The following is a 144179-nucleotide window of genomic DNA, read 5'->3' as shown; positions in this document are numbered from 1 at the left end:
CACTTGTAAATGAATACAAAACTGGGAGGAAAAACACACACTCTCGAGAGGTCCTATTGAGTCATTTTTAAACTCGGAACAACCTAAAAGCCCTTTCAAATATGCTGCTAGCTTAAATAATAAAATAGCAGGGCTGTTGACATTGGGGATAGTGGAAAGTGAGCCATGATATAGGGCAGGAGACATCTCAAACTCATTCAAACACACAGATGTGTATATGAGCCATTTTAAACTCCGATCTGACAAATGAAGACAGGTCATTTTAAACAGAAGATTCAGACCCACGGTTCTGGATTTTAGGAGGACAATTGTACTTGATGAAGCTTTTTGAAAAGGAGAGGATTGTTTTCTTTTAAACAAGGGTGGGGTTAAGGGTTAGACAGCTCCAGAGGAGAGCTAACTACATGGGGGTTTGATTGGAAATTAAAGTCCGCGTGTAAACTTTTGGCCAGGTCAGAAATTGAAGCTAGATTAAAGGGAATTGTGTAATTGCTTCGGGGGGTTGCTACAAGAGGGAGGCGAAGTGGGGCAGGTTTGAAAGAGGCAGCAGGGACATGATGGGCCGGGTGGCCTCTTGCTGTACTTGGGGAGGTGGGAAATTCCCAGACTCGGTTACTGCTGTCTGTGTGTTGCAGGGATGGCATTAGCAGAGTCTGGAGCCCAGCTCTGTGTCTGTGTCTACCTCCACCCCCTGCTCTGTGTCTCGGTGTCTACCCCCACCCCCTGCTCTGTGTCTCGGTGTCTACCCTCACCCCCTGCTCTGTGTTTCGATGTCTACCCCCACCCCCTGCTCTGTGTCTGTGTTTACCCTCATCCCCTGCTCTGTGTCTCGGTGTCTACCCCCACTCCCTGCTCTGTGTCTCGGTGTCTACCCCCAACACCTGCTCTGTGTCTCGGTGTCTACCCCCACCCCCTGCTCTGTGTCTCGGTGTCTACCCCCACCCCCTGCTCTGTGTCTCGGTGTCTACCCCCACCCCCTGCTCTGTGTCTCGGTGTCTACCCCCACCCCCTGCTCTGTGTCTCGGTGTCTACCCCCACCCCCTGCTCTGTGTCTCGGTGTCTACCCCCACCCCCTGCTCTGTGTCTCGGTGTCTACCCCCACCCCCTGCTCTGTGTCTCGGTGTCTACCCCCACCCCCTGCTCTGTGTCTCGGTGTCTACCCCCAACACCTGCTCTGTGTCTCGGTGTCTACCCTCACCCCATGCTCTGTGTCTCGGTGTCTACCCCCACCCCCTGCTCTGTGTCTGTGTTTACCCCCACCCCCTGCTCTGTGTCTCGGTGTCTACCCTCACCCCCTGCTCTGTGTTTCGATGTCTACCCCCACCCCCTGCTCTGTGTCTGTGTTTACCCCCACCCCCTGCTCTGTGTCTCGGTGTCTACCCCCACCCCCTGCTCTGTGTCTCGGTGTCTACCCCCACCCCCTGCTCTGTGTCTGTGTCTACCCCCACCCCCTGCTCTGTGTCTGTGTTTACCCCCACCCCCTGCTCTGTGTCTCGGTGTCTACCCCCACCCCCTGCTCTGTGTCTCGGTGTCTACCCCCACCCCCTGCTCTGTGTCTGTGTTTACCCTCATCCCCTGCTCTGTGTCTTGGTGTCTACCCCCACCCCCTGCTCTGTGTCTCGGTGTCTACCCCCACCCCCTGCTCTGTGTCTCGGTGTCTACCCCCACCCCCTGCTCAGTGTCTGTGTCTACCCCCACCCCAGCTCTGTGTCTATCACTACCCCCACTCCAGCTCTGTGTCTATCTCTACCCCCAACCCAACTGTGTCCCTGTCTACCCCCACCCCAGCTCTGTGTCTATCTTTACCCCTACCCCAGCTCTGTCCATCTCTACCCCCACCCCAGCTCTGTGTCCCTCTCTACCTCCACCCCAGCTGTGTCCATCTTTACCCCTACCCCAGCTCTGTCTATCTCCAACCCCACCCCAGCTCTGTGTCCATCTCTACCCCCACCCCAGCTCTGTGTCTATCTCCAACCCCACCCCAGCTCTGTGTCTATCTCCAACCCCACCCCAGCTCTGTGTCTATCTCCAACCCCACCCAGCTCTGTGTCCCTCTCTACCCCCACCCCAGCTCAGTGTCCCTCTCTACCCTCACCGCAGCTCTGTGTCCCTCTCTACCCTCACCGCAGCTCTGTGTCCCTCTCTACCCCCACCCCAGCTCTGTGTCCATCTTTACCCCTACCCCAGCTCTGTCTATCTCCAACCCCACCCCAGCTCTGTGTCCATCTCTACCCCCACCCCAGCTCTGTGTCTATCTCCAACCCCACTCAGCTCTGTGTCTATCTCCAACCCCACCCCAGCTCTGTGTCTATCTCCAACCCCACCCAGCTCTGTGTCCCTCTCTACCCCCACCCCAGTGTCCCTCTCTACCCTCACCGCAGCTCTGTGTCCCTCTCTACCCTCACCCCAGCTCTGTGTCTATCTTTATCCCTACCCCAGCTCTGTCTATCTCCAACCCCACCCCAGCTGTGTCCATCTCTTCCCCCACCCCAGCTCTGTGTCCCTCTCTACCCCCACCCCAGCTCTGTGTCTATCTCCAACCCCACCCAGCTCTGTATCCCTCTCTACCCCCACCCCAGCTCAGTGTCCCTCTCTACCCCCACCCCAGTGTCCCTCTCTACCCCCACCCCAGCTCTGTGTCCCTCTCTACCCCCACCCCAGCTCTGTGTCCCTCTCTACCCCCACCCCAGCTGTGTGTCCCTCTCTACCCCCACTCCAGCTGTGTCTATCTCTACCCCCCACTCCAGCTCTGTGTCCCTCGCTACCCCCCACCCCAGCTGTGTCCCTCTCTACCCCCACCCCAGCTCTAAGGGTCTCTGTACCCCCACCCCAGCTCTGAGGGTCTCTGTACCCCCACCCCAGCTCTGAGGGTCACTGTATCCCCACCCCAGCTCTGAGGGTCTCTGTACCCCCACCCCAGCTCTGAGGGTCTCTGTACCCCCACCCCAGCTCTGAGGGTCTCTGTACCCCCACCCCTCTCTCACTCACCTTCATCCTCTTGATGTCCAGCTCGCAGCGCAGTTGCTGCACCATCTTCCTGGAGGCGCTCAGATTGGCGGCGACCGACATCACTGCCCGGAGCGGGGGGCTGGGGGTCCGGGAGCGGGGAGGGACCGGGGCGGGGGGCTGGGGGTCCGGGAGCGGGGAGGGACCGGGGCGGGGGGCTGGGGGTCCGGGAGCGGGGGAGTCCAGGAGCGGGGGGCTGGGGGAGTCCAGGAGCGGGGGGCTGGGGGGTTCGGGAGCGGGGGGGGGGGGGGGGGAGCTGGGATCCGGAGCAGGAGGCGGGCGGGACGCTGCTCTCTCTCTGGAGGAGCCGGGGGTCCGGAGCGGGGCTGGGGTGCCGGGTCTGAGGGTCCGGGAGGCGGGCGGGACGTTGCTCTCTCTCGGGCGGACTCCGGGCGTTTTCCGCTTTCGCTCCGCTCGCCTTTTCCTCCCTTTCGCAAACTTACCCCCGTGGCGCCCCCATCGGCCACACCGGGAACTGCAGCCCGAGCGACAGCCGCTGACCCCGCCCCAGTACACAAATTAAACCCACTGACCACCCAGAGAACACAAATTAAACCCACTGACCACCCAGAGAACACAAATTAAACCCACTGACCACCCAGAGAACACAAATTAAACCCACTGACCACCCAGAGAACACAAATTAAACCCACTGACCACCCAGAGAACACAAATTAAACCCACTGACCACCCAGAGAGAGAACACAAATTAAACCCATTGACCACCCAGAGAGAGAACACAAATTAAACCTACTGACCACTCAGAGAGAGAACACAAATTAAACCCACTGACCACTCAAAGAGAACACAAATTAAACCCACTGACCACTCAGAGAGAGAACACAAATTAAACCCACTGACCACCCAGAGAACACAAATTAAACCCACTGACCACCCAGAGAACACAAATTAAACCCACTGACCACCCAGAGAACACAAATTAAACCCACTGACCACCCAGAGAACACAAATTAAACCCACTGACCACCCAGAGAACACAAATTAAACCCACTGACCACCCAGAGAACACAAATTAAACCCACTGACCACCCAGAGAACACAAATTAAACCCACTGACCACCCAGAGAGAGAACACAAATTAAACCCACTGACCACCCAGAGAACACAAATTAAACCCACTGACCACTCAGAGAGAGAACACAAATTAAACCCACTGACCACCCAGAGAACACAAATTAAACCCACTGACCACCCAGAGAGAGGACACAAATTAAACCCACTGACCACTCAAAGAGAACACAAATTAAACCCACTGACCACTCAGAGAGAGAACACAAATTAAACCCACTGACCACTCAAAGAGAACACAAATTAAACCCACTGACCACTCAGAGAGAGAACACAAATTAAACCCACTGACCACCCAGAGAACACAAATTAAACCCACTGACCACCCAGAGAACACAAATTAAACCCACTGACCACCCAGAGAACACAAATTAAACCCACTGACCACCCAGAGAACACAAATTAAACCCACTGACCACCCAGAGGGAGAACACAAATTAAACCCACTGACCACCCAGAGAACACAAATTAAACCCACTGACCACCCAGAGAGAGGACACAAATTAAACCCACTGACCACTCAAAGAGAACACAAATTAAACCCACTGACCACTCAGAGAGAGAACACGAATTAAACCCACTGACCACTCAAAGAGAACACAAATTAAACCCACTGACCACTCAGAGAGAGAACACAAATTAAACCCACTGACCACCCAGAGAACACAAATTAAACCCACTGACCACCCAGAGAACACAAATTAAACCCACTGACCACCCAGAGAACACAAATTAAACCCACTGACCACCCAGAGAACACAAATTAAACCCACTGACCACCAAGAGAACACAAATTAAACCCACTGACCACCCAGAGAACACAAATTAAACCCACTGACCAACAAGAGAACACAAATTAAACCCACTGACCACCCAGAGAACACAAATTAAACCCACTGACCACCCAGAGAGAGAACACAAATTAAACCCACTGACCACCCAGAGAACACAAATTAAACCCACTGACCACCCAGAGAGAGGACACAAATTAAACCCACTGACCACTCAAAGAGAACACAAATTAAACCCACTGACCACTCAGAGAGAGAACACAAATTAAACCCACTGACCACTCAAAGAGAACACAAATTAAACCCACTGACCACTCAGAGAGAGAACACAAATTAAACCCACTGACCACCCAGAGAACACAAATTAAACCCACTGACCACCCAGAGAACACAAATTAAACCCACTGACCACCCAGAGAACACAAATTAAACCCACTGACCACCCAGAGAACACAAATTAAACCCACTGACCACCCAGAGAACACAAATTAAACCCACTGACCACCCAGAGAACACAAATTAAACCCACTGACCACCCAGAGAACACAAATTAAACCCACTGACCACCCAGAGAACACAAATTAAACCCACTGACCACCCAGAGAACACAAATTAAACCCACTGACCACCCAGAGAACACAAATTAAACCCACTGACCACCCAGAGAGAGAACACAAATTAAACCCACTGACCACCCAGAGAACACAAATTAAACCCACTGACCACCCAGAGAGAGAACACAAATTAAACCCACTGACCACCCAGAGAACACAAATTAAACCCACTGACCACCCAGAGAGAGGACACAAATTAAACCCACTGACCACTCAAAGAGAACACAAATTAAACCCACTGACCACTCAGAGAGAGAACACAAATTAAACCCACTGACCACTCAAAGAGAACACAAATTAAACCCACTGACCACTCAGAGAGAGAACACAAATTAAACCCACTGACCACCCAGAGAACACAAATTAAACCCACTGACCACCCAGAGAACACAAATTAAACCCACTGACCACCCAGAGAACACAAATTAAACCCACTGACCACCCAGAGAACACAAATTAAACCCACTGACCACCCAGAGAACACAAATTAAACCCACTGACCACCCAGAGAACACAAATTAAACCCACTGACCACCCATAGAACACAAATTAACCCCACTGACCACCCAGAGAACACAAATTAAACCCACTGACCACCCAGAGAGAGAACACAAATTAAACCCACTGACCACCCAGAGAACACAAATTAAACCCACTGACCACCCAGAGAGAGAACACAAATTAAACCCACTGACCACCCAGAGAACACAAATTAAACCCACTGACCACCCAGAGAGAGGACACAAATTAAACCCACTGACCACTCAAAGAGAACACAAATTAAACCCACTGACCACTCAGAGAGAGAACACAAATTAAACCCACTGACCACTCAAAGAGAACACAAATTAAACCCACTGACCACTCAGAGAGAGAACACAAATTAAACCCACTGACCACCCAGAGAACACAAATTAAACCCACTGACCACCCAGAGAACACAAATTAAACCCACTGACCACCCAGAGAACACAAATTAAACCCACTGACCACCCAGAGAACACAAATTAAACCCACTGACCACCAAGAGAACACAAATTAAACCCACTGACCACCCAGAGAACACAAATTAAACCCACTGACCACCCAGAGAACACAAATTAAACCCACTGACCACCCAGAGAACACAAATTAAACCCACTGACCACCCAGAGAACACAAATTAAACCCACTGACCACCCAGAGAACACAAATTAAACCCACTGACCACCCAGAGAACACAAATTAAATCCACTGACCACCCAGAGAACACAAATTAAACCCACTGACCACCCAGAGAACACAAATTAAACCCACTGACCACCCAGAGAACACAAATTAAACCCACTGACCACCCAGAGAACACAAATTAAACCCACAGACCACCCAGAGAGAGAACACAAATTAAACCCACTGACCACCCAGAGAACACAAATTAAACCCACTGACCACCCAGAGAACACAAATTAAACCCACTGACCACCCAGAGAACACAAATTAAACCCACTGACCACCCAGAGAACACAAATTAAGCCCACTGACCACCCAGAGAACACAAATTAAACCCACTGACCACCCAGAGAGAGAACACAAATTAAACCCACTGACCACCCAGAGAACACAAATTAAACCCACTGACCACCCAGAGAGAGAACACAAATTAAACCCACTGACCACCCAGAGAACACAAATTAAACCCACTGACCACCCAGAGAGAGGACACAAATTAAACCCACTGACCACTCAAAGAGAACACAAATTAAACCCACTGACCACTCAGAGAGAGAACACAAATTAAACCCACTGACCACTCAAAGAGAACACAAATTAAACCCACTGACCACTCAGAGAGAGAACACAAATTAAACCCACTGACCACCCAGAGAACACAAATTAAACCCACTGACCACCCAGAGAACACAAATTAAACCCACTGACCACCCAGAGAACACAAATTAAACCCACTGACCACCCAGAGAACACAAATTAAACCCACTGACCACCCAGAGAACACAAATTAAACCCACTGACCACCCAGAGAACACAAATTAAACCCACTGACCACCCAGAGAACACAAATTAAACCCACTGACCACCCAGAGAACACAAATTAAACCCACTGACCACCCAGAGAGAGAACACAAATTAAACCCACTGACCACCCAGAGAACACAAATTAAACCCACTGACCACCCAGAGGGAGAACACAAATTAAACCCACTGACCACTCAGAGAACAAACAAAGAAATGTACAGCACAGGAACCGGCCTTTCGGCCCTCCAAGCCCGTGCCGACCATGCTGCCCGACTAAACTACAATCTTCTACACTTCCTGGGTCCGTATCATAAGAACATAAGAACTAGGAGCAGGAGTAGGCCATCTGGCCCCTCGAGCCTGCTCCGCCATTCAATGAGATCATGGCTGATCTTTTGTGGACTCAGCTCCACTTTCCGGCCCGAACACCATAACCCTTAATCCCTTTATTCTTCAAAAAACTATCTATCTTTATCTTAAAAACATTTAATGAAGGAGCCTCTACTGCTTCACTGGGCAAGGAATTCCATAGATTCACAACCCTTTGGGTGAAGAAGTTCCTCCTAAACTCGGTCCTAAATCTACTTCCCCTTATTTTGAGGCTATGCCCCCTAGTTCTGCTTTCACCCGCCAGTGGAAACAACCTGCCCGCATCTATCCTATCTATTCCCTTCATAATCTTATATGTTTCTATAAGATCCCCCCTCATCCTTCTAAATTCCAACGAGTACAGTCCCAGTCTACTCAACCTCTCCTCGTAATCCAACCCCTTCAGCTCTGGGATTAACCTAGTGAGTCTCCTCTGCACACCCTCCAGTGCCAGTACGTCCTTTCTCAAGTAAGGAGACCAAAACTGAACACAATACTCCAGGTGTGGCCTCACTAACACCTTATACAATTGCAGCATAACCTCCCTAGTCTTAAACTCCATCCCTCTAGCAATGAAGGACAAAATTCCATTTGCCTTCTTAATCACCTGTTGCACCTGAAAACCAACTTTCTGCGACTCATGCACTAGCACACCCAGATCTCTCTGCACATCAGCATGTTTTAATTTTTTATCATTTAAATAATAATCCCTTTTGCCGTTATTCTTACCAAAATGGATAACCTCACATTTGTCAACATTGTATTCCATCTGCCAGACCCTAGCCCATTCACTTAGCCTGTCCAAATCCCTCTGCAGACTTCCAGTATCCTCTGCACTTTTTGCTTTACCACTTATCTTAGTGTCGTCTGCAAACTTGGACACATTGCCCTTGGTCCCCAACTCCAAATCATCTATGTAAATTGTGAACAGTTGTGGGCCCAACACTGATCCCTGAGGGACACCACTAGCTACTGATTGCCAACCAGTTCCCATCCTATTCATGTATTTGTCAAGATGCCCCTTAAATGTCACTATCGTCCCTGCTTCCACCACCTCCTCCGGTAGCGAGTTCCAGGAACCCACTACCCTCTGCGTAAAAAACTTGCCTCATACATCTCCAAACCTTGCTCCTCGCACCTTAAACCTATGCCCCCTAGTAATTGACCCCTCTACCCTGGAGAAAAGCCTCTGACTATCCATCTGTCTATGCCCCTCATAATTTTGTAGACCTCTATCAGGTCTCCCCTCAACCTCCGTCATTCCAGTGAGAACAAACCGAGTTTATTCAACCGCTCCTCATAGCTAATGCCCTCCATACCAGGCAACATTCTGGTAAATCTCTTCTGCACCCTCTCTAAAGCCTTCACATCCTTCTGGTAGTGTGGAGACCAGGGGAGTAATTCTCCGCAATCGGCACGATGTCCGCCGACCGGCGCCAAAAACGGCGCAAATCAGACCGGCATCGCGCCGCCCCAAAGGTGCGGAAGTCACTGCATCTTGAGCGGCCGAGCCCTAACCTTGAGGGGCTAGGCCTGCGCCGGACTGATTTCCGCCCCGCCAGCTGGCGCGGAAATGACATTGCCGGGCGGCGCATGTGCGGGAGAGTCAGCGGCCGCTCACGACATCCCCGTGCATGCGCAGTGCAGGGGGTATCTTCCGCCTCCGCCATGGTGGAGACCGTGGCGAAGGCGGAAGGAAAAGAGTGCCCCCAGGGCACAGGACCGCCCGCGGATCGGTGGGCCCCGATTGCGGGCCAGGCCACCGTGGGGGCACCCCCCCGGGGCCAGATCTGCCAGAGAATTCGCCAACCGGCGTGGGCGGGATTCACGCCAGCCCCCGGCGATTCTCTGACCCGGCTGGGGGGTCGGAGAATCTCGCCCCAGAAGTGAACACTATACGCCAAGTGTGGCCTAGCTAAGGTTCTATACAGCTGCAACATGACTTGCCAATTCTTATACTCAATGCCCCGGCCAATGAAGGCAAGCATGCCGTATGCCTTCTTGACTACCTTCTCCACCTGTGTTGTCCCTTTCAGTGACCTGTGGACCTGTACAACTAGATCTTTGACTTTCAATACTCTTGAGGGTTCTACCATTCACTGTATATTCCCTACCTGCATTAGACCTTCCAAAATGCATTACCTCACATTTGTCCGGATTAAACTCCATCTGCCATCTCTCCGCCCAAGTCTCCAAACGATCTGAATCCTGCTGTATCCTCTGCCAGTCCTCATCGCTATCCGCAATTCCACCAAACTTTGTGTCGTCTGCAAACTTACTATTCAGACCAGTTACATTTTCCAGCAGAGGGCAGTAACACAAATTAAACCCCCAGACCCCCCCCCCCCCCCCAAAGAGAGAACACAAATTAAACCCACTGACCACTCAGAGAACACAAATTAAACCCACAGACCACCCAGTGAACACAAATTAAACCCACTGACCACCCAGAGAACACAAATTAATCCCACTGACCACCCAGAGAGAGAACACAAATTAAACCCACTGACCCCCCCCCCCCTAGAGAGAGAACACAAATTAAACCCACTGACCACTCAGAGAACACAAATTAAACCCACAGACCACCCAGAGAACACAAATTAAACCCACTGACCACCCAGAGAACACAAATTAATCCCACTGACCACCCAGAGAGAGAACACAAATTAAACCCACTGACACCCCAGAGAGAGAACATATTACACCCACTGACCACTGAGAGAACACAAATTAAACCCACTGACCACTCAGGGAGAGAACTCAAATTAAACCCACTGGCTCCCCAGAGCGAGAACACAAATTAAACCCACTGACCACCCAGAGAACACAAATTAAACCCACTGACCACTTAGAGAACACAAATTAAACCCACCGACCCCCCCAGAAAGAGAACACCAATTAAACCCAATAACCACCCAGAGAACACAAATTAAACCCACTGACGACAAAGAGAACACAAATTAAACCCACTGACCTCTCAGAGAGAGAACACAAATTAAACCCACTGACCACCCATAGAGAAAACACAATTTAAACCCACTGCCACAGTGAGACAACACAAATTAAACTCACTGACCACCCAGAGAGAGAACACAAATTAAACCCACTGACCACAGAGAAAGAGAACGTAAATTAATCCCAGTGACCACTCAAGAGGGAGAACACAAATTAAACCCACTGACCATCTAGAGAACACAAATTAAACCCACTGATCACTCAGAGAGAACACAAATTAAATCCACTGACAATTCAGAGATCACAAATTAATCCCACTGACCACCCAGAGAGAGAACACAAATTAAACCCACTGACCACCCAGAGAGAGAACACAAATTAAACCCACTGACCACTCAGAGAACACAAATTAAACCCACAGACCACCCAGAGAACACAAATTAAACCCACTGACCACCCAGAGAACACAAATTAATCCCACTGACCACCCAGAGAGAGAACACAAATTAAACCCACTGACCCCCCAGAGAGAGAACATATTACACCCACTGACCACTGAGAGAACACAAATTAAACCCACTGACCACTCGGGGAGAGAACTCAAATTAAACCCACTGGCTCCCCAGAGCGAGAACACCAATTAAACCCACTGACCACCCAGAGAACACAAATTAAACCCACTGACCACTTAGAGAACACAAATTAAACCCACCGACCCCCCCAGAGAGAGAACACCAATTAAACCCAATAACCACCCAGAGAACAGAAATTATACCCACTGACGACAAAGAGAACACACATTAAACCCACTGACCTCTCAGAGAGAGAACACAAATTAAACCCACTGACCACCGATAGAGAGAACACAATTTAAACCCACTGCCACAGTGAGACAACACAAATTAATCACACTGACCACAGAGAAAGAGAACGTAAATTAATCCCACTGACCACTCAAGAGGGAGAACACAAATTAAACCCACTGACCATCTAGAGAACACAAATTAAACCCACTGATCACTCAGAGAGAACACAAATTAAACCCACTGACCACCCAAGAAACACAAAATAAACCCAGTGACCAGTCAGAGAGAACACAAATTAAACCCACTGACCACCCAGAGAGTGAACACAAATTAAACCCACTGACCACTCAGAGAACACAAATTAAACCCACAGACTCCCCAGAGAGAGAACACAAATTAAACCCACTGACCACCCAGAGAGAGAACACAAATTAAACCCACTGACCACCCAGAGAGAGAACACAAATTAAACCCACTGGCCACTCGGAGAGAGAACACAAATTGAACCCACTGACCACCCAGAGAACACAAATTAAACCCACAGACCACCCAGAGAACACAAATTAAACCCACTGACCCCCCAGAGAACACAAATTAAACCCACAGACCACCCAGAGAACACAAATTAAACCCACTGACCACCCAGAGAACACAAATTAAACCCACTGACCCCCCCAGAGAGAGAACACAAATTAAACATGCTGACCACCCAGAGAGGGAACAAGAATTAAACCCACTGACCACTCAGAAAACATAAATTAAACCCACTGGCCACTCGGAGAGAGAACACAAATTGAACCCACTGACCACTCAGAGAACACAAATTAAACCCACTGACCTCTTAGAAAGAGAAAAGACAAATTAAACGCACTGACTACAGAGAACGAGAACGTAAATTAATCCCACTGACCATTCTGAGACATCACAAATTAAACCCACTGACCACCCAGAGAACACAAACGATGCATCCTGTGTCTCCATCTCGGAGTCAGAGTCTGCTGCCTCCGTCATGTCAGCGTCTCTATCTCCATTCGGTTCTGTAACGACCTGCGCAGGTTTCGAGTGAGGCACCAGTGGAAGATTGTGAGGACTACCTTCCCTTGTCTCTGGTCTCTGCGGCTGTAGAAATGAGCTCCGGGGGCGGGGAATCCTTTGAGGGGATACTCTTCTAGACCGAACGTGGTCTACATGTTTGCGCTGGAAACGACCCTGGGCTGGCACCTGGTAAGATATAGGGCCCGTTTGATGAAAGATTACGCCAGGAACCCACTGGGAACCACCAGCAAAATTCCGAAAGAACACTGGGTCACCGGGCGCAAACTGCCGAATCGGTCGATGCCATTCTTGTGTGCGGCGTATGTTTGCGCCAATGTCCGGGAAAACCATACTAAGGCGGGTGCGAAGTCTCCGGCCCATTAGGAGTTCTGCGGGAGCTACCCCAGTCACCGCATGGGGGGTGGTCCTATACGTAAACAAAAAGCGAGCCAGTCTCGTGTCCATTGATCCGGAAGACTGCTTCTTTAGGCCTCTTTTGAATGTCTGCACTGCGCGCTCTGCCAACCCATTTGAAGCCGGGTGGTAAGGGACAGTGCGGATATGGCGTATGCCGTTCATCTTCGTGAACCTCGCAAACTCCTCACTCGTGAATGGAGTTCCGTTATCCGTGACCAGCACCTCGGGGAGGCCATGCGTACTAAACGACAAACGCATCTTTTCAATTGTTGCGCAGGACGTTGTCCCCTGCATCTTATGTACCTCTAGCCATTTGGGCGTCAATTAATAGAAGGAATATGGATCCTTAAAAAGTGCCTGCGAAATCTGCATGCATGCGTGCCCAAGGCCGCCCTGGCCATTCCCAGTGATGTAGGGGCGCGGCCGGCGGAAGCTTCTGATGCTCCTGGCAAATGGAGCAGTTTTGGGCCACCTTCTTAATGTCGGTGTCGAGGCCTGGCCACCAGACATAACTCCGGGCCAACATTTTCATTTTGGTCACGTCTGGGTGCCCATTGTGCAAGTCTGTTAGTATCAGCTCCTGGCCTTTTTCCGGGACAATCACACGCATCCCCCACAAGAGGATGCCGTCTTCCACGCTGAATTCTGACAGCTTGGAGGAAAATGCCCGCAACTCGCCTGGGAGCTGTCTATGTTGCCCACCATACAGGACTATGTGCCGAACTTTTGACAGGACTGGCTCCGTCTGGGTCCACTCACGGATCTGTGATGCCATGACAGGCAAGGTGTCCATAAAATTTAGGGTTGCAACCACCTCACCGGTCGTGGGGGTCGACATAGGGCCGGTCGATAAAGGCCGGTCGATAAAGGCAATCGGCTCAGTGCGTCGGCATTTGCTATCTGCGTACCTGGTTTGTTGTCCAGAGAATACTCGTATGCAGCGAGCAACAAAGCCCAGCGCTGGATCCGTGCGGAAGCAATGGGCGGTATTGGCTTATCCTCTCTAAAAAGTCCCAGCAGAGGCTTATGATCAGTCACGATAGTGAAATGGCAGCCGTACACATACTGGTGGAAGCGTTTCACCGCAAAAACCACTGCCAGGCCCTCCTTCTTGATCTGCGCGTACTTTTTCTCCGCTGCAGTCAATGTGCGGGAGGAGAAAGCTATCGGTCGCTCGGCCCCGTTCTCCATCGTGTGGGACCGGACGGCCCCAATACCATACGGAGATGCATCACATGTGACGAGCAAAGGCTTTCCAGGATCATAGTGGGTTAGTAACCCAGACGACGACAATTGTTGCTTTACCCGCCGGAAAGCGGTTTCTTGCGGCTGACCCCAAACCCAGGTGTGATTTTTCTTTAGCAGAAGGTGCAAAGGGGCCAGCGTAGCTGTCAGATTGGGGAGGAACTTCCCGTAATAGTTTACGAGACTGAGAAAAGAACGAAGATGCGAAGTGTTAGTCGGGGCGGGGGCCTGTTGAATCGCACGCACCTTCTCTGCGACGGGGTGCAAACCTTCGCGGTCCACCTGGTAACCTAGGTAGACTACTTCCTTTGCCTGAAATACACACTTTGTGCGACGTAAATGGACTCCAGCCTCCGAAAAGCGTCTAAGGACAGCCTCCAGATTTTCCAAATGTTCCTGCTCCGACGTCCCTGTAATCAAAACGTCATCTAAGTAGACCGCAACACGTGGTAAACCTCTCAAAAGGCCCTCAATAACACGTTGAAAAATTGCGCAGGCAGAGGATACTCCAAAGGGTAACCGTGTATATTCATACAGGCCCCGGTGTGCATTAATCGTTACATATGGTCGGGAGGCAGGGTCCAGCTCCAACTGCAGGTAGGCGTGACTCAGATCTAATTTTGTGAACGAGAGTCCACCTGCAAGCTTCGCGTAGAGATCCTCTATGCGAGGCATTGGATATCGGTTGAGTTCTGAAACCGTATTCACTGTAAGTTTATAGTCGCCACACAAGCGAACTGTGGCATCTTGCTTCATTACAGGTACAATTGATGCTGCCCAGTTAGCAAAACGGACGGGCCTGATAATACCCAAACTCTCCAAATGAGTGAGCTCCCCTTCTACCTTCTCGAGCAAGGCGTAAGGCACCGGGCGCGCCCGGAAATAGCGCAGCGTGGCTCCTGGTTCGACTTGGATTCGGGCTATGGCCCCTTTTATTTTCCCCAAACCAGGCTAGAATACATCTGGGTATCTTCCTTGCACCTCAGTCAACCCTTCAGAAACTGTTTGGAGGATGTGTTGCCACTGCAACTGCAAATAGCGCAACCAGTCCCGACCCAACAGGCTGGACCCATGGCCGCGCACCACGATAAGTGGGAAACGCCCCTCCTGGCGTCCATAAACAACAGGGGTCATTGTAGTTCCTCCAATGTCCAGTGGTTCCCCCGTGTAGGTGGCCAACCTGGCCTGTGAGTCGGTTAATGGAAGGGTCTGTATACCCTGCTTGATGCGGTCGAATGTCCTCTGGGCGATCACGGAGACCGCTGCGCCAGTGTCCAACTCCATCTCAAGAGGGTGGCCATTGACCCATACTGTCACCTTAATGGGGGCCACACAAGGAGCTGCCGCACAATGCAGCTGCAGGCAGTCGTCCTCCGTCTCCACGTCCTCAGGAGTAGTCGCCGCAGGTTCATCCACATGGAAGGTACGGCGCCTGCGCTGGTCCCAGTTACGGCCCCTGGGCTGGTCCCAGTTTCGGTCGGAACGACGGCGCCCCCAGGACCGCCGTCCGCGACGGGGTCGGCGCCTACAAGTCTGACACGGACATGGCTCCTCATCCATTGGTTCTGGAGAAGGCTCCCTTCGGGGAGGAATGTCCGACGGCCACTGGCGTCGATCCGGGCATTACCTCGCCCAAGGTACCGCAGGACTGCGGGGGGACGTTTTCGGACGGAAGGGGTTGAGCCCCAAGGCATGCACTTCCATTCCCTGTAGCTCCTGCACTCCTTGTTCTGCGCTCTCTCGGGACAATACTATTTGAATGGCCTGTTGAAAAGTCAATGTTGGCTCAGCTAACAACTTACTCTGGGTGGCCACATTGTTAATACCGCAAACCAAACGGTCGCGTAACATTTCTGACAAGGCCTCACCATAGTCACAGGACTCCGCAATCCTGCGTAGCCTGGATAGAAAATCGGCAAGGGATTCTCCAGGGGTCCTCTCTGCGGTATTAAACCGGTAACGCTGGACTATCGTGGACGGGGTTGGGTTAAAATGTTGCCCCACTATATTCACAAGTTCATCAAACGTTTTGGTGTCCGGCGCAGCTGGGTACGTAAGGCTCCTAATCACCCCAAACGTATGCGGGCCGCAGGCGGTGAGCAATATGACCACCTGGCGCTTGTTTTCGGTGATATTGTTTGCCCGGAAATAGTAATGCATCCGTTGTGTGTACTGGTTCCAGCTTCCCAGCGCAGAATCAAAAACATCCAAACGTCCGTACAGAGGCATGGTACAATAGAAAACACCTTCCAACCTGTATCCAACAAAAATCCAGGGAGGTGGCTTCAGCAGTGTAGACAGCTATTTACTTTAACCCTCGTCGCCAGTTTTGTGAGGGCCACGAAGAATCCAGCACGAGTTTTAAGGATACAAAGTAATAACATTTATTTACAATAACATATATATATATATAACAGCAGCAGCAACTTCCCTTCCTGCTGGTTCCTAAACTGGCCAGCTTTATTTATACTTGTAATTTACGAATGGTTTCTCCGCCCCCCTCACTGGGGAAGCTCATACTCCCACAGGATTGTGGGATTGTCATTAGTCCCCAGCCAATGGGAAGCAGGCAGGTTATAACACCAGCTCACGCCTGATCCCGTGTGACTTCACCTTTTGTAGCAGAGAGAAAACACGAATTAAACCCACTGACCACCCAGAGAGTGAACACAAATTGAACCCACAGACCACTCAGAGAGAGAACACAAATTAATCCCACTGACCACCCAGAGAGAGAACACAAATTGAACCCACAGACCACTCAGAGAGAGAACACAAATTAAACCCACTGACCACCCAGAGAGAGAACACAAATTAAACTCACTGACCACTCAGAGAGAGAACACAAATTAACCCACTGACACCCCCCAGAGAGAACACATATTATACCCACTGACCACTCGGAGAACACAAATTAAACCCACTGACCACTCAGAGAGAGAACACAAATTATATCCACTGACCACTCAGAGAACATAAATTAAACCCACTGACCACTCAGAGAGAGAACACAAATTATATCCACTGACCACTCAGAGAACATAAATTAAACCCACTGACCACTCAGAGAGAGAACCCAAATTAAACCACTGACCATTCAGAGAACACAAATTAAACTCACTGACCACCCAGAGAACACAAATTAAACCCACTGACCACCCAGAGAACACAAATTAAACCCACTGACCACCCAGAGGGAGAACACAAATTAAACCCATTGACCACCAGGGAACACAAATTCAATCCACTGACCACTCAGAGAGAATACAAATTAAACCCACTGACCACTCAGAGAGAACACAAATTAAACCGATTGACCACTCAGAGAGAACACAAATTAAACCTACTGACCACTCAGAACACAAATTCAACCCACTGACCACCTAGAGAGAGTACACAAATTAAACCCACTGACCACTCAAAGAGAACACAAATTCAACCCACTGACCACCCAGAGAGGGAACACAAATTAAACCCACTGACCACCCAGAGAACACAAATTCAACCCACTGACCACCCAGAGAACACAAATTAAACCCACTGACCACTCAGAGAGAGAACACGAATTAAACCCACTGACCACTCAGAGAGAACACAAATTAAACCCACTGACCACCCAGAGAACACCAATTACACCCACTGACCACCAAGAGAACACAAATTAAACCCACTGACCACTGAGAGAGAGAACACAAATTAAACCCACTGACCATTCAGATATCACAAACTGAATCCACTGACCACTCAGATCACAAATTGAACCCACTGACCAGTCAGAGCGAGAACACAAATTAAACCCACTGACCACTCAGAGATCACAAATTGAACCCACTGACCACTCAGAGAGAGAACACAAATTAAACCCACTGACCACTCAGAGATCACAAATTGAACCCACTGACCACTCAGATAGGGAACACAAATTAAACCATCTGACCACCCAGAGAGAAAACAAATTAAACGCACTGACCACTCAAAGAGAACACATATTAAACCCACTGACCACTGAGAGAGAACACAATTAGACCCACTGACCACTCAGAGAGAGAACACAAATTAAACCATCTGACCACTCAGAACACAAATTCAACCCACTGACCACCTAGAGACAGTACACAAATTAAACCCACTGACCACTCGAAGAGAACACAAATTCAACCCACTGACCACCCAGAGAGGGAACACAAATTAAACCCATTGACCACCAGGGAACACAAATTCAATCCACTGACCACTCAGAGAGAATACAAATTAAACCCACTGACCACTCAGAGAGAACACAAATTAAACCGATTGACCACTCAGAGAGAACACAAATTAAACCTACTGACCACTCAGAACACAAATTCAACCCACTGACCTCCTAGAGAGAGTACACAAATTAAACCCACTGACCACCCAGAGAACACAAATTCAACCCACTGACCACCCAGAGAACACAAATTAAACCCACTGACCACTCAGAGAGAGAACACAAATTAAACCCACTGACCACTCAGAGAGAACACAAATTAAACCCACTGACCACCCAGAGAACACCAATTACACCCACTGACCACCAAGAGAACACAAATTAAACCCACTGACCACTGAGAGAGAGAACACAAATTAAACCCACTGACCACTCAGATATCACAAACTGAATCCACTGACCACTCAGATCACAAATTGAACCCACTGACCAGTCAGAGCGAGAACACAAATTAAACCCACTGACCACTCAGAGATCACAAATTGAACCCACTGACCACTCAGAGAGAGAACACAAATTAAACCCACTGACCACTCAGAGATCCAAATTGAACCCACTGACCACTCAGATAGAGAACACAAATTAAACCATCTGACCACCCAGAGAGAAAACAAATTAAACGCACTGACCACTCAAAGAGAACACATATTAAACCCACTGACCACTGAGAGAGAACACAATTAGACCCACTGGCCACTCAGAGAGAGAACACAAATTAAACCATCTGACCACTCAGAACACAAATTCAACCCACTGACCACCTAGAGACAGTACACAAATTAAACCCACTGACCACTCGAAGAGAACACAAATTCAACCCACTGACCACCCAGAGAGGGAACACAAATTAAACCCACTGACCACCCAGAGAACACAGATTCAACCCACTGACCACCCAGAGAACACAAATTAAACCCACTGACCACTCAGAGAGAGAACACAAATTAAACCCACTGACCACTCAGAGAGAACACAAATTAAACCCACTGACCACCCAGAGAACACCAATTACACCCACTGACCACCAAGAGAACACAAATTAAACTCAGTGACCACTGAGAGAGAGAACACAAATTAAACCCACTGACCACTCAGAGATCACAAATTGAACCCACTGACCACTCAGAGAGAGAACACAAATTAAACCCACTGACCACCCAGAGAACACAAATTAAACCTACTGACCACCCAGAGAGAGAACACAATTTAAACCCATTGACCACTCAGGGAAAACAAATTAGACCCACTGACCAATCAGAGAACACAAATTAAACCCACTGACCTCTCAGAGAGAGAACACAAATTAAACCCACTGACCACTCAGAGAGTGAACACAATTTAAACCCACTGACCACTCAGAGAGAGAACACAAATTAAACCCACTGACCACCCAGAGAGAGAACACAAATTAAACCCACTGACCACTCAGAGAACACAAATTAAACCCACTGACTATTCTGAGAGAGAACACAAATTAAACCCACTGACCACCCATAGAGAGAACACAAATTAAACCCACTGACCACTCAGAGATCACAAATTGAACCCACTGACCTCTCAGAGAGAGAACACAAATTAAACCCACTGACCACCCAGAGAGAGAACACAATTTAAACCCACTGACCACTCAGAGAGAGAACACAAATTAAACCCACTGACCACCCAGAGAGAGAACACAAATTAAACACACTGACCTCTCAGAGAGAGAACATAAATTAAACCCACTGACCACTCAGAGAACACAAATTAAACCCACTGACCATTCTGAGAGAGAACACAAATTAAACCCACTGACCACCCATAGAGAGAACACAAATTAAACCCACTGACCACCCAGACAACACTCATTAAACCCACTGACCACCCAGAGAGAGAACACAAATTAAACCCACTGACCACTCAGAGATCACAAATTGAACCCACTGACCACTCAGTGAGAGAACACAAATTAAACCCACTGACCACTGTTATGGGTCAGTATTTAGAGAACCTCAAAGTGTATCATGGAGTTCACCTAACCCACAACTTTTACTAGATTGTGGTATGGGGAGCACATGACCCACTCTACAGGTGTGGTACAGCAGAAATGTGGAGCAGAAATGGAAAAGTATTTTTTAAAAGGAAAACAATGTTTATTCTATGAACTCAAATTAACCTTTTTAAAATATACAGTGAACATCTTAGCAACCATTAATTCAAATACAACCCCCAAAGAATGCAACACTAAGTAATCCTTTAAGCTTTCCTTTTAATCTCCATAAGACTTAAAACACCTTTTACCAGAAGCACATCAGGTTAAAGTCACTACTGTTATTAGTTTTAAATCACCAGGGTCGATTTACAGTCTTTAGATTACAGAGAGAGCTTCGTACACCTTCTGGCTGTGACTGCAGTTATCCAGCTCTGGAAACAAAACTAAAACACATCCTGCAGCAAACAGCCTAAAACGAAAGTAAAAAGCTGACAGACAGCCAAGCTGCACCCACTCTCTGACATCACTGCAGTAATAAACACCCATTTCCTCAAGGTACTCTCACTATAGATTCTTATATACACACCCATTTATAAACACCCATTTCGTAAAGGTACTCTCACATGACACCTCCCCACAAGAAAAAGAAATAAACCATCAACTTCAAGATGGTGTCATTTTTCACCTTGTCACTATCCTTTAAGAAATGCACACAGTAAATATAGTTTTTTGTTTAAAAAAAAACAACACACGCAAACAAGTACAATAATATAGTCCATTTTTGTTCTTCCTCCAACTGAAGTCCTTCCTGATTAACATTCTCTTTGAACAAGAAGGTCTCTGCACGATCCATCCATTTCTCTACGCCTTGGCATTTCTCTTTAAAGTCAGATACTTTAGTTCCTTCTGATCGCAGAGTCCCTTGTAATTCTCCAACACATGAGCATTGGTTATCACAGCTTTCAGGCAGTCAAATGCCTGTTGAAAGTCCGCTGCTCACTGAAATTTTCAACGTTTCTTCAGCAAGTCCTTCAGTGGAGCAACCACGCTACAAAACGTTTGCACAAATGTTCGATCAAATCCATTCATGCCAAGAACTCGCATTATTTCCCTTCGTCTCGAGGATATTGAAAACCCCTCAATAACTGTTGGTTTCACATCCCATGTGACCATTCAACCCTGTCCAATTGTATGGCCAAGAAAAGTGACTTGGGCCTTTCCAAATTCACTTATGGCTAGGTTTATCACCAAACCTGCCTCCTGAAATCGATCGAATAACTCCATCAGATGTTTTAAATGTTCTTTCCATGACTGACTGAAAATTACTGGATCGTCAATGTATACCGCACAATTGGGTAATCCTGAAACAACTTTGTTAGTTAACCGTTGAAACGTATCTGGGGCGTTTTTCATGCCAAATGGCATAACTTTAAATTGGTATATACCATCTGGAGTCACAAAAGCTGAAATCTCCTTCACCCTTTCGCATAAAGGTACCTGCCAGTAATCTTTAAGTAAATCCAGTTTAGAAATAAAAGCTGATTGTTCCACTTTCTCAATGCAATCCTCCAAACATGGGATAGGATAAGAGTCCGTTCTTGTAACTGCATTAACCTTTCTGTAGTCCACACACAACTGTTGGATACTGTCCGGTTTAGGTACCATCACTATGGGTGAGCTCCATTGACTGCAACCCACTTCAATAATGCCATTTTTGTGCATACTCTCAATCTCTTTGTTAACCTGTGCCAATTTTAAAGGGTTGAGTCTATATGGATGTTGTCTATATGGATGTTGTTTAATTGGAACAGCATTTCCCACATCTACATCATGTATAGCCATTTTAGTACTTCCAAATTTATCTCCACAAACTTGCCCATGTGATATCAATAACTCTTTCAGGTCAGTCCGTTTTTCCTCTGGAAGGTAACTCAACAATTTATCCCAATTTTTAAGAACATCCTCGTTTTCCAATTTAATTTGAGATATGTCAAATTCACAGTCATCTGGATTTGGTTTGTCACTTTGAGTTAGAATCATTAAAACCTCCTCCTTTTTCTCTCCTTCCCTTTCAAAGTACCTTTTAAGCATATTCACATGACACACTTGGTGAGTTTTCCTTCTATCTGTTGTTTTTGGCACATAATTCACCTCACTTAATTTCCTTTCAATCTGATACGGTCCACAAAACCTAGCTTTTAAAGGTTCACCTACCACTGGTAACAACACTAAAACTTTATCTCCACTGGCAAAACTACGAACTTTGTATTTCTTGTCCGCTACCCATTTCATCACATTTTGTGATACTTTTAAATATTATCTCGCAAATTCACCTGCTCTATTTAAGCGTTCCCTAAAATTTGACACGTAATCCAATAATGTAAGTTCTGATTTCTCACTCACCAATTTTTCCTTAATCAATTTAAGTGGTCCTCTTACCTCATTGAAGGAGGGGTTCAGTGATGATACCTTTTAAACACTAAATAGTTAGCATCCATTAGATTAATTTTGCATAAGTTACTTTATTAAGGATTGGGATGAATTATAGGAAGAGTGCCGAGTAATCATTATTAACCATTAAACATGTATTTTTAGGACATAGCAATAATAAGTAATCGATAGTGAAACAATCCAGTGTGCTGCTTCTGTTGTTCTGTTTCTCACAGACAAACAGCACAGGATGTTGCGATTGTACATAGCTGTCAGGTTGAGCATCCTGGCTCAATCATGGATTGCTTGCAATTCTATTGGTTGAAGTTTAAACATTGATTGCAATTCTGTTGGGTGAGTTTAAACATAGCAGCTTCGGGGATTGGATCACAGTCGACTGGGGCGGGCGATTGATTTTTGAATGTTGTATATGTGTTGAGTTCATGCCTTTGTTCTGTAGACGGGACCTTGGCATCTTTCCAGGTCTTATCTCTCATGTACATGAAATCAAGCTTGCAGGAATTAAACCGTCTTCAGATTGTTGATGTGTCTGCTGTTCTTTGCACTGAGCTGAGCCAGAGGAGAAAAGCCCATGTGGAATCCGACTCAATACACAGGCCTTGAAACCGCTCCAACATTATTTGACGCAGCGAGCAGGATCATCCCCAGGACTCTGACCAGAATGATATCCCTCCCCGGGTGAGTACATTTTGATTTACCACCCAGTAGATAGAGGTTGCGTATCACACAGTCGGACCCATAAGTTGTGCGATTCGAACAAGGGGTGCAAGTTGCGAGTAGGTAGCGGCAGACACGAGCAACACTGAGAACGCGCTAATATTGGGTGGACAGAGACGGACCTTTGGACCACGCCAAGAACAGTGCAGGATAATCCGCCACGGGTTTTAAAAAAAGAAGACTGGAAAGGGCAGGACCCCGTGACGATTCGATGGAGTCCGAAACAGGGAGCCCCCAGTGGGGACCTGATGGCTGTATGATACAAACCATTGTTACTGAGCAGAGGAAGTTGATCAAAAAGATGGTTGAAAAAGGATATGATTCAGGATCGCCCGAAGCTGAGCAAAAGGCCTGGTGGCTAGGGCAGACTAAAAATAAGGCAGAGATGGCAGCTGTCATTCTTGCTGCTCTGATGAGAAATCGCCTCAACACTGAGGCAGAGCAGAAACAAGCAGCCTCTATAAGAAAAGCGCAGGAGGAGGGACTTAACAAACCAAAGGGAAGGATGGTGGCTGAACCATTATATCCCTCCCTCCCCGAGGAGGAAGGAGAACAGGGGAAAATAGACGGGGTCAGTTTCACTGACGAAGCAGCCCAGTATAATGACTATCCACCCCCGTATAATTCAAAAATCCCTTCCCCTCCCATGGCACCAATTCGAACTACACTCGAAACCGCCGCGGGTGGGAGAGGGGCCATAACGGCCACTCAAGCAATGCCGCTGACTGCAGCGGAGATACAAATGTTCATAGAACATAGAACATTACAGCGCAGTACAGGCCCTTCGGCCCTCGATGTTGCGCCGACCTGTGAAACCACTCTAAAGCCCACCTGCACTATTCCCTTGTCGTTCATATGTCTATTTGTCATGGACAAACTTGGTCCATTGCGCCGAAACCACACTAATTCAGCCTTTTGGGAAACCACGGATGAATTAAGGGAAACCCACGATCTAACCCTGGGGTGAGCAAAGGGGAAATGACCTGGTTCGGCCTGGCAGATGTTACCCCGCCAATGTACAAAAGAGGGGCTGGATAACGGCTGCCGGCAGAACAGACCAGCAGAAATATGGGGCGCGATTTTCCGATATCGGCGCGATGTCCGCCGACCGGCGCCAAAAACGGCGCGAATCAGTCCGGCATCGCGCCACCCCAAAGGTGCGGAAGTCTCCGTATCTTGAGCGGCCGAGCCCTTACCTTGAGGGGCTAGGCCCGCGGCGGACTGATTTCCGCCCCGCCAGCTGGCGGGAAAGGCCTTTGGTGCCCCGCCAGCTGGCGCAAAACTGACTTTGCGCGGGAGCGTCAGCGGCCGCTCACGGCATCCCCGCGCATGCGCAGTGGAGTGGGGTCTCTTCCGCCTCCGCCATGGTGGAGACCATGGCGAAGGCGGAGGGAAAAGAGTTCCCCCACGGCACAGGCCCGCCCGCGGATCGGTGGGCCCCGATCATCCGTGGGGGCACTCCCCGGGGCCAGATCACCCTGCGCCCCCCCCCAGGACCCCGGAGCCCGCCCGCGCCGCCGTGTCCCGCCGTCCCAAAGGTGGTTCAATCCACGCCGGAGAATCCGGCAACCGGCGGGGGCGGGATTCACGCCAGCCCCCAGCGATTCTCCGACCCGGCGGGGGGTCAGAGAATCCCGCCCATGATAATTTTAAACGGGACCTGGGGCGGGCCTTAGGACACGATAGTGCTAACTGGACAAAGGTGACACTCATTAAACAAGGTCCCAAAGAAACAGCAGACGAATACAGGGAACGGAAGTTCCGAAGTTATGTAGATGAAGGGGAGTGTAGTCAACCCCCAGAATGTTGATGAGATATTTTTAAATATGTTAAAGGACGGGTTTTGAAATTTATAGAATTTACAGTGCAGAAGGAGGCCATTCAGCCCATCGAGTCTGCACCGGCTCTTTGAAAGAGCACCCGACCCAAGCCCACACCTCCACCCTATCCCCATAACCCAATAACCCCACCCAACACTAAGGGCAATTTTGGACACGAAGGGCAATTTAGCATGGCCAATCCACCTAACCTGCACATCTTTGGACTGTGGGAGGAAACCGGAGCACCCGGAGGAAACCCACGCAGACACGGGGAGGATGTGCAGACTCCGCACAGACAGTCACCCAAGCCGGGAATCGAACCTGGGACCCTGGAGCTGTGAAGCAATTGTGCCAACCACCATGCTACCGTGCTGCCCAGCCCTAACTAAAATAGTAGAAATGGGTCTCCCAGTAGGGAATAGATATCAGGAAATTATGAATTGGGCCATGAAAGCTGAGGCAAATTGCCAGAAAAACTCCAAATTAGCCGCAATTCAAACTGGGCAATTCTAACCCAAAGCAAAAGGGGAATGTTTCCTCTGTGGGAGGAAAGGACACTTTGCGAGGGAATGGCAGAATAGGGCCGCCGGGAGGGTAATTCGATGTACTAACTGTCAGAGGAATGGCCACGAGAAACGGGACTGCTGGGCGAAAGGGGAAGGAAAGGAAGGACAGGGACCCAAACAATCAAAGACTGGCACAGAGTTCCTCCCCAGCAGCCTCGTCTCAGCGCAGCCTCAGCCAGTGAAATGAAATATGAAAACCGCTTATTGTCACAAGTCGGCTTCAAATGAAGTTACTGTGAAAAGCCCCTGGTCGCCACATTCCGGCGCCTGTTCGAGGAGGCTGGTACGGGAATCGAACCGTGCTGCTGGCCTGCCTTGGTCTGCTTTCAAAGCCAGCAATTTAGCCCAGTGTGCTAAACCAGCCCCCCCGAATTGCAGAACTTGTTGGGACAAACATGACAATCAACAGGCCTGGGAACCCAGGGCAGGGACCCCCGGATGTATGTGGACGCGGTGTTGGGGGGGTCAGCATTGTACAATGCTGATTGACCCTGGGGCTGCCGTGTCCATTACAGATTTACCCTTGCCGACAACTAATCATAGTATGCAACTACAGGGAGTGACTGGAGGAACACGAACAGCAATTTGAAGTGAACTGACAGTTTTAGAAATAGGGGTGTGTGGTATTATCAGGTATTGCAGTACCCGAGAGGCTGAAGACCATTGGTTAAACCTAGGAGTTTACCATTGGCTGTTTTGTATGTAGCTTCGCCCTGGCAGGCGGGGTATAAGAACCGGTGCCGTCCCAGCAGCCCTCATTCTGTACCAAAGCTGCTGGGGAACAGTTCTAGTCTATTAAAGCCTTCAGTTATGTTACTACCTCGTTTTAATAGTAATTGATCGTGCATCAATTTAATAGACTACTACTTAAGCTGAAAGGATGGATCTCCGAATCAAGCCGGAGTGTCTGCAACTCAGCCCCCACGCAGAGAACTCGGCGGCGATCTTCAAGCACAGGCTGGCGTGCTTTAAAGGCTACCTCGAGACGGCCGGAGGCACAGCCTCGGGGGAGCAGAAACTGCATCTCCTGCACTCAAGGGTAAGCCCTGGGATCTACACCCTCATCGAGGAGGCGGAGGACTTTGATGCAGCGATCGAACTGTTAAAAGGACATTATATCCGTCCTGTAAATCAGGTCTACGCACGTCACCTGCTTGCAACAAGATGGCAAAGCCCCGGGGAATCGTTGGAGGAGTTCTACCGCACGCTACTGGTGCTGGGCAGAAACTGTGGCTGCCCGCAAGTTTCGGGGAGCGAGCACACGGAACTCCTAATCCGGGATGCCTTCGTAGCAGGTATGAGCTCCTCAGAGATCCACCAGCGGCTCTTAGATAAAGACACCCTGGGACTTAGAGAGGCACGGGCCCTGGCAGGGTCCATGCACATTGCCTCCAGAAACGCGCAATCCTATGTGCCTGACCGCGCAGCGGCCCCCTGGGCTACGTGGCACCCCGCAGCGGCAGCCCCACTGACCTTCCCCGTGTCCCCGCAAGCCTGCGCTGTAAGACAGCCCGCTAACTCCGTCGGGCCCCGCTGTTTCTTCTGCGGGCAGGCGAAGCACCCCCGCCAGCACTGCCCGGCCCGCACCTCCACCTGCAAAGGGTGCGGCAAGAAGGGCCATTTTGTGGGGGTCAGCCAGGCATGAGCGGTGGCCGCGGTCACCATCGGCGACTCCGGACCGCTGCAGCAATCTTCTCTTCAGGCCCCAGGCAGACAGCATTCACCACCACCCCCTTATCCTAGGGCCACGTGCGGCCCACGGACGTGGTCATCTTGTTCCTCGGACACCACGCTAGATGGATGGACGCCGCTATTTTGGCCATCCCCGCCCACCATGTGCGACCCATGGGAGATGCCATCTTGGATGGGGCCCCAGGACCCAGGATGGGGTCCTCCTTTATGAGCGACGAACTGCATCAATTCCTGCTCAACAGGGGCACCGCCTCAAGCAGGATGACCAGTTACAACCCCTGGAAAGTGGGCAGGTAGAGAGGGAGAACGGAACGGTCTGGAAGACCGTCCTACTGGCCCTACGGTCCAGGGCCCTCTCAGTCTCCCGCTGGCAAGAAGTCCTCCCGGAGGCCCTCCACCACATCCGGTCACTGCTCTGAACAACCACTAACCAGACACCTCACGAACGTCTTCTTGTTTTCCCCAGGAAGTCCTCCTCCGGGACCGCGCTCCCGACTTGGCGAGCAACACCCGGACCCATCCTGCTCCGAAAACACGTGCGGGCGCACAAGTCAAACCCGTTGGTCGAGAGGGTCCACCTGCTGCACGCTAACCCCCAGTTCGCCTACGTGGCATTCCCTGACGGCCGGCAACACACGGTCTCCCTATGGGACCTAGCGCCTGCCGGAAACCCACGCGCACCCGAACCACCCCCCCCCCCCCCCACCCCCGCCTCCCTCCACAGCACCTCACAGGAGGGTCAGTCCTCCCGCCGCCCCTGCCTAGGCCCTCCCACCCACCGATGCCCCCTCTCTTGTCAACCGTTTGCCCCACCAGCGCCGTCTCGGGGTGACGAAGCTGCCATGGAGGCCGAAGCCACGCTCCCGGAGTCGCAGACGCCCGGACCCCCACCGTAATCACCACCGAGGCTCAGATGATCCAGGAGGACGACCAGGTCACCCGACCGACTGATTGCTTCAGTATAACCGATCTGTAACTGTAAATAAACACTGAATGTATATATCTTCCACGATTGTAAATATTCTCTACAACTCTGTAAGGAGGTATCATGGTACCTCCATATCTGATCATACCATGTTAAATGCAATTGTAACCACTGGCCACCACCCCTGCTGGATTCTTTTTAACAGGGGGTGAATGTGGTATTATCAGGTATTGCAGTACCCGAGAGGCTGAAGACCATTGGTTAAACCTAGGAGTTTACCATTGGCTGTTTTGTATGTAGCTCCGCCCTGACAGGTGGGGTATAAGAACCGGTGCCGTCCCAGCAGCCCTCATTCTGTACCGAAGCTGCTGGGGAACAGTTCTAGTCTATTAAAGCCTTCAGTTATGTTACTACCTCGTTTTAATAGTAATTGATCGTGCATCAGGGGGTCAAGCAGAACAGGTTCAAATTTGGAAATGCTCGACTGGGGAAGGCAGCATTCTGGGGATAGATTTATTAGAACAGCTGGGGGCTGTAATTGACACAAAGGCAGGCTCCGTAACGTGGAGCAAACCCTACAGACAGGACCGGTGGGGACAACGGAAATGCTGTGCAACCTCCTGGGTAGCGACTATCCGGCCCAGTTGGGAGAAGGGAAAGGTCTGGGAAAACCTAGCCTCCCAATACCCCCAGGTCTGGGCCACACACAAGCAGGATTGCAGTTACCGTGCCGTCACCCCCGTAGCAATCCCTGGAGGAGTTCACCCTCCACACAAGCAGTATCCTGTTAAACCGGAAGGATTGGAAGCCAAAGGCATCATTGCTGCTCTGGAACAGCAACGGATTGGAACTAAAACCTCCTCCAGTACTAATTCACCTCTGTGGCCCGTTAAAAAAACGTACGGCAGCTATCGACTACACTGCCCTAAATAGACTTGCAACCAGGGAATACCAGATAGGAGCAAACTTGACGAGTATTCTTAATACTATCGGGCCGGAACACTTGATATTTACAGTTCTAGACATAGCTAATGGGTTTTGGTCAATCTCCGTGGCTGAGGAGCATCAGTACAAGTTTGCTTTTACAGTGGAGAACCAGCAGTACACCTAGACCCGCTTACTTACGCTATATTTCATAAGAATACGGCCCAGATTGGATTGGATTGGATTGGATTGGATTTGTTTATTGTCACGTGTACCGAGGTACAGTGAAAAGTATTTTTCTGCGAGCAGCTCAACAGATCATTAAGTACATGAGAAGAAAAGGGAATAAAAGAAAATACATAATAGGGCAACACAACATATACAACGTAACTACATAAGCACTGGCATCGGATGAAGCATACAGGGTGTAGTGTTAATGAGGTCAGTCCATAAGAGGGTCATTTAGGAGTCTGGTGACAGTGGGGAAGAAGCTGTTTTTGAGTCTGTTAGTGCGTGTTCGCAGACTTCTGTATCTCCTGCCCGATGGAAGAAGTTGGAAGAGTGAGTAAGCCGGGTGGGAGGGATCTTTGATTATGCTGCCCGCTTTCCCCAGGCAGCGGGAGGTGTAGATGGAGTCAATGGATGGGAGGCAGGTTTGTGTGGTGGACTGGGCGGTGTTCACGACTCTCTGAAGTTTCTTGCAGTCCTGGGCCGAGCAGTTGCCATACCAGGCTGTGATGCAGCCCGATTGGATGCTTTCTATGCTGCATCTGTAAAAGTTGGTAAGAGTCAATGTGGACATGCCGAATTTCCTTAGTTTCCTGAGGAAGTATAGGCGCTGTTGTGCTTTCTTGGTGGTAGCGTCGACGTGGGTGGACCAGGACAGATTTTTGGAGATGTGCACCCCTAGATAATCGAACCCCTGCATTGTTTTGGGACCACTATTTTACAAGATGTGGATGATATTTTATTCGCCTCAAACAGTTCAGCAGCACACTGCCTGGCCCTCCACCAGGTGGTGCAGGCAATTCAAGACGCTGGACTTAAACTAACTCCGAGCAAAGCACAGCTGGGACAGAGTCAGGTGACATATTTAGGACATATTATTGCTCAAGGGAAAAGACAAATCCCGGAAGACAGAAAGAAAGCCCTGCTGGGCATGCAGGGACCCCACACGGCGAAAGGGGTCAGACAAGTGCTGGGATTATTTAACGATTGCAGGAACTTTGTGGAGGGATACGCAGCCATTGCGAAACCCCTACAGGATTTAACCAAGGGAGGAGGGGCTAGCAAAGACAAGATCGATTGGGGGGAGGAGGAGACGCAGGCATTTTCCAATCTAAAACAAGCGATGGTGAAGATGCCCGCCCTGGGGTTGCCGGACCTCAGCAAGCCATTCCACATCTTCTGCCAGGAGGATAGTGGAATGCAGGCCGCTGTCATAGCCCAGAGGCATGGGGATAAATTAAGACCAGTCGGATATTACTCCGCCCAAATGGATGTGGCAGCCACAGGCATACACTGATGTGTGCAGGCCTTAGAACATAGAACATAGAACATTACAGCGCAGTACAGGCCCTTCGGCCCTCGATGTTGCACCGACCTGTGAAACCACTCTAAAGCCCATCTACACTATTCCCTTATCGTCCATATGTCTATCCAATGACCATTTGAATGCCCTTAGTGTTGGCGAGTCCACTACTGTTGCAGGCAGGGCATTCCACGCTCTTACTACTCTCTGAGTTAAGAACCTACCTCTGACATCTGTCCTATATCTATCTCCCCTCAATTTAAAGCTATGTCCCCTCGTGCTAGACACCACCATCCGAGGAAAAAGGCTCTCACTGTCCACCCTATCCAATCCTCTGATCATCTTGTATGCCTCAATTAAGTCACCTCTTAACCTTCTTCTCTCTAATGAAAGCAGCCTCAAGTCCATCAGCCTTTCCTCATAAGATCTTCCCTCCATACCAGGCCACATTCTGGTAAATCTCCTCTGCACCCTTTCCAATGCTTCCACATCCTTCCTATAATGCAGCGACCAGAATTGCACGCAATACTCCAAATGTGGCCGCACCAGAGTTTTGTGCAGCTGCAACATGACCTCAAGGCTCCGAAACTCAATCCCTCTACCAATAAAAGCTAACACACCGTACGCCTTCTTAACAACCCTCTCAACCTGGGTGGCAACTTTCAGGGATCTATGTACATGGACACTGAGATCTCTCTGCTCATCCACACTGCCAAGAATCTTACCATTAGCCCAGTACTTTGTCTTCCTGTTATTCCTTCCAAAAGGAATCACCTCACACTTTTCTACATTAAGCTCCATTTGCCGCCTCTCAGCCCAGCGCTGCAGCTTATCTATGTCCCTCTGTAACTTGTAACATCCGTCCGCACTGTCCACAACTCCACCGACTTCAGTGTCATCTGCAAATTTACTCACCCATCCTTCTACGCCCTCCTCCACGTCATTTATCAAAATGACAAGCAGCAGTGGCCCCAAAACAGATCCTTGTGGTACACCACTAGAAACTGGACTCCAGTCTGAACATTTCCCATCAACCACCACCCTTTGTCTTCTTCAAGCGAGCCAATTTCTGATCCAAACTGCTAAATCCCCCTGAATCCCATGCCTCCATATTTTCTGCAGTAGCCTACCATGGGGAACCTTATCAAACGCTTTACTGACGTCCATATACACCACATCAACTGCTTTACCCTCATCCACCTGTTTGGTCACCTTCTCAAAGAACTCAATAAGGTTTGTGAGGCACGACCTACCCTTCATAAAACCGTGTTGACTATCTCTAATCAAATTATTTCTTTCCAGATGATTATACATCCTATCTCTTATAAACCTTTCCAAGATTTTGCCCACAACATAAGTAAGGCTCACTGGTCTATAGTTACCGGGGTTGTCACTACTCCCCTTCTTGAACAAGCGGACAACATTTGCTATCCTCCAGTCTTCTGGCACTATTCCTGTAGACAAAGATGACTTAAAGATCAAAGCCAAAGGCTCAGCTATCTCCTCCCTAGCTTCCCAGAGAATCCTAGGATAAATCCCATCCGGCCCAGGGGACTTATCTATTTTCACACTTTCCAGAATTGCTAACACCTCCTCCTTATGAACCTCAAGCCCTTCTAGTCTAGTATCCTGAATCTCAGTATTCTCCTCAACAACATTGTCTTATTCCTGTGTGAATACTGACGAAAAATATTCATTTAGCACCTCTCCTATCTCCTCGGACTCCAAGCACAACTTTCCACTACTGTCCTTGACTGGCCCTACTCTTACCCTAGTCATTCTTTTATTCCTGACATATCTATCGAAAGCTTTAGGGTTATCCTTGATCCTACCTGCCAAAGACTTCTCATGTCCCCTCCTGGCTCTTCTTAGCTCTCTCTTTAGGTCCTCCCTAGCTAACTTGTAACTCTCGAGCGCCCTAACTGAACCTTCATGTCTCATCTTTACATAAGCCTCCTTCCTCTTGACAAGTGTTTCGACTGCTTTAGTAAACCACGGTTCCCTTGCTCAACCACTTCCTCCCTGCCTGACAGGTACATACTTATCAAGGACGCGTGGTAGCTGTTCCTTGAACAAGCTCCACATTTCCATTGTGACTATCCCCTGCAGTTTTCCTCTCCATCCGATGCATCCTAAGTCTTGCCTCATCGCATCATAATTGCCTTTCCTCCAGATATAACTCTTGCCCTGCGGTATATACCCATCCCTTTCCATCACTAAAGTAAACGTAATCGAATTGTGGTCACTATCACCAAAGTGCTCACCTACCTCCAAATCTAACACCTGTCCGGGTTCATTACCCAGTACCAAATCCAAAATGGCCTCGCCTCTCGTTGGCCTATCTACATGCTGTGTCAGGAAACCCTCCTGCACACATTGGACAAAAACGGACCCATCTAAAGTACTCGAACTATAGCGTTTCCAGTCAATATTTGGAAAGTTAAAGTCCCCCATAACAACTACCCTGTTGCTTTCGCTCCTATCCAGAATCATCTTTACAATCCTTTCCTCTACATCTCTGGAACTTTTCGGAGTCCTATAGAAAACCCTTAACAGGGTGACCTCTCCTTTCCTGTTTCTAACCTCAGCCCATACTACCTCAGTAGACGGGTCCTCATCAAACGTCCTTTCTGCCACCGTAATGCTGTCCTTGACTAACAATGCCACTCCTCCCCCTCTTTTACCACGTTCCCTGCGCTTACAGAAATAGCTAAACCCCGGCATCTGCAACAACCATTCCTGTCCCTGCTCTATCCATGTCTCCGAAATGGCTACAACATCGAAGTCTCAGGTACCAACCCATGCCGCAAGTTCACCCACCTTATTCCGGATGTTCCTGGCATTGAAGAAGACACACTTTAAACCACCTTCCTGCCTGCCGGTACACTCCTGCAACTTTGAAACCTTACTCCTGACCTCACTACTCTCAACCTCCTGTATACTGGAGCTACAATTCAGGTTCCCAAGCCCCTGCTGAACTAGTTTAAACCCTCCCGAAGAGCATGAGCAAATTTCCCCCCCCAGGATATTGGTACCCCTCTGGTCCAGGTGTAGACCATCTCGTTTGTAGAGGTCCCACCGACCCTTGGCGTGCGCTTCATGGGCAATAAATGTATCAGAACCCATCACCCTGATGGGCAAGAGAATCCTCCATAGTCCTCATACCATTGTTCAACTCCAACATGTGGAAATTTGTACAGATATGAGGGACAATCCCGCGATGGGATTAACGATACGAGGAACGGGGTATGAATGCATTGTGGAAGTAGAGGAGGACACGAGTGGAAGCGTGGCAGAAGAGCCATTGGGCGAGGGAGTGAGCAACAGTGTGGATGGAGTGTGGATGGAGTATGGAAGTGTATGGGAGGGGAGCCCTGTATGGCATGGGCTGTAGTGGATACTGAAGGTGCGTCGATTGCAGAGAACAGATCCCAGGGAACCACTCAGCACAGATAGCTGAACTAATAGCTTTAACAAGGGTCCTGGAATGGGGCAAGGGAAAGTGAATCAATGTGTACACGAACAGTAGGTACGCTTTCGGTGTAGTTCATGACTACATGACAGCTTGGAGCAGGCGAGGGTTTGTGACCTCCAGCGAAGGACACAGACGGCATGAGAATTTAATCAGGGACTTGATCCTGGCTGACCGACAGCCCTTAGAAGCAGCCGTGATTAAGGTCCAAGCCCATCGGAGAATTGAGAATTCTGCTCAGCAAGGTAACAGTTGGGCAGATCAGGCCGCGAAAGACCTATTAGAGCAGGAACTGGTGGATGCAGACTCCAGGAATAGCAGCCGTAAAGGCCGCAGGCAATGCTGATATTGATGTACGGCAGGTGCAAGAACGCGCACTAGTGGAGTGTTATGGGTCTGGGTTTAGAGAATCCCAACGTGTATCTCATGGAGTTCACCTGACCCACAACTTTTAATAGATTGTGGTATGGGGAGCACACGGCTCACTCTACAGGTGTGGGACAGCAGAAATGGACGAGTATTTTTAAAAACAAAACAATGTTTATTCTATGAACTCAAGTTAACCTTTTTAAAAGAGTGAATATCTTAGCAACCATTAATTCAAATACACCTCCCAAAGAATACAACACTAAGTAATGTGTATGCTGTTCTTTTAACATCCAAAAGACTTAACAAACCTCTAAACAGAAGCACATCAGGGTTTACATTCAATACCGAAACCTTTTACAATTCTGGGTTCACCAAATGATCCATAGATAGTCTTTGGATGGCAGACTTCAGATGCAGCTCACTGAAAAACACAGACTCACCCCAAGCTTTTTCTCAAACTGAAACTAAAAAGCAGACGTAGAGCTCAGCTCCACCCACACTCTGACATCACTCCAGTAACATGAGCAGCTCCATTTCTTAAAGGTACATTTCTTAAACACCCATTTCTTAAAGGTACTCTCACATGACAGGAGGAAAAGGAGGGTGGAGAAAGAACGGAGGACGGATAGGACATGATGGAATATGGAGGAGAGAGGGAAAGATAATAGCCCCTGAGGCCGTGCAACAGTCCCTATTGGACATATACCATGGACAAGTGCACACAGGGAGGGACAATATGATCAAACTATTAAAGGAATGTTGGTGGTGGAAGGGAATGGGAATGGGCAGGGATGTGACCAAATTCTGCCAGCGATGCAGACAGTGTGCCCTGGTGGAACCAGGCCGTCTCTGCAAGATAAAAATGTGAAGTCAGCCCCGGCCCAAGGGACCATGGGAAAATTTGCAATTGGGTTTTACTGGGCCTTTGCCTCGAGTACAGGGTAGAACATATTCTTTGGTGATTGTAGATCAATTCACCCGGTGGGTGGAAGCATTCCCGTGTAAGGACGCCACCGCTAGTACCGTGGCTTTGATATAGGCAAATGAAATAATACCAAGGTGGGGGGGTGCCCCTCCAACTGGATTCTGACTAAGGGGCCTGTTATAACCTGCCTACTTACCATTGGCTGGGGACTAATGACAATCCCACAATCCTGTGGGAGTATGAGCTTCCCCAATGAGGGGGGCGGAGAAACCATTAGTAAACTCCAAGTATAAATAAAGCTGGCCAGTTTGGAAACAGCAGGAAGGAGTGTGCAGCAAGGGACGTTGCTGCTACTGTTATACATATATGTTATTGTAAATAAATGTTATTACTTTGAATCCTTAAAACTCATGCTGGATTCTTCGTGGCCCTCACAAAACTGGCAATGAGGATTAAAGTGAATAGCTGTCTACACTGCTGAAGCCACCTCCCTGGATTTTTGTTGGATACAGGTTGGAAGTTGTTTTCTATTATACCATGCCTCTGTACGGACGTTTGGATGTTTTTGATGCTGCGCTGGAAAGCTGGAACCAGTACACACAACGGATGCGTTACTATTTCCGGGCAAACAATATCACCGAAAACGAGTGCCAGGTGGTCATATTGCGGCCCGCATACATTTGGGGTGATTAGGAGCCTTACGTACCCAGCTGCGCCGGACACCAAAACGTTTGATGAACTTGTGAATATAGTGGGGCAACATTTTAACCCAACCCCGTCCACGATAGTCTAGCGTTACTGGTTTAATACCACTGAGAGGACCCCTGGAGAATCCCTTGCCGATTTTCTATCCAGGCTACGCAGGATTGCGGAGTACTGTGATTATGGTGAGACCTTGTCAGAAATGTTATGCGACCGTTTGGTTTGCGGTATTAACAATGCGGCCACCCAGAGAAAGTTGTTAGCGGAGCCAACATTGACTTTTCAACAGGCCATTCAAATAGTATTGTCCCGCGAGAGCGCAGAACGAGGAGTGCAGGAGCTACAGGGAATGGAAGTGCATGCCTTGGGGCGCAACCCCTTCCGTCCGAAAACGCCCCTCCGCACTCCTGCGGTACCTTGGGCGAGGCAACGTCCGGACTGACGCCAGTGGCCGTCGGACATTCCTCCCCGAAGGGAGCATTCTCCAGAACCAATGGATGAGGAGCCATGTCCGTGTCAGACTTGTAGGCGCCGACCCCGTCGCGGACGGCGATCCCTGGGGCGCCAGAGGCGCCATCGTTCCGACTGAAACTGGGACCAGCCCAGGGGCCGTAACTGGGACCAGCCCAGGGGCCGTACCTTCCATGTGGATGAACCTGCGGCGACTACTCCTGAGGACGTGGAGACGGAGGACGAATGCCTGCAGCTGCATTGTGTGACAGCTCCCCGTGTAGCCCCCATTAAGGTGACAGTACGGGTCAATAGCCACCCGCTTGAGATGGAGTTGGACACTGGCGCAGCGGTCTCCGTGATCGCCCAGAGGACATTCGACCGCATCAAGCAGGGTATACAGAACCTTCCATTAACCGACTCACAGGCCAGGTTGGCCACCTACACGGGGGAACCACTGGACATTGGAGGAACTACAATAACCCCTGTTGTTTATGGATGCCAGGAGGGGCTTTTCCCACTTATCGTGATGCGCGGCCATGGGCCCAGCCTGTTGGGTCGGGACTGGTTGCGCCATTTGCGGTTGCAATGGCTGCACATCCTACAAACAGTTTCTGAAGGGTTGACTGAGGTGCTAGGACGATACCCAGATGTATTCCAGCCTGGTTTGGGGAAAATAAAAGGGGCCGTAGCCCGTATCCAAGTCGAACCAGGAGCCACGCCGCGCTATTTCCGGGCGCGCCTGGTGCCTTACGCTTTGATCGCGAAGGTAGAAGGGGAGCTCACTCGCTTGGAGAGTTTGGGTATTATCAGGCCCGTCCGTTTTGCTGACTGGGCAGCACCAATTGTACCTGTAATGAAGCCAGATGCCACAGTTCGCTTGTGTGGTGACTATAAACTTACAGTGAATATGGCTTCCCAACTCGACCGATATCCAATGCCTCGCATAGAGGATCTCTACGCGAAGCTTGCAGGTGGACTCTCGTTCACAAATTTAGATATGAGTCACGCCTACATGCAGTTGGAGCTGGACCCTGCCTCCCGACCATATGTAACGATTAATACACACCGGGGCCTGTATGAATATACACGGTTGCCCTTTGGAGTATCCTCTGCCTGCGCAATTTTTCAACGTGTTATGGAGGGCATTTTGAGAGGTTTACCACGTGTTGCTGCCTACTTAGATGACGTTTTGATTACAGGGACATCGGAGCAGGACCATTTGGAAAATCTGGAGGCTGTCCTTAGACGCTTTTCGGAGGCTGGAGTCCGTTTACATCGCACAAAGTGCGTATTTCAGGCAAAGGAAGTAGTCTACCTAGGTTATCGGGTGGACCGCGAATGTTTGCACCCCGTCACAGAGAAGGTGCATGCAATTCAACAGGCCCCCGCCCCGACTGACACTTCGCATCTTCGTTCTTTTCTCGGTCTCGTAAACTATTACGGGAAGTTCCTCCCCAATCTGGAAACTACGCTGGCCCCTTTGCACCTTCTGCTAAAGAAAAATCACACCTCGGTTTGGGGTCAGCCGCAGGAAACCGCTTTCCGGCTTTCCAGCTTTCCGGCGGGTAAAGCAACAATTGTCGTCGTCTGGGTTACTAACCCACTATGATCCTGGAAAGCCTTTGCTCGTCACATGTGATGCATCCCCGTATGGTATTGGGGCCGTCCGGTCCCACAAGATGGAGAACGGGGCCGAGCGACCGATAGCTTTCGCCTCCCGCACATTGACTGCAGCGGAGAAAAAGTATGCGCAGATCGAGAAGGAGGGCCTGGCAGTGGTTTTTGCGGTGAAACGCTTCGACCAGTACGTGTACGGCCGCCATTTCACTATCGTGACTGATCATAAGCCTATGCTGGGACTTTTCAGAGAGGATAAGCCAATACCGCCCATTGCTTCCGCACGGATCCAGCGCTGGGCTTTGTTGCTTGCTGCATACGAGTATTCTCTGGAGCACAAACCAGGTACGCAGATAGCAAATGCCGACGCACTGAGCCGATTGCTTTTATCAACCGGCCCCATGTCGACCCCCACGACCGGTGAGGTGGTTGCAACCCTAAATTTTATGGACACCTTGCCTGTCACGACATCACAGATCCGTGAGTGGACCCAGACGGAGCCAGTCCTGTCAAAGGTTCGGCACATAGTCCTGTATGGTGGGCAGCATAGACAGCTCCCAGGCGAGTTGCGGGCATTTTCCTCCAAGCTGTCAGAATTCAGCGTGGAAGACGGCATCCTCTTGTGGGGGACGCGTGTGATTGTCCCGGAAAAAGACCAGGAGCTGATATTAACAGACTTGCACAATGGGCATACAGGTGTGACCAAAATGAAAATGTTGGCCCGGAGTTATGACTGGTGGCCAGGCCTCGACACCGACATTGAGAAGGTGGCCCAAAACTGCTCCATTTGCCAGGAGCATCAGAAGCTTCCGCCGGCCGCGCACCTACATCACTGGGAATGGCCAGGGCGGCCTTGGGCACGCTTGCATGCAGATTTCGCCGGCCCTGTTCAAGGATCCATGTTCCTTCTATTAATTGACGCCCAGTCTAAATGGCTAGAGGTGCATAAGATGCAGGGGACAACGTCCTGCGCAACAATTGAGAAGATGCGTTTGTCGTTTTGTACGCATGGCCTCCCCGAGGTGCTGGTCACGGATAACGGCACTCCATTCACGAGTGAGGAGTTTGCGAGGTTCACGAAGATGAACGGCATACGCCATATCCGCACTGCCCCTTACCACCCGGCTTCAAATGGGTTGGCAGAGCGCGCAGTGCAGACATTCAAAAGAGGCCTAAAGAAGCAGTCTTCCGGATCAATGGACGCGAGACTGGCTCGCTTTTTGTTTACGTATAGGACCACCCCCCATGCGGTGACTGGGGTAGCTCCCGCAGAACTCCTAATGGGCCGGAGACTTCGCACCCGCCTTAGTATGGTTTTCCCTGACATTGGCGCAAAAGTACGCCACACACAAGAACGGCAGGGACAGCGATTTTCTCGGCATCGGTCGATTCGGCAGTTTGCGCCCGGTGACCCAGTGTTCGTTCAGAATTTTGCTGGTGGTGCCCAGTGGGTTCCTGGTGTAATCTTTCGCGAAACGGGCCCTATATCTTACCAGGTGAAAGCCCAAGGTCGTCTCCAGCGCAAACATGTAGACCACGTTCGGTCCAGAAGACCAACCCCTCAAAGGATTCCCCGCCCCCGGAGCTCATTGCTACAGCCGCAGAGACCAGAGACAAGGGAAGGTAGTCCTCCAAATCTTCCACTGGTGCCTCACTCGAAGCCTGCGCAGGTCGTTACGGGACCGAATGGAGATAGAGACGCTGACATGACGGAGGCAGCAGACTCTGACTCCGAGATGGAGACACAGGACGCATCAGAGGGGGAATCCTCGGGTCCACGGGCCGTGGATGTACAACCGTTGCGCCGTTCATCACGGAAGCGCCGGTCTCTGTCTCGTTACACGCCGCCTGGTCCAGCGCCGCGTGCAAATGGTGTCCGGCCTGCGGCAAAACGAGTCCGACGCCCTCCTTCGCCAGGGTCTTCGGTGGATTCCTTGGACTTTGGGGGGGGGAGGGATGTTATAACCTGCCTACTTACCATTGGCAGGGGACTAATGACAATCCCACAATCCTGTGGGAGTATGAGCTTTCCCAATGAGGGGGGCGGAGAAACCACTAGTAAACTCCTAGTATAAATAAAGCTGGCCAGTTTGGAAACAGCAGGAAGGAGTGTGCAGCAAGGGAAGTTGCTGCTGCTGTTATATATATTTATATATATATGTTATAGGAAATAAATGTTATTACTTTGTATCCTTAAAACTCGTGCTGGATTCTTCGTGGCCCTCACAAAAGGGCCCATTTCACGGGAAAAGTCATGAATTCCTTTTGAGTTAATGACAGGGAGAGCGATGCGCCTCACGGAGGAGGTGACAACTGGAGGAGCGGAACTTGAGATAAACAAAGGAACTGTACTCCAATGCTGCAAGGTCTGGTGAACCGCCTGCATGTCCTTAAAGGTCAGGTAATTGCACAGCAACAGCATAGAGATTGGACCAAACTGACTGGAAAGGATACGCCAAAACTAAAAACACCAGGGGATAGGGTCATGGTCAAACTCATGACAGGTTAAAAGGGACTTGGTGTTCGATGAGAGGGACCCGATGCAGTAATCATTGCTGGACACACATGTGCCCTAAACGACGAGAAACCCGGACACAGTTGAAACCATATCCTCATGAGTAGTCCCATAGTCACAGGATTGTGAGGTCAGCGGACCCAAGGAGCAGGGGGGGGGTGCGGGGGACCACCTCGCCAGGGACGTGGAAGGCGCTGGATAATGCGGATAGACGAACCAATAATCGCATGCATACCAATGTTACACGGGTGCGTCGGGCTGCTGTACATGTCATCAGAGATGCTAAGGGGAGGAGTAGTATAGGTTCTCATTATGATGGGACAAAGGACGTATGCACAAATGGGACTCTATGGGCGGGATTCTCCACTCCCGCGCTGGTTGGGAGAATCGCCTGGGTCGCCGAATTTTCCCGCGACGCCGGTCCCACGACCTCCCGTGATTCTCCCAAGCGGCGAGATCGGCCCCGTCGAGTTCCGTGCGGCGCAGGCCGGAGAATCGCCCTGGACACCCAAAATGGCGATTCTCCGGCACCCCTGCTATTCTCAGGCCCGGATGGGCCGAGCGGCCAGGCGAAAACGGCGGGTTCCCCCCGGCGCCGTCCACACCTGGTCGCTGCCGGCGGGAACAGCGTGGGAACGCTGGGGGGGGGGGGGGCGGCTTGCGGGGGGGGGGGGGGGGGTGTGGGGGGGGGGGAGGGGGGACCCCGCACGGGGAGGGGGGCCTCAAATTGGGTCTGGCCCGCGATCGGTGCCCACCGATCGTCGGGCCATCCTCTCTGAAGGAGGACCTCCTTTCTTCCGCAGCCCCGCAAGATCCGTCTGACATCTTCTTGCGGGGCGGACTCGGAGAGGACGGCAACCGCGCATGCGTGGGTGATGCCAGTTATGCGGCGCCGGCCGCGTCATGTATGCGGCGCCGCCTTTACGTGGCGACAAGGCCTGGCGCGTGTAAATGACGCGGCCCCGCTCCTAGCCCATTATCGGGCCCTGAATCGGTCAGGATAGGGGCCGTTTCACGCCGTCATGAATCTCGACGGCGTTCACGAAGGCGTGGGCACTTCGGCGCCGGAGTGGAGAATCCCGCCCCAGATGTTGCTGCGGGGCAGCTTATACCAATTGCTTGCAATTTCTGAAATACCTGGGCCCCATATCAGTTGGCAACCCAGGATCAAGGGAATTATAGGTGGTACGGAAATCTGGGATGCAGGACCTTTGCCTCCAGGCAAGATGACGCTTTTTTAGGCCAACCTACTGCAGCTGGCTGCACACCGAGTACCTGACTGGGTGAGCAATGATCAATTGATGGCTTGGGTCAAAACTGCACACCAGGCTCCTGAACACCTGAGGGAGTTGACATTGGCCAGTCGCGTTCCCTTTGCCAATGATAACCACACCCTCCTAGTGGGAATGATGTTGCATATTCCCAGGGCAGGGGAGAATAGTACTCCTGAACTTCTTCAGGTGAACAATTTGGGACACTATGGGGATGGTGTGTTAGTTAAACTGAAGGATGCCCCTGCACATGCAATCCAACGGGCAGGTGGGATATTTTCACTCGACCTCCGGATATGCAAAGTGGGTGGGGGAAATAACTGGTTGTGTCCAGAGAGAGCCGTTAGTGCGGAAGATTACTGTGGGTATACTACGTATGAGAACTGCACATTAGTGGTCGAATTAACCAATCAGACTGTGTTTAATCGCGCTCAATACTTGGACACCTATTACATTGTGACATCATACCACAATTATACCAAGCATGGCATTGTGTGTGAATTGCTTGGACATAATGTTGTTCTAACCAATTTATCCGAGTCTATTACCATTGGCCGACATGAACTGATTCCATACAGGGATAGAACATAGATCATAGAACATAGAAAATACAGCACAGAACAGGCCCTTCGGCCCACGATGTTGTGCCGAACCTTTGTCCTAGATTAATCATAGATTATCATTGAATTTACAGTACAGAAGGAGGCCATTCGGCCCATTGAGTCTGCACCGGCTCTTGGAAAGAGCACCCTACCCAAAGTCAACACCTCCACCCAACACTAAGGGCAATTTTGGACACTAAGGGCAATTTATCATGGCCAATCCACCTAACCTGCACATCTTTGGACTGTGGGAGGAAACCGGAGCACCCGGAGGAAACCCACGCAGACACAGGGAGGATGTGCAGACTCCGCACAGACAGCGACCCAAGCCAGAATCGAAACTGGGACCCTGGAGCTGTGAAGCAATTGTGCTATCCACAATGCTACCATGCTGCCCTTAAGAAACTATAAATCTACACTATATCATTTTACCGTAATCCATGTACCTATCCAATAGCTGCTTGAAGGTCCCTAATGTTTCCGACTCAACTACTTCCACAGGCAGTGCATTCCATGCCCCCACTACTCTCTGGGTAAAGAACCTACCTCTGACATCCCCCCTATATCTTCCACCATTCACCTTACATTTATGTCCCCTTGTAATGGTTTGTTCCACCCGGGGAAAAAGTCTCTGACTGTCTACTCTATCTATTCCCCTGATCATCTTATAAACCTCTATCAAGTCGCCCCTCATCCTTCTCCGTTCTAATGAGAAAAGGCCTAGCACCCTCAACCTTTCCTCGTAAGACCTACTCTCCATTCCAGGTAACATCCTGGTAAATCTTCTTTGCACCTTTTCCAAAGCTTCCACATCCTTCCTAAAATGAGGCGACCAGAACTGTACACAGTACTCCAAATGTGGCCTTACCAAAGTTTTGTACAGCTGCATCATCACCTCACGGCTATTAAATTCAATCCCTCTGTTAATGAACGCTCGCAACCATAGGCCTTCTTCACAGCTCTATCCATCGATGTGTCCATCGTGGAAGCAGATGAACTCGAGCGAACTGACGATGATCAACGGATTCACCGATACGTCCAGAAGGGACTTCCCGCACTCGCGGGCCGACTGGGAAGGACTTCAGAAGGAGGCGGCACATATTGACAACCTTTGGAGCACGGAGCGGGAGCTCATCCAGACTCACGCCGAGAAGGCGGCGGAACTGTTTCAATCACAGAACATTTTCTCTAAAATCTGGAATTGAGGACTGAATACCAATATCCATCCATGGATACGTATTATATCCCACGTTGTTGTACTTTTGCAGCTGTTTATATTGTTTGTATTTTTTATCATGCTCTGTTGATTCAGACGCCACATTAGGGAATGGCAGACAGACTGTCGCCCCCTAGTTAAAGAGGAACAGTTACGACTCTTGCCTGTTGTTCATTCCACACCAAGGCTACAACAAATTTTGTATGTCTCTTCAATGGCCTGTTCTTGGGCTAGCCAAGGGCCAAAAGGGGGGATTGAAGGAGGGGTTCAGTGATGATACCTTTTAACCACTAAATAGTTAGCATCGATTCGATTAATTTTGCATAAGTTACTTTATTAAGGATTGGGATGAATTATAGGAAGAGTACCGAGTAATCGTTATTAACCATTAAACATGTATTTTTAGGACACAGCAATAATAAGTAATCGATAGTGAAACAATCCAGTGTGCTGCTTCTGTTGTTCTGTTTCTCACAGACAAACAGCACAGGAAGTTGCGATTGTACATAGCTGTCAGGTTGAGCATCCTGGCATCAATCATGGATTGCTTGCAATTCTATTGGTTGAAGTTTAAACATTGCTTGCAATTCTATTGGGTGAGTTTAAACATATCAGCTTCAAGGATTGGATCACAGTCGACTGGGGCGGGCGATTGATTTTTGAATGTTGTATATGTGTTGAGTTCATACCTTTGTTCTGTAGACAGGACCTTGGCATCTTTCCAGGTCTTATCTCTCATGTACATGAAATCAAGCTTGTAGGAATTAAACCACCTTCAGATTGTTGATGTGTCTGCTGTTCTTTGTACTGAGTTGAGCCAGAGGAGAAAGGCCCATGTGGAATCCGACTCAATACACAGGCCTTGAAACCGCTCCAGCACGTGGTGCGCATGCGTGGGACCCCTGGAAAAGCATGCAAAATGGCCGCATTTGGGCGATGGCCTGACACTCTCAGCCTCGTGGAAGGCAAGTTGGTCCTGCCCTGCCGACTTAAGGCAGGAATAGCGACGTTTTGCCTGTTCATGGACTTTGCACGTCTTGATGGCTACTGGCAGGGTCATATTTTTATTTTTAGGAGCTGCTCCCGCAGGGTGTCGGAATGGACGGCAAACACGATCTGATCCCTGATGAGGGAGACAGCGGTGTCACCGTAGTTGCAGGATTGCGCTAGAATGCACAGATGAGTGAGAAAAGACTGGAAAGGCTCATCCTTACACTGAAGGCACTGCTGGAAGACATAACGCTCGAAGCTTTCGTTCGTTTCGGCTTCACAGTGACTGTCGAATTTGGCGAAGACGGTCTGGAACTTGGTCTTGTCCTCACCGTCAGCAAAAGTGAGCGAATTGAAGATTTGGATGGCCTGGTCCCCCGCAGTCGACAGTAGCAGTGCGGTTTTTCGGGCATCGGACGCACTTTTGAGGCCCGAGGCCTTAATGTATAGACCGAATTTCTGCTTGAAGACCCGCCAGTTGGCGCCAAGGTTTCCGGAGATCCGGAGCTGTGGAGGTGCCTGGAGCTTTTCCATGCTGCTTGAAGGCAGTTGCTGGTCGTCAGTGAATTTTCGAAGGTAAATTACTTGGAAGCAGTAGCCACTCCTGGTATCGTGTTGTGTTATTCGCCCTGGGGAAACATGGACTGCAACACGATGTAGATAAACGATAAAGCATACACCAAACGCATGCGTTGATTCAGTAAGATTTATTGAACTTCAGTAACGAAGCACATAGCTGCCTGTGTGTTGACTCTCTACTACTCTAAGTAAACTAACACTAACTATCTAGACCAGGCTAGCTCTGATCCACGTGTAGAAGGTGTTGAATAATTTGTACACCCTGACTGTCGCTACAGTTATCATCAGTGGAAAGAGGCAGAGTGCTGATGCCTCGTGTGTTTTATAGTTGGAAGGCCCCGCTGGTGGTCTGTCTGGTGATTGGCTGTGTTCTGTTCTGTATGTTGATTGGCTCAATTGGGAGTCTGTCACTGCCTGCTTTTACCTCACGATGTGCGTGGGTGCACATTATGACATACATCTCCTCTAAACCTTGCCCATCACACCTTAAACCTATGCCCCCTAGTAATTGACCTTTCTACCCTGGGAAAATGTCTCTGACTATCCACTCTGTCTATGCCCCTCATAATTTTGTAGACCTCTATCAGGTCCCCCCTCAGCCTCCTTCGTTCCAGTGTGAACAAACCAAGTTTATTCAACCTCTCCTCATAGCTAATGCCCTCCATACCAGGCAACATCCTGGTAAATCTCTTCTGCACCCCCTCTAATGCCTCCACATCCTTTTGGTAGTGTGGTGACCAGGATTGAACACTATACTCCAAGTGTGGCCTAACTAAGGTTCTAAACAGTTGCAACATGGCTTGCCAATTTCTATGATCAATGCCCCGGCCAATGAAGGCAAGCATGCCGTCTGCCTTCTTGACTACCTTCTCCACCTGTGTTGCCCCTTTCAGTGGCCTGTGGACCTGTACACCAAGGTCTCTCTGACTGTCAATGCTCTTGATGATTCTACCATTCACTGTATATTTCCTACCTGTATTACACCTTCCAAAATGCATTACCTCACATTTGTCCGGATTAAACTCCAACTGCCATCTCTCCGCCCAAGTCTCCAAACGATCTAAATCCTGCTATATCCTCTGACAGTCCTCATCGCTATCCGCAATTCCACCAACCTTTGTGTCGTCCGCAAACTTACTAATCAGACCAGTTACATTTATATACACTGCGAACAGCACAAGTCCCAGCACTGATCTCTGCGGAACACCACCAGTCACAGCCCTCCAATCAGAAAAGCATCCTTCCATTGCTACTCTCTATCTTCTATGACCTAGCCAGTTCTATATCCACCTTGCCAGCTCACCCCTGATCCCGTGTGACTTCACCTTTTGTACCAGTCTGCCATGAGGGAACTTGTCAAAGGCCTTACTGAAATCCATATAGACAACATCCATTGCCCTACCTGCATCAATCATCTGTGTAATAGGGCATCAAAAACAGGCCATTCTGCCCACTCAGTCTATGTTGGTGTTTATGGCCCAGTTGAGCTTCCTCTCATCCTTCCTCATCCAAATATGCCATCCTAACCCTCAATTTCCTTCTCCTGTTGCCTCACTTCCCCTTAAATGTCTTGACACTATTCACTTCAAATACTCCCTGTGTAGACAAGTTCCACATTCCTAATCTCTAAAGTGGTGCACGTGAATCTGGACCCGGGTCCCCGGGAGGCCATATTCGGGGTGTCGGACCAGCCGGGGTTGGAAACGGGCGCGGAGGCAGATGTTGTAGCCTTCGCCTCGTTGATCGCCTGAAGGCGGATCCTGCTGGGATGGGGATCAGCCTCTCCACCCTGTGCTTTGGCATGGCGGGGGGACCTGCTGGAATTCTTGACTCTTGAAAAGGTCAAATTTGAACTGAGGGGAAGGATGGAGGGGTTCTAAAATTCATGGGCGTTATTCATTGTGCACTTTCGAGAATTGGACCACAGCGAACATTAGGGAGGGGGCTGGGACGGTTGTGGGGGGAGAGGGACTTTCTGTGTTAATGGTGACTATGGGTGATTCCTGATTCCTTTTTGTCATTTGTTTGTGTTAACATGTGGGCTACTGTTCGGGGATTTGGTGGGAGGATGGAATCGTTGTTATTGATATGGGGATTGACATATTTGTTACTGATTATTGTTTATTGTTGGGTGTAAATTTGGGAGAAAATGTGTAAAAGGAGGAGAATAAAAAATATATATTTTTTTAAACTGCAAAACTCCAATCCAGCAGGCTCTCTGAATGGTGAGAGCCACTCTTCTCAATAAATGTTACACTCTGACTGGGCAGGACTTCAATCAAGCAGCCCTCTGAATGGTCAGAGTTACCTGTCAATCACACCAATGTTACACTGTAACTGGGCGAGACTCCCATCCGTAACTCACAAAGTGTCAGCTCTTGTCAGAACCCTGATGTATAAAGTTCCGAGTGAGATTCACCTCCAGGAGAGGGGGAGAGCCGGTGAGAGCGGGACCTGCCTTTCCTGACCCTGCTGTGGGAATAATCCCTGGGGATTTCCAGGTTTCTTAATACTTGGGAACCATGAGATCGGCAGGACGCCGCAGAACTCCGAGTGCTGGGGTGAGTCAGTGCATGGACAGTGTTGTGTCATCTTTCGAAATATGACAAGGGCAGGAAAGGGAAAAAGAAACCACTTTGGCAACATCTGTGGTGGCTTGTGGGGAATGCCCGCTGCTGCCGAGCACTTGGAGCAAAGGTTAGGACTTCAGGCAATTCTGAAATGTACACCAAGACCTTGAAAAGGGCGATGGAACTGTAAAAAAAAGTGAAGGCAACCCCTTCACAGAAGTGGTCGAGGGTGGGGATGATGTGGTTGGTGTAGGACTAAATAAATATGTTACATTTCCCAAATTGCAACAAGTGAGAAGATTTCAAAAGCTCTGTATTGGTTATGCCACAGGATACAGAACTTCCTTTCAAGCCTGTATCTTATCTTTGCTTCATTGCGCCAGTAGTGGGGCCAGTGCCTGTTTTATTTATGTGCCTGTTTTATATACAAACAAAACTCCCATTGTTCACCAGCATTTCATATGCAGCAGTTAATATTTTAGTTGCAGTGGTCCATTTTATATGGTGAGAAATCACGCTGCATTAAGTTTAAAAAAAAATTGCATTGGTATAGTGCCTTTTAGTTTCGCCATCACAGGAGACGTACAGCCAATGAAGCCCAGCAGCCAATCAGCAATCTCCCACAGACAGCAATGTTGTGCGATCCAGATCATCAGATTTTATGATGTTGACCGAGGGATCAGTCTTGGCCGACTTGGTCAAATTGAAATAGTGCCCTGAGATCTTTCATAGGATCCCTACAGTGCAGAAGTAGGCCGTTCGGCCCATCGAGTCGGCGCTGAACCTCTGAAAGAGCCACCCTACCTAGGCCCCACGCCCCCCCACCCTCTCCCCATAACCCAGTAACCCCAACTAACCCTTTGGACACTAAAGGGAAATTCAGCATGGCCAGTCTACCTAACCTGCACATCTTTTGATGCATCCATCCAAACAGATGGGGACCTCAGTTTAACATTTCATGTAAAAGACAGCATTTCTGACAATGCAGCACACCGACAGCACTGCATCTGACCATCAACCTTGATTTTTATGACTACGTCCTGGGGTAGGACCTGAACCCAGAACCTTATGATTTAGAGGCCAGAGTGCTACTGAGATTACAAGACAACCATTAATGCAGTATACGAGCCTGCTATCACCCCCTACATCTAACTAGATCAATGTATTTTGTCTTTATTTAGTTTCTCCTTATACTTTGCAGTTTTCCGCAACAACGTCCTGTTGTAGCGTGTTCCACATTCCTGCCATTTCTTAGGTAAAGATCTTTTTCTAAATTGCCCATTGGTGATTCTCTTACATTTATGACCTCTGGTTTCAAACTTGCTCACAAGTAGCAACTTCCCTATGACTGGGGTTTACCGGACCAGCCATGGAGGATGCAGCAAGCCTACCAAAAGTCCATTGATTGTCACGAGAACGGACAATCCTGGCAGTGGGCGATACAGGAAAATCCCACCCAATGTCTACCCTTTATCTTAAAGAGCCTTCTCTTCTCTAGAGAAACGAACAACAGCCTACTCAACCTCTACTGCTCAGCATATCCTTGCAGTTCTGGTATTATCCGTGCAAATTCGTTGACATCCTTTCCAGTGTCTGTATAACCTTTTGTTTAATAATATTGAGACCAGCCAGTGAACAGTGCTAACACAAGGGGAGTTTTATGATCCACATGAAAGGCAGACACGATGACTTTGCTTTCACCTGAAGAACAGGTCAGGCAGTGCAATGCTCCCTCGATACCGCAGTAAATATTTGGTGTGCCTGTTTAGACAAGTCCTAAAGTAAATGTTGAAACCAATGCCTTTGAACCCAGAGGCAAGGTTGCTACTGTGGTGATATGCATCACTGTAGGTACACAAAGGGTTAATGTAAATACACTGGGACTAAATAAACACTCGAGGGAGCACCAGAGATATCATGACACACAGACACTCAACGAATAGGTCAGTAAGATAGGACACGACCACTGGGCAGTGAAGACACACCCAGAGGTGACACCACCACAAGGGGGCTACCCATACAAAAGGACAGGACACACATGCTCTTTCTCTTTCCATAGGCGACACTCAGAGAGACAGGGGCAGATCAGGAAGCATCACACTCACCACATGGATTAGAGCAGACTGGTTAGTTAGATTGAGTTACTATAGATAGATTAACAGGAGAGTCGAACTGAAGTAGGAGAATTGTTAAATGTTCAATAAATGTGTTAAACCTATCTCCAAGTCTGAACCTTTGTTTGTCAGAGGGCACACCAAGGAAGCAGCTTATGTTACATGAAGAAGCATAACACAACATGGTACCAAGGCTGCTGCCAAGCTGGCAGTAGAACGAGGTAGTTACTGTCCCTCTAATAATAGAACTGAGAAGGATGATATACAAAGGTCAAGGAGGTCAGGAAACGTTTTCAGAGACATAATAGGGAAGTAGATCAGTTCCGAAATTGAAAGGTGTAAAGTGAAAGCTGCTCAAGTGTGTGGTGGATGGAGGTTCAATCAGGACTTTCTACAGGGAATTGGATTGTTATCTAAAAAGGAAGAGTGTGCAGGGTTCAAGCCACACGGCGGGGAGGGGGGGGGGGGGGGATGGTTGGCGGTGATGAGACTTGCTGCATTGATCATTGGAGAGCCGGCATAGATACAATGGGCTGAATGGCCTCCTTCGCTGTAACAGTTCTGTGAATCTGTAAAATGTGGACGAGAGGAAAATGGGAGAGACGATTACGAGGGACAAACTGCATTTTTTAGGAATATCCCAAAGTGCTACACAGCCAATGAGCTACATTTGGAGTGCAGTCACTGTTGGCGGAAGGTACTGTTGATGGTGCGGCACGGTGGCACAGTGGTTATCACCGCTGCCTCACAGCGCCAGGGACCCAGGTTCAATTCCAGCCTTGGCTGACTGTGTGGAGTTTGAACGTTCTTCCCGTGTCTCCGGGTACTCCAGTTTCCGCCCACAGTCCAAAGGTGTGGCCAGGCTATATTGTCCCTTAGTGTCCAGAGATGTTCAAGTGGGTGGAGTTACAGGAATAGGACTGGGGTGTGGGTCTGGGTGGGATGCTCTTTCAGAGGGTGGGGGCAGACCTTTTGGGCTGGATGGCACTGTAGGGATTTGATGATTCAATGATATGTCAGCGTTGGTCACAGAGAGAACTCCCTTTCCCTTCTTTGAATATTGCTACAAGGTAATTTATATCTCTGGTTGCCAGGTGGGCCTAGGCTTAATGTCTCACCCATAAAATGGCACCTGTAGCAATACAGGACTCTTACTCCTGCACTGAGGTGTCGGGGCCTGAACCCATTACCTTTTGTTTCAGAGATGAGAGTTCTGCCACTGACCAAATCATCCAAAGCTTTTAAGGAGTAAGATTTGAAGACAGCATTCAGATCAGGGCATTCGTAATTGCACAGGAAGAAAAATGAGATATTGCGCATGAGGCGTTTGTGATTAATTTTCTTAAAGCGATGTCGAGCGGTAAAACTGGAATATATATGTAATGCAAATTTATTTGTTATACTTGTACTTGGCTACATCTAACAAACTTAATAGTCAACAACAACTTATATTAATATAGTGCCTTTATGATTGTGCTTGCTGAAATTAAGCCTGCAGGTACAACAGGCAGTAAAGAAGGTCAATGATATGTTGGCCTTCATAGTGAGAGGATTTGAGTGTAGGAATAGGGATGTTTTATAACAATTATATAGGGCATTGGTGAGGCCACAGCTGGAGTATTGTGGGCAGTTTTGGTGTCCTTATCTGAGGAAGGATGTTCTTGCTGTGGGGGGAGTGCAGCGAAAGTTTACCAGGCTGATTCCTGGGATGGCAGGACTGTCGTATGAGGAGAGACTAAGTCGTTTAGGATTATAGTCATTGGAGTTTAGAAGAGTGAGAGGGGATCTCATGGGAACTTATAAAATTATAACAGGATTAAACAGGGTAGATTCAGAAAGAACATTCCTGATGGTGGAGGAGTCCAGAACAAGGGGTCATAGTTTGAGAATAAGGGGTAAACCTTTTAGGACTGAGGTGAGGAGAAGTTTCTTCCCTTTTATTGCCTCTGATCGATGTTTGTATATAAAAGGATGTGTGTGTTTTATTGCCTTTGGGGTGATTGTCCCAATATTAATAATCCCTGTAACCAGATTTCTTTTTGTCTGACTTTTTAAAAAAAAGGTTATTTATGATCACACATTTGCGCTGGATGTTTAAAAGATGGTGTCTTCTTCCCGCTACTCTCACACACAAGGATTAGACATACATGAAGATAAGAAAATACAATTATGATTCGTGATTGTATCAATCCTTGCAGCAGGCCTGCAAGTTTCTTAGATGAGTTGATGCTTTAGTTAAATGAACATCTTCCAAAGAAGAGGCTTATCAGCAAGATGTGAGAGGAGGCGGCGGCATTGTGGTATTGTCACTGGACTAATAATCCAGAGACCCAGAGTACTGCTCTGCAGTCCCAGGTTCAAATTCTGCCACTGCACATGGTGAAATTTGAATTCAATAAAAATCTGGAATTAAAAGTCCAGTGATGACCATGAAACCATTGCCGATTGTCATTAAAAACCCATCTGGTTCACTAATGTCCTTTAGGGAAGGAAATCTGCCGCCCTTACCCGGTCTGGCCTATATGTGACTCCAGATCCATAGCAATGTGGTTAACTTTTAACTGTTCCCTCAAGGGCAATTAGGGGTGGGCAATAAATGCTGGCACAGTCCCATGAACGAATTTTTAAAAATTATGAGAAAAAGGAATCCATTTTCAGCAAACCAGTTAAAATCTAAAGTGTTCACGTGCAAGTTAGATTTGAAAAAAACTATTGATCAATCAGTAAAACATATGAAAGAGAAAAACTTGCATTTATATAGCAGTTTCCACATCCTCAGGATAAACATATTAGGAGTAGGGTCCTGGAGCCCGCTACGCCATTCAATAAATTCCTGGCTGACCTGGACTGTAACATCAACCCCACATTCTTGCCCAACACCTGGTACCCTTTCATCCCCTGGTTAAACAAGAGTCTAATCAAAACTTATGAAAATAGTCACTGTTGCCAGTAAACCTAATAGGAAGGGAAACATTTTTTCATTGCCTGGCCGGGGAATTTCTGGCTGGGGAATCTAAAATGCAGGGGTGGGGTATGGTCTCAGGGCAAGGGGTCAATTATTTAGGACTGAGATGAGGAGCAATTTATTCACTCAAAGGGTTGCGAATCTTTGAAATTCTCTCCCTCCCTCAGAGGGTGCTCCATTGTCGAATATATTTAAGGCAGACAGATAATTGGTCACTTGGTGAATCAAGGTGTGTGGGGAGCGAGTGGGGATTGAATAGCAGGCGGAGCAGACTGGGAAAGGCATAAGGTCCACTCCCGATCCTATTTCTTACGCTTTTATTTATTTTTGGCGTGTGATGAAGATGGAAAGCTTAGTACCGTAAATAAGTCTTGCACACAACAAGATTTATTTATGATACTAAAAGTGTTAAGCTAGCAAGCAAGTAATTGAGTCAGTAACATATTGTTTGTTTGAAATGTCTGTCGCGACATTGTGCCTTTCCACAAAGCACAGGGCATAGGTTCGTGATGTTTTGTGGAGTTGTCTCGGCCAGCGGAGTAGATTGAATAAGGTAACCGATAACAACGCCTAGAATGTTGTGTGATTGTCAGCGAGTCTGGCCATTCAGTGTATCACCCACCGTTTGCTACTTTCGAGTTCCTGATCCTTCCACCTCTGTTGCTCTTCAATGGAAAATTACCCAGGAATTGCAACACCCTGGGAGACTGGAATTAGAAGTGGAGGCATTTAGAATTTGTCTCTTTGGGGAGAAGGTGAATGACAAAGCCATTTAACACATGACTTTTGGAACGTTATTTAAGGTAGCAGTCGCAGGAAATAAAAGATACCATACTGAAGAAGTTATTTATTTTATAAGTACTAAGGGCGGGTGGGGGGGGGGGGGGCTCAGTGGTTAGCACTGCTGCCTCACAACGCCAGGGACGCGGGTTTAATTCTGGCCTTGGGGTGACTGTGTGGAGTTTGTACGTTCTCCCCGTGTCTGCATGGGTTTCCTCCCACAGTCCAAAGATGTGAAGGTTGGGTGGAATGGCCACGCCCAATTAGCCCTTAGTGCCCAGGGATGTTCAGATTAGGTTACGCGGATGGGGCTGAGTGGGTGGGTGAGTGGACCTGGGTGGGGTGCTCATTCAGAGGGTCGGTGATTGATTGATTTATTGTCACATGTACCGAAGTACAGTGAAAAGTATTTTTCTGCGACCAAGGGAACGTTCACAGTAGACAAAAGAATAATCGACAGATAACATTGACAAATGGTAGATCGACAAATAGTGATTGGTTACAGTGCGGAACAAACAAAGCGAATACATGAGCAAACGTAGCTTAGGGCGTCATGAATATTGTTCTTACAGGGAACAGATCAGTCCGAGGGAGAGTCGTTGAGGAGTCTAGTAGCTGTGGGTTAGACACTGTTCCTATGTCTGGATGTGTGGGTCTTCAGACTTCTGTATCTTCTGCCTGATAGAAGGGTCTGGAATAGATGGGCTCCTTCTGCACTACAGGGAATCTTTGAACAGGTTACATATGACACATTAATCAGGATATTGCCTAGATTTCCTGCAGATTTCCTCACTCACCCCCTTTGTTCTACTATTGGTGACAGAGCCTTTTAGAAATACCTTCCAAAACCTTATTGCCTCGCTACATATTTCCTTTGTCTGTTGTGCCCATGGCCTCTTTGATGGCCCATATATCCTAGAAGAGGATATAGAATCATAGAATTTACAATGCAGAAGTAGGTCATTCGGCCCATTGAGTCTGCACCGGCTCTTGGAAAGAGCACCCTACCCAAGCCCACACCTCCACCCTATCCCCATAACCCAGTTACCCCACCCAACACTAAGGGCAATTTTGGACACTGAGGGCAATTTAGAATGGCCAATCCACCTAACCTGCACATCTTTGGACTGTGGGAGGAAACCGGAGCACCCGGAGGAAACCCACGCACACACGGGGAGAACGTGCAGACTCCGCACAGACAGTGACCCAAGCCGGGAATCGAACCTGGGATCCTGGAGTTGTGAAGCAATTGTGCTAACCACTATGCTACCATGCTGCCATTGTCCATATGATGTGGACAATGCCAACGACCGGAAACGCTGGCTGAAATTGTCCGGACGTTCCTGCCAGTGAGATATTCTGGTCCTGCAGGCAGGAAAACTCTGTTCCTTTCTCCACAGATCCTGCCAGGAAATCCCAGCATCTTCAATTCTTATTTCTGGTTTCCGGTATCTGCAGTATTTTGTTTTTGGATTACCTGGTCATTAATTTTGTTACTATAGTGGGATCTTCCTGTGTCCAAATTGGCCTTCTGCATTTTATTATGTACTACAGTAGCTCCATTGTATTGACTTCTGGATGCCCCTGAGAATTAGGGTTGAGGTGCAAATGTCCTGGGTGATGTAAAAGTTCCTATGAAAGCAAATCTTGGCCGGAAGACTCCGGCGGGATTATCCGGTCCCGCTGGCATCCCAGTCCGGCGGCATGGCGTGGCTTCAATGCGAATTCCGATGGACGCGGTGGGAGCAGAGAATCCCGCCGCCAGCGAACGGCGCGCCACCTCCCGCAGCCGAGCAGCTAGCGACTGGGAGGGCGGAGGGGCCCGCCCTCTTTTCGTCAAGTGAATCTGTCTCTTTCGAATGGCAGTCGATGACATTGTTTTCTTGTGATTTTTGCAGTGACTTGCTCCTTTTCTAATGCAAAAATGATTTTTTTGACGGAATCTGTGCAGACTGTGGCAGATTTGCGATTCTTCAAGTTTTTTTTATCGGAACACAAGACCTTTTGGGGATTTGACCCGCACGAATTTCCAGTGGTGCGGAGACAAGCTGCTCAAGGTCAAAACTGTAAATTAGGACTCCGTTGGCAGCAGTCCTTACTCTTGAGCCAGGAGTTTGTGTGTGCAGAGAGTCGAACATATAACCTAGACTGACATTCAATGCAGAGTGCAGGGGGCATGCGTTGTCTGAGCTGTCACCCTTCTTTTGGTTTCAATTTTTTACAAAGAATTTGCAACAAACAAAATCAGAAAGGTAGCAGAAGGTGTCATTGTAGAGCAGGCACAGCACAAAACAATAATCATTGCATAGTATGGAGCAAAAATGACTGAATGATTCAGGGACAGAATCCCCAACTTTCTCCTTCCATGGATAAGTGACACCTCTGCACCCAAAAGACCATACGACGTAGGAGCAGAATTAGTCCACTCGGCCCATCGAGTCTGCTCCGCCATTCAATCATGGCTGATATTTTTCTCATCCCCATTCTCCTGCCTTCTCCCCATAACCCCTGATCCCCTTATTGACCAAGAACCTATCTATCCCTGTCTTAAAGACACTCAGTGAATTGGCCTCCACAGCCTTCTGCGGCAAAGAGTTCCACAGATTCACCACCCTCTGGCTGAAGAAATTCCTCCTCATCTCTGTTTTAAAGGATCGTCCCTTTAGTCTGAGATTGTGTCCTCGGGTTCTAGTTTTTATGACAAGTGGAAACATCTTCTCCACGTCCACTCTATCCAGGCCTCGCAGTATCCTGTAAGTTTCAATAAGATCCCCTCGCATCCTTCTAAATTCCAACGAGTCCAGACCCAGAGTCCTCAAACGTTCCTCATACGACAAGCTCTTCATTCCAGGGATCATTCTTGTGAACCTCCTCTGGACCCTTTCCAAGGCCAGCACATCCTTCCTTAGATACGGGGCCCAAAACTGCTCACAATGCTCCAAATGGGGTCTGACCAGAGCCTTATATAGCCTCAGAAGAGCATCCCTGCTCTTGTATTTTAGCCCACTCGACATGAATGTTAACTTTGCATTTGCCTTCCTAACTGCCGACTGAACCTACACGTTAACCTTAAGAGAATCGTGAACAAGGACTCCCAAGTCCCTTTGTGCTTCTGGATATGGGGAGCATTGCTCCACCCATAGCTAAAAAACAAAATTTCAGAGTAAGGAAACGATAATCTGGGAATGCCAGTGCTAAGGGGAAATCGACTAACTTCGACAGCGCAGTTTAAACTCTTCTCCAGATCCAGACTGGACCAGGTGACTATCTGCGGTAAAGCACGTTATTGTATTATATGCATTGTACTGTATCGTACCTGCCTGGGCTTGTCCAGGCTGGCTCCGCCTGTGGCTCCTCCCCTCGGGCTTCTGTATAAAGGTGGCAAGTCTCCACCTCTGGACCAGTTCGGGACCAGAGGCAGGAGGCTTGCTGTTTAGTGTATTAAAGCCTCAGTTACGTTTATCACTCATCGTGTATTATTGATGGTGTATCAATTTAATACAATAAACGTCTAAAGATGAACTCTTCACTCAAGTTGAACTCCTCACTCAAGCCTGATCGCTTGCAACTAGACCCACAAGCAGCCGACGCTACAGAGACGTTTGAACACTGGCTAAGCTGCTTCGAAGCTTACCTCGCATCCTTCAACGAAGACTTCACAGAACTCCAGAAGAAGCAGGTCCTCCACGCACGGGTGAGCCCAAGAGTCTTTCACCTCATCAGGGACGCCCCCTGGTACGCGGAGGCAATAACGATGCTAAAAGGAAATCCATTAACCAGGTATATGCTAGGCACCTCCTCGCCACGAGACGTCAACGCCCTGGGGAATCACTTGCAGAATTCCTGCGTGCCTTGCGCATACTCTGCCGGAACTGTACTGCTGGGCGATATCGGCTACCCAGCACGCGGAGCTGCTGATCAGGGACGCCTCCGTCAGAGACGCTGATCAGGGACTATAAGCCCGTCGCTACCAGAAGCAGATGCTACAATGCCCAGGACAGGGCCTTCATCAGGTCGGAGGTCCAGCGACTCCTGCGAGGGGGGATCATTGAGGCTAGTAACAGCTCCTGGAGAGCCCAAGAGGTGGTCGTCAAGACTGGGGAGAAGCACCGGATGGTCATCGATTATAGCCAGACCATCAACTGGTACACGCAGGTTGATGCGTACCCCCTCCCCCACATATCTGACATGGCCAATCAGATTGTGCAGTCTTCTCTACAGTCGACTTGAAGTCCGCGTACCACCATCTCCCTATCCGCCCGGAGGACCGCCAGTACACTGCCTTCGAGGCAGACGGCCGCCTCTATCACTTCCTCAGGGTTCCCTTCAGCGTCACCAACGGGGTCTCGGTCTTCCAAAGAGAAATGGACTGAAAGGTTGACAAGTACGGGCTGCGGGCCCGTACTTAGACAGTGTCACCATCTGTGGCCATGACCAGCAGGACCATGACGAGAACCTCCGGCACTTCCTCCATACTGCGAAACTCCTGAACCTAACTTATAATAGAGAGAAATGCGTCTTTCGCACAACCCGCCTGGCCATCCTCGGCTACGCCGTGGAACACGGAGTCCGAGGGCCCGACCCCGACCGCATGCGCTCCCTCATGGAACTCCCCCTCCCCCACTGCCCCAAAGCCCTGAAGAGATGCCTGGGGTTCTTCTCTTACTATGCCCAGTGGGTCCCCAACTATGCGGACAAGGCCCGCCGACTGATCAAGTCCACCGCCTTTCCCCTGATGACTGAGGCCCGACTGGCGTTCAATCGCATCAAAGCAGACATCGCCAAAGTCGCGATGCACGCGGTGGATGAGTCCATCCCATTCCAAGTGGAGAGCGATGCGTCGGACTTTGCTGTGGCCGCTACCCTCAACCAGGCGGGCAGGCCCGTGGCTTTCTTCTCCCGTACCCTCCATGCCTCCGAAATTCGACACTCCTCCGTCGAAAAGGAAGCCCAACCCATAGTAGAAACTGTGAGACATTGGAGGCATTACCTGGCCGGCAGGTGATTCACTCTCCTCACTGACCCACGATCGGTTGCCTTCATGTTCAATAACACACAGCTTGGCAAGATTAAGAATGACAAGATCCTGAGGTGGAGGATCGAGCTCTCCACCTACAACTACGATAGCTTGTACCGACCTGGGAAGCTCACTGAGCCCCCAGATGCCCTATCCCGCGGTACGTGTGCCAGCGCACAGGTAGACCGACTCCGGGCCCTCCACAATGACCTCTGTCACCCGGGGGTCACCCGGTTCTCCCACTTCATCAAGGCTCGCAACCTGCCCTACTCCATCGAGGAGGTCAGGACCGTGACCAGGGACTGCCAGGTCTGCGCGGAGTGCAAGCACTTCTATCGGCCAGACAGAGCACATCTGGTAAAGGCCTCCCGCCCCTTTGAGCGCCTCAGCATCGACTTCAAAGGGCCCCTCCCCTCCACTGACCGTAACATGTACTTCCTCAACATCGTTGATGAGTACTCCAGATTCGCCTTCGCCATCCCGTGCCCTGACATGACCTCTGCCTCCGTCATCAAGGCCCTGCACAGTCTTTTCACCCTGTTCGGGTTCCCCACCTACATCCACAGTGATCGGGGTTTCTCCTTTATGAGCGACGAGTTGCGTCAGTTCCTGCTCAGCAAAGGCATCGCCTCCAGCAGGACGACCAGCTACAACCCCCGGAGAAACGGATAGGTGGAGAGGGAGAACGCGACGGTCTGGAAGGCCGTCCTTCTGGTCCTACAGTCGAAAAGTTTCCCAGTCTCCCGCTGGCAGGAATTCCTCCCCGATGTGCTTCATTCCATCCGGTCGCTCCTATGCATAGCTACTAATGAGACTCCTCATGAACGTACGTTTGCCTTCTCCAGGAAGTCCACCTCCGGGGTCTCGCTTCCGTCCTGGCTGACAGTCCCAGGGCATGTCCTTCTCCGGCAGCATGCGAGGAACCATTAAACTGACCCGCTCGTCGAGAAGGTCCAGCTACTCCATGCAAACCCCCAATATGCCTACATGGCACGCCAGGACGGGCGGCAGGTCACGGTCTCCCTTCGGGACTTGGCTCCTGCAGGCTCCCCGGAGACCATCACCACCACCCCCCACCCTACGCCATCTTCCCCCACCCCTGCCCACCGCCCTCGTGAACTGACACCCGCAGGCCCCCGGCGACAAACACCACCACCCCCGCCCGTACACCGCCCCCCCCCCCCCTTCACCGTCTCAACATCTGGGTGAAGAAGACGATGACATCAAGCTCCCGGACGCACGGGTCTCGATGCCGGCGCCCACACCACAGCCGGGACTGAGGCGGTCACGGAGGAAGGTCCAAGGCCCTCGACAGACTTGACCTTTAAGACCGCTTCACCCCCGCCGGACTTTTTTTTTAAACAGGGGGTGAATGTGGTAAACCACATGCATTGTACTGTATCGTACATGCCTGGGGTTGTCCAGGCTGGCTCCGCCTGTGGCTCCTCCCCTCGGGCTTCTGTATAAAAGTGGCAAGTCTCCGCCTCCGGACCCAGTTCAGGTCCAGAGGCAGGAGGCTTTCTGTTTCGTGTATTAAAGCCTCAGTTACGTTTATCACTCATTGTGTGTTATTGATGGTGTATCACCATCGCGGTGGCAAAATGGCAAAATCAAAGACAAAGAGAGGACTGGGAACAACAAACTCTGACACTCAGTAGAAGAAGTTAAAAAAGCGGCAAGAGCAAAGAATTCAAACTTCCACAATCCCCTCTCCCACCCCCCCGATCAAAGGACAAAACGAATCACCGGACCACCAACCCCAAGACCGGCCTCAATAGGACAACAGGATATTGCGGAGCCAGGAACCAAAAGGAATATACACTGATCCCAGTCAGAGGGAAGGGGGGGTGGAGCCACTCCAGGGACCGTCAGGGCGACCCTCAAACCCAGGACGCGCCAAAGTGGATCACATCACCCCCAGATCCCAGAGCGTCCTGATGATGACCCGCTAAATGACGAGATGCATGAGTGGGAAGGATCGCCGAATCACGGAACCTTTATAGGACAGAAGGAGGCCATGCACTTCATTAGCTCTTCAAATGATCAGTTCCCTTATTGCCATTACGCCGCCCCGCCCCCCCCCCCCCACCTCTCTCCGTAACCCTGCGCAGTCTTCCTTTTCAGATAACAGTCCGATTCCCACTTGAATGTTTCGATCTAACCTGCCACCCCCAAACCCTCAGGCAGAGCATTCCAGAGTCTAACCACTCGCGGCGTAAAGATGCCTCTGTTATCACTTTCGAAAGTTGTAGGACAGGAGGAGTTTGCAGAGAGAGGGAGGGGAAGGTTGTAGGGCTGGAGGAGTTTACAGAGAGAGGGAGGGGAAGGTTGTAGGGCTGTAGGAGTTTACAGAGATAGGGAGGGGAAGATTATAGGGCTGGAGGAGTTTACAGAGATAGGGAGGGGAAGATTGTAAGGCTGGAGGAGTTTACAGAGATAGGGAGGGAGAAGGGTGTAGGACTGGAGGAGTTTACAGAGATAGGGAGGGGAAGGGTGTAGGGCTGGAGGAGTTTACAGAGATAGGGAGGGGAAGGGTGTAGGGCTGGAGGAGTTTACAGAGATAGGGAGGGGAAGGGTGTAGGACTGGAGGGGTTTACAGAGATAGGGAGGGAGAAGGGTGTAGAACTGGAGGAGTTTACAGAGATAGGGAGGGGAAGGTTGTAGGGCTGGAGGGGTTTACAGAGATAGGGAGGGGAAGGGTGTAGGGCTGGAGGAGTTTACAGAGATAGGGAGGGGAAGATTATAGGGCTGGAGGAGTTTACAGAGATAGGGAGGGGAAGGTTGTAGGGCTGGAGGAGTTTACAGAGATAGGGAGGGGAAGGTTGTAGGGCTGGAGGAGTTTACAGAGATAGGGAGGGGAAGGTTGTAGGACTGGAGGGGTTTACAGAGATAGGGAGGGGAAAGTTGTAGGACTGGAGGAGTTTACAGAGAGAGGGAGGGGAAGGTTGGAGGGCTGGAGGAGTTTACAGGGACAGGGAGGGGAAGGTTGTAGGGCTGGAGGAGTTTACAGAGATAGGGAGGGGAAGGGTGTAGGGATGAAGGAGTTTACAGAGATAGGGAGGGGAAGGGTGTAGGGCTGGAGGGGTTTACAGAGATAGGGAGGGGAAGGGTGTAGGACTGGAGGGGTTTACAGAGATAGGGAGGGAGAAGGGTGTAGGACTGGAGGAGTTTACAGAGATAGGGAGGGGAAGGTTGTAGGGCTGGAGGAGTTTACAGGGATAGGGAAGGGAAGGTTGTAGGGCTGGAGGGGTTTACAGAGATAGGGAGGGGAAAGTTGTAGGACTGGAGGAGTTTACAGAGAGAGGGAGGGGAAGGTTGTAGGGCTGGAGGAGTTTACAGAGAGAGGGAGGGGAAGGTTGTAGGGCTGGAGGAGTTTACAGAGAGAGGGAGGGGAAGGGTGTAGGGCTGGAGGAGTTTACAGAGATAGGGAGGGAAAGGTTGTAGGGCTGGAGGAGTTTACAGAGATAGGGAGGGGAAGATTGTAGGGCTGGAGGAGTTTACAGAGATAGGGAGGGAGAAGGGTGTAGGACTGGAGGAGTTTACAGAGATAGGGAGGGGAAGGGTGTAGGGCTGGAGGAGTTTACAGAGATAGGGAGGGGAAGGGTGTAGGGCTGGAGGAGTTTACAGAGATAGGGAGGGGAAGGGTGTAGGACTGGAGGGGTTTACAGAGATAGGGAGGGGAAGGGTGTAGGGCTGGAGGGGTTTACAGAGACAGGGAGGGGAAGGGTGTAGGACTGGAGGGGTTTACAGAGACAGGGAGGGAGAGGGGTGTAGGACTGGAGGAGTTCACAGAGATAGGGAGGGGAAGGTTGTAGGGCTGGAGGAGTTTACAGGGATAGGGAAGGGAAGGTTGTAGGGCTGGAGGAGTTTACAGAGATAGGGAGGGGAAGGTTGTAGGGCTGGAGGGGTTTACAGAGATAGGGAGGGGAAGGTTGTAGGACTGGAGGAGTTTACAGAGAGAGGGAGGGGAAGGTTGGAGGGCTGGAGGAGTTTACAGGGAGAAGGGTGTCGGACTGGAGGAGTTTACAGAGAGAGGGAGGGGAAGGGTGTAGGGCTGGAGGAGTTTACAGAGATAGGGAGGGGAAGGTTGTAGGGCTGGAGGAGTTTACAGAGATAGTGAGGGGAAGATTGTAGGGCTGGAGGAGTTTACAGAGATAGGGAGGGAGAAGGGTGTAGGACTGGAGGAGTTTACAGAGATAGGGAGGGGAAGGGTGTAGGGCTGGAGGAGTTTACAGAGATAGGGAGGGGAAGGGTGTAGGGCTGGAGGAGTTTACAGAGATAGGGAGGGGAAGGGTGTAGGACTGGAGGGGTTTACAGAGATAGGGAGGGAGAAGGGTGTAGGACTGGAGGAGTTTACAGAGATAGGGAGGGGAAGGTTGTAGGGCTGGAGGAGTTTGCAGAGATAGGGAGGGGAAGGGTGTAGGGCTGGAGGAGTTTACAGAGATAGGGAGGGGAAGATTATAGGGCTGGAGGAGTTTACAGAGATAGGGAGGGGAAGGTTGTAGGGCCGGAGGAGTTTACAGAGAGAGGGAGGGGAAGGTTGGAGGGCTGGAGGAGTTTACAGGGAGAGGGAGGGAGAAGGGTGTCGGACTGGAGGAGTTTACAGAGAGAGGGAGGGGAAGGGTGTAGGGCTGGAGGAGTTTACAGAGATAGGGAGGGGAAGGTTGTAGGGCTGGAGGAGTTTACAGAGATAGGGAGGGGAAGATTGTAGGGCTGGAGGAGTTTACAGAGATAGGGAGGGAGAAGGGTGTAGGACTGGAGGAGTTTACAGAGATAGGGAGGGGAAGGGTGTAGGGCTGGAGGAGTTTACAGAGATAGGGAGGGGAAGGGTGTAGGGCTGGAGGAGTTTACAGAGATAGGGAGGGGAAGGGTGTAGGACTGGAGGGGTTTACAGAGATAGGGAGGGAGAAGGGTGTAGGACTGGAGGAGTTTACAGAGATAGGGAGGGGAAGGTTGTAGGGCTGGAGGAGTTTGCAGAGATAGGGAGGGGAAGGGTGTAGGGCTGGAGGAGTTTACAGAGATAGGGAGGGGAAGGTTGTAGGACTGGAGGAGTTTACAGAGATAGGGAGGGGAAGGTTGTCGGACTGGAGGGGTTTACAGAGATAGGGAGGGAGAAGGGTGTAGGACTGGAGGAGTTTACAGAGATAGGGAGGGGAAGGGTGTAGGGCTGGAGGAGTTTACAGAGATAGGGAGGGGAAGGGTGTAGGGCTGGAGGGGTTTACAGAGATAGGGAGGGGAAGGGTGTAGGACTGGAGGGGTTTACAGAGATAGGGAGGGAGAAGGGTGTAGGACTGGAGGAGTTTACAGGGATAGGGAGGGGAAGGTTGTAGGGCTGGAGGAGTTTACAGAGATAGGGAGGGGAAGGTTGTAGGGCTGGAGGGGTTTACGGAGATAGGGAGGGGAAGGTTGTAGGACTGGAGGAGTTTACAGAGAGAGGGAGGGGAAGGTTGGAGGGCTGGAGGAGTTTACAGGGATAGGGAGGGGAAGGTTGTAGGGCTGGAGGAGTTTACAGAGATAGGGAGGGGAAGGTTGTAGGGCTGGAGGGGTTTACGGAGATAGGGAGGGGAAGGTTGTAGGACTGGAGGAGTTTACAGAGAGAGGGAGGGGAAGGTTGGAGGGCTGGAGGAGTTTACAGGGAGAGGGAGGGAGAAGGGTGTCGGACTGGAGGAGTTTACAGAGAGAGGGACGGGAAGGGTGTAGGGCTGGAGGAGTTTACAGAGATAGGGAGGGGAAGGGTGTAGGGCTGGAGGGGTTTACAGAGAGAGGGAGGGGAAGGTTGTAGGGCTGGAGGGGTTTACAGAGAGAGGGAGGGGAAGGTTGTTGGGCTGGAGGGGTTTACAGAGATAGGGAGGGAGGAGGTTGTAGGGCTGGAGGGGTTTACAAAAATAGGGAGGGGAAGGTTGTAAGGCTGGAGGAGTTTACAGAGATAGGGAGGGGAAGGTTGGTGGGCTGGAGGAGTTTACAGAGATAGGGAGGGGAAGGGTGTAGGGCTGGAGGAGTTTACAGAGATAGGGAGGGGAAGGTTGTAGGGCTGGAGGAGTTTACAGAGATAGGGAGGGGAAGGTTGGCGGGCTGGAGGAGTTTACAGAGAGAGGGAGGGGAAGGTTGTAGGGCTGGTGGAGTTTACAGAGAGAGGGAGTGTGGTAGTCACCACTGTTGTATTATATTGTATATTTGGGTATTACGGTAAGGCCCCTGTACTACAGGTACTGGGGTAGATCCCTGCCTGCTGGTTCCGCCCAGGAGATGGAGTATAAATGTGTGTGCTCTCCGAACAGCAGCCATTTGGTAAGCTGCTATAGGAGGCCACGCATCTCAGTGTAATAAAGCCTCGATTACATTCTACTCTCGTCTCGTCGGAATTGATAGTGCATCAATTTATTACACAGAGATTTTTCAGAGATGGCCCTCCGCATCAAGCCGGATCGCCTGCAGCTGCATCCTCAAGCAGACAACGCCAACAAGGACTTCGCACATTGGCTAGCTTGCTTTGAAGCATGCGTCGGGTCTGCGCCAGACACAATCTCAGAAGCACAGAAGCTCCAGATTCTGTACACGCGGCTGAGCTCCAACGTATTTCCCCTCGTCCAGGACGCGCCGACCTACGCAGAGGCCATGGTGCTACTGAAGGAGAACTACGCTCATCAGACCAACAAGATCTACGCCAGACACCTCCTGTCCACGTGGCACCAACTTCCCGGTGAGTCTGTGGAATATTTCTTGCGTGCCCTGCTCGCCCTGGTGAGAGACTGTGATTGCCAGGCCGTTTCGGCCGCTGAACATTCGAGTCTGCTAATGAGAGACGCTCATTACGGACATGAGAGCCGTTACGGACATCGGGTCGGCCTACATCCGCCAGCGCCTCTTAGAAGGGGCCATGCTTGACCTCGCGGCGACCAAGAAACTAGCGCTCTCGCTCACGGTCGCCTCACGCAACGTACAGACTTATGCCCCCGACCGCACGGACCCCCTCCCCTGTGCATCATGGACCCCGCCAGCAGCCACCCCATCATGGACCCCATCAGCGACCGCCCTCAGCCAAACCCACGCCTGCACCGCGCGGCAACCAACCACCCCCGGGGGACCCAAGTGCTACTTCTGCGGACAGACAAAACACCCCCGGCAGCGCTGCCTGGTGCAGAGCTCTGCAAGGCCTGTGGCAAGAAGGGACATTTCGCTGCAGTGTGCCAGGGCCGCTCAATTGCCGCTATTGTCCCGGCAACCCCCACGTGCAGCCAGTGAGTGCCGTCATCTTCCTCTCCTCAGACCACGTGCGGCTCGTGGGCACCGCCATCTTACCTGCCTCAGGACCCCTACCTCATCGGGCAGCTCATCGCCTGCAACCGCCGCTGACCAGCCGCGTCTCACCTCGGTCACGATCGACCAGTCTCGACTGCACAACCTCGCGCCCGCTTCGACAAAGGTGAAGGTCGACGGGCACGAGATATCCTGCCTTCTGGACTCCGGGAGCTCTGAGAGCTTCATCCACCCCGATACAGTAAGGCGCTGCTCCCTCGCGGTACATCCCGCTAACCAGAGGATCTCCCTGGCCTCCGGATTCCACTCCGTGGCGATCCGGGGGTACTGCATCGCCACCCTCACCGTCCAGGGCGTAGAGTTCAGCGGCTTCCGGCTCTACGTCCTCCCCAACCTCTGCGCTGCCTTGCTACTCGGCCTGGACTTCCAGTGCAACCTCCAGAGCCTAACCCTGAAATTTGGCGGGCTCCTACCACCCCTTACTGTTTGGGGCCTCGCGGCACTTAAGGTCGCCACGCCTTCCCTGTTTGCAAACCTCACCCCGGATTGCAAACCCGTCGCCACCAGGAGCAGACGGCACAGCGCCCAGGACAGGAACTTCATCAGGTCTGAGGTCCAGCGGCTGCTGCGGGAAGGTATCATCGAGGCCAGCAACAGCCCCTGGAGAGCCCAAGTGGTAGTGGTGAAAACCGGGGAGGAAAACAGGATGGTCATTGACTACAATCAAACCATCAATCGGTAAACGCAGCTCGACGTGTACCCCCTCCCACGCATATCTGATATGGTCAATCAGATTGCACAGTACCGGGTCTTCTCGACAGTGGACCTGAAATCTGCCTACCACCAGCTCCCCATCCGCAAGGCGGACCGCCCATACACTGCGTTTGAAGCCGACGGCTGCCTTTACCACTTCCTTAGGGTTCCCTTCGGCGTCACCAACGGGGTCTTGGTCTTCCAAACGGAGATGGACCGAATCGTTGACCAGTACGGGCTGAGGGCCACTTTCCCTTACCTGGACAACATCACCATCTGCGGCCACGACCAGCAGGACAACGACGTTAACCTTTCCAAATTTCTCCACACCGCCACACTCCTCAACCTAACTTACAACACGAAGAAGTGTGTGTTCAGCACGAACCGATTAGCCATCCTCGGCTATGTGGTTCAGAACGGAGTTCTAGGACCCGACCCCGATCGCCAGCGCCCCCTCATGGAACTCCCCTTCCCCACTGCCCCAAGGCCCTCAAACGATGCCTGGGGTTCTTTTTGTATTACGCCCAGTGGGACCCAAACTATGCGGACAAAGCCCGCCCACTCATTCAATCCACTGCTTTCCCACTGACGGCCGAGGCTCACCAGGCCTTCAACCGTATCAAGGCCGACATCGCCAAGGCCGCGATGCACGCGGTCGACGAGACGCTCCCCTTCCAGGTCGAGAGCGATGCATCAGACGTCGCTCTGGCCGCCACCCTCAACCAGGCAGGCCCGTGGCATTCTTTTCCCGCACCCTCCATGCCTCCGAAATTCGGCAGTCCTCCGTCGAAAAGGAGGCCGAAGCGACCGTTGAAGCTGTGCGGCACTGGAGGCATTGCCTGGCCAGCAGGAGATTCACTCTCCTCACTGACCAACGGTCGGTTGCCTTCATGTTTAACAACACACAGCGAGGTAAGATCAAAAATGATAAAATCTTGCGGTGGAGGATCGCGCTCTCCACCTACAATTCCGAGATTTTGTATCGCCCCGGTAAGCTCACTGAGCCCCCCGATGCCCTGTCCCGAGGTACATGTGCTAGCACACAAGTGGACCGACTCCGGACCCTGCACGACGATTTCTGTCACCCGGGAGTAACCCGCTTTTACCACTTCATTAAGGCCCGCAATCTGCCCTACTCCATCGAGGAAGTCAGGGCAATCACCAGAGACTGCCAGGTCTGCGCGGAGTGTAAACCGCACTTCTACCGGCCAGACCGTGCGCGCCTGGTGAAGACCTCCCGCCCCTTTGACCGCCTCAGCTTGGACTTCAAAGGGCCCCTCCCTCCACCGACCGCAACACGTACTTTCTTAATGTGGTCGATGAATATTCCCGATTCCCCTTCGCCGTCCCATGCCCCGACATGACGTCTGCCACCGTCATCAAAGCCCTCAACACCATCTTCGCTCTGTTCGGTTTCCCCGCCTACGTCCACAGCGACCGGGGATCCTCATTTAAGAGCGAGGAGCTGCACCAGTACCTGCTCCACAGGGGCATTGCCTCGAGCAGGTCGACCAGCTACAACCCCAGGGGAAATGGGCAGGTGGAGCGGGAGAATGGGACGGTCTGGAGGGACGTCCAGCTGGCCCTACGGTCCAGAAATCTCCCGGCCTCCCGCTGGCAGGAGGTCCTCCCCGACGCACTTCACACCATTCGGTCGCTCCTATGCACTGCAACCAACAAAACCCCCCATGAACGTCTCTTTGCCGTCCCCAGGAAGTCCACCTCTGGGGTGTCGCTCCCAACATGGCTGGCAGCTCCAGGACCCATTCTCCTCCGCAAGCACGTGCAACTCCACAAGGTGGATCCATTGGTTGAGAGGGGACAGCTACTCCACGCAAACCCGCAGTACACCTATGTAGCGTACCCCGACGGCCGCCAAGACACAGTCTCCCTCAGGGACCTGGCACCAGCTGGGTCCCCACACCTCCCCCTTGCCCCGGCGCCACCCTCCCCTCCCCAGCGCACCCCACCGCAGCCCCCGCTCCAGGACAATCTGTCCTCCCCTTGCTCCCACCCGGGGATGAAGAGGATTTCGACACGCTCCCGGAGTCAGCGAAGACCAAGCTGACGCCTGGGTCGCCACCAGCACTGCGGCGCTCTCAATGACAGATCAAGGTGCCCGATCGTCTAAATTTGTAACCTTCTCTGTAATTTTAAAACCAATCTGTATGTATATAGTTTTCCACCACCCGTGCTGGACTCATTTTTAACAGGGGGTGAATGTGATAGTCACCACTGTTGTATTATATTGTATATATGGGTAATACGATAAGGCCCCTGTACTACAGGTACGGGGGTAGATCCCTGCTTGCTGGCCCCGCCCAGGAGGCGGAGTATAAATGTGTGTGCTCTCCGAACAGCAGCCGTACCACCCTCCCTGAACAGGCGCCGGAATGTGGCGACTAGGGGCTTTTCACAGTAACTTCATTTGAAGCCTACTTGTGACAGTAAGCGATTTTCATTTCATTTCACTTCGTAAGCTGCTGTAGGAGGCCACACATCTCTGTGTAATAAAGCCTCGATTACATACTACTCTCGTCTCGTAATTGATAGCGCATCAATGAGGGAGAAGTTTGTAGGGCTGGAGGAGTTTGCAGAGATAGGGAGGGCTAAGGCTGTGGGACTGGAGGGGTTTACAGAGATAGGGAGGGGAAGGTGTAGGACTGGAGCAGTTTACAGAGATAGGGAGGGGAAGGTTGTAGGACTGGAGCAGTGTCCAGAGATAGGGAGGGGTGGGGCAATGGAGCGTCGTGGAAAGAAGGACGATAATTTTTTGAATGGTATTAAGTCTTAACTGGGAGAAAATGTAGGTCAGTGAACACTAGGGTGGCAGCTGAATGGGACTTGGTCTGTGTTAGGAGATGGCAGCAGTGGGTTGGATGCCATCGCGTTTACAGAGGTTGGCAAATGGAAAACTGTCCAAGAAAACATTGGACAAATGACGTCTGGAGGTAACCGGGGTATGGACGAAGGTTTCAGCAACAAGTGGGGGGGGGGGGCTGGGTGGAAATGGAAACCCCTGAATGACATTGATCAAATTTTGAGGTTAATTCCCTTGATCTGTTTCTCTCTCTAGCTACCAGATCCATTCATTGAATCATCTTAAACATCTCAAATAGATCACCCCTTCTCTCCTCGGCATAATACAGCCCGGGTCTATGCAATATCGCTTATGGCTTGTTTTTTTTGGCAAGCGTGCAACACAAAATATATCACCGAGTTTAATTAAGAACATCATGATCAACATCTTTTTCCAGAGGAATGGTTTTGTATCGAAAACAAAGCAGTTAGAATGTACGGAATGTGTAAACAGATACAGTAGTTAAGCATGTGCCACTTCTGTTAGCTTTGATCTGAATTTATAACTGAATTGTTTGGGAAATGATTGCAAAGTTGCAGCTCTTGACGGCTGACCATATTTGCTTACTTTGTAAACGCGGACAACCCCTTTCAAAGTAATAAGAAACGCAATGTTTAACATCAGGTACGTACTTTTGTTTGTCAAACATTCTGGAAAAGTGTTTGAATATTTGACAGAACATATTGTAAATAGTAACTAAAAGATCTATGTAGCTCCATTTGTCTGGCCTCAGGTTGTTAATGGATGAATTAAACATGGCCTAGTATTTACTCAGTGATTTGGTAAATGTCCCAACGGGTCACACAACTCACAGCTCCTGTTCTTTTAAACATAGGCTGAACAAAATCCACAGGGGTGTTCTCACTAGGATTTTAATAGAATCCAATGTTGGTCTGGTGAAAATTTTCATCTTGTGCCCACTGCAACTGGGGAAAAATCAGCCAATTGAAAATTTTACCCACCCAAACATCGACTGTTGTTGGAGAGGATATTTTGTGCTGCATAATTTTTAGAATTGGTCATTTGCGATCGGTTTGGATCCTCAGAGAGAAACATCCATCCAATGGCCTTCCTTTTCACCGTTAAGGTTAGGGGAAAGAGGCGCAACCTTTAGCTTCTCGCCAGGCGAAACGGTAGCATAGTGGTTAGCACCGTTGCTTCACAGCTCCAGGATCCCAGGTTCAATTCCCGGCTTGGGTCACTGTCTGTGTGGAGTCTGCACGTTCTCCCCGTGTCTGCGTGGGTTTCCTCCGGGTGCTCCGGTTTCCTCCCCCAAGTCCCGAAAGACGTGCTGTTCAGTAGTTTGGACATTCTGAATTCTCCCTCTGCGTACCCGAACAGGTGCCGGAATGTGGCGGCTCGGAGGTTTTCACCGTAACTTCATTGCAGTGGTAATGTAAGCCTACTTGTGACAATAAAGATTATTATTATATCTTCAGTCCGTAAGCACGAGATGTTCTACTTTTATGAAATGGCTGTGGCGTGTTTCGCCAACATGGTGAGGTCAATTTTTAAAGTGATCAGGGTTAAATCAGAAGTGTAGTTTATTCACACATTCAAACCCGGGGAATGGTCACAACTTCATTCACGCACACAATAAGAAGATAGGACAGAGGGGCTTTTACAACTATGAATAACTTGAAAGAAAAAGCATCACACAGATGAGATCACTTCACATGGATGCCAGAGTCTAGAAGGTCAGAGTTGCAGTGAGGGATCTTTCACATAGGAGCTCCAGCTCAGGAGGGCAATCAGGGGTTTGCAGAATTCCTTTGAAGATGAAGGTTTGTCACAGAGACTTGGGCTGCTCAGCAGGCGATGGCAGGGTTATTCCATTGAAAACAGGCTTTGCGGACCTAGACCTGTGTGTTTAGCCTGGAAGCACATTAGCAACATTTAAGAGGCATCTGGGTGGGTACATGAATGGGGAGGAAATAGAGGGATACGGACCGAGTAACGGCAAAAGGTTTTTTTTTAGTTTGGGCATCATGATCGGCACAGGCTTGGAGGGCCAAAGGGCCTGTTCCTGTGTTCTTTGTAGGCTTGTAAAGCAGACCAAGGCCAGCAGCGCAGGTTCAATTCCCGTAGCAGCCGCCCCGAATTATCATCCTGGTTTTCAAACCCGTCCATGGCCTCGCCCCTCTTTATCTCTGCAATTGCCTCCGGCCTCACAGCTTTATGAGATCTCTGCGTTCTTCGGTTCTGGTCTCTTGAACATCGCAGATTACAATCGCTCCATCATTCGCGGCCTTGTGTTTAGTTGCCTGGGGCCCCAAGCTCTGGAATTCCCTCCCTAATCCTCTCTACCTCGCTTTCTTCCGATAAGACTTTCCTTTAAAACCTTCCTGTTCGACTAAACTGTTGGCCACCTGACGTGATAACTTATGGGCGGCACGGTGGCACAGTGGTTAGCACTGTTGCTTCACAGCTCCAGGGTTCCAGGTTCGATTCCCGGCTTGGGTCACTGTCTGTGCGGAGTCTGCACGTTCTCCCCGTGTCTGCGTGGGTTTCCTCCGGGTGCTCCGGTTTCCTCCCACCGTCCAAAGATGTGCGGGTTAGGTGGATTGGCCAAGCAAAATTGCCCCTTAGTGTCCAAAAGGGTTAGGAGGGGATACGGCGACAGAGTGGAGGTGTGGGCTCAAGTAGTTAAGTAGGGTGCAGACTCGATGGGCCGAATGGCCTCCTTCTGCACTGCATACTCTCTGCACTGTAGATTCTGCACTGTAGATTGATTCTATGATCTATGATCCTAATGTGGGCTGTTGTCATAGTTCGTTCTGTAATCAATTCTGTGAAGCACTTTGGGTGTTTCATTACTTTAAAGGTGCTGTATGCATATGCTTTGTTGATAGCTTTCCAATGTTGAAATTGCTGAAAACCGTTCTGTCAGTCTACCATTTCGTCCACAGAGAGAAAGAACATGTCCTTACACAGCACCTTTAACAGTCTCAATGTCACAAAGCGCTTTGAAACCGATCAAGATAATTGTTACAACTGTTACAACGTGGAAATGCTGTAGCCATTTTCACAAAGCGATCTCCCCCAAACATCAGCAAAGCAAATGACCATGCCATTTATTTCAAATGTTGGTTGAGGGATAAATATTGACCGGGACACTTGGAAAATTCCGCTGCTGTCTTGGAATAGCACCAGGGCGTCTTTTACCAAGAGCCAGACGAGGGCACACTTCATCCTCTCAAATGGTGCGCCGCCAATAATGCCGATCTCTCTTGGCCCTGTGCTGCAGGGCCGGCCGAACCTTGAAGCCACGCTGTTCAGGTTCAGGTGACGGTGCTCGACCGTTTAAGAGGTATTTATGACTCTGGCATTTTTAGCAACATGTTGGAATCAGTGTTCGCAATTTCAACTATTTTTCTTTGAAAGATTGGAAAACAGGGCTGTTAGGGAGGGAGTTCCAGGATTCCAGCGACAGTGAAGGAGCGGCGATCCATTCAGGGTGGTGAGTGGCTTGGGAGGTATCTCCCAGGTGGTGGTGTTTCCATGTATGTGCTGCTGCCCTTGTCCGTCTAGGTGGGTTTGGAAGGTGCTGTCAAAGAAGCCCTGGTGAGTTGCTGCAGTGCATCTTGTAGATGGTCCATGAGGTGCTATTTTGCGCCAGTGATGGAGGGAGTGAACGTTTAAGGTGGGGTGCCAATCAAGTGGGCTGATTTGTCATGGATGGTGTCAAGCTTCTTGAATTGGATCTGCATTCATGCAGGGAAACAGTGGGCGAGATTCTCCACTCCCGCGCCGGTTGGGAGAATCGCCTGGGCCGCCAAAATTTCCCGGGACGCCGGTCCGACGCCCTCCCGCGATTCTCCCAAGCGGCGGGAATGGCCCCGTCGGGTTCCGCGGGCTGCAGGCCGGAGAATCGCCGGAGACACCCAAAATGGCGATTCTCCGGCACCCCCGCTATTCTCAGGCCCGGATGGGCCGAGCGACCAGGCCAAAATGGCGGGTTCACCCCGGCGCCGTCCACACCTGGTCGCTGCCGTCGGGAACAGCGCGCGAACGCTGGGGGGGGGGGGGGGGGGGGCGGCCTGCGGGGGGGGCGAGGGTGCCCACCGATCGTCGGGCCGTCCTCTCTGAAGGAGGACCTCCTTCCTTCCGCGGCCCCGCAAGATCCGTCGCCATCGTCTTGCGGGGCGGACTTAGAGAGGACGGCAACCACGCATGCGTGGGTGATGCCAGTTATGCGGCGCCGGCCACGTCATCTATGCGGCGCCGCCTTTACGCGGGCGACGAGGCCTGGCGTGTGTAGATGACGCGGCCCCGATCCTAGCCCATTATCAGGGCCTCAATTGGTCGGGATCTGGGCCGTTTTGCGCCGTTGTGAACCTCGACGGCGTTCACGACGGCGCGGCCACTTGAGCGTGGGAGTGGAGAATCTCGCCCACTTTTGGGAAGCAAGTTTAAACTCTAGTTTATGCGCATCTTAAACAGCTTTTGCCTTTTTCTTAGACTTTAATAAAGTCTTTGAATGTAAAATCTAATTCCAAATCCAAATCTGTGTAACATGGTGAAAAATATCAGAGTAACAATGGACACAATCGAATGGCCTCGGTGACGCACCCGGGCCGTTAAATCTCTCATGGGATTTGCGACGCTTGGAACGCCTTACGAGATCTAACGCGATCTCGTGCGACGGTGCGATCTGGATCTCGCTGTCACTGGGCAGATCTAGATTAACATATTTATTAAGTGAGCATTCGGCTTATTTAAATATGTCGCCGCCTGATTCTCCCCAGGCCTGGGAACTAGCGCCTGTACCTGGGGGCCTCACCGTGCGCCGTTTAACACTGGCCCACACAAATATGCACCAGATGTAACAGCATCTGGGGGAGAGGGTTTACCAGGCCATTGGAGACCCCCAGGAGGTCGGGCTCTGGGTAGGGTGGTATCGTGGCATGCCACCCTACTGCCACCTGGGCACCTTGGCATTGCCAGGCTGGCAACTTGGCACTGCCACATGGGCACACTGGCAATGCCACCCTAGCACCCTGGCAGTGCCACCTCTGGCATGGCCAGCATGCTCAGTTGGCACTGCTAAGATGGTAGGGGCACTGACAGGATGCCAGTCAGGCAACATCAAAGTTGCCCAGGTGCCATGTTGCCCGTGCCAGGAATCGGGCCTGGGGTGAGGGTGGGGGCGGACTCAAAGTCTTCCTAAGAGGTAAGTTGGTGCAGTGCGGAAGAGGGTGTGGGGGTGTGGGGGGTGTGGGGAGGGGGTGGGGGGGAGTCCGGAGGCCTCGGTGTGGTGTCGAAGGGGTGGAGATTGGGGCCACATTTAAAAATGGCACCCCGATCTTTTCCTTCGTTGACGAGTTCATGAGGTGAGTGCGGCCTCAACGGGGCATTCTCAACCGAGGCCAGAAAAAAACAATTGTTTGATAGCTGGGCCATTCTCAGCGCTGTGGGCACCCAGAGAGACGCTGCTACATGGGCCCAAAAGGGGACTCTGTTTTTTGCGTGTTAAATCGCGCCCAATATCAATAACTATTTAAAAGTTACATGTCCAATTGTCGCGTTGTGCTGACTGAATTGATTAAATGAGTGTGATTATATCTTGTGCAAACATATGAATTAAGAGCAGGAGTCGCCCATTCGGCCCCTTGAGCCAGATCCACCATTCAGCAAGATCTTGGCTGATCTGATCGTGACAAAGAACAATACAGACGAGGAACAGGCCCTTCAGCCCTCCAAGCCTGTACTGGTCATGATTCCAACCTTGGCCAAAACCCTCTGCATTTCCCAGTGCCGTATCCTTCTATACTCATCCTATCCATATGTTTGTCGAGATGTCTTTTGAACGCCGTTAATGTATCTGCTTCCACAACCTCCCCTGGCAACGCGCTCCAGGCACCTACCACCCTCTGCAGAAAAAAAATGCTTTGCACATTTCCTCTAAACTTTGCCCCACAGACCTTAAACCTATGCCCCCTGGTGACTGACCCCTCCACCCTGGGAAAGAGTGCCTGCCCATCCACTCTATCCATGCCCCTCATAATCTTGTAGACCTCTATCAGGTCACTCCTCAACCTCCGTCATTCTAATGAAAACATTTCAAGTCTATTCAGTCTCTCTGCATAGCTAACACCCTCCAGACCAGGCAACATCTTGGTAAACCTCCTCTGCACCCTCTCCAAAGCCTCCACATCCTTCTGGTAGTGTGGCGACCAGAATTGTGCGCAATATTCCAAGTGCGGCCTTAACAAGGTTCTATACAACTGCAGCATGACTTGCCAATTTTTATACTCGATGCCCCATCCAATGAAAGCAAGCATTCCGTATGCTTTCTTGACTACCTTGTCCACTTGTGTTGCCGCTTTCAAAGATCTGTGGACCTGCACACCCAGATCTCTCTGACTTTCTATATTCCTGAGTTTTGCCATTTACGGTATATTTCCCCTCTATGTTAGACCTACCAAAATGCATTACCTCACATTTGTCTGGATTAAACTCCATTTGCCATTTCTCTGCCCAGGTCTCCAACCTATCTATGTCCTGCTGTATCCTCTGACAATCCTCAACACTCTCTGCCACTCCACCAACCTTAGTGTCATCCATGAACTTACTAATCAGACCAGCTACATTTTCCTCCAAATCGTTTAAGTATTCTACAAACAACAGAGGCCTCAGCACAGAACCCTGTGGAACACCACGAGTCACAACCTTCCATTCAGAAAAACACCCTTCTACTGCTACCCTCTGCCTTCTGTGACCGAGCCAGTTCTGTGACCTCAATGCCTCTTTCCTTCCACACCACCTCCCCCCCTGTACCCTTTAACTCCCGTGTTGGTCACAAACCTATCTATCCCTGCCTTAAAAATATTCGATGACTCTGCCTCTACTGCTCTCTGAGGAAGAGAGTCCTCATGACCCCTGTCTCCCTTGCTGACTATCAAATAAAGCAATTTAATTATTCAGCCACGGCCACATCCACCCAAATGTTTTCTTGGACTGTCTTTGAGAAGGTTGGATTGGTGGGTGTAGTAACACACGCAAAAGATGCACCATCAGGTTTAATTCAAGTGCACCGGGTTATAGCATCATCCGGAGCAGTCATTTTCAAACCCAGGGTCATTACCAATCTGTGGTTGTGGGCGAGTGTTGGGAGGGTTGGGGGGCCATGCGTCGTAGCGTTCCCGATCGAGGGAAGAAATACCCAACCGCAGGACTGGCTTTTAAAAATGTCGGCCGCGACCAGCTTTCAGAACGGCAGCTGTCCTGTGCACCATAGAATCTACAGTGCACAAAGGGGCCATTCGGCCCATCGAGTCTGCACCGGCCATTGGAGACAGCACCTTACTTAAGCCCACGCCTCCACCCTATCCCTGTAACCCAGAAACACCACCTAACCTTTTGGACATTAAGGGGCAATTTAGCATGTCCAATCCACCTACCTGCACATCTTTGGACTGTGGGAGGAAACCGGGGCACCCGGAGGAAACGCACGCAGACACGGGGAGAACGTGCAGACTCCGCACAGACAGTCACCCGAGGCCGGAATTGAGCTGTGAGGCAGAAGTGCTAACTACGGTGTCACCGTGTCACCCCCTCAGCAGTGCCCAGGCCTGGGGTCCGGCGGGGTAGAACACCTCCCCCTAACGTTTGCGTGCTGACCAAGGAGCAGGTTTTCTACAATCGCTGGAGTCTTCCTGCCTGGAGTGGCGAGAGAGAGCAGGTCACGTACACTGACATCACGTGTTGTGGGCGCGAGAGGGATTCCCCCATTTTGCCGCTGCCAACAGAGCTGGCGTGAGTGCCAGGGCCTCTGGTGAACAATCCATGAAGAAGGAGCCGAAAATAGGAACAGAGCAGCAGAAAGATGATTACTTGAGGTGCGGGTTACTAATTGTTCCACTGCGAATCAGGGTTCAAAGTTCCCGTGTGTTAGCTGAAGTCATTATCAGAGGTGTAATATTGATTAACAAAGCCAGTGAGATCATGAGGACCAAGAAGGCTCACCTGTCACATAAAGGTACGTGAAAAGGGTGGGCCACAAGGTTTGGGTGGCGTGGTTCGCGAGGGTCGGCCGTCGTGGGTTGCGAAGGATGGCCGGCTGGTAAAAATGGGTCCCGGGCCAAAATGGTTTGGAAAAGACTGGTCTAGCGACTATGTAAACTATGTAAATTAGTGTCGGGCCAGGGCTGCGCCCATGTGAACTGTCCACCATTACATCTAGACATGTTGCAGAACCTGTGCAACACTCATTGAGTCTTTAATTTTGGGATTTGCGTGGCTGATTAGACATCGGTGTCGTGTGATTGTGAGTATTTTGAAATTTTGTACACGTACACATTTGAAGAAAATGCTTCGGAAATTCAACTCGAGATTCTGTTGGAGAGGTTTGCACAGCAGTAAAGTCTTACAGCATGTTATTAATGTCAATACTTTTACCCCAGTCCATTAATAGCATTGTAGTTAAATAGACCTGCTGATCCAGCAGTGTAATCCAGCAGTGATTTAAAAACCATCATAGCTGTTTATTTTTGTAACTGTGATTGCCTTGTCCACCTCCACTATGTTCCTTTGTTATACCTGTTACTCAGGCTATTGATTGCGTTAAGATATAATTACATTGTTGGGCGTTTGTATTCACAGTTCTCACGTTATAAACTGTTTCAGGTCTTAGAGCTGCATGTCTTCTATGTCCCAGCTGACTTGTGGAACAGCAAATTAAATACGGTTTCTAACCATGCCATTAGCAAGTTCATCTCAGCTGGATTTGTCAGGTAAGACTTACCATTTTTCTCAATGTTTGTTCACAGTCTAACTCAGGCTTGTCCAACTTCTTCGGGTGGGGGCGGGGTCACTTTTCAATTTTCCTCACACTCGGGACAGACAAGCAAATTTCAGGAAGATCAGGGGCGGGATTCTCCGACCCCACGGCGGGTCGGAGAATCACGGGGGGGCGACGGGAATCCCGCCCCGGCGCTGGCTGCCGAATTCACCGGCGGTGGTTTTTTGGCGGGGGCAGGGTTCGCGCCGGTCGGGGGCCGTTGGCAGTGGCCCCCCCCCAGCGATTCTCCGATCTCCGATGGGCCGAGCGGCCACCCGTTTTCGGCCAATCTCACCGGCGTGAATTACACAAGATCTGTGCGGCCTGCGGAGTCCTCGGGGGGCGCGGGGGGATCCGGCCCTGGGGGGGGGTGAGGGGGGCCCCCCACGGTGGCCTGGCCCGTGATCGGGGCCCACCGATCTGCGGGCGGGCCTGTGCCGTGGGGGCACTCTTTCACTCCGCGCCGGCCTTTGTAAAGCTCCTCCATGGCCGGCGCGGAGAAGAAACCCCCTGCGCATGCGCAGGAAACATGGCAGCGGTTCTGGGAACCCCCTGCGCATACGCAGGAAACATGGCAGCGGTTCTGGGAACCCCCTGCGCATACGCAGGAAACATGGCAGCGGTTCTGGGAACCCCCTGCGCATACGCAGGAAACATGGCAGCGGTTCTGGGAACCCCCTGCGCATACGCAGGAAACATGGCAGCGGCTCTGGGAACCCCCTGCGCATACGCAGGAATCATGGCAGCGGTTCTGGGAACCCCCTGCGCATGCGCAGGAATCATGGCAGCGGTTCTGGGAACCCCCTGCGCATACGCAGGAAACATGGCAGCGGTTCTGGGAACCCCCTGCGCATGCGGCAACTCGCGCCGGTGGGTGGTGGCCCGACGCTGGAGTGGTTCACGCCACTATTTGGCGCCGGTACAGTCCGCCCCGCCGGATACCGGAGAATCCCGGCCAAGGTTTCGCACAACCTTAAACACGACCTTCAAAAGGAAACCTGGCGATGCCTGTTACTGTGTGGGTGTGAGTGTGTGAGGGTGTGAGGGTGAATGACGACCCTGAGACTGGGAGTGAGGCAGACACACCTCTCCCCTTTCTCTCACCCTCTCTCTCTCACATACACGCACACACATTACCCCTCTCTCTCTCACGCACATTCACCCCTCTCTCATAAACACACACATTCACCCCTCTCTCTCACACACACACACATTCTCCCCTCTCTCTCACACACACACACATTCTCCCCTCTCTCTCACATACACACACACACATTACCCCTCTCTCTCTCACACGCACATTCACCCCTCTCTCTCACACACACACATTCACCCCTCTCTCTCTCACACACACACACATTCACCCTTCTCTCGCTATCACACACACACATTCACCCCTCTCTCTCACACACACACATTACCCCTCTCTCTCACACGCACATTCACCCCTCTCTCATAAACACACACATTCACCCTCTCTCGCTATCACACACACACACACACATTCACCCCTCTCTCGCTATCACACACACACATTCACCCCTCTCTCTCACACACACACATTACCCCTCTCTCTCACACGCACATTCACCCCTCTCTCATAAACACACACATTCACCCTCTCTCGCTATCACACACACACACACATATTCACCCCTCTCTCTCCCTCTCACACACAGACATTCACCCCTGTAGCGCACAAAGACTCCGTGAGACGAATAGAGTGAAGTCGATGAGGCTTTATTAAGCGTGTCTGTTCCCCCGCAGCTCGATAGTAAACTGGCCTGCGGGGGAAGACTCCGGCTTCTTATACTCCGCCTTCAGGGCGGAGCTTGAGGTCAACTGCCAACCAGGACCCGGGATCTGTCAGCCAATGACATGAGGGCTTCCAGTCCCACATGACCCCCAATACATACTACCACATTCACCCCTTGTCAAAAATGAACCCGGCGGGGTGATGCTTCGTATGGTGGTAAGGGTTTACAGGGCTGGTCCTGGGAGGACAAAACATTCACATGGCAATACAGTATTGGACAATTTCGTCCTGTTGCAACTATTTACAGAGGGTATAGGAAGAAAAGCAAAATGTTCTTGTGAACAGTCCATATTTGTTTTACATCGACGCCACGAGTCGGTCGGGCGGTCTGGTCGTCCGTGTCGATCGCCTCGGCCCCGGTGGTGGTGGTGGTGCTTGTACCAGTGTTGTCGCCTCCAGGAGCCGTACGGTTTCAGCTCGGGCTTGATTCTTGGTTGGTGCTGAGGGGAGGGGAACCGATCCTCCTGGGAAGGGGGCGGTCGCGGGGTGCGGCGGTGGCAGGAAGTGGGGGGTTGGGTTGATGGTGTCGGGGGGGGTGTGCGTGTTGCTGGCGGGCGCCAGATCCCGCAGGGAGACTGTGTCCTGTCGGCCGTCGGGGTACTCCACGTAGGCGTACTGGGGGTTCGCGTGGAGGAGGTGAACCCTTTCGACCAACGGGTCCGCCTTATGTGCCCGCACATGCTTTCGGAGCAGGATGGGTCCTGGGGCCGCCAGCCAGGTCGGCAGCGACGTTCCAGAGGAGGACCTCCAAGGGAAGACAAGGAGACGCTCATGAGGCGTTTGATTAGTGCTCGTACATAATAACGACCGGATGGAATGGAGAGCGTCCGGGAGGACCTCCTGCCACCGTGAAACTGGGAGGTCCCTGGACCGTAGGGCCAGTAGGACGGCCTTCCAGACCGTGCCGTTCTCCCTTTCTACTTGCCCGTTCCCCCGGGGGTTGTAGCTGGTCGTCCTGCTTGAGGCTATGCCCTTGCTGAGCAGGAACTGGCGCAGCTCGTCACTCATGAAAGAGGACCCCCTGTCGCTGTGGACGTATGCGGGGTAACCGAACAGTGTGAAGATGCTGTTCAGGGCTTTAATGACTGTGGCCGCGGTCATGTCAGAACAGGGAATGGCAAAAGGGAAGCGGGAGTATTCGTCCACTACATTAAGAAAATATGCGTTGCGGTCGGTGGAGGGGAGGGGCCCTTTGAAATCGAGACTGAGGCGTTCAAAGGGGCGGGAAGCCTTAATCAGGTGCGCTCCATCTGGCCTGAAAAAATGCGGCTTGCATTCCGCGCAGATGTGGCAGTCCCTTGTGACTGTACGGACCTCCTCTAAAGAGTATGGGAGATTGCGGGACTTGATGAAGTGGTAAAACCGAGTGACCCCCGGGTGGCAGAGGTCCTCGTGGAGGGTTTGGAGGCAGTTAATTTGTGCGTTGGCACATGTGCCGCGGGATAGGGCATCGGACGGCTCGTTCAGCTTTCCGGGACGATACAAAATCTCATAGTTGAAGGTGGAGAGCTCGATCCTCCACCTTAAGATTTTGTCGTTTTTGATTTTGCCCCGGTGTGCACTATCGAACATGAAGGCTACCGACCGTTGGTCCGTGAGGAGAGTGAATCTCCTGCCGGCCAGGTAATGCCTCCAATGTCGCACAGCTTCCACTATGGCTTGGGCTTCCTTTTCCACTGATGAGTGGCGGATTTCTGAGGCGTGGAGGGTCCGGGAGAAAAAGGCCACGGGTCTGCCCGCTTGGTTAAGGGTGGCCGCTAGAGCTACGTCGGAGGCGTCGCTCTCGACCTGGAAGGGGAGGGACTCGTCGATGGCGCGCATTGTGGCCTTTGCGATGTCCGCTTTGATGCGGCTGAAGGCCTGGCAAGCCTCTGTCGACAGAGGGAAGGTCGTGGTCTGTATTAGGGGGCGGGCCTTGTCTGCGTACTGGGGGACCCACTGGGCGTAGTACGAAAAGAACCCCAAGCAGCGTTTCAGGGCTTTTGGGCAGTGCGGGAGGGGAAATTCCATGAGTGCGCGCATACGTTCGGGGTCGGGGCCTATTATCCCATTGCGCACTACGTAGCCCAGAATGGCTAGCCGGTCGGTGCTAAAAACGCACTTGTCCTCGTTGTACGTGAGGTTCAAGGCTTTGGCGGTCTGGAGGAATTTTTGGAGGTTGGCGTCGTGGTCCTGCTGATCGTGGCCGCAGATGGTTACATTGTCGAGATACCGGAACGTGGCCCGCAACCCATGTTGATCAACCATTCGGTCCATCTCCCGTTGGAAGACCGAGACCCCGTTTGTGACGCCAAAAGGGACCCGTAGGAAATGGTATAATCGCCCGTCTGCCTCGAAGGCTGTGTACTTGCGGTCACTTGGGCGGATGGGGAGCTGATGGTAGGCGGACTTGAGGTCCACGGTGGAGAAGACTTTATATTGGGCAATCCGATTGACCATGTCGGATATACGGGGGAGAGGGTACGCGTCTAGTTGTGTGTACCTGTTGATGGTCTGGCTATAGTCAATGACCATCCTTTGTTTCTCCCCTGTCTTCACTACTACCACCTGCGCTCTCCAGGGACTATTGCTGGCCTGGATTATGCCCTCCTTTAGTAGCCGCTGGACTTCGGACCGAATGAAGGTCCGGTCCTGGGCGCTGTACCGTCTGCTCCTAGTGGCGACGGGTTTGCAATCCGGGGTGAGGTTCGCAAACAAGGACGGGGGTTGCACCTTGAGGGTTGCGAGGCCACAGATAGTGAGTGGGGGTATGGGGCCGCCGAATTTGAATGTAAGGCTCTGTAGATTGCATTGGAAGTCTAATCCCAGCAAGGTGGGGGCACAGAGTTGGGGAAGGACGTTTAGTTTGTAGTTTTTGAACTCCCTCCCCTGCACCGTTAGGGTAACTATGCAGAATCCCTGGATCTGTACGGAGTGGGATCCTGCAGCTCGGCAAATCTTTTGTGCGCTGGGATAGGTGGTCAAGGAACAGCGTCTTCCGTGTCGGGGTGGATAAAGCTCTCCGTGCTCCCGGAGTCGACTAGGCATGGCGTCTCGTGGCCGTTAATTAGGACCGTTGTCGTCGTCGTCTGGAGTGTCCGGGGCCGAGCTTGATCGAGCGTGATCGAAGCGAGCCGTGGTTGTAGTAGTGGAGTGGGGTCTGTTGTTGCCGTCCAAGATGGCGTCGGGATGAACAAAATGGCCGCCCCCATACATCGCACGTGGCTGGGGTGTCACAAGATGGCGGCGGGGGTAGACAAAATGGCCGCCCCCATGCGTCGTACAGGTCTGGGGCGGTCCAAGATGGCGGCGCCCCTCCTCCCCTCGTGGTGGCCGGGACCCAAAATGGCGGCGTCTGCGGGTCGCACAACGGCGCCCCTCCTCCCCTCGTGGTGGCCGGGACCCAAAATGGCGGCGTCTGCGGGTCGCACATGGTGTGCTGGGGGGGGCTGGGGAGCGCTAGGACCGCGAGCGCTAGGACCGCGCGGAGCTCCCTCACCGGGGACAGCGATGGTCGGGGCCCAAGTCGGCGGCGCCGGTGGGTCAGGCGTGGGGCCGCGAGCGCTAGGACCGCGCGGAGCTTCCTCACCGGGGACAGCGGTGGTCGGGGCCCAAGTAGGTGGCGCCGGCGGGTCAGGCGTGGGGCGCGGGGTGGGGGTTAGGGTGGCGTTAGGGACACGGAAAACTCCCTCCTCTCCGTGGAGAGTGTTGGCCGGGACCCAAAGCGGTAGCGCCGGCGGCGGGTCATACATGGGCTGCGGGGAGGGGGGTTGGGGAGCGTAGGCGGCGTGCAGGGCTCCCAGTTCTCCCGGGACCGTGGTGGTCGGGACCCAGAGCGGCTGCGCCTGCGGGTCGTACATGGCGTGCTGGGGGGGTTGGGGCGCGTAAACTGCTTGCAGGGCTCCCTGTGCTCCCGGGACAGCGGCGACCTCGCGGGACCGGCACACAACCGCATAACAGCCCTTTTTCCCGCAGCTTTTGCAGATAGCTGCGCGGGCCGGGCAGCGCTGTCGGGGGTGTTTTGCCTGGCCGCAGAAATAACAGCGGGCGCCCCCGGTGCGACTCGGCGTTTGGACCGCGCAAGCCTGTGGGGTGTCCGGGGGGGGGGGTGGTAGGGGGTTTGCCGCGACAGGTACATACGGAGCCCAATGGGCTGCCGCACGGTCGGGGCCGTAGGCGCGGGTATTACGCGCGGCCACGTCTAGGGAGGCTGCTAGGGCCCGTGCCTCTGAGAGTCCTAGCGACTCTTTTTCTAGAAGTCTTTGGCGGATTTGGGAGGATTGCATACCTGCCACAAAAGCGTCGCGCATTAACATGTCCGTGTGTTCGTTTGCGTTCACCGACGGGCAGCTGCAGGCTCGTCCCAAAATCAGCTGCGCGGCGTAGAATTCGTCCATCGATTCTCCGGGACCTTGCCGTCTCGTCGCGAGCTGGTAGCGAGCGTAGATTTGGTTAACTGGGCGAACGTAGAGACTTTTCAGTGCTGCGAACGCCGCCTGGAAATCGTCCGAGTCTTCGATGAGGGAGAAAATCTCCGTGCTCACCCTCGAGTGCAGGACCTGCAGTTTTTGGTCTTCTGAGACTCGGCCGGTGGTCGTTCTGAGGTAGGCCTCGAAGCAAGTCTGCCAGTGCTTGAAGGCTGCTGCCGCGTTCACTGCGTGGGGGCTGATCCTCAGGCATTCCGGAATGATCCTGAGCTCCATAGTCCTTTTTAGGCACGCTTAATAAATTGTAGCGCACAAAGACTCCGTGAGACGAATAGAGTGAAGTCGATGAGGCTTTATTAAGCGTGTCTGTTCCCCCGCAGCTCGATAGTAAACTGGCCTGCGGGGGAAGACTCCGGCTTCTTATACTCCGCCTTCAGGGCGGAGCTTGAGGTCAACGGCCAACCAGGACCCGGGATCTGTCAGCCAATGACATTAGGGCTTCCAGTCCCACATGACCCCCAATACATACTACCACAACCCCTCTCTCATAAACACACACATTCACCCTCTCTCGCTATCACACACACACACATTCACCCCTCTCTCTCCCTCTCACACACACATTCACCTCTCTCTCTCTCTCACACACACACACATTCACAGCTCTCTCTCACACATACACGCACACACATTACCCCTCTCTCTCACACGCACATTCACCCCTCTCTCACACACACACACATTCACCTCTCTCTCTCACACATACACGCACACACATTACCCCTCTCTCTCACACGCACATTCACCCCTCTCTCATAAACACACACATTCACCCCTCTCTCTCTCTCTCACACACACACATTCACCCCTCTCTCTCTCACACACACACATTCACCCCTCTCTCTCTCTCTCTCACACACACACACATTCACCCCTCTCTCTCACACACACACATTAACCCCACTCTCTCTCACACACACACATTCACCCCTCTCTCTCTCTCTCTCTCACACACACACATTCACCTCTCTCTCTCACACATACACGCACACATATTACCCCTCTCTCTCACACGCACATTCACCCCTCTCTCATAAACACACACATTCATCCTCTCTCGCTATCACACACACACACATTCACCCCTCTCTCTCTCTCTCTCTCACACACACACACATTCACCCCTCTCTCTCACACACACACACATTCACCCCTCTCTCTCACACACACACACATTCACCCCTCTCTCTCACGCACACACACATTCACCACTCTCTCTCTCACACACACACACATTCACCCCTCTCTCTCTCTCTCTCACACACACACACATTCACCCCTCTCTCTCACACACACACACATTCACCCCTCTCTCTCTCTCACACATTCACCCCTCTCTCTCTCACACACACACACATTCACCTCTCTCTCTCACACATACACGCACACATATTACCCCTCTCTCTCACACGCACATTCACCCCTCTCTCATAAACACACACATTCATCCTCTCTCGCTATCACACACACACACATTCACCCCTCTCTCTCTCACACACACACACACATTCACCCCTCTCTCTCACACACACACACACATTCACCCCTCTCTCTCACACACACACATTCACCCCTCTCTCTCTCTCACGCACACACACATTCACCACTCTCTCTCTCACACACACACACATTCACCTCTCTCTCACACATACACGCATACACATTACCCCTCTCTCTCACACGCACATTCACCCCTCTCTCATAAACACACACATTCACCCTCTCTCGCTATCACACACACACATTCACCCCTCTCTCTCCCTCTCACACACACATTCACCCCTCTCTCACACGCACAGTCACCCCTCTCTCTCTCTCTCACACACACACACGCATTCACCCCTCTCTCTCATACGCACATTCACCCCTCTCTCTCTCACACACACAGGCACACACTCACACCACACACACACATTCATCCCTCTCACTCACACCACACACACACACATTCATACCTCTCACACACACGCACACACACACACACTCACACCGCACACACACTCACACCACACACACACTCACACCACACACACACATTCATCCTTCTCTCACACACACTTGTCCCTCAATCTCGCACGTGCTTTCACCCCCTGTAGGCACACACATTCACGCCTCTCTCCTCTATCAAACACACACGTTCATCCCTCTCTCATACACACACACACACGTTCATCCCTCTCTCATACACACACACATTCACTCGTCTCATATGTGCACACACACACTCGTCGCACGCACACACACGCTTGTCCACACACACACTTTCCCTTCTCTCTCATACAAACATTTACAATGAACATTATAAGACCTGTGTTTGGTGGGTGATAACAGTAAACATTCGGTCTGTCAAGTATCTGGATTGGATAGTTGCAGTAAAAATGTCAGTCATCCATATTGATTTGATTTGATTTGATTTATTGTCACATGTACCGAAGTACACTGAAAAGTATTTTTCTGCGGCCGAGGAACGTACACAGTACGTACATAGTAAACACAAGAATAATCAACAGGGAACATTGACAAATGGTACATTGACAAACAGTGATTGGTTACAGTGCGGAACAAGGGGCCAAACAAAGCAAATACGTGAGCAAGAGCAGCATAGGGCGTCGTGAATAGTGTTCTTACAGGGGACAGATCAGTCCGAGGGGGAGTCGTTGAGGAGTCTTGTAGCTGTGGGGAAGAAGTTGTTCCTATGTCTGGATGTGCGGGTCTTCAGACTTCTGTATCTTCTGCCTGATGGAAGGGTCTGGAAGAAGGCAATGCCTGGGTGGGAGGGGTCTCTGATAATGCTGTCTGCCTTCCTGAGGCAGCGGGAGGTGTTTCCAGAGTCAATGTGGGGGTGGCAAGTTTGTGTGATGCGTTCTGGGTTCTTGCGATCTTGGACCGAGCAGTTGCCATACCAGGCTGTGATGCAGCCGGATAGGATGCTCTCTATCGCCATCCGATTGGTGATAATGTTTGAGTTTTGCTGAAGCAAATGAGATCTTGCTGCAACAGACAATCTTAGTTGAAAATCCACCTACTGCTCCATTCAGGGACATTGTTGATGTGTAACCCACTTACCCACCATCACTCACTCACCCTGCCTCACACTCACACTCACACACTGGATGAGGGACGATGAGCATACCAGCATTGTGTCAAGGTGGCAGCTGTGAATAGTCCAGGCTTCACTTGCTGCAGGTGAAGCAAGTGATTGCTGTGAGTCTGAAATACAGTGTGGCAAATACAGGCTGTATCTGGGGAAACGAGATAGATTAATGCCTCTCGCATTCCAAACAGATTTGTCAACCCACTCTTTTAGATACATGCATAGATACATGCAAAGAAACAGACAATAGAAGCAGGGGGAGGCCATTCAGCCCTTCGAGCCTGCTCCACCATTCATTATGATCATGGCTGCACGGTAGCATTGTGGTTAGCACAATTGCTTCACAGCTCCAGGGTCCCAGGTTCGATTCCCGGCTTGGGTCACTGTCTGTGCAGAGTCTGCACATTCTTCCTGTGTGTGCGTGGGTTTCCTCCGGGTGCTCCGGTTTCCTCCCACAGTCCAAAGATGTGCAGGTTAGGTGGATTGGCCATGCTAAATTGCCCTTAGTGTCCAAAATTGCCCTTAGTGATGGATGGGGTTACTGGGTTATAGGGATAGGGTGGAGGTGTGGGCTTGGGTAGGGTGCTCTTTCCAAGAGCCGGTACAGACTCGATGGGTCAAATGACCTCCTTCTGCATTATAAATTCTATGATCATCAAGTTCAATCCCCTGATCCTGCCTTCCCCCCATATCCCTTGATCCTTTTAGCCCCAAGAGCTATATCGAGTTCCTTCTTGAAATTACACAGTTTGGGCCTCAACTACTGTGGCAGGGAATTCCACAGATTCAGACTACAGACGGGAGATAAATCACTTGGTTGCATGGTGTACCAAAAACAAACTCTCTCTAAATGTTGGAAAGACCAAGGAACTGATCATCGACTTCAGGAAGCGTAACACGGCACATATCCCAGTCAGCATCAATGGCTCTGAAGTGGAGATGGTCGATAGCTTTAAGTTCCTGGGGGTCACCATCACCAACAGTCTGTCCTGGTCCACTCACGTTGATGCAACAGTCAAGAAAGCTCAACATCATCTCGACTTCCTACGGAAGCTAAAGAAATTCGGCATATCTGCATCAGCTTTCCCAACGTCTATAGATGTGCCACAGAGAGCATCCTATCCGGCTGCATTGGTTTGGCAACTGCTCGGCCCAAGATCGCAAGAAACTGCAGAGTTTGGTGAACTCAGCCCAACGCATCACACAAGCTTGCCACCCCCACATTGATTCTGTCTACACCTCTCGCTGCCTCAGGAAGGCAGACAGCATTATCACAGACCCCTCCCACCCAGGCATCACCTTCCAGACCCTTCCATCATGCAGAAGGTGCAGAAGTCTGAAGACCCGCACATCCAGACATAGGAACAGCTCCTTCCCACAGCTACTAGACTCCTCAACGACTCCCCCTCGGACTGATCTGGTCCTATAAGAACACTATTCACAACGCCCTATGCTGCCCTCCAATCACTATTTGTCGATGTACCCTTTGTCAATGTACTTTGTCGATTCTTCTTTTGTCTACTGTGTACGTACTGTGTATGTTCCCTTGGCCGCAGAAAAATACTTTTCACTGTACTTCAATACATGTGACAATAAATATCAATCAATCAATCAAGGTTCACCACTCTCCGGGTAAAGAAATGTCTCCTCACCTCAGTCCTAAAAGGTTTATTCTCAAACTATGACCCCCTAGTTCTGGACTCTCTCACCATTGGGAACATTCTTTCTGAATCTACCCTGTCTAATTCTGTTAGAATTTATTCGGTTTCTATGAGATCCCCTCTCACTCGTCTAAACTCCAATGAATATAATCCTAACCGACTTAGTCTCTCCTCATATGACAGTCTCACCATCCCGGGAATCAGCCTGGTAAACCCTCGCTGCACTCCCTCCACAGCAAGAACATCCTTCCTCAGATAAGGACACCAAAACTACACACAATACTCCAGCTGTGGCCTCACCAATGCCCGATACAATTGCAGTAAAACATCCCTATTCCTATACTCCAATCCTCTCGTTATGAAGGCCAACACACCATTTGCCTTCTTTACTGCCTGCCGTACCTGCGCGCTTACTTTCAGCGACTGATGCACGAGGACACCAAGGGGACACTGAGTATCCACCTCTCTCAATTTACACCCATTCCTCCCACGGTGTTGATGCTGTTGTTTGTCTTGTCTGCTTATCAGGGTTGTGACCCTGCTATGCATGTGTGTAAAGCAGTGTGTGCTTAGTATAGAAGATTGTAGTTTAGTCGGGCAGCATGGTCGGCACGAGCTTGGAGGGCCGAAGGGCATGTTCCCGTGCTGTACTTTTCTTTGTTCTTTGTTCTTTTCTTTGTTCTAGTCATAGAGTCCGTACAGCATGGAACGAGGCCCCTCAGTCCATCACGTCTGCACCGGCCATCAAACAGCTAACTAATCTAATCCCATTTTCCAGTAGTCCGTAGCCTTGTGGGCTATGGAATTTCAAGATCTAAGTGCTTCTTACATGGTGTGTTTTGTAGACGGAGGCAAAGACTCCACGAGAGGCCTGGCTGACAGGGGACAATTCACTTTAGTCCGCGCTAGTCACAATAATCACTCCGCTCCACTCCACTCCTTCCCCAAACTGCTTCCAGATCGGGGTTTATACTCTGTGGGAGGAGCTAAGACCCCCATTTCGCTTTAATGGCTGAACACCTGTTTGGATGGCAGCAATCGTGTGAAGACTGACGATCGATGCTGCCGCTCGCGTTTCCAGTTCCATCTTGGTGGGGTGTCCGTTTAACAGCTGCAGCACCCAGATAGGGGTCGCTCTGGGGCCAGTCACACAGAGCAGCGGGAGGACTGGCTCCTCAGTGTCCACATCTTCCAGGAAATGTGTGCGTCCTCTTGGGAGAAATGGCGACTTGTCCGCTGCTGGGGATGTCGCCCTCAGGTGATTGTCTGGAGCCTCGTTCCTGGCCTTGGTTTCCCGCTCGGTACTGGCGTCTGTCATCCGGGAACGCTGAGTCGGGGGATTCTCCACGGCCGCTCCGGGGCGAGTCGAGGCGGCGGTTGCGGGACCTGTGGTGGCTTCCGACCTGGGAAGTCCACGTCACCTCACTCCTGGTCGCCGTCGGCCGGTGGTCATGGCGACGGCCAATGTTCAGGACCGCCAGGCGCTGCAGTTCCTGGAGCCCACGGTTGGCGCTTTCCCGGGCGAACGCCATGTCAACAGCCTTGTCAACAGTCAGGGGGGTTCTTCATTGACAGCTTCCGCTGCGTATCCCAATCCTGAAGTCTGCAAACAAAGCGGTCCTGCAGGGTTTCAGCCAGGGCAGCTCCGAACTTGCAGCGGGCAGCGAGTTCCCGTAAGCGTACCGTGGACTCTGCCAGCTTCAGCGATGCGGTATGGAACCGGTACCATCGGACCATAATCGGTGGCTGTGGATTTAGGTGATGGCCCACCTGGTCGATCAGCGTGGCAAATGTCAACCCATCCGGCCTGTCCGGATAAGTCAAGTTCCTGATTAGTGCATAAGTCGGTCCGCCAATGGCGATCAGCAAGGTGACGGTCTGTCGCTCGTCACTGGAGATGGCGTTCATGCAGAAAAAATGTTGAGTTCTTTCGATGTACTCGGCCCAATTGTCCGGCTTCAAAAGGCTCGGGTTTACCTGGGTGTGCCATGCCTGCCAGTCAGAGCGGACACCTGAGATGGTTGAAAAACGATCCGAGGTCGCAGCACTTGCCTCTTATGGCAGCTCCCCTTGATCCTCATCGCCAGTGTTGTAGACGGAGGCAAAGAATCCACGAGAGGCCAGGCTGACAGGGTGCAACTCACTTTAATCCGCATCAGTCACAATAATCACTCCTGTCCGCTCCCCGCTCACCACTCCCCCCTCCCTGCTCCCCGCTCTCCGCTCCCCGCTCTCCGCTCCCCGCTCCCTGCTCTCCGCTCCCCGCTCTCCGCTCTCCACTCCCTGCTCACCCCTCCCTGCTCCCTGCTCTCCGCTCCCCGGTCTCTGCACTCCACTCCCCGCTCCCCCCTCCCTGCTCCCCGCTCCCCGCTCTCCCCTCCCCGCTCCCCCCCTCCGCGCTCCCCCACTCCCTGCTCCCCGCTTCCCGCTCACCGCTCGCTGCTCCCCGCTCACCACTCCCCCCTCCCTGCTCCCCGCCCTCCGCTCCCCGCTCACCACTCCCTGCTCTCCACTCCCCGCTCCCCGCTCTCCGCTCCCCTCTCCCCGCTCTCCACTCCCCGCTCTCCGCTCCCCACTCTCCACTCCCCGCTCCCCGCTCCCCGCTCCCCACTCTCCACTCCCCGCTCTCCGCTCCCCGCTCACCACTCCCCCCTCCCTGCTCCCCGCTCTCCGCTCCCCGCTCTCCACTCCCCGCTCCCCCGCTCCGCTCCCCGCTCACCACTCCCCCCTCCCTGCTCCCCGCTCTCCGCTCCCCGCTCCCCGCTCCCCGCTCCCCGCTCCCCGCTCTCCGCTCCCCGCTCTCCACTCCCCGTTCACCCCTCCCTGCTCCCTGCTCTCCGCTCCCCGGTCTCTGCACTCCACTCCCCGCTCCCCCCTCCCTGCTTCCCGCTACCCGCTCTCCCCTCCCCGCTCCCCGCTCCCCCCTCCCTGCTCCCCGCTCACCGCTCGCTGCTCCCCACTCCCCGCTCACCACTCCCCCCTCCCTGCTCCCCGCCCTCCGCTCCCCGCTCACCACTCCCCGCTCACCACTCCCCGCTCTCCACTCCCCGCTCTCCACTCCCCGTTCCCCGTTCCCCGCTCTCCGCTCTCCACTCCCCGCTCTCCACTCCCCGCTCTCCGCTCCCCGCTCTCCGCTCCCCGCTCCCCGCTCTCCACGCCCCGCTCTCCACTCCCCGCTCCCCGTTGTCCGCTCCCCGCTCTCCGCTCCCCGCTCTCCGCTCTCCGCTCCCCGCTCACCACTCTCCGCTCCCGGCTCTCCGCTCCCCGCTCTCCGCTCTCCGCTCCCCGTTCCCCGCTCTCCGCTCCCGGCTCTCCACTCCCCGCTCTCCGCTCCCCGCTCTCCGCTCTCCGCTCCCCGCTCTCCGCTCCCCGCTCTCCACTCCCCGCTCCCCGCTCCCCGATCCCCGCTCCCCGCTCTCCACTCCCCGCTCCCCGCTCTCCACTCCCTGCTCCCCGCTCCCCGCTCTCCGCTCTCCGCTCCCCGCTCACCGCTCCGCGCTCTCCGCTCTTCACTCTCCGCTCCCCGCTCAACGCTCCCCGCTCTCCGCTCCCCGCTCACCGCTCACCGCTCACCGCTCTCCACTCCCCGCTCTCCACTCCCCGCTCTCCACTCCCCGCTCTCCACTCCCCGCTCTCCACTCCCCGCTCACCACTCCCCGCTCCCCACTGCCCGCTCTCCGCTCCCCGCTCTCCGCTCCCCGCTCTCCGCTCCCCACTCTCCACTCTCCACTCCCCGCTCTCCACTCCCCGCTCCCCGCTCCCCGCTCCCCGCTCCCCGCTCTCCGCTCTCCACTCCCCGCTCCCCGCTCTCCGCTCCCCACTCTCCACTCTCCACTCCCCGCTCTCCACTCCCCGCTCCCCGCTCCCCGCTCCCCGCTCTCCGCTCTCCACTCCCCGCTCATCGCTCTCCACTCCCCGCTCTCCACTCCCCGCTCTCCACTCCCCGCTCTCCGCTCTCCACTCCCCGCTCACCGCTCTCCACTCCCCGCTCTCCACTCCCCGCTCCCCGCTCCCCGCTCTCCGCTCTCCGCTCCCCACTCACCGCTCCCCGCTCTCCGCTCTCCACTCTCCGCTCACCGCTCCCCGCTCTCCGCTCCCCGCTCACCGCTCCCCGCTCACCGCTCTCCACTCCCCGCTCTCCACTCCCCGCTCTCCACTCCCCGCTCCCCGCTCTCCGCTCTCCACTTCCCGCTCTCCACTCCCCGCTCCCCGCTCACCGCTCCCCGCTCACCGCTCCCCGCTCACCGCTCTCCACTCCCCGCCCTCCACTCCCCGCTCTCCGCTCCCCGCTCACCGCTCCCCGCTCTCCACTCCCCGCTCCCCGCTCCCCGCTCCCCGCTCTCCGCTCTCCGCTCCCTGCTCATCGCTCCCCGCTCACCACTCCCCGCTCTCCGTTCCCCGCTCCCCGCTCTCTGCTCACCGCTCTCCACTCCCCGCTCTCCGATCCCCGCTCCCCGCTCACCACTCCCCGCTCTCCGTTCCCCGCTCCCCGCTCTCTGCTCACCGCTCTCCACTCCCCGCTCCCCGCTCTCCGCTCCCCGCTCACCACTCCCCGCTCACCACTCCCCGCTCTCTGTTCCCCACTCCCCGCTCTCCGCTCCCCGCTCTCCGCTCCCCGCTCTCCACTCTCCGCTCCCCGCTCACCGCTCTCCGCTCTCCGCTCTCCACTCCCCGCTCACCGCTCTCCACTCCCCGCTCTCCACTCCCCGCTCTCCACTCCCCGCTCTCCACTCCCCGCTCTCCACTCCCCGCTCTCCACTCCCCGCTCTCCACTCCCCGCTCTCCACTCCCCGCTCTCCGCTCTCCACTCCCCGCTCACCGCTCTCCACTCCCCGCTCTCCACTCCCCGCTCCCCGCTCACCGCTCCCTGCTCTCCGCTCTCCACTCTCCGCTCACCGCTCCCCGCTCTCCGCTCTCCGCTCCCCGCTCACCGCTCCCCGCTCACCGCTCTCCACTCCCCGCGCTCCACTCCCCGCTCTCCACTCCCCGCTCACCGCTCCCCGCTGTCTGCTCTCCACTTCCCGCTCTCCACTCCCCGCTCCCCGCTCACCGCTCCCCGCTCATCGCTCCCCGCTCACCGCTCTCCACTCCCCGCTCTCCACTCCCCGCTCTCCACTCCCCGCTCTCCGCTCCCCGCTCACCGCTCTCCACTCCCCGCTCTCCACTCCCCGCTCTCCACTCCCCGCTCACCGCTCTCCACTCCCCGCTCTCCACTCCCCGCTCTCCACTCCCCGCTCTCCGCTCCCCGCTCACCGCTCTCCACTCCCCGCTCCCCGCTCCCCGCTCTCCGCTCATCGCTCCCCGCTCACCACTCCCCGCTCTCCGTTCCCCGCTCCCCGCTCTCTGCTCACCGCTCTCCACTCCCCGCTCTCCGATCCCCGCTCTCCGCTCCCCGCTCACCACTCCCTGCTCTCCGTTCCCCGCTCCCCGCTCTCTGCTCACCGCTCTCCACTCCCCGCTCCCCGCTCTCCGCTCCCCGCTCACCACTCCCCGCTCACCACTCCCCGCTCTCTGTTCCCCACTCCCCGCTCTCCGCTCCCCGCTCTCCGCTCCCCGCTCTCCACTCTCCGCTCCCCGCTCCCCGCTCTCCGCTCCCCGCTCACCGCTCCCCGCTCACCGCTCTCCATTCCCCGCACTCCGCTCCCCGCTCTCCGCTCCCTGCTCATCGCTCCCCTCTCACCACTCCCCGCTCTCCGTTCCCCGCTCCCCGCTCTCTGCTCACCACTCTCCGCTCCCCGCTCCCCGCTCTCCGGTCTCCGCACTCCGCTCCCCGCTCTCCGCTCTTTGCTCTCCGCTCCCTGCTCATCGCTCACCACTCCCCGCTCTCCGCTCCCTGCTCTCCGCTCCCCGCTCCCTGCTCATCGCTCACCACTCCCCGCTCACCGTTCCCCGCTCTCCGCTCTCTCTCTGCTCTCTGCTCACCACTCTCCACTCTCCGCTCCCCGCTCCCCGCTCCCCTCTCCCCGCTCTCCGCTCCCCGGTCTCCGCACTCTGCTTCCCGCTCTCCGCTCCGCGCTCTCCACTCTCCGCTCCCCGCTCTCTCTCTGCTCTCTACTCTCTGCTCTCTGCTCACCACTCTCCACTCTCCACTCTCCGCTCCCCGCTCTCCGCTCTCCGCTCCCCGGTCTCCACACTCCGCTTCCTGCTCTCCGCTCCCCGCTCTCCACTCTCCACTCCCCGCTCTCGCTCTGCTCTCTACTCTCTGTTTTCTGCTCATCGCTCTCCGCACTCTGCTCCCTGCTCTCCGCTCTCTCTCTGCTCTCTGCTCTCCGCCCTCCACTCTCTCTCTGCTCCCCGCTCCCTGCTACCCGCTCTCTGCTCTCTCTCTGCTCTCTGCTCCCCACTCTCTGTCCCCCGGTCCCCGCTCTCTGCTCCCCGCTCTCCGTTCCCCGGTCTCCGCACTCCGCTTCCCGCTCTTCGCATCCCGCTCTCCACTCTCCGCTCCCTCTCTGCTCTCTACTCTCTGCTCTCTGCTCACCAGTCTCCACTCTCCGCTCCCCACTCCCCACTCTCTGCTCCCCGCTCTCCACTCTCCGCTCCCCGCTCTCTTTCTGCTCTCTACTCTCTATTTTCTGCTCATCACTCCCTGCTCTCCACACTCTGCTCTCCGCTCTCTCTCTGCTCTCTGCTCCCCGCTCTCCGCTCCCCGCTCTCCACTCTCTCTCCGCTCTCTGCTCTCTGCACCCCGCTCCACGCTACCCGCTCTCTGCTCCCCGCTCTCCGTTCCCCGCTCTTCGCTCTCTGCTCTCTCTCCGCTCTCTGTTCTCTGCTCCCCGCTCCATGCTACCTGCTCTCTCTCTGCTCTCTGCTCTCCGTTTCCCGTTCCCCGCTCTCCGCTCCCCGCTCTCTGCTCTCTGCTCCCCGCTCACATCCTCCACCTCCTGCCCATTACCTTAAATCTACGTCCCCAGGTTATTAACCTCTCCACTAAGGGGAAAAGTACCCTCCTCTCCACCCTGTCTATGCCCCTCATCATTTTGTACACCTCGATCATGTTCCCCCTCAGCCTAACCAGTCTCTCTTCACAGCTGAAACTCTCCAGCCCAGGCAACATCCTGGTGAATCACCTCTGCACGCTCTCCAGTGCAATCGCTTCCTTTCTCCAGACCAGAACTGCACGCAATACTCCAAATGCGGCCGCACCAGATTTGTACAGCTGCAGATGCACAGTCACCTTAATCACCTTATCTGCCCGTCGTGCTGTCTTCGGGGATCTGTGGACATGCACCGCAAGGTCTCTTTAATCCTCGGTACTTCAGAGGGTCCAACCATTCATTGTATATCCCCTTGCTTTGTTAGCCCTCCCGAAATGCATTGCCTCACAATGGTTACATTCCATTTGTCACTCTTCTGTCCATCTAACCAGCCCGTCTATATCGCCCTGTAATCAAAGGCTTTGCTTCTCACTATTTACCACACCACCAATTTTTCTGTCATTTGCAAACTTACTGATCATACTTCCTAGATTCACGTCCAGGTCGTTAACGTACACTACAAACAGCAAGGGACCCAGCACCAATCCCTGCGGAACACCACTGGACACAGCCTTCCAGTCACAAAAACAACTTCAACCATTACCCTCTGTCTCCTGCCACTAAGCCAGTTTTTGATCCAATTTGCTAAATTGTCCTGGATCCCATGGGCTCTTACCTTCTGCTTCCCATGTGGGACCTCGTCAAAAGCCCGTGTAGATTACATCAACCACACCCCCCCATCTACACACCTAGTCACCTCCTCAAAAAGTTCAATCAGGTTGGTAAGACGTGATTTCACTTTAACAAAGCCATGCTGGTTTAGCACACTGGGCTAAATCACTGGCTTTGAAAGCAGACCAAGGCAGGCCAGCAGCACGGTTCAATTCCCGTACTAGCCTCCCTGAACAGGGGCCGGAATGTGGCGACTAGGGGCTTTTCACAGTAACTTCATTTGAAGCCTACTTGTGACAATAAGTGGTTTTCATTTCACGCTGACTGTCCTTGATTCATCCTAGTCTCCCCAAGTGGAGATTAACTCTGTCCCTCGGAGATTTTTCCAATAGTTTCCCTACCACTGAAGTTAGACTCACTGGCCTGTAATTTCCTACCACGCTTCTTGAATAACGACACCACATCAGCTGTCCCCCAGTCCCCTGGCACCTCTCCTGTGGCCAGAGATGATTTGAAAATTATTGTCAGACCCTCTGTAATCTACTGCCATAAATCCCACAGCAGCCTGAGTGGGATACATCTCATCTGGGCCTGGGGGTTTAGCCATTGTTTAGCCCACCGTTAATACCTCCTCCTGCTCAGTGTTAATTTGTTCAAATACATCACAGTCTCCCTCCCTGACTAAATCCTGTAGCGGGGGCAGGGACGGGTGGTGTTTCCCCATGTGGAGGCCTCGGTATAATCAATTATATATCCGGGAGTTTTGCGCTGTCTCCCAGGGTGGGACCACCTTGGTTGCACGCGTCCCGCCGTCATATCCGGGTGCCATATTGAAAAGGCGCCTGACATCACTGACTCAGCATTGAAGAAGGATGGTTAATCTCCGGGAATACTCCGAGGCTGGAAGATGGATTTTCACAAAGTCACTGAAGCTGGAAGGTCCACTCGATCGATGCTCCCCACCACTCACTGCTGTGGAATTCCAGGGTCACTGGCGGCCTCCACTCCCAACTCCAAACGCAGCCCCAGGCCTTCTTCAGGTAAGTCCTGATTTTGTCACACCACGCTGGTCCAGACGTGTTCCGCACCCGTGTGTTTTTCCGTTGGTGTCGCTCAGAGTTACATGGGGGGGGTGGGGGGGGGGGCTACATTCCGGTTGGGCCTTCTGATGTGTAATGTACTCTACGATACACAGGCTGCAACTGGATGCAGCTTTGACCAAAAGATACTCCAGACCTTGAAGTTAGTTCAATCTGATTTATTGAACCAGCAGCACAGTTAGCACAGTTCTCTATGAGTTCGACTCTCTGCTAACCTAAGTGTGGTTACTCTGTCTGACTGAACCAGACTAGCTCATAGCCACGTGCTGGAGGTGTGATACTGTACATACACCCTGATTCACTCTGCAGATGTTCATCAGTGGAAAGAGGCGGAGTGTGAGTGCCTCGTGCCTTTTATAGTGAGATACCACCCCTGAGTGTCCTGCCTGCTCATTGGTCATGTCCCCCTGTCCCCCCCCCCCCCCCCCCCCCCCCCCCCCCCCGCCAGACCGCGGCCCGTATTCAGCAGCACTTAGTCCCAAAAATGAGCCTCTGCGGGATTCTCGCCGATATTGGTTCCCTCGCCGTCTGATCCACGCGGCACGCGCCTCAGCTGTTCACCGCTAACAGGGGGGGAGCTGCGTTTAAACACTCCCCCACCACTCACTCGCAGTCAACAGGCGAGGTTGGCAGGCTGACTCCTCGCTTTGGCAGTGCCGACCTCACAAGGCCTCTCGATGCGGTGGGGGAGAGGCGGGCCAGCCTGCTTCCCCCAGGTGGTCGGAGGACCAGCAGCAGAGTGAGCAACGCCGCCTGGGTGGCAGCGGCTGTCAGTGTGGGCAGCCTGACCAGGAGGACCACCCTCCAGTGTAAGGAGAAGACCCTCACCCCCCCCCCCCCCCCTCCTCCAATTGACTGGCTGACAACTCGCACCCTCCCCCACATTCAATCTTCAACCTTGTCCCTCAGATCACCCCCCCCCCCCCCCCCGGCATCCACCAGCACAACCCCTTCCTGTCGAGGTGCGATGCCCACACATGCCACCCGCTATCGAACCCTCCCTGACCCTTCAAGCGTGCGGCTCAAAATGCCCTCTCTTTATCTCGGGAGAAGATAGCCCAATTTAGGAGGGAGAGGGTGAAAACAGGATTGGGAGGGGGGGGGGGGGGGGAGGAGTCCCAGAGATAGGCGTCCTCACTCCGAGTGAGGACGGGTCCTGACAGTTACAAGGTTGCCCGAGGAGAGAGCAGTTCCAACAGTGAGGTCGGCCTGCGCCAGAGAGGCGATGATCCACTGCCCCTTCACCCAGAGATCTGTCTCAAGTGAGTTGTTCACGTCAGACAGAATGATCCTTCCCTCTCTGACTACATCGCCATCTGGTGGGGCCGTGCTATCCGGAGTCATTCCCCCTCCTGCCCCCGCCCCAAGAGAGCACCTCGGAGGAGAGCTCCGAGGATAACACTCGTGGTGCATCACAGCTCTCACCCACACCTTCCACCAGCGCTGTGGTGGAACATCACCTTGGTGACAATAGTGGACAGGTTTCTAGGGCACTGGTGAGGACCACACAGCTGCTGTTGCACCTCAGGGGGAGGCAAGAACATCCAAAAGAGACGGAAGTCGGAGGTGAGCTGGATCCCACTACACAGCTGACACAGATGTTGAGTTTCTGGACAAGATTATCCCTGAGCTGCTGCAGGTGATAGGCCGGAAGTGTGAGATTCCGGAGTGGGTATGAGCGACATTCCAGCAACTACAAGGCCAATTGGAAGACTCCCAAAGGCTTCAGGCACAGAAGATGTTGCCGACAATGGGTGGCACTGTGGCCAATATTGCTGGGGTGGCGACCGCAGTGGAAAACCTGGAACATTTTTTAATATAAATTGAGAGTGCCCAATTAATTTGTTCCAATTGAGGGTCAATTTAGCGCGGCCAATCCACCTACCCTGCACATCTTTGGGTTGTGGGGGTGAAACCCACGCAGACACGGGGAGAATGTGCAAACCCCACATGGACAGTAACCCAGAGCCGGGATCGAACCTGGGACCTCGGCGCCGTGAGGCAGCAGGGCTAACCACTGCGCCACCGTGCTGCCCTGCAAACCTGGAACATGACGTCCAGGCCTTGAGTGGTGGTGTTCGAGGCATGGTTCAGTCTGTGACGAGCATAGTTGAGGGCTTCAGTGCCATGTCCCAGTCACTGAAGGGCGTGTCCCAGATGCAGATGGACATGGCCGAGGCTCTGCGGATCATGGCCCGGTCACTGAGGAGCATCGCCGAGGGTGTCAACACCAGGGTGCGGACAATGGGGAACCTCGAGGACTGGCACAGCCAGATGGCTCAGATGCTTCTGGAGCTCACACCAGCTGCCCCTCCATCCCGCGGAGTCCCCCAGGATCCTGAGGGCCCCCTCAGAGAGGAGGGTGCGCTGGACCCCCACCAAGGGGGTCACCAAGGAGACGCTCTCTTCTGAATGCCCCCTTCCCAGCACCGGCACATATCAAGGACAGCTGGCAGAACAGGGTGGCGCGGTGATGCCGGAACGTCAGCCGGGACCCTCCCACTTGAGGTCCTCCAGACGACCCGCCAAGTGCATCAAAGGCCATGGGGCGCCGAAAGCAACAGGCTGCCTCCACCTCTGATGTGGGAGCAGAGTGTTCGTGGGGGGGGGGGGGGGGGGGGGAGGTGGTATGATGTGGGGGGAAGGGTTGAAAGGGAAAATGGCAGGGGGGGGGGGGACAGAATTGGGGTGGGGGTGTTGAGCGGACGGACACAGGCGCAAATCTCGAATTTGCCCTCTCCCGCTATTCACCCGGCACGCCCGGATCCGCACCGACCGCAAGGCGCTCGCCCAGCATCTCCCTTGTGGCTCGGTGTTAGATTTTGTTGACAGTGCTCCTGTGGATGCTGCATTACATTCAGGACCCTCTTCAAATAGAACGTTTCTTGAACATTTTATTTTCTGAGCATCAATGAGAATAATTGAGGGATATCTGGGGAGTCACAGCCTGTACGTTACCATGTTACATTTCACCCTGCAGGGTTTTGCCTGACCTGTGTCTGAAAGCAGTGAGGCAGCAGATTGGGGAGCTGATCGGAGCCCATCCTGAAGATGACAAATTTGTTTTCTTAAAATGTGTCGGAAGGAGTTTAGCTGTGGTGAGTCACTTGTTGCCATGACTACACAGTGGCAAAGCGGTAAGAACTAACTGTGATGCACGGGTGCTATAACGGGCGTGTTCCTGGACTGGTAATCCAGAAAAAGTGGGTGGCTTTCAAATCCAAACTCAGGTCAAAACAAGGGAAGTTGCCAATTAAAAGCTGGTGGTTTGTGAAAGTGCAGTCCGGGTCTCCCGGATTGTTTTAACAACCCCCAACTGGTCCTTTAGGGATGCAAACCCGCTGTCCTTACCCCTTCCGATCGCTGAGCGGGATTTCCCGGCTGCTCCCGTTCATACGGCCCCCAGCCCCTCAGCCCCATTCTGAACATGTTGGTGGAACTAGGGGCTTGGAAAGATTTTCAATTGAACCTCTGTAGCCGTTGGATACAGGAAGGCCCAGCAACAATGTCCCAGTGCCTGACAGTGGGATGGACAATAAATGACGGCCTTGCTGTTGCTGCCCACGCCCTGCCAATGCTCATCTTTATGAGTTTACGCACATGTCTATTGTCCAACGGAATGGGCTATTAACATCTTAAGGGGATGAGAAAAGCCTGCGTTTACAAAGCGTCTCAGCCCGTCACTCAGAAATGTCAAGACAGTGCGGTCACAGAGACAGTTGTTAATGAGCAGAGTTTGTAACCCCTTGGCTGCAATGTGGGTAGTTCCAATGCTTGCGCAGAACTCACTATGTTATTCTCTAAGTCTGAATAAAGATTGTAGACTTCCAGTTAACACAAATACTTTATTCAATGGGTTCATTCTGTTTCTGAGCTTAACTAGATGTAAAACAGTCAAGAGGTATGACCAGTGAAGCTGAGGTAAGCTGCCTGTGCTGAGCTGCCTCTGTCTGCTGCTGCTCACTAGCCCTGTGCTTCTGAAAGAGGCGGATCCTGCCTTGGGCTGGACCCTTTATACCCGTCTCTGATGCTGCCCTCTAGTGGTGCTGTGGCTGTTACATCTGTGCTGCAGTCCCTGGTGTATGTGCAGATGTATGTACAGATGTACAGATCACTGCACTCACTTCCTCCTATTGTCATCACTCCCTCAGTAAAGACCATTCAGTTGCTCCTGTTCCTCCCTGATGTCTAAGACAGTTCAATCCTTTATTTCCACCATCCCCCCATCCCACCAACCTCTTTTGTTCTTGAAGATTAACATTGAGTCCGTTAACACCACCTTTTCGAGCGACAATTTCCAGCTCACAACAGCACATTTTGTATTTTACCATAAAGAATCCCCTCAACTTAATTTTTGCCACCAGCATCATCCTTCATTCAGATGAAGCCTGTCCGACCCTGTGGTTCGCGCACGTGTTGATGCCCTGGCGTTCCGTCCAATGGTGATGCCCAAACCAATGCCGGTCGCCTCGATCTTTCTGGGATCTTGCTGTGCGAAATGACTGCCAGAATTGCCATCGTAGAATAACACATTGCAAAGTGAAAGAGCTTTGTGAGATTAAAATAACAAGTTGTAGCGCCGGAAATGTGTGGACGTTGAGGTTAGTCTGTCCTCTCTCTGTAGCTTAAAGCAATGCCGTTTTCATCCACATTAAAGGTATTGCTCAAAACAATAGGTTGAATATAACTGTAACTCCTAACGATTCCCAGACTTTAAGAAGTGAGTTGTCACATTGTGTGATTTTGTACAATCAATACTTTCTATCAGTTAAGAGTTGCAATGTGAACTCCAGGACGTGCTGGGGCATGTACCAGATTAGAAGGGTTTGTCCCTGGTGGTTTGCTAGGTGTCACTGTAAACTATAGTTACTTTTACAGTGTGTAAATTGGCCAAGTTGCTCCGTTGAGCCTCGCCTGCTTTGTGGGGCCAGAGTGTGAGTCACGCTGCTGACTAAGTGTTTGTTCTGTCACAGCAATCTGACAATTACTGAAGCTGTCATCTCAAAGAACAATACAGCAGAGGAGCAGGCCCTTCGGCCCTCAAGCCTGTCCTGTCATGATACCAACCGTCAGCACTTCCTTGTGCTGTATCCCGCTATACCCATCCTATCCATATGTTTGTCGAGATGCCTTTTGAACGCCGTTAATGTATCTGCTTCCACAACCTCCCCTGGCAACGCGTTCCAGGCACTCACCACCCTCTGTGTAAAAAACCTGCCTCGCACATCTCCTCTAAACTTTGCCCCACAGACCTTAAACCTATGCCCCCTGGTGACTGACCCCTCCACCCTGGGAAAGAGTGCCTGCCCATCTACTCTATCCATGCCCCTCATAATCTTGTAGGCCTCTATCAGGTCACCCCTCAACCTCCGTCGTTCTAATGAAAACAGTCCAAGTCTATTCAGCCTCTCCACATAGCTAACACCCTCCATACCAGGCAACATCCTGGTAAACCTCCTCTGCACCCTCTCCAAAGCCTCCGCATCCTTCTGGTAGTGTGGGACCAGAATTGTGCGCAATATTCCAAGTGCGGCCTTAACAAGGTTCTATATAACTGGAGCATGACTTGCCAGTTTTTATACTCGATGCCCCGTCCAATGAAGGCAAGCATTCCGTATGCTTTCTTGACTACCTTGTCCACTTGTGTTGCCATTTTCAAAGATCTGTGGACCTGCACGCCTCAATCTCTCCATTCAGATAAACATCCTTCTACTGCTACCCTTTGCTTTCTGTGACCGAGCCAGTTCTGTATCCATCTTACCACCTCATCTCTGATCAATGTGACTTCACCTTTTGTCCCAGTCTGCCATGAGGCACCTTGTCAAATGCTTTACTGAAGTCCATGTAACTAACATCCACCGCCCTCCCCTCATCAATCATCTTTGTCACCTCAAAAAACTCAATCAAGTTAGTGAGGCACAACCTCCCCTTCACAAAACCATGCTGCCTATCACTAATGAGTCCATTTATTTCCAAATGGGTATAAATCCTGTCCCTGAGAATTCTCTCCAATAATTAATCTACTACTGACGTGAGGCTCACCGGCCTAAAGTTTCCTGGATTATCCCTGCTACCTTTCTTAAACAGCAGTAACACATTAGCCATTCTCCAGTCCTCTGGGATCTCACCTGTAGCCAATGAGGATACAAAGATGTCAGTCAAGGCCCCAGAAATTTCCTCCCGTGCTTCCCTCAGTATTCTGGGGTAAATCCCATCCGGCCCAGGAGACTTATCTACCTTAATATCTTTTAAAAGATCCAATACCTCCTCCTTTTTGATGTTAACATGATCCAGACACACCCTACCTGCTTTGCGCAGGTCAAGGAGACACAGCCGGAATGAGACACATCCAGAGTGGGAATTGGAACGTGGTAATTTGGTGCAGTGAGGTAATTCGGTGCAGAGTGGGAGAAGGTGCTTTTCCCCTACTGTTTTGTTCTCTTTCTTCTGGCCTGTAACTGTTAATCTGCATCCTAGGAAGGTAAGTGATTTTTATTTTTATTACCTTTTCAAATTGTGTAGGGGGGAAAACTGAAGTGACACCACAGTAAAGCTGTGGCCTGATTGGCTGGTTGAGAATCTGCACTAAATTTAAAAATTAAACATTGTTAAACTAATTAAACATAATTAATTAATTACTTAATTATAATTTAGAGGGGTATCTAAGCCAGAGATCGGAGAGTACTGTATTTAGCTTTCTCATTTATAGTAGAAATCTAGTGCTAGGAAACATACAGTTAACAGTAACTTTTTTAATTTAAAAAATTGAATTGACGAATTAATTAACACAATGTTAATTAGAGGGGTGCAGTGCTCTGACTGTGAGATGTGGCAGGTCATGGAGGCTTCCAGCATCCCGGATAACTTCATCTGCAGAAAGTGCACCCAACTGGGACTCCTCACAGACCACATGGTTCGGTTGGAGCAGCAGTTGGATGCACTTAGGAGCATGCAGGTGGTGGAAAGCGTTATAGATAGCAGTTATATAAATGTGGTCACACCCAAGGTGCAGGCAGAGAAATGGGTGACCACCAGAAGGGGCAGGCAGTCAGTGCAGGAATCTCCTGCGGTTGTCCCCCTCTCGAACAGGTTTTCCCCCTTTGGATATTGTCGGGGGGGAATAGCCTATCAGGGGAAAACAGCAGCAGCCAGAGCAGTGGCACCACGGCTGGCTCTGATGTTCAGCAGGGAGGGTCAAAGTGAGGAAGAGCAATAGTCATAGGGAACTCTATAGTCAGGGGCACAGATAGGTGCTTCTGTGGACGTGAAAGAGACTCCAGGATGGTATGTTGCCTCCCTGGTGCCAGGGTCCAGGATGTCTCAAACGGGTAGCGGGCATCATGTAGGAGGAGGGAAAACAGGCAGAGGTTGTTGTACCTATTGGTACTAACATAGGAAGGTAGTGGCATGTGGTCCTGCAGCAGGAGTTCAGGGAGCTAGGCAGAAAGTTAAAAGACAGGACCTCGAGGGTTGTAATCTCGGGATTACCCCCTGTGCCACGTGCCAGTGAGGCTAGAAATAGGAAGATAGAGCAGCTAAGCACGTGGCTAAACAGCTGGTGTAGGAGGGAGGGTTTCCGTTATCTGGACCACTGGGAGCTCTTCCGGGGCAGGTGTGACCTGTATAAGAAGGACGGGTTGCATCTAAACTGGAGAGGCCTAAATATCCTGGCTGCGAGGTTTGCTAGTGTCACACGGGAGGGTTTAAACTAGTATGGCAGGGGGGTGGGCACGGGAGCAATAGGTCAGAAGGTGAGAGCATTGAGGGAGAACGAGGGAATAGGGACAGTGTGGCTCTGAGGCAGAGCAGACAGGGAGAAGTTGCTGAACACAGCGGGTCTGGTGGCCTGAAGTGCATATGTTTTAATGCAAGAAGTATTACGGGTAAGGCAGATGAACTTAGAGCTCGGATTAGTACTTGGAACGATGATGTTGTTGCCATTACAGAGACGTGGTTGAGGGAAGGACAGGATTGGCAGCTAAACGTTCCAGGATTTAGATGTTTCAGGCGGGATAGAGGGGGATGTAAAAGGGGTGGCGGAGTTGCGCTACTGGATAGGGAGAATATCACAGCTGCACTACGGGAGGACACCTCAGAGGGCAGCGAGGCTATATGGGTAGAGATCAGGAATAAGAAGGGTGCAGTCACAATGTTGGGGGTTTACTATAGCCTCCCAACAGCCAGCGGGAGATAGAGGAGCAGATAGGTAGACAGATTTTGGAAACAAGTAAAAACAACAGGGTTGTTATGATGGGAGACTTCAACTTCCCCAATATTGACTGGGACTCACTTAGTGCTTGGGGCTTGGATGGGGCAGAGTTTGTAAGGAGCATCCAGGAGGGCTTCTTAAAACAATATGTAGATAGTCCAACTAGGGAAAGGGCTGTACTGGACTTGGTATTGGGGAATGAGCCCGGCCAGGTGGCAGAAGTTTCAGTAGGGGAGCATTTCGGGAACAGTGAGCACAATTCAGTAAGTTTTAAAGTGCTGGTGGACAAGGATAAGAGTGGTCCTAGGATGAATGTGCTGAATTGGGGGAAGGCTAATTATAACAATATTAGGCGGGAACTGAAGAACATAGATTGGGGGCGGATGTTTGTGGGTAAATCAACATCTGACATGTGGGAGGCTTTGAAATGTCATTTGAAAGGAATTCAGGACCAGCATGTTCCTGTGCAGAAGAAGGATAAATACGGCAAATTTCGGGAACCTTGGATAACAAGAGATATTGTAGGCCTCGTCAAAAAGAAAAATGAGGCATTTGTCAGGACTAGAAGGCTGGGAGCAGATGAAGCCTGTGCGGACTATAAGGAAAGTAGGCAGGAACTTTCGCAAGGAGTCAGGAGGGCTAAAAGGGGTCACGAAAAGTCATTGGCAAATAGGGTCAAGGAAAATCCCAAGGCTTTTTACACGTACATAAAAAGCAAGAGGGTAGCCAGGGAAAGGGTTGGCCCACTGAAGGATAGGCAAGGGAATCTATGTGTGGAGCCAGAGGAAATGGGCGAGGTACTAAATGAATACTTTGCATCAGTATTCACCAAAGAGAAGAAATTGGTAGATGTTGAGTCTGGAGAAGGGTGTGTAGATAGCCTGGGTCACATTGAGATCCAAAAAAACGAGGTGTTGGGCGTCTTGAAAAATATTAAGGAAGATAAGTCCCCAGGGCCTGATGGGATCTACCCCAGAATACTGAAGGAGGCTAGCGAGGAAATTGCTGAGGCCTTGACAGAAATCTTTGGATCCTCACTGTCTTCAGGTGATGTCCCGGACTGGAGAATAGCCAATGTTGTTCCTTTGTTTAAGAAGGGTAGCAAGGATAATCCAGGGGAACTACAGGTCGGTGAGCCTTACGACGGTGGTAGGGAAATTACTGGAGAGAATTCTTCGAGACAGGATCTACTCCCATTTGGAAGCAAATGGACGTATTAGTGAGAGGCAGCATGGTTTTGTGAAGGGGAGGTCATGTCTCACTAAGTTGATAGAGTTTTTCGAGGAGGTCACAAAGATGATTGATGCAGGTAGGGCAGTGGATGTTGTCTATATGGACTTCAGTAAGGCCTTTGACAAGGTCCCTCATTGCAGACTGGTACAAAAGGTGAAGTCACATGGGATCAGGGGTGAGCTGGCAAGATGGATACAGAACTGGCTAGGTCATAGAAGGCAGAGAGTAGCACTGGAAGGGTGCTTTTCTGATTGGAGGGCTGTGACTAGTGGTGTTCCGCAGGGATCAGTGCTGGAACCTTTGCTGTTCGTAGTATATATAAATGATTTGGAGGAAAATGTAACTGATCTGATTAGTAAGTTTGCAGATGACACAAAGGTTGGTGGAATTGCGGATTGCAATGAGGACTGTCAGAGGATACAGCAGGATTTAGATTGTTTGGAGACTTGGGCGGAGAGATGGCAGATGGAGGTTAATCCGGACAAATGTGAGGTAATGCATTTTGCAAGGTCTAATGCAGGTAGGGAATATACAGTGAATGGTAGAACCCTCAAGAGTCAGAGAGATCTTGGTGTACAGGTCCACAGGTCACTGAAAGGGGCAACACAGGTGGAGAAGGTAGTCAAGAAGGCATACGGCATGTTTGCCTTCATTGGCCGGGGCATTGAGTACAAGAATTGGCAAGTCATGTTGCGGCTGTGTAGAACCTTAGTTGGCCACACTTGGAGTATAGTGTTCAATTCTGGTCACCACACTACCAGAAGGATGTGGAGGCTTTAGAGAGGGTGCAGAAGTGATTTACCAGGATGTTGCCTGATATGGAGGGCATTAGCTATGAGGAGCGGTTGAATAAACTCGGTTTGTTCTCACTGGAACGACGGAGGTTGAGGGGCAACCTGATAGAGGTCTACAGAATTATGAGGGCATAGACAGAGTGGATAGTCAGAGGCTTTTCCCCAGGGTAGAGGGGTCAATTACTAGGGGGCATAGGTTTAAGCTGCGAGGGGCAAGGTTTCGAGGAGATGTACGAGGCAAGTTTTTTACGCAGAGGGTAGTGGGTGTCTGGAACTCGCTACCGGAGGAGGTGGTGGAAGCAGGGACGATAGTGACATTTAAGGGGCATCTTGACAAATACATGAATGGGATGGGACTAGAGGGATACGGACCCAGGAAGTGTAGAAGATTTTAGTTTTGACGGGCAGCATGGTCGACACAGGCTTGGAGGGCCGAAGGGCCTGTTTCTGTGCTGTACTTTTCTTTGTTCTTTGTTCTACCCAAGAATCGTCTTCCACAAAGTCCTTCTCTTTAGTGAACACTGATGCAAAGTATTCATTTAGGACCTCACCCATTTCCTCTGGCTCAACACAGCGATTGCCCCCACTGTCCTTAAGTGGTCCAATCCTTTCCCTGGCCACCCTCTTGTTTTTTACATATGAATAAAAAGCTTTGGGATTCACCTTAATCCTACTTCCCAAAGACTTTTCATGACCCCTCCTCGTCCTTCTAATTTCCCGCTTAAGTACCTTCCTACTTTTTTATACTCCTCAAGGGTTTTGACTGTCCCCACCCCTTGTAGATCATCCAAAAGTCTCCTTTTTCTTTTTGGCGAGATTCACACTATCCCGCGTTATTCAAAGCTCTCTGAATTTCCCAAACTTATCCTTCGTTCTCTCAGGAACGTGACTTTCCTGAATCATAATCAACATCCCCACGTCTGATGGTGGAAAATCCTCCAGCAGCCGCACCCAATCCAAATTCTTCAATTCCTGTCTAATGTTATCGTAATTTGCCTTCCCCCCAGTTTAGCACCTTTTAACGCGAGGGTTACCCTCATCCCTGTCCAAAAGTACCCTAACACCTTCGGAATTGTGGTCACCAGTCCCAAGAGGGCAGCTCAGCCCCGCCTTCTCAAGGGGCAACTAGGGATGGGCAATTGTAGCGGGACCGGGAGCAGGAAGGTCAGAGTGAGAGTGAAGCGGAGAATTGAAACGACAGACCACAGGAAGTTCTGAGCTCAGTGCTCACGTGGACACATGTCACCTGGACCGCGTTTGGTCATCCCCAGTGTAGAGCGCCTCGTGTTGTGGGCAGCGAGCAGAGTATTTAGTCAGCTGCAAGTGCAAGTAAATAGTTGTTTCGCTGGCAAAGAGTGTTCAGTCAAATGGAGGAGGCCGATGCTGGGTGGGCAGTAGGGCTCCTGGTGAAGGAAGAAGCAGACGGCCCACAGGGTGCCCTGCTAGGGGCAGAGGGACTGAGCTTCCCTTGGGTAAAGGTGATGATTCCCACCGAGAAACTGGAAACTCTCAAAGCAGATTAATCTGATTCTCCTGGCTTACCTGACTCGTTTATAAAGGCTGCAAGTTTGAGGATCTGGCCCCTACCCATGTTCCATCAGGGTGAGGAACGTTCAGGGATTCGAGAAGTTTCAGATCCTGGTTTAACGTGGAGCTCTTTACAGCTGCGGTTCTCAGAGAAGCCACTGGATGGCAGCAACATTCCAGGTTTGATCATGGATGTTGCCAGCGCCAGTTTACTGTGTGGAAGGGACGCCCATTGAACCGTCACGTGGGCCTCGAGAGGACCACCTCCTCAACTCTCTGAGAACCCCTTTACTCAAGGGGGTTGGGCAATAAATGCTGGCCAGGCCAGTGATGCCCACACCTTGAATGAATAAAAAAAAACCTTTCTACTGTTACCTGTTTAGCTATCATTGCATGCTTAATGTATCTGTGATGGTGATACCCCCATTATTCTGAGGTGCACCAAATGAACGAGGAGTTTTATAAATTCTTTGATGGGGTGTGGTAATCCCTGGCTGGGTCAGCACAGCTTCCCCATCCTGAATTGAACTTGAACCGAGTGTCTAGCTGGGCCATTCCAGAGGGTATTTTAGGAGACAACCACATTGCTGTGGGTCTGGAGTCACATGTAGGCCAGACTGGGTAAGGACGGCAGATTTCCTTCAGCCACAGAAAACGATATTTTCATGGTCAGAGAAGCTTTGCGGGAGGTTTATAAATTGGATTTCAGCTGCTGGCTGTGGTGGTGAGATTTGAACCTGTGCCCCCCCGAGCATTAGACTGGGCCTCATGATGAGACCTCGCCAGTAACTGACGGTCATTGTTGCACCTCGAGTATTGTGGGAAAGGTGTGTTTGTTTCAAGGTTGGCTGATCTGCTGTAGTTATACATGTTTTGCAACACACAGTTGCCTCTGTCGGTTTAATAACTTTTACATTGATTGTCCTGGGCACCTTCTTAAGACCCTAAGACCTAGGAGCAGCACTAGGCCACTCGGCCCATCGAGTCTGCACCGCCAGTCAATCATGGGCTGATATGTTTCTTCCGCTGCTGTTGCCGCTGTGCTCATCACTCTTGGTGCCTGTGCCATGTGGAGTGAAATCATTGCGACCCGCGCTGTCTCATGCCCGAGAGGAGGCACTACGGCCGGGATTCTCCGACCCCGCGGCCAAGTTCTGATGCCGGAGTCAAAAGCGGCGCGAGCGACTCCGGCGCGAAAGGGCCTCCGGGCCCAGGCATTCGACCCTTCCTCGGGGGCTAGTACGGCGCCGGAGTGGCGTCCGCTGCTCCGGCGCTCGAAAGCCGGGTCCGCGCATGCGCGTGGGTTGCCGTCTCTGAGCCGGACCCCAGGCAATATGGCGGAGCCCTACAGGGGCCCGGTGCGGAGGAACATAGGCCCCCCACGGAATTAGCCCGCCCGCCGATCGGTAGGCCCCGATCACAGACCTGGCCACCGTGGAGGCCCCCCCCCCACCCCCTGGAGTCGGAACCCCCCACCCCGCCACTAGGACGGCCACCGCAGCCAGAACTCCGAGGTCCCGCCAGGTAGGACCGGAGAATCGGCGGCCCGGCGTCGGAGCGCCATGGCGCGATTCGCGTGCCGCCCCCCCCCCCCCCCGGTGATTCTCTGACCCGGCACAGAGGAAGATGGTTGTGGTGAGTGGAGGTCATTCATCTCAGTCCCAGGCCATCACTGCAGGAGTCCCTCAGGATTGTGTCCTAGGCCCAACCATCGTCAGCTGCTTCATCAGTGACCTTCCCTCCGTGGGCAGCACGCTAGCATAATGGTTAGCACTATGGCTTCACAGCGCCAGGGTCCCAGGTTCGATTCCCGGCTTGGGTCACCGTCTGTGCGGAGTCTGCGCGTTCTCCACCGTGTCTGCGTGGGTTTCCTCCGGGTGCTCCGGTTTCCTCCCACAAGCCCTGAAATACGGGCTTGTTAGGGTGAATTGGACATTCTGAATTCTCCCTCTGTGTACCCGAACAGGCGCCGGAATGTGGCGACGAGGGGATTTTCACAGTAACTTCATTGTAGTGCTAATGTAAGCCTACTTGTGACAATAATACAGATTATTATTATTGTGCATTTAATTTTTGTTCCTCATTCCGTCACGGGATGTGGATGTCGCTGGCAAAGATAGCATTCTTTTACCCATTTCTAATTACCCTTGATCTGTCATCACCACTACTACATCACCGTGTCCCCAATGATTTATTTTGCGGGTTCGGCTCTACCAGGCTTTCACTTGGGTAGGTGGATGGCGGGGGGGGGGGGGGGCAAGGCACATTTGCAATTTTTCTCTCACGCAGGAGGGCCAATGAGCAAATTTCAGAAAGAAATTCACATTGAACATGAATTTCAAAGTAAAGTTGGGTGTGAAGAAACCTTGCTGAGCAAAATGAAAGAATGCCAAAGCAATAAATTGATAATTTAAAAACACGAGTAATGAAATAAAGGTCGCCATGAGAGGGCGCGGAGGTCAGAATCTGTTTTGCGGGCTCACCCATGGGCTGATCAGCAGCGAACGCGGGAGAGGAACGGCCTGTGATTGCAGAAGCAGTTTCTTTCAGAATCTTAAACTCCACTGACTGGCTTTTTGGAAACTGCACCCCCCCCCCCCCCCCCACCCCGTGGAGCCACATGCGGCCCACTGGCCATGTGTTGGACAAGTCTGATCTGTCACGGGGCTTACCGCCCTGTCACCAAAACACCCTCGTGCTGCACTGGGGTTTGGAACCAACCAATATAAAGGGAGTTTTCATCATGGTATTGAGGCCTCCAACTCAACTGTGTCCCCTCTTTAACTTAGCGATCTTGCTTTGGATTTCATATTAAGGTGCAGGGTGGGTTTGGTTCAGGAATGCCCGTCGTAACATCGCTATACAGCAGAGAAAACAATGACTGCAGAGCTTAGTCTTAAATATTTCAGGCTCTAGAAGCTTCATTGGAAATAATTGAGACCTCTGAATTCATCTAACTCTGGCCGTCTGGGCATCCTTCCATTTTAATCACTCCGCTGGAGGCGGTTGTTCCAGCTGCAGTGGCCCTTAGCTCTGCAATATCCCCCGAAGCTCCCTTCCTGATGCTTAAACTCTCAGCCATACCGTTGCTATGCTTAGATTTGACAATTCCAATGCGCTCCTCATTCGATTCCCGCCTTGCGCCCTCTGTCAACTTAAACTAGCCCAAAGACTTGCTTCCCTTACCTCATACGCTCACATCTCCCTCGCACCGTAACCTCCTCCAACCCTCAGGTTGATCCTTGATTTCTTGAGATGTGCACACATTCATGCAAATGAAAGGAATGTGTTCATGCCTTGAACGCTTTTGAATTAACCGGGAGGTAGGGGAGCCTACAGTTCCCCGTTGATTTTCCAGGGTAACGCCTCAACCAATTCAGAGGTGACTTGCCAACCAATCAACGCCCGTTTCCCCTAGTTCCAGATTCCCCGACAAGAGGAAACATCCTCTCCACATCCACCCAGCCAATACCCCTCAGGATCTCATCAAGTGGCCTCTGACTCTTCTAAACTCCAGTAGATACAAACCTAATCTCTCCGACCTGAGAAGCCATCCTGGCCGTTCCTGGTCTTTTTTGTTCATGGGATGTCGCTGTCTGGAGCAACGTTTATTGCCCATCCCAAGGGCATTTAAGAGTCAATGTGAGCCTGCAGTTACATTTAGGCCGGGCCCAGATGAGGATGACAGATTTCCTTCCCTAGTGAACCAGATGGGGGTTTTCCCGACAATGGTTTCATGGTCATCGTTCGACTTTTAATTCCAGTTTTGCATTGAACTCAAATTTCACCATCTGCCCTGGTTGGATTTGAACCGGGATCCCAGAGCGTTACTCTGGATTACTAGTCCAGTGACAATACCACTATGCCACTGGCTCCCCTGTTCAGTAAGCCTTCTCTGAGCTGCTTCTAACGCATTTACATGTTTAGCGCCTCAATTGTACAATGAATTCTGGACCTTGTTTTCAGGTCAGGCCAAAGCAAGAATTGGAGATCAAAGTGAAATCATTTGCCCCTCCCTATGTAAGTAGATCTGTTGTCAGTTGTGGAATTATGATTTAACAATACCCTTTGTTTGAACATTTCTCTGGATCTAATTGGAACCCACTATCATTTCTTAGGCTCCCCAGCCTGAACTCTACCTGTTACCTGGAGCTCGCAGGAGACCTCCGCATCGTATGTTTACGCCCGAAGATCAACAAACCCCTCAGGAGGATTTTGGAACGTCCGCGTCACATCCAAGGCTAATAGGCAGAGACCTGGATGAGAATGAGCCTTCAGGAGAATTGAAATCTTCCGGTTCTTCTTACCAAGCACATGTTGCAAAGAGTCCTGACATACAGAACGGCTACATATCATGTGACCGGCCCCAGAATACAAGCCGCGAGGTGAACGCGAAGCCAGAGGATTGTAAATCGGATCATTTTCCACACCACCCCCACCGTACCAGGAGCCCAGACATCACCAACGCCTGCAGTCCTCTTCGCCCGAGGACGCCAAATCCAGGAGGAATCACTGACTCCAGGCAATTTGAAGCCAATGCTTTATCGCAGGAAGCCCGGAGGACAAGGAGTCCAGGTTTCAGCAATAGCTGGGAGCAGGAGACGCCCAGCAAATCCCTTCGGAACGCAAGGCAGTCCAATCAAAAAATATTCAGAAATCAAGAGCAAGAGCATCGAGTGTGTCAGAGGAAGAAAGGTTCTTGAATTGGAGATTAATAGAAATCTTAGTCCATTTGGCACATCACGCCTGAGACAGTGTTCCTTTTTGCAAATGAGTCTAAACACTCGATTTTGCTGTTTTAAATCTGTCATTTATTCAGTGGGTTTCTTTAAATATTTAGCTTTGAAAGAATATGGGAAAAACAGCAGAGAAATAAATACAAAGGTTCTATACGAATGCCCAGCATTGTGACAGGATAACACGTTAACTGAATGATTCAGCTTCTCTGGACACTTTTGGCAAATTTCAACAACACCTTATATTTCCAGCCTCATGGACTAATGCAGAAGGAGGCCATTCAGCCCATCGAGCCTGTGCCGACCCTCCGAAACAGCACCCCACCCCGCTCTATCCCCGTAACCCCACCTAAATCCCCGTAACCCCACCTTAACCTGCACATCTTTGCACTGCCCACCATCTACAAGGCGCAAGTCAGGAGTGTGATGGAAAACGGCTCCACTTGCCTGGATGAGCACTGACACTTCCTTATCAATCGACCACTTGGCACCAATAATGCTATTTTTACCATCTGAAATGCTTTTATCGTTCTGAACAGAGCGTTAGGTTCATAGTTAATCACCAGTAAATTCGGTGTTAATTTTCCAAGTCCAACACCCTGTCCATACATGCTAGTGCTGCCTAAATGAACGCATACCATCCTTTCCCAGGCACAAAAGTCTCCTCTACCAAACAAAACTAAACACTGTTCCTCATGGGAGTTCTCATTTACTGTTGCTATCTCGCAGATTATTGATTTCTCTGACTGTGGCCCTAAAATAAGACACAGATCCTCACAAGGGCAGGTCTGAGGCTCGGGATCCTGTGGCGAGCAACATGCCTCCTGACTCCCAAATCCCGTCCAGCATCTGGTCAGGAGTGTAATGGAATACTCTCCACTTACCTGGATGAGTGCGGCTCCAGCAACACTCAAGAAGCTCAACACCACCCAGGGCAAAGCAGCCCCGCTTCGTTGCTCCTCCTTCCACAAACATTCACTCCCTCCACCACCGAAACACAGTAGCTGCCGTGTGTACCATCTACAAGATGCACTGCAGTAACTCATCAAGGTTCAATAAGGGCAGCACGGTAGCACAAGTGGATAGCACTGTGGCTTCACAGCTCCAGGGTCCCAGGTTCGATTCCCCGCTGGGTCACTGTCTGTGCGGAGTCTGCACGTTCTCCCCGTGTCTGCGTAGGTTTCCTCCGGGTGCTCCGGTTTCCTCCCACAGTCCAAAGACGTGCAGGTTAGGCGGTTTGGCCGTGATAAATTGCCCTTAGTGACCAAAAGGTGTTAGGGGTGGTGTCGGTGCAGACGCGATGGGCCGAATGGTCTCCTTCTGCACTATATGTTCTATGGTCCTGCGGCAGCACCTTCCAAACCCACGACCACTACCATCTAGAAGGACAAGAACAGCAGATACCTGAGACCCCACCACCTGGAGGTTCCCCTCCGAGTCACTCACCGCCCTGACTTGGAAATATATTGGCCGTTCCTTCACTGTCGCTGGGCCAAATTCCTGGAATTTCCACTCTCTCAGCACTGTTGGTTTTCCCACACCTTAGGGACCGCAGCGTTCGAGAAGGCGGCTCACCACCACCTTCTGAAGGGCAATAAATGCTGGGCCTAACCAGCGAAGCCCACATCCCGTAAATGAATAAAAAAGTGTTGAGAATGGTGTTGAACATTGTGCGGTCATCAGCAAACATCCCCACTTCTGACCTTACAATGGAAGGAAAGTCATTGATGAAGCAGCTGAAGGTGCTCGGGACCTGGGACAGTCTGTATCACCCACCCTACTTCAGTTTCTTTCAGGGCCCCATTGGAGCTGAATTTGATCCCTGAGACTGCAGCAGCCTCTTAGTACTGAGAATAGGAAGATTGGTCAGATTAATGTGTGGCGAAAGGGATGGTGTAGGAGGGAGGGTTTGGAATGTTTATATCATTGGGACAGTTTCTGGGGAGGAGGGACCTGTACAAGCTGGACAGGTTGCTCCTGCACCGGAACGGGAATGGTCGGGCTGTTGGGAAGATTTTAGACCATAAGACATAGGAGCAGAATTAGGCCCATCGAATCTGCTCCGCCAGTCAATCATGGCTGATATTTTCTCATCCCCATTCTCCTGCCTTCTCCCCATAACCCCTGATCCCCTTATTAATCAAGAACCTACCTATTTCTGCCTTAAAGACACTCAGTGATTTGGCCTCCACAGCCTTCTGCGGCAAAGGGTTCCACAGATTCACCACCCTCTGGCTGAGGAAATTCCTCCTCATCTCTGTTTTAAAGGATCGTCCCTTAGTCTAAGATTGTGTCCTCTGGTTCTAGTTTTTCATGCAAGTGGAAACATCCTCTCCACGTCCACTCTATCCAGGCCTCGCAGTATCCTGTAAGTTTCAATAAGATCATCCCTCATTCTCCTGAACTCCAAAGAGTACAGACCCAGAGTCTTCAACCGCTCCTCATACGACAAGCTCTTCATTCCAGGGATCATCCTTGTGAACCTCCTCTGGACCCTTTCCAAGGCCAGCACATCCGTCCTTAGATACGAGGCCCAAAACTGCTCACAATATTCCAAATGGGATCTGACTAGAGCCTTATACAGCCTCAGAAGTACATCCCTGCTCTTGTATTCTAGCCCTCTCATCATGAATGCTAACATTGCATTTGCCTTCCTAACTGTCGACTGAACCTACACGTTAACCTTAACATTATTTGGCTGGGGGATGGAACACAGAGTAGATAAACAGTTGGGAGTGCGGTTCAATCAAATATAGAAGGAAAATTAGATCAGTCCTGCAGGCAGAGAGAACATGGGCTGGACAAGGCACATGGGAGGATCGTAAGGCTAAATTGCATCTATTTTAATGCAAGGAGCCTGCCTGAAAGGCAGATGAACTTAGAGGGTTGATCAGCACGTGGGAATGTTGCAATCACGGAGCCATGGTTGAAAGAAGGGCAGGATTGGCAACTCAAAATGGGGGTGGGGGGATGTAAGAGAGGTGGGGGGCGTTGCAGTATTGATAAAAGAGACCATTACTGCAGTAATGATGGATGATGTCTGAGAAGGCTCATAAAATAAGGCCATATTGGCGGAGCTTAGAAATAGAAAAGGGTGATCCCTTTGCAGGGATGATACTCGAAGCCTCCCAACAGTCAGAGGGAGATAGAGGAGCATATATGTAGGCAAATCACAGAGATGTGAGAGGAATAGGCTTATAGTAGTCATGGACTTCCAACTTCGCCAATGTTAACTGGAGTCACCCGAGTGTGAAAGGATTTGACGAGGTGGAATTTTTAAAGTGCATCTAGGAGAGCTTTTGTGCCAGTGGGGTGGGGTTTCATGAATAGGGTGGGGGATTGGGCCTAGGTATGGTGGTCGTTCGGAGGGTTGGTGCCGAATCGATGGGCCGAAAGGCCTTCTTCTGCACGGTAGGGATTCTATGAATGAATAATTCTGTAAGTTTCAAAGTCATTATGGAAAGGGATGAGGATAGTCCAGAAATCAAGCGTCTGAATTGGGGGAAGCCTGATTGCAATGTCGTTAGACAGGACCTGACCAATGTAGACTGGGGGCAGCTATTTGCAGGTAAATGTATCTTTGGAAAGTGGGAGTCGTTTAAAACTGCAACAGTGAATAGTCAGGGCCAACGTGTTCCTCCAAGAGTGAAGGGCAAGGGTGGCAAGTCCAGAGAACCCTGGCTGTCAAGGGACATCGAGGGTTTGATAAAGAAAAAAAATGGAGCATATGGTGAGTGTAGAGCACTGGGAGTATCGAGGGTGCTGAAAAATTAGGAGGGCAAAGAGGGGCCACAAATATCATGGGCCAGCAAGATTAAGGAAAACCCCAAGACATTTTATAAGTATATTAAGAGCAAGAGGATGACCAGGGAAAAAGTGGGGCCACATTAGAGACCAAAGGGGCCACCCCTTAAGTCAGAGGATGTGGGTGAGGTCTTAAATTCATGTTTTTCATCTGTACTCACCAAGGAGAAAGAAATGAAATGAAAATCACTTATTGTCACAAGTAGGCTTCAAATGAAGTTACTGTGAAAAGCCCCTAGTTGCCACATTCCGGCGCCTGTTCGGGGAGGCTGGTATGGGAATTGAACCCACGCTGCTGGCCTGCCTTGGTCTGCTTTCAAAGCCAGCGATTTAGCCCTGTGTTAAACCAGCCCCTATTTTCTGGAGATTGCAGTTGGGACGATGAAGTTCTAGTGCACGCTAAGATTAATAAGGATGAAGTATTCGTTGATTTAATGGGCAAAAAGGTGGATAAGTCCCCAGGGCCTGATGAGATGGGATACATGGCAAGTTGGCAAATTGGATCCAAAATTGGCTTGTTAATCGGAGGCAAAGTGTGATGGTGGAGAGTTGCTATTGTGATTGGAAGCCTGCGACCAGCAGTGTACCACAGGGATCGGTGCTAGGACCCTCGCTGTTTGTGATCTACATTAACGACTTGGATGTGAATGTAGATGGTGTAATTAGTTTGCAGATGACACTTAAACTGGTGATGTTGATAGTGAGGAGGATAGTCTGATATTGATCAGCTGGTAAATTGGGCAGAGCAATGGCAGGTGGAATTTAATCCTCTAAGTGTGGGGTGATGCATTTTGGGAGGTTTAATAAGGGTAGGATAGACACAATGAACGGTAGGTGCTTAGGGAGTGCTGAGGAACTAAGGGACCTTGGTGCACAAGTCCATGGATCTCTGAAGGTGGCAGCACAGGTAGATAGGCTGGTGAAGGAGGCAAACGGAATGCTTGCCTTCATTAGCCAGGGCTAGATAGGAGCATGGAGGTCTTGGTACAACTTTTTCAAACATTGGTTAGGCCACAGCTGGAATATTGGGAGCAGTTCTGGTCGCCACACCATCGGAAGGACGTGATTGCACTGGAGAGGGAGCAGAGGAGATTCACCAGGATGTTGCCTGGGATGGAAAGTTTCATGCGAAATTGTTCTTTAGTGTCCAAAGATGTGCAGGTTAGGGGGATTGGCCATGTGAAAATTGCTCTTTAGTGTCCAAAGATGTGCAGGTTAGATGGGGTTGTGGGGATAGAGCGGGGTAGTGGGCCTAGTTAGGTTCACTTTCAGAGGGTCGATGCGGACTTGATGGACCAAATGACCTCCTTCTGCACTCTAGGGATTCATAGTAGGCTGTGGACCAAGTGCAGGTAAACGAGATTAGTCTAGATTGGCATTTGATAGCTGCCATAGACATGGAGGGCCGAAGGGCCTGTGCTGTATACCTAACTCGATGACTCCACTGCAGTGAATCGTGAGTGAATCATGGATCAAGTGCTGAGGAGCTAGGATTGGCCCTGAGACCAATCCAACCAATTGCAACCAACCCAACTCATTCGTACCAACAATTTGAGAAAGCGTAGCTAAGGAAATGCATACATACACTTACCTAATTCTGTTGCTATAAGTGAACATTCTTTTGCAGAAACTGTTGCCATAGGAGTTGCGCAGATGGACATTACTTCAGTTTCAAAGGAAAGCAGAATTCTGAGCAATAGTACAAGGGATTCAGGGATACCAGAATCACTGGACGAGAGAGATTTGGAATATTATGAAAACCAGAAAAAGAAGAGGTGAGAATGTCTGACTGGAAACTCACCATTGATTAATTTCCCTTTGCCACTGATCAATTTCTGTCTGTCCTTCATTGATTTGTTTCCATAATTGTTTCAATGCTCCTAGTTCAAAACTGTGTTAATGATTCAAGAACTGTTCCAATTCTGCTTTGCAGTCAGCAAGTAAATCAGGCTCCAGAGTCTACCAATGCCGGACAAGGAACAAATCAGGTATTCATTGTGCTTCCAGTAATAAAAGCAAAATACTGCAGATGCTGAAAATCTGAAATAAAATCAGAAGGTGCGAGAAAAACTCAACAGGTCTGGCAGCATCTGTGGAGAGCGAAACAAAATTAACGTTTCGAGTCTGTATGACTCTTCTATAGACTCTTCTGATTGTTTCAGTCCCTCTTAATTTTATAGAATGAGACGTCTTGTTGCACCAGGTTAAAATCCATTAGGTTTGTTTGGAATCACTAGCTTTCGGAGTGACTCACCTGCTGAAGGAGCTGCGCTCCAAAAGCTTTTTTAAGAATTAAAAAAAATGAATCCCGCACTCACCATGTTTAATTTTCATCTGTTTCCTTTTGCTTTAGACGCAGAACGATGGATATTCACCTGTTACGAATCAGTATTCCCTTCCTCCCCCACCACCTCTACTAACTTTCAGTCTAAAGTCCCAGCTCGAATCAGTTCCAACAGACAGTAAGTAGCTAGTGTGACTTCAAATTTACATTTCTGGCTAGACCGAGGGAAATAAATCAAGGCACCCGGAGCCACTGTGGGAAAATGACATTGGGGGAGAGCTCAGCCATGATCAGGCTGCTTGGCAGAACAGGTGTGAGGGGCTGAATGGCCTCCTCCTGCTCCTGAGAGGAAATGAGACCCAAGTGGGAAATTGGAACAGCGGGGAGAAGCAATACCCCCCCCCCCCGTCTCAGGGAATTAGTGGTGAAAATCCGAGAGCCGGTTGGGAATGTGCATCCGGATTCTTTCCCACTCCTCCCTCTCCCACATTGGTGAGCCCAGTCTCCAATCAGCTTTCTTGTTGATGAGATGGGGGAAGGGTGGAGGAAGAGATAAAGCTGAAATAAACATCGTCCAGAGGTGGTTTTGCATGGGCAGCGTGGTGGAGACCCTCCGTTACAACTGCTTAATGTACACAACTGCTTAACGTACACGTTGGGTAAAGAAGGGGGCTTCAGCAAGCAGGTAGGCAGGCTCCTGTGGAGAAAATAAAGTCATTGCCCTTGAACTGAGAGCCTTACAGGTCAAGAGCGGAAAATCTCATGAGGCCCAAACTGCGTTTTACGTCGGCGGGGAGTGCCCCATGATTGTCCTCCCCCCCTTCCTCCATCAGGGAATCCTGACATTCAGTGTCAGGAACAGCATAATAACCAATTTAAATTGCAACATCAGGCCCCTCCCTCACCATCCATTCCAGAATCCATTCATGTTGGCGTAAAGTCACGCCAGCATGAATTCTGATTGGCCTCCCACTGCGTGCACCTGGTGGGCGGGCTCTCAGAGCAGCTCAGGTGAGTGCATCGCTCAGGATGAAGCGGGTGGTGCCAGGCAGCGCCCCCTGGCATTGGCCAGACACCGTCCCCTGGCACTCTTGTGCTGGGTGGTAACTGACGCCCCGATATTTAAAAAAGTGATTTGCTGCCGGGGCGGGTGATGTCGTGGGACCCACCCCTTCACGTTTTCTGCACTATGTTCCTGACAGCACTGCAGGGAAGGTCTCCCTTGGTGCCAGGGGCTTCAACGCTACCCGCCTGCTGCCACACTGTGCTGAAATAAGGTAACATTCCACATGTAGGCCAGACCAGGTAAGGATGGCTGATTTCCTTCCCTCAGGGCCGTTCGTGAACAAGATGGGTTTTGAAATGATAATCAATGGTAGTTGCCGTGGCCAACATTACTGGGACAAGCTTTATATTCCAGATTTATGGATGGAATTGAGATATCACCAGTTGCCGTAGTGAGGTTTGACCCCACGTCCTAAGAGCATTAGCCTGGGCCTCTGGTTTAGCACTGTTGCTTCACAGCTCCAGGGACTCAGGTTCAATCCCGGCCTCTGGTGACTGTCTGTGTGGACTTTGCACTTTCTCCCCGTGTCTGCGTGGGTTTCCTCCGGGTGCTCCGGTTTCCTCCCACAGTCCAAAGACGTACAGGTTAAGTGGATTGGCCATGCTAAATTGCCCCTTTGGGGTTACGGGGATAGGGCGGGGGAGTGGGCTTACGTAGAGTCCTCTTTCAGAGGATTGGTGCAGACTTGATGGGCTGAATTCCTCCTCCTGCACTGTAGGGATTCTACGATTCTCTGATCATTAGTCTAATGGCATTACCTCTGCGCGGAACGATCTCGCCACAAGTTTAAGGGACACAGTGAGAAGGCAAACGGATGCGTTAATCTTCCACAAAATGACTAACCTGTTGGACTATTTGGACTCTTCCCATTTGGGGAGGCTCCTAGGTTCAAATCTACCGCCAGGCCCGGCTGCACTCTGCGATGTACCTTGAAGCATTTCTACGAGTGAAGGCTCGATATAGATCCAAGTGTTTTCCATTTTCTTACTTTCAAAGGGTGTAACGATATTCTGAGCGTCACGTTGCATGTTCTATTTGCAGAGGAGCAGCTCATTGCAGAAATAAATGTGACAAAACAAGAGAGAAAATGCCTTGAAAAGACCAGGGAAGAACTCGTGAGGAAAGCAAAAGGATTGTTATCGCAGAACCGGTTAAAGCGAAACCAAGGTGAGGTGCTGTTAATCAAACGCGTGTGGCTATAGAAGGAAATAAAGATGAATTTACTAACTCTCCAAACAGCTTACACAACACCCCTGCTCTTTTTGGGAGGTGACCTGGAATTTTGATATTGATGCGACCATCAATTCACTCAAAGACACGCGGCGAAGTAAACCGTGGTTTTAATCAGCTTAGAACTGTGCCTGCCTGCGACCGGTACAACACTGAAGGCGGCCCCGCAGGTCAGCTGCTCTTATACTTCCTCTAAAGGGGTGGAGCCATGGGGGGAGCTCGTACATGCCCCAACATATCCCCTGTGGGTGAAGCCACACAATGGCCCGTAGGTGGAGCCCACAGGGTTAATAACACAACATAATACAGTGCACGGATGAATTATCAGTAATTATACATTCACCACAAATATTTACCTGAGTGGGCAGAGGGAGGGTCCACAGTTTAACTTTCGATCTGAAAGGCAGAACCTCCGACAGTGCAGCACTCCCGCAACACTCCGCTAGAGCGTCAGTCCAGATTCAGCGCTCGATTATCTGCCCAGGCACTTTGCTTTCAGAGAGTGAGGGTGCTAAGGAGCAAACCACTTTGGGTGCGAGGGGAAGCGATAGTCTTCTTTCTCTTTCACAGCAATGAGATGCTTAATTCACCAATAGTGTCCTTACTGTCCTGTGGAATGATGAGATTCTTTCCGGTTCTCCTGCCACTGAACAACGTGTGAGTCAAACTATCCGTTGTGAGGAGGATCTATCCTCTTCGACGAGGCAGAAATTTTGGTGGTTGGAGGTTGCATATAACGACTCTCCCTTTGACGAACCAATCGCCACTTAAAACACTCAGTATGACATCGTGTAGGGGTGGCATAGTGACGGTAATCCAGAGGTCCAGGCATAGTGGCTAGCACTGCTGTCTCACCGAGCCAGGTTCAATTCCAGCTTCGGGTCACTGCCTGTGCGGAGTCTGCACGTTCTCCCCGTGTGTGCGTGGGTTTCCTCCGGGTGCTCCGGTTTCCTCCCACAGTCCAAAGATGTGCAGGTTGGGTGGATTGCTCCTTAGTGTCCAAAGTTGTGCAGATTAGATGGGGTTAGGGGGATAGGTCAGGGGAGTGCGCCTCTGTCGGGTGCTCTTTCGGAGGGTCGGTGCAGACCTGATGGGCCAAATGGCCTCCTTCAGCACTGTAGGAAGTCTATTGGATTCTATTGAATGCCCTGGAGACATGTGCCAGAAATATTTGAACATGCTACTTGCTATGTACAGATGGCCCGGAGTCAAAAGGTTGTGGGTTGAGCTTGAGAGAAGAGGATCTGGCAGGGTCAATGATTTCAGCCGTTCAGACACAATATCCAGTCTGTCGAAATTGATTTTGCTGCAACTTTGCCGGAATGCTTGTGGCTCTGGCTTCAAGATGCACACGGGCATTTGTTCACCAGTCCTGCCATTGAATCTGGAGCATGAGGCGGTGTCATCGAATGGCCAGCGTTCGAAGGCAGGACGAAGAAAACGGTTCACAGACACTCTGAATCTCGCCTTGAGACAATGCAACAGTGATATGAATATGTGGGAGGAGCTTGCTGCCAATCATTCAGAATGATGACAGCTTGTCCATCCAGCTACGTCACACTTTGATTGACAGTGTCCTAATGATGAGGCAGGACATTGACTGAGAAGGAAAGGGAGGGAAGGAAATGCTGCATTCTGGATCCCACTATCTGGTGGGATGTCATCCTCCACGTTCCCAAAGATTTTTGTTAACATTCTTTCATGGGTTTCGGGCTTCGCTGGCTAGGCCGGCATTTATTGTCCATCCCAAATTGCCCCTTGAGAAGTTGGTGGCGAGCTGCCTTTTTGTACCGCTGGAAGCCAGGTGGTGTAGGTACACCCACAGTGCTGTTAGGGAGGGGGTTCCAGGACTTTGGCCCAGTGACAGTGAAGGAGCAGCGACATTTTTCCAAGTCAGGACCTGTGGATCCAGATCGGTCTGCAGGTTCACATGAAGACCCATGACAGAAACTCGGTGCCCCGACTGAGCAGATGCCATTCTTGATTCGAGGGAAGGCCACTGGTGAAAGGTTCAAATCCCACTGCAAACAATTGAGTATAAAATCTCGGGAAAAACCCCCCCAACTATTATCCATCGATCAAATCACAAACACAAATCACCTGGCCATCAGCGCATTTCTGTTTTTTCAAGTATTCTGTGTGCAAATTGGCTACTGAGGTTTCTAATTACGACGGCAACAAGCATTTTGAACTGACTCCATTGGCTGCCTTTTGTCCTTTCTGTATTATCCTTCTGTCCGACAGTTCGTGACAAGTGGAAAAAGAAATACTTTGAATCGAAGAAGGTGACCATTCCATTGGAAGAAACATCTAGCAAGTTACGTCAAGAGCTGGAGACATATTATCTGAAACTGCTACATCAGCTCGAGGCACGGGACACAAGGAAACAGGACCAAAAATCGGCGAGTAATTCAAAAGTAAATGCTGTTCAATCAATTTTCGATCAATTTATTCTATCAGTGCTGGGACTCGACTTTTTACGATTTATACAAATAAAACATAGAACATTACAGCGCAGTACAGGCCCTTCGGCCCTCGATGTTGCGCCAACCTGGCGAAACCAATCTAAAGCCCATCTACACTATTCCATTGTCATCCATATGTCTATCCAATGACCATTTAAATGCCCTTAGTGTTGGCGAGTCCACTACTGTTGCAGGCAGGGCATTCCACACCCTTACTACTCTCTGAGTAAAGAACCTACCTCTGACATCTGTCCAATATCTATCTCCCCTCAAATTAAAACTATGTCCCCTCGTGCTAGACATCACCATCCGAGGAAAAAGGCTCTCACTGTCCACCCTATCCAATCCTCTGATCATCTTGTATGCCTCAATTAAGTCACCTCTTAACCTTCTTCTCTCTAATGAAAACAGCCTCAAGTCCCTCAGCCTTTCCTCATAAGATCTCCCTTCCATACCAGCCAACATTCTGGTAAATCTCCTCTGCACCCTTTCCAATGCTTCCACATCCTTCCTATAATGCGGCGACCAGAACTGCACGCAATACTCCAAATGTGGCCGCACCAGAGTTTTGTACAGCTGCAACATGACCTCATGGCTCCGAAACTCAATCCCCCTGCCAATAAAAGCTAACACACCGTACGCCTTCTTAACAACCCTCTCAACGTGGGTGGCAACTTTCAGGGATCTATGTACATGGACACCGAGATCTCTCTGCTCATCCACACAACCAAGAATCTTACCATTAGCCCAGTACTCTGTATTCCTGTTACTCCTTCCAAAATGAATCACCTCACGCTTTTCTGCATTAAACCCCATTTGCCACCTCTCAGCCCAGCGCTGCAGCTTATCTATGTCCCTCTGTAACTTGTAACATCCTTCCGCACTGTCCACAACTCCACCGACTTTAGTGTCATCCGCAAATTTACTCACCCATCCTTCTACGCCCTCCTCCAGGTCATTTATAAAACTGACTTGTGATGAATGGCATGGTTGTTAAGTTTGCTGATGACACTACGATGGGTAGGATCGTAAGATGTGAAGAGGACACAACGGGATACAGATAGATCAAGAGGGTGGGCAAAGACCTGGCAAACAGAGTACAAAGTGGGAAATTGTCCAATCTGCCGGGAAAGATTTAAAAGAAAGAAAGCATATTATCCAAATTCAGCGAATTTGCAGAACTCTGAGATGCAGAGGGCGATGGTTGTCCTCGTGCATGCATTGCAAAGGTATGCAGGTACTACAAGTAATTAGGAAAGCAAATAGAATGTTATAATTTATTGTGAGGGGAATTGATTAAAAACGTTGGGAGGCTATGATTCAGTTATGCAGGGTATTGGTGAGACCAGGGGCACGATCTAACTGAACTCAACAGAGTTGAGCGTGGTTAGCCGGGTGAGGTGATCATTTGGGGTTTGGGGTTAGTCAGGGGATGGAATTGAGTGGTCAAGGGTGTGTGGAGGTCCAGTATGAACATACGAAAATATGAACTAGGAGCCGAAGTAGGCCATTCAGCCCTTCGGGTCTGCTCCGCCATTTAATAACATCGTAGTTAATCCATTTGTAGTTTGAGTTCTACATTCCCATCCACCGAACAAGAATCTATCTACCTCCGCCTTAGAAATATCCATTGTCCCGCCCTCACGACCTCCTGAGGCAGAGTTCCAATTCACACAACCCTCTGAGAAAATAAAATTCTCCTCATTTCTGTCCTTTCACAGTAACGTTGTTGCAGTGTTAATGTAAGCCTACTCGTGACGAGGATTATTATTATTATTGTTATTAAAAAGGGCAACTTCTAATTATAAAACAGTGCCCTCTTGTTCTGGACTCACTCACATCCTTTTCACGTCCACCTTGTCCATGCCGCTCAGGATCTTATGTTCTTCAATCAAGGAATCTGGAGCACGGTAGCACAAGTGGATAGCACTGTGGCTGCACAGCGCCAGGGTCCCAGGTTCGATTCCCCGCTTGGGTCACTGTCTGTGCGGAGTCTGCACGTTCTCCCCCTGTCTGCGTGGGTTTCCTCCGGGTGCTCCGGTTTCTTCCCACAGTCCAAAAACGTGCAGGTTAGGTGGATTGGCCATGCTAAATTGCCCTCAGTGGCCAAAAAGATTAGGAGGGGTTGTTGGGTTACGGGGATAGGGTGGAAGTGAGGGCTTAAGTGGGTCGGTGCAGACTCGATGGGCCGAATGGCCTCCTTCTGCACTGTATGTTCTATGTTCTAAATCTCCTCTAAACTGCCTTCAACGCATTTCCTTAATTAGATGACCAAATCTGCACACAGTATTCGAGTTGTGGATTCACCAATGCCCTGTTCAACCGAAGCATAGCATTCCATTAACCTTCTTAATTATTGAGGATAAAAGTAAATTATTGTGGAATCTGAAACAGAAACAAAAAATACTGGACAATCTCAGCAGGTCCGACAGCAGCTGTGGAGATGACGAATGTGATATAAAATATTTGTTTAGAGATATTAGTTACTGTAATGTAGAGATAGGCCAGTCTCATTCTGGTGAGTTCACAGACAAAGGATTTCAGAACGCATGGCAAAGCAAGGGGGAGGAGTGTCAAGCAAAGGAGGAGAAAAGGATGCTGGGTAATAGGGGGCCAGAGGAAGGGATTGGAAATGAGCCAATTAGGATGTATGGCCAGGTCAGGAGGGGTATAGGATGACCTATGTTAATCGTGTATGTGAAACTTGATGCCATTTGAATGTATCAGTAGAGACTTCTTTGTCCTACAGACTCACTCGATTCCGGAGGTACAGAAGGCAGGATGTGTTTTGTACCGCTGTGAACTGAGTCAGACTTGCAAGTCAAATAAAATAACTAATGCTATACCTGCAAATCCATCTCGACTTTTATTGAGGCCAGACTGACGGGTAAAGAAATTTATGGTTTGTCAGAGAGAGAAGAGTCATCCGGACCTGCTGAGATTGTCCAGTATTTCCTGTTCTGGTTTTGATTGATTGATTGATTGATTGATTTATTGTCACATGTACCGAAGTACAGTGAAAAGCAGTTTTCTGCAGCCGAGGGAGCGTACACAGTACGTACAGAGTAGACAAAAGAATAATCGACAAAGTACATTGACAAATAGTGATTGGTTACACTGAGGAACAAGGGACCAAACAAAGCAAATACATCAGCAAGAGCAGCATAAGGCATCGTGAATAGTGTTCTTACAGGGAACAGATCAGTCCGAGGGGGAGTCATTGAGGAGTCTTGTAGCTGTGGGGAAGAAGCTGTTTCTATGTCTGGATGTGCGGATCTTCAAACTTCTGTATCTTCTGCCTGATGGAAGGATCTGGAAGAGGTCAATTCCTGGGTGGGAGGGGTCTCGACAAGGCTGTCAGCCTTCCTGAGGCAGTGGGAGGTGTATACAGAATCAATGTGGGGGTAGCGAGCTTTTGTGATGCTTTGGGCTGAGTTCACCACACGCTGCAATTTCTTGCATTCTTGGGCCGAGCAGTTACCATACCAGGCTGTGATGCAGCCGGATAGGATGCTCTCTATGGCACATCTGTAGAAGTTTGTGAGAGTCGATGCAGATATGCCGAGTTTCTTTAGCTTCCTTAGAAAGTAGAGACGTGTTGGGCTTTCTTGATTTGCATCAACGTGAGTGGACCAGGACAGACTGTTGGTGAAGGTGACCCCCAGGAACTTAAAGCTATCGACCATCTCCACTTCTACGTTCAGGTACTACGCTCCCTGAAGTCGATGATTAGTTCCTTGGTTTTATCGACATTTAGAGAGAGGTTGTTTTCGGTACACCATGCAACCAAGTGATCTGTCTCCCTTCTGTAGTCTGATTCGTCGTTGTTTGAGATACGACCCACCACAATCGTATCATCCGCAAACTTATAGATCAAATTGGAGTTTAATCTTGCCACACAGTCGTGTTTGTATAGGGAGTACAGTAGAGGACTGAGCACACATCCTTGTGGGGCCCCGGTGTTGAGGACTATTGTGGAGGAGGTGCTGTTGCCTATCCTGACAGATTGCGGTCTGTTGGTGAGGAAGTCGAGGATCCAGCTGCACAGGGAGGGGTCAAATCCAAGATTGCAGAGTTTGGTTATTAATTACTTGTTGTATGTGCAGACCATGTTTTTTTGTCTCATGCAGTAGAGCACCCAGATCCCTCTGCACCTCAGAATTCTGCAGTCGTTCTTCATTTCAGTAATACTCTGCTTTTTTATTCTTCCTACCAAAGTGAACAGCGTCACTTTTTCCCACATCTACTTCATCTGCCAAATCCTTCCCCACTCATTCAACCTATCCATATCCTTTTTGCAATCTCCTTGTGTGCCCTTCACAACATGCTCTCTTACCTATTTTTGTGTCTTGGGGGAGAGATTGGGGAGGTGGGTTTTGTAGTCGCCCCGGAGTTGCATAGGGTTTTAATCTGCCCGACATTTCCTGGGCATCACCTCAGATAAGCACATCAGAACTGTCTGAAGTCTCTAACTCCAACTGAGAGTCAAAGACCTTCAAGGAGGTTTCTGGGGAACATGGGATTTGCTCCATTGGAAGTTCAAACTTCCTGGGAAATTCCCATGGGGATCAACACGACAGGTATCCACTGTATATGACGTGCATCTCCAGTTGTACCGAAGGCTCTGGGCCAACTTTATCTGTGAAGCTCTTGGGAATGGTGGGGGAAGTGTGAAGGGCATCCGTACAAATTTAAACAGTAATGATGTTCTCTTCCAGAATGAGTTTATTATTCAGATTACAACACTCAAGCATGAAATTGATCAGCTGTACAGAAGTGTGGAAAACGCCAAAATGAAACTAATTACTGAGATAAAGGTACAGTAATCCCGTGACGTACATAAATGCCATGGAACTAACACATAAAACTAGCACCGAGTTATTTTCACGAAACCGTGACAGAGTTGGAACTACATCAATACGTTCTTGGGAAGGTTTGGTACATATTAAACCATAGAATTGTTACAGTACAAAAAGAGATCATTCAGCCCACCTTGTCTGCGTTAACCACAAAAGAGACAAGCCACTCATTTTAACCCAATTTTGCAGCACCTGGTCGGTAGCCGATATGTTTACATATCTACAGCTATCTCAACCTGTCAAACAATTAACGTAAATCTGTGTGTTCTGGGCCAGGGTTTAGAGAACCCCAAAGTGTATCATGGAGTTCACCTGACCCACAACTTTTAATAGATTGTGGTATGGGGAGCACACGGCCCACTCTACAGGTGTGGTACAGCAGAAATGGAAAAGTAATTTTTAAAGCAAAACAATGTTTATTCTATGAACTCAAGTTAACCTTTTTGAAACATACAGTGAACATCGTACCAACCATCAATTCAAATACAACCCCCAAAGAATACAACACTAAGTAATCCTCAATAACTTCCCAAATAACATCCAGAAGACAGAAGAAACACCTTTCAACAGAAGCACATCAGCTTAAAGTCACTACTGAAAACATAATTCTGAATGCACCAAATGATCAAGAGATAGTCTTTTGATGGCAGAGAGATCAACAGTACACCTGCTCTGTCTGGCTTCAGCTCCAGCACTGAAAACGAAACCAAAAACACACCCTGCAGCAAAAAGCCTAAAACGAAAGTAAAAAGCTGACAGACAGCCCAGCTCCACCCCCTCTCTGATATCACTGCAGTAATAAATACCCATTTCTTAAAGGTACTCTACAGATATTTATGTACACACCCATTTCTAAACACCCATTTCTTAAGGTACTGTCACATGACAAGTGCATAATTCGATCTATTGAATCAACAAGTCAAACTTGTAATTTCCACGGACGTTAAATTCGAACCATAAAAGGCCATTTAACCCATTGTTCATATGCTGGCCATTTCAGAGAGCTATTCGATTAGCCCCATTCTGCTGCCCATTCCCCAGAGTCCTTTAAACACCAATCCAATTTTCTTTTGAAATAGTATTTTATAGTTTCTCTTCCATGTTTTGCAATGATAGAAAATGAATAATAACCTTTGTCTTTCTGTACTTTTGCCACTGTAATGTTTCCAATTATCCCGAACCAAATCCCTACAATTGTTAGGATGCCAGACACCAGCCTGCCCGCCCGCCTGCGATGCTCTGGCTCCGATGGGCCGAGTTCCTGATGGTGTGGGCCACTTGTGGTCTCAGCGGCGGGGAACCTGGCGTGCCGGCTGCGGACAGTGTCCAGCGCTGCCACACTCACCCAAGGTCCGTGCCGCTGGCCGGGGGGGGGGGGGCATCTGCTAGAGTTGGAGGGAGTGGTGTGGAGTGGCCAGGGGGTGGGCTGTGGGGTTGGGCTGGGCTGGTACGCGGTCCAGCACGGCCAGCGCCATGTTTTCCGGCGTGACTGGTGCGGGTGTCGGTGTGCGCGGTTTCCGCTTGTCAGCCCTGTGCATGTGCGGCTGGGACCTGGCGATTATCCGTTCGTTCCCCGCGCGATCCGCCGGTGTTCCAGGCAGCACCGGTGCTAACTGGAATCGGTGAGGGTTAGCACCGATCTTCTCGCTGTGAAACACCATGGGTCTTCCGCTGGCATTGGCACTGAGCCACGGAAACGCAGAATCCAGACCATGGTATATTAAAATAAACTTTATTACTAACGTAGTGTTACCAACTTTAATATCATAAGGACAATAGCTTATAATTACTAGTTAAACAATGCTTAACAATACAATAAAGCAATTGCTCTTCATTTCCACTCAAACAAAACCCATCTCAGGTCAAAATCCACTTGTAAATATAGTTAGCAGACCCAAGAACGCCTGCACGTTTTGCAATGCTGACGTACCTCTTTCAGCATTTTCTGTAGCCTGAGAAATGTCCAATGCTCCAGTCAAGTTTATTTCTGTCTCTGCTAGTAATCTTTTTTGTATGTTGAGGTTATTCACGCCACAAACTAATCTATCTCTCAACATATCATTGGGTGTTGATCCAAATTCACATTGCTCAGCCAACTGCCTTAACTGTGCCATGAATGCTGAGTTTGTCTCCCCTGGGTTTCCTATTGTCGAATTAAATTTGTATCCCTGCATAATCACTGCTCGGTTTTGGGATGCAGCGCTTCTTGGCTAACGCTATGAGCTGCTTTTGTACCGGGGGCCTCTAGAGTTGCCGAACCTCGAATGAGATCGTATGTCTGAGCCCTGCAGGCTGTTAGAAGGATGATTTGCTGTTGCAGCAATGGTTTTTAAAAGGTGTTCGATGCGAGGACGTCTCCCCTGCTTTGTGGCAGATGATAGAAAGGGCTTTGATTTACCTTGTCGCCAGATGTAATAGCTGTGAAGGAAAGACAAGCAACTCGACAGATAAACGAGCAAGGGATTTACTGGGTGCAAACAGCTATATACAGCACAGAGATGAGAATGCTTCTGAACTCCAGAACTCCCGGTCTCTAACTGTCAGTTCCCACTGTCAAACAGTCGCCTCTCCGCGATTGGTCCGATGGGTTATGTGACCCATGATAACTCCCCCCACAAATGAGACACGTCACCACAGTTACCAACTCTACACATATACCAGCTGGTGAGGATTGGAACTGTTACTACGGAATAGAATCTTTAAGAGGAAGCTATTCACATGGACATTTATTGACATGATCATTATAAAAACAATGTATTGAACGAGTTGATTGGGTATTTTACGTATGAGGCTATGGGAAAAACATTCTGGTTTCTGTTCAATGTTTGGCTGAATAAGATAATTAAAGTTGCCATTCAGTTAAGTAGATCTTTGAAAAATATTATAATAACCTCTATTGTCTTTCCAGCTGAGAAAACAGACATCGACAGAACTCCGAGTGCTCCGCGCTGAGCTGGCTCAGAAGAAGACCCAATCGTCCCTGAATCGCCTGCATGGTGGTTCTGTACCTCACAGTTTGAATGCTTCAACATCTTAGTCAATAGCGGATTATCCAGGCCTTGATCTTCACGCTGCCTGTGTGGGATCTTGCTACAAACAGCTTTCACGTTTGCTGATGTTTCAGAGCGAACACATTTCAAAAAGCACCTCACTGCCTACGAAGCATTTTGGGACATCTCATTGACATTGTCTGGGCAGTGAGGGTTGTGGAAGATTGTGGTCAATCCTAAAGGACAGAATATCTTCCTTTTCAATCCTTTCCAAACATCTGCGAGCTGAGCAGGTCTTGCGGCTCAGTGTGGGGCGTCCCATGTCTCTGGCCGGGGGGGAACTGGGTTGAAGCCTCGCTCGAAGGCCGGAATTTTCCAGCCGTTCTCACCGATCGGATTTCTGGTCTTGCTGACGGTTAAAAGAACGGGAAGTCCCGTTGACAGCGGTGGGATCAGAAGGTCCCACCTCTGCCCACTGGTGTGCCACCTCCGTTGCCGTGATACACACTCAAAGGCTTGTGGGCTACCGAAGGAGTCTTCATGACAGAGTTGAAACAGGTTGATAAATTAGCCAGCTATTCCCAAAAGTGGTAAACATAGAAACATGGAAGATAGGAACAGGAGGAGGCCATTCGGCCCCTCGAGCCTGCTCTGCCATTCATTATGATTATGGCTGTTCCCGCCTTCCCCCCATATCCTTTGATCCATTGAGCCCCAAGAGCTATATCTAACTCCTTGCAATCATACAATGTTTTGGCTTCAACTGCTTCCTGTGGTAACGAATTCCACAGGCTCACCACTCCCTGGGTGAAAAGATTTCTCCCCATCTCAATCCTAAAGGCTTGTCCCGTATCCTGGTTCTGAACACCCCCACCATCAGGACCACCCTCCCTGCATCTACCCTGTCGAGTCCTGTTCGAATTTTGAAGGTTTCTGTGAAATTCTTCTGAACTCCAATGAGCATAATCTCTCCTCACATTGTCTGTCCCGCCATCCCAGGAATAAGTCTGGTGAGTGAACCTTCTCTGCACGCCCTCTGTAGCAAGAACATCCTTTCTCAGATAAGGAGACCAGAACTGCACACAGGGGCTGGTTTAGCACAGTGGGCTAAATAGCTGGCTTGTAATGCAGAGGAAGACCAGCAGCGCGGGTTCAATTCCTGTACCGGCAGGAATGTAGCGACTAGGGGCTTTTCACAGTAACTTCATTGAAGCCTACTTGTGACAATAAGCGATTATTATTATATTCCAGGTGTGATCTCACCAAGGCCCTGTATAACTGCAGCAAGACATCCCTGCTCCCAAAGATGTGCAGGCTGGGTGGATTGGCCTCGGTAAATTACCCCTTAATTGCAGAAAGAAAGAATTGGGTACTCTTTAAAAGAAAAAAGTCCCTTTGTCTGCGTGAGTCTCACCCCCACCAACCCAAAAAGATGTGCTGGGTAGGTGAATTGGCCACGCTAAATTGCCCCTTAATTGGAAACAATGTTTGTTCTGTTACCAAATTTCCCTATTCTTGTTGGATTCCTTCGTGCCACGTGTTACGTCTCTTCCTTTTATTTTCTGGTATCAATCCGCTTCATCACTAATCTGAATTCCTCGGGCAGCACAGTGGACCAGTGGTTAGCACCGCTGCCTCACGGCGCCAAGGTCCCGGTTTAGATCCCGGCTCTGGGTCACTGTCCGCGTGCAGTTTGCACATTCTCCCCGTATCGGCGTGGGTCTCACGCCCACAACCCAAAGATGTGCAGGGCAGGTGGATTAGCCAAGCTAAACTGCCTCTTAATTGGAAGAAAAAATCAATTTGGTACTCTAAATTTATAAAAAATAAATCTGAATTCCTACCTTCTCCTTTACCTTTGATTTTCTAATTTTCCATTGAAATGAACCCTCTTCCTGACTATTTAGTTTAAAGCCTTATCTATGGCCCTAGTTATGCGATTCGCTCGGACTCTCGGTCCCAGCATGATTCGGGTGAAGACCGTCCGATTGGAACAGCTCCCTCCTTCCCCAGTACTGGTGCCAATGTGCCATGAATTCAAACCCATTTCTCCCACACCAATCTTTGAGTCACTCATTTCCCTCCTTAATCCTATTGGCCCTGTGCCAATTAGCTCGAGGCTCAGGTAGTAATCCAGAGGTTATTACCTTTTTGGTTCTGACTTTTAACTTAGCCCCGAGCTGCTCATATTCCTTCAACAGAACCTCTGTCCTTATTCTACCTGGATCATTGGTATCTACGTGGTCCACGACAACTGGATCTTTCCCCTCCCTCTCCAACCTCTTCTGGAGCCCCAATGTGATATCCTGAATCCGAGCCCCAGGTATGCAACACAACCTTCGGGATTCTCAATCCTGGTCACAGAGAATAGTGTCAATGCCCCTAACTATACTTACCCCAATTACAACTATATTTCTCTCCCCCCACTTGAATGGCTCCCTGTACCATGGTGCTATGGTCAGTTTCCCCATCCTCCCTCCAGTCCCTACTCTCGTCCACACAGGGAACAAGAATCTCAAACCTATTAGACAACGTCAAGGCTGAGGCTCCTGCAACCCTACTGTCATGATATGCAAACATGCAACCAATGAACACTCAGAATAGGACACATCCAATGGGCAGCCAGGACACTCAGAGGTGGCATCACCACAAGGGAGCATGACTTACACACTACAAAAGAGATGAGGCACTCACACCCTGCCTCTTTCCACAGACAGACATCTAGAGAGTTAGACAGGGTTAATCAGCAGCATCACACCCCAGCACATGGCTTAGAGCAAGCTGGTACAGTTAGACTGAGTTACTTCAGTTAGATTAGCAGAGAGTCGAACTCATTTGAGGACTGTGTTAATAGTTCAATAAACACGTTGAACTCATTTCAGAGTCTGGAGCATCCTTTAGTTAAGACTGCATCAAGTAGCAGCCTGTGTTATCCAAAGCAGCATAACACAACATGGTACCATGTTCAATCTATTTAGTTCAACTCAGCAAGATCCGTGACAACCAGCTACTGAATACAGGCACGATGGACAAGATTCAGGCACCTCATCAGCTCAGGACCACCAGCAATCTTAGTGCCAACTGGTGTTCATTCAAGCACAAATTTCAACTATATGTGGAAGCATCCGACCTCAATGGCGCAACCGATGCTCAGAAGATCGCTCTTCTACTTACCACTGCGGGTGACCATGCGTTAGAGATCTTCAACTCTTTTCACTTTTCCGAAGAGCAGGACAAAACGAAGTACCAAATCATCCTGGACAACTTCGACAGCCACTGAGAGGTGGACACCAACGAAATCTTTGAGCGTTACATCTTCAAGCAGAGGATGTAAGGTAAAGATGGATTCTTCAACTCATATCTAACTAACCTTAGACTGCTAGCGCAATTCTACAACTTCGGTGATATCACTGACTCCATGATCAGAGACCAAATCGTTTTTGGAGTCCACTCTGATCCTGTGCAAGAGCAATCGTTGAAAATCAAGCACATGACCCTGCCAGTCACGATTGAAACGTGTACTGTGCATGAGCACTCTGAAAATCGCTATTCACAGTACAAAACGGCAGAAAGTGAAAAACAAGCCTCCCACGAGGGGGAGAGTGTTCAGGCCATCTCCCGGAAGCAGCGCCTTCACGTTGACAAAAGTGGCCATTTCGCGTGCTCTTCCCGGGGCCCATCGCATGCGCAATGCGATCGGGAACACAATGCAGCCGAAAACCGCACCGCGCAGGTGCAGGCGTCCGAGAACCGCACCGCGCATGTGCAACGACGCACTGAGTGGCATGACACCGATGTCATGACGTGTACGAACTGTGGCACCGCCCATTTTTTAAAAAACTGCCCTGCAAGAGGCAAACGCTGTTTAAACTGTGGGAAACCAAACCACTCTGCAGCCCTGTGCAGATCTGCAGCACCAGTCAGGAGCCAGTGCTCCCAATTCCGACAGCAGCGCATCAGAAGTGTGGAACACCGAATGCCTGACTCTGATCCAGGCAGTGCGACGGATCCAGATGATGAATATCTGGACAACACTTACCGAGTGGGCATTATTACGAAGTGCGAATACGCCACACCAGACACATCGTGAGTCCAATCAATCCTGGCTGTGGATCCCGAGGACGAATGGCATGCAGTGATGAAGGTCAACCATTGCCCCATCCAGTTCAAACTGGACACAGGTGCCTCCACCAACCTGATTTCGCAGGTGGACTTCAAGAGAATCAAGAAGCCCCCACAATCCTTCCAGCTGCCTGCAAACTCCTGGACTACAATGGAAACGCAATCAAGGCATTGGGGTCCTTTGTCTCCGGGCGCACACTGTGTTGTGAAATCTGATCGCCCAGCAACTTCAGCGGGATGTCCAGCCGACACACACAAGCAAGCTTACGCTTCGAGATTGTTAAACCAGACAGTGTGTCCCTGCTAGGTCCACACGCCTGCAAGCAACTGAACCTCATTCAAAGGGTCTACACCACGCCGCCGTCCCATTCGGATCTTCAGGCCAGCATCGACGAGATCCTAACCCAATACCCAGATGTATTTAGCGGGATGGGCACGCTGCTGTACAAGATTCTACTGCGGTCTGATGCCAAGCCAGTGCTCCACGCACCATGACGTGACCCTGCTCCACTGAGAGAGTGCCTGACGGCAGAGCTCACGAGTCTACAACTAAAAGGCATAATCTCCAAGGTCACTGAACCAACCGACCGGGTCAGCTCGATGGTGTGCGTAAAGAAGCCTTCGGGGGACCTACGCATCTGCATTGACCCCAAGGATCTAAACAAAAACATTATGCGGGAACATTACCCCATCCCGAAGAGGGAAGAAATCACGAGTGAGATGGCACACGCACGCTTCTTCACAAAATTGGACGCATCCCAAGGATTGTGGCAAATCCAACTTGAAGAATCCAGCAGAAGGCTCTGCACCTTCAACACACCTTTTGGAAGATTCTGCTACAACTGAATGCTATTTGGCATCATCTCGGCATCAGAGATTTTCCACCGCATCATGGAACAGCTGATGGAGGGAATAGAAGGGGTTCGTGTCTACAACCCCAGAGGAACATGTGTCGCGACTCAAGAAAGTATTCCGACGCATACACGAACATGGCCTCAAGCTAAACAGGTCCAAGTGCTGTTTTGGGACATCCACGCTGAAGTTCCTGGGCGATCAGATTTCGCGACACGGTGTGCGCCCGGACACAGACAAAATTAAAGCCATCGAGGCAATGAAAGTCCCCGAGGACAAGAAGGCAGTACTGCGCTTCCTGGGAATGGTCAATTTCCTTGGCAAGTCCATCCCGAATTTGGCCACACACACCACGGCCCTACGCAACCTGGTGAAAAAATCAACTGCCTTTGAGTGGAAGGCGGAGCACCGAACAGAGTGGCTGGAGCTGAAAGCCAAGCTCACCACTGCACCCGTCCTTGCATTCTTTGACCCAGACCGAGAGACCAAGATATCCACAGATGCGAGTCAGGGTGGCATTGAGGCGGTGTTGCTTCAAAGAGACGACACGTCATCCTGGGTACCAGTAGCTTAGGCGTCACGGGCAATGACACCCACTGAGACCAGATATGCGCAGATTGAGAAAGAGTGTTTAGGTCTTTTCACCGGCATCCTCAAATTTCATGATTATGTCTACGGCCTGCCAACATTTACTGTTGAGACAGATCATAGGCCTCTGGTCCACGTCATCCAAAAGGACCTGAACGACATGTCGCCTCGTTTGCAGAGAATTCTGCTCAAACTCCGGAGGTATGGGGCGAGATTCTCCGACCCCCCGCTGGGTCGGAGAATCGCTGGGGGCTGGCGTGAATCCCACCCCCGCCGGTTGCCGAATTCTCCGGCACCGGAGATTTGGCGGGGCGGGAATCACGCCGTGCCGGTTGGCAGGCCCCACCCGGCAATTCTCCGGCCCGGATGGGCTGAAGTCCCGCTGCTAGAATGCCTGTCCCGCTGGCGTGGATTAAACTACCTCTCTTACCGGCGGGACAAGGCGGCGCGGATGGGCTCCGGGGTCCTGGGGCCTGGCTCTTTTCCTTCCGCCTTCGCATGCGCGGGGATGCCGTGAGCGGCCGCTGACGCTCCCACGCATGCGCCGCCCGGCAATGTCATTTCCGCGCCAGCTGGCGGGGCAACAAAGGCCTTTCCCGCCAGCTGGCGGGGCGGAAATCAGTCCGGCGCGGGCCTAGACCCTCAAGGTTAGGGCTCTGCCACTCAAGATGCGGAGGATTCCGCACCTTTGGGGCGGCGCGATGCCGGACTGATTTGCGCCGTTTTTGGCGCCGGTTGGCGGACTTCGCGCCGATTGTGGAGAATTTTGCCCATGATTTCAATTTGGTGTACACACCTGGCAAGGAGCCCATCTTCGCCGATGCATTGTCCCGCTCCGTCAACTCACCCAGTGAACCACTGGAGATCATCCAGCACATTGAATTGCAGGTCCAACTGTGTGCAAGCACTCTCCCGGCAACAGATGAGAAGATCAGTCTCATCCAAGAAGAGACGGCCAAAGACCCCCTGTTGCTGCGAATCATCCACAACGTCAGCAATGGCTGGCAGAAAGGGCAATGCCCTCAATTCTACAACGTCAAGGACGACCTGATGCTGATCGACGGCATCCTGCTCAAGCTGGACAGGATAGTCATCCCGCTACGTCTCCAGAGCTTGGTGCTGCGGCAGATTCATGAGGGACACCTGGGCGTCGAAAAGTGCAGACGCTGGGCCCGGCAAGCTGTCTACTGGCCCGGCATCAACCAGGACATCACGGACATGGTCCTGAACTGTGAAACCTGTCAGAGGTTCCAACCAGCGCAGAGCAAGGAGACGCTCCAACCACATGACCTAGAGACCACTCCGTGGTCCAAGGTTGGCATTGACCTATTCCACGCGAATGGTCATCATCAAAGCGTGCAAAGAGACATTCTCACGGCCTGGCATCCCGAACACCGTCATGAGCGACAATGTCCCGTGCTTCCACAGTCGAGAATGGTCCACGTTTGCCAAGAGCTACAATTTCAGGCAAGTCACCTCCAGTCCACACTATCCGCAGTCCAATGGCAAAGTGGAAAAAGGGGTGCACATCGTTAAGCATCTCATCTGCAAGGCCTCGGACTCCGCTTCCGACATACACCTTGCACTACTTGCGTACCGGGCGACTCCCTTGTCCACTGGCATTTCGCCAGCTCAACTGCTGATGAACAGGGACCTGCGGACGACGCTTCCAGCCATACACCTGCCCAACCTTCATCACCTCCCGGTGCTGCAGAAGATGCAGACACGGTCAGGAACAAGATATCGGATGGTGGGTGGTCTGCTCCGGCTGTCGTTGTTCGACAAGCCGCGCCCAGATCCTATGTCATACGTATGGCTGATGGCTTCATTGTGCGACGGAATCAAAGGGCACTGCGAAAAGTTGCTTGCCCACAACCACTTTCCCCTCCATTTCCACATGTCGAATTGCCACCTCCCAACACCTCGAACCACGAGGCCACCAGTCGTGCCTCCCACTCGCCTGTCAAGATACCGTCATCCCCTCTACCACCCCTCCGGCGGTCGACGAGGATCAGACGCAAGCCTCTGAGACTGGACTTATGAGCATTTGTTTTGTTTGTTCTGTTCTGTATTCCTCAGTCAGTCACATTAGACAGACGCATTCACATGTATATACATCTAAAAAAAAACTGAAAAAAAGGAGGAGATGTCATGATATGCAAACATGCAACGAATGAACACTCAGAATAAGACACAACCAATGGGCAGTCAGGACACTCAGAGGTGGCATCACCACAAGGGGCATGACATAAACACTATAAAAGGGATGAGGCACTCACACCCTGCCTCTTTCCACAGACAGACATCTAGAGAGTTAGACAGAATTGATCAGCAGCACCACACCCCAGTGGCTTAGAGCAAGCTGGTACAGTTAGACTGAGTTACTACAGTTAGATTAGCAGAGAGTCAAACTCATTTGAGAACTGTGTTAATAGTTCAATAAACACGTTGAACTCATTTCAGAGTCTGGAGCATCCTTTAGTTGCATCAAGTAGCAGCCTGTGTTATCCGAAGCAGCAGAACACAATACCTACCTCCCAGATCCCTCTACCTGCCTCCCTGACCACTGGTCGAATTCAAGGTGGTCAATCTGACTACAATCACAGCGTCCAGGTAACACACCTGATGTGTTGCAGCATTCGATAATCAGACTCCAGCTCATAAATTCTGAGCCAAAGTTCCTCAAGCAACCAACACTTGCTATAGATGTGGTCATTCGGACCATAATGGAATCCAACAACTCCCACGTCATGTAGCTACAACACATCAGCCTGCTCTCGCATCTCTATTTTTTTTGAATTCCCAACTGGTTCTGTTTTGTAAATCTTCTCCTTGTTACCGTTAATCTGATTGCGATTTAGAATAGGTCATTCAAGTTAGCAGTTACTTACCAAACAATTAATGTATCGCTTTCCTGTGATGTCACTTTTCAAACTCCGCCCGCTGCTGGAGTACAGGGTGTCCCTCGGAGGCGCCGAGCCTCGCGCTGTATTCATCCTGTTCCCAGAACAGGGTGTCCCTGGCAGGTCCGGCTGTCTCCGCTCCCAGAAGGTAGTGAAGGCCCCGAGCCTTGCGCTGTATTCATCCTCTTCCCAGGACAGGATGTTCCTCTCGGGTCCGCTATCTCCGTTCCCAGAAGGTAAGTCATTTGCGTTCTTTAACACCTGCTGCATCTGCATGCTCACCTTCAGCGATTGGTGCATGAAGACACCCAGGTCTCGTTGAACATTCTGCTCCCTCAATCTATAGCCATTTAGAGAATAATCTGCCTTCCTGTTTTTGCTACCAAAGTGACAACCTCACATTTATCCACATAATGTGACATCTGCCCTGCATTTGCCCGCTTACTCAACTTGTCCACATCACACTGAAGCATCTTTGTATCCTCCTCATAGCTCACCCTCCCACCTAGCTTTGTGTCATCTGCAAATTTGGAGATATGACATTTAGCTACTTCATCTGAATCATTAACATATATTGTGAATAGCTGGGGTCCGAGCACCGATCCCTGCGGCACCCCACTAGTCACTGCCTGTCATGCGGAAAATGACCCGTTTATTCTTACTCTTTGTTTCCTGTCTGCCAACCAGGTTTCTATCCATCTCAATACACTACCCCCAATCCCGTGCGCTTTAATTTTACACACTAATCTCTCAAGTGGGACTTTGTCAAAAGCCTTCTGAAAGTCCAAATATACCACATCCACTGGCTCCCCCTCATCAACTCTACTAGTTCCATCCTCGAAGAATTCCAGTAGATTTGTCCAGCATGATTTCCCCTTCATAAATCCATGCTGACTCTGTCCGATCCTGCCACTGTTTTCCCACTGCTGTGCTTCAAAATCTTTGATAATGGATTCTGGAATGTTCCCCACTACTGACTTCAGGCCTCCTGGTCTATAATTCCCTGTTTTCTCTCTGCCTCCCTTTTTAAATAGTGGAGTTACATTAGCTACCCTCCAGAGTCTATAGAATCTTGGGAGATGTCCACCAATACATCCACTATTTCTCGGGCCTCTTCCTTAAGTACTCTGGGATGTAGATATTAGGCCCTGTGAATGTATCGGCCTTCAACCCCATCAACTTATCCAACACCATTTCCCTACAAATACTGATGTCCCTCAGCTCCTCCGCCTCACAATGTGTCCTCATTTGTGAAGACAGAGCCAAAGTATGTATTTAGTTGGTCAGCCATTTCGTTGTTCCCCTATAATACATTCCCCTTTTACGAAATTTAATTTGCCTTCACCAATCTTTTTTTCTTCAGTTTTTATGTTACCTGCAAGTTCACTCCCGTACTCTATTTTCCCTTCTTAATCAATCCCTTGGTCCTCCTTTGCTGAATTCTAAATTGCCCTCAATCCTCAGGTCTGTTGTTTATTCTGGCCAATTTGTATGCCTCTTCCTTGGATCTAATACTAACTCTAATTTCCCTTGTAAGCCGTGGTTTGGCCACCTTTCCTAATTTACTTTTATGCCAGACCAAAATGAGCAATTGTTGCAGTTCACCCACGCGCTCTTTGAATGTTTGCCATTGCCTATCGACCGTCATCCCTTTAAGCAACATTCCCCAATCCATCAGAGCCAACTCGGGCCTCATATCATCGTCGTTTCCTTTATTTAGATTCAGGACCCTGGT

General features: G+C 51.0%; 1 protein-coding gene across 1 annotated transcript; it reads left to right on the top strand.

Moving 5' to 3' along the window:
- Positions 1-48296: 48296 nt before the first annotated feature.
- Positions 48297-136855, top strand: spata1 (spermatogenesis associated 1). Its single transcript, XM_072510346.1, has 12 exons — positions 48297-48462; positions 78846-78952; positions 101763-101880; positions 114512-114565; positions 114664-115240; positions 120713-120860; positions 121019-121073; positions 121439-121547; positions 123477-123602; positions 125910-126082; positions 130849-130947; positions 133898-136855. The coding sequence occupies exons 1-12, from the start codon at positions 48424-48426 to the stop codon at positions 134024-134026; spliced, it is 1734 nt and encodes a 577-aa protein (XP_072366447.1). The 5' UTR covers positions 48297-48423; the 3' UTR covers positions 134027-136855.
- The last annotated feature ends 7324 nt before the right edge of the window (positions 136856-144179 follow it).

The sequence above is a fragment of the Scyliorhinus torazame genome, chromosome 7, assembly GCF_047496885.1.
Source record: "Scyliorhinus torazame isolate Kashiwa2021f chromosome 7, sScyTor2.1, whole genome shotgun sequence".
NCBI lineage: Eukaryota > Metazoa > Chordata > Chondrichthyes > Carcharhiniformes > Scyliorhinidae > Scyliorhinus > Scyliorhinus torazame.
The sequence above is the reverse complement of the archived record's forward strand: the minus strand, read 5'-3'. Positions and strand labels throughout refer to the sequence as shown.

Excerpts from the sequence above, each read along its gene's own strand:
- spata1 (XM_072510346.1), top strand. The coding sequence starts at position 48,424 with ATGAGATCGGCAGGACGCCGCAGAACTCCGAGTGCTGGG. Across the intron at positions 78,953-101,762 it reads ATCTCAGCTGGATTTGTCAG|GGTTTTGCCTGACCTGTGTC; the intron begins GTAAGACTTACC and ends TTCACCCTGCAG. Across the intron at positions 121,074-121,438 it reads CCGGACAAGGAACAAATCAG|ACGCAGAACGATGGATATTC; the intron begins GTATTCATTGTG and ends CTTTTGCTTTAG.